General features: G+C 39.3%; 2 protein-coding genes, 1 long non-coding RNA gene and 1 pseudogene across 3 annotated transcripts in view; 2 read left to right on the forward strand and 2 right to left on the reverse strand.

The window, feature by feature from the left end:
- Positions 1–4,252, reverse strand: part of tacr2 (tachykinin receptor 2) — a 34,975-nt gene extending 30,723 nt beyond the window's left edge. The window contains exon 1 of the mRNA XM_061879952.1: positions 4,167–4,252. Within this exon, the coding sequence (XP_061735936.1) occupies positions 4,167–4,193 (27 nt within the window). The 5' untranslated portion in view covers positions 4,194–4,252. The remainder of the gene's footprint in view (positions 1–4,166) is intronic.
- A 12,384-nt stretch (positions 4,253–16,636) lies between these two features.
- Positions 16,637–92,813, forward strand: tspan15 (tetraspanin 15). Its single transcript, XM_061879963.1, has 8 exons — positions 16,637–16,864; positions 48,163–48,348; positions 53,212–53,286; positions 54,818–54,913; positions 67,950–68,069; positions 77,574–77,624; positions 79,761–79,877; positions 91,481–92,813. Exons 1-8 carry the CDS (start codon positions 16,652–16,654, stop codon positions 91,640–91,642), a joined length of 1,020 nt encoding a protein of 339 aa, XP_061735947.1. The 5' UTR covers positions 16,637–16,651; the 3' UTR covers positions 91,643–92,813.
- Positions 92,814–110,343: 17,530 nt separating this feature from the next.
- Positions 110,344–116,728, reverse strand: LOC133569859 (uncharacterized). Its single transcript, XR_009809950.1, has 3 exons — positions 116,625–116,728; positions 112,309–112,376; positions 110,344–111,105 (listed from the first exon to the last, which is right to left on the reverse strand). It is a non-coding gene; the product is annotated as an uncharacterized LOC133569859 (long non-coding RNA).
- A 17,266-nt stretch (positions 116,729–133,994) lies between these two features.
- Positions 133,995–140,917, forward strand: LOC133538378 (aerolysin-like protein; annotated as a pseudogene).
- The last annotated feature ends 3,262 nt before the right edge of the window (positions 140,918–144,179 follow it).

Consider the following 144,179-nt stretch of genomic DNA (forward strand, 5'->3'; position numbering starts at 1 on the left):
AAGGATTTGCAAATCATCTAACACAATTTCCCAATTCATATGGAAACAGGGTTTGTATAACTTTCTCCAACGCTGCGAGGGATAAATGTATTTTTTTTTTTTTTTTTAATTATATCTCCTCTCGTTTTTTCTAAATGCTGTGCTACGTGTGAATGGTTAAAGGTGAATTTTGATGACATTATGACGTCTGTGTTGAGTGAAGTGGTCCATGCAGGTTTGCCGCTACGCAGGTGGAACAAGCTATTTAGATTTTTTGGTTAGCGATAGTTAGTCTATATACATTCTTAATTTGATTAAGCTATTTCAATTACGTCTTTTTTATAACTTGAATATTTAAATGGAAGAAAAAAACAGTCTTCAAACTTCTCAAAAGTCTCGGCCCAGTATACTCTCTCCCCCACTAGGACATCCCTGCATGAAGAAATCTGTTTCCACTAGGACACCATCTGCTGACTCAGAAGTGTCACTGTCCCACTTGACCCCATTGCAAGCAGACTGCAACATTGAAAAGCTTATTCACATCTGTACCAAAATATAATGAGTTTTATTTTCAGCCCATTGCCGCCTGACTGCAAAGTTTTTGGAAATTGGGGGTGTGGTTTTAATAGTAAGTATCCATTTTATCAATAAAGTAACAATGTTGGATCTCAATAGGTTGTCCATGCATATCTAATGTTGTGTGTGGGTATTTTTTCCTTCTTGTAATAGAAGCATAACAAGGAACTGCGGGTGATGTTGTAATGAAAGGCATCATTTGTCTCCCTGCAGACGCATGAAATTGAGGGCACTCAGATACAAAATCTGCAGTGTAGCTGCAAGAAGTTACGAGCAAGCAACAGAAATAATTGATTCATTAGGAACAAAAACTCTATAATTTAATTCAGTGATCAGTTTCTTGCTCTTTTGACACTTTTGTGGGTGATTTTGTGACCCCATCTCAACCTCCCCACACTTTTAATTAAGTTTAAACGTAAATTTTGAAAAGGGACTTTAAAGAGACGCACAGTCTAAACCATTTGATGTCTCTACAATCTGTGACTGCTATGTCATTGTTACTTCGGAACGGGTAGACACTAATGGCAGGTCAAACTGAAATATCGCCTTGCTGAATCTCATGCATGATTGCATTTCGATTTACAGCTTTAATGATTTGCTGTTCAACCTATGGACCTTCACTATTCATCTTTCTTTTTTTTGTCCTTAAACCTTCACAGTCCAGTGTCCCATGTATGTGGAGGTCTGATTTGTGGACAGACTTCAATCAATCAATCAATCAATCAATCAAAGTTTATTTATATAGCCTCTAATCAGAAGTGTCTCAAAGGGCTGCACAAGTTTACCTAATTTGCAACTAAATATGCTGGAAGAGGCTGCAAGTGACAAGAGTAGTCGTTGATAATAACGTTGTCCCCCCATCCCTTTCAGAATGTTCTGAATTCCTGCTTCCGTTCCATTGTTGTATTGATCAGAATGGTCTACTTTTGCCATAGTATAGTTAAAGTAAAGTACCACTGATAGTCACATACACACTAGGTGTGGTAAAATTACTCTCTGCGTCCGACCCATCCCCTTGTTGCACCCCGTGGGAGGTGAGGGGAGCAGTGAGCAGCAGCGGCCCCGCTCAAGAATCATTTGTTGATTTAACCCCCAATTCCAACCCTTAATGCTAAATGCCAAGCAGGGAGGCAATGTGTCCCAATTTTATAGTCTTTGGTATGACTCGGCCGGGGTTTGAACTCACGACCTATCAATCCGAGGGCGGACACTCTCCCACAAGGCCACTGAGCAGGTAAGCGCATCTTAGCTTCCTGTAGCTGACATATTGTGTGTTTTTAATCAGACAGCATACTAGTTTGTGCACTCCAATTTGCCTCGGCTGCTTCCCAGCAGGCATGAGACATTGATACAACATTTGTGACATTTGGCTGGCATGGTGATGCGGAGGCATTCTTTCAAGGATGCAGTTTGGGCTCGGACACAGCGTAAAGGTAAGAAATATTGGTTTATTTAAACTAAAAACAGACTAAGAACAGAAAAACTTGGCACTAGGCACAAAAGGCAAAACAAAGAGCTAGCATGGGAGCTAGAAAACACAAAAGGCATAGCGTGGAAGCTTGCGAGTACGGATATCAGAATCAGAGTACCAAAGTCGTCACTGTTGTGACACACAAACTGCATGAAACAAACTACGAAGCGAGAACAAGAGAATAAAGGAGGCAGGCTTAAATCGGGATGGTAATCAACAAACACAGGTGCACGTCAGGAAACAAGTAGCAGGTGGAACAAATTAGAAACTATGGTAACAGAACAAACAAGGAAGTGCACAAACAAACTCAAAATCCAAATAACATGTGATCCGGGCAGTGGATCATAACATTGTTTATACACGCAAGTCCTTGCAAAATAGTTGTTTTTGTAAATTGAGCGTTGAACTTTGATGTCCAATGTTGGATCCATGTTGTTTGTTGGGAAATTATTCAATTTCAAAGGTCAAATCAATGTCAGAACCCAACATTGATTAAATGTAGTCAAAAAACATGTTTTTTCAATGTTATATTTGAGTTGCTCAACGTCAAGACCTAATTCAACAAGTTATCGATGTTTTTTAATGTCTTGTGCCTGCTGGGGTAAGGACCATGTCTGTCAAGTTTGTCAACCCTTGTGTTTTTTCTGGGAAACCCTTATATTTTGTCTTTTTTTCCCCAGGGTCGTCCTTGATTTTTCGCATTATTTACCTTCCATTTCAGGAAAATTCTCTCTGCAGTCACGGCTTCCAGTTCTCTTGGCCTCTGCAACACCCAATAGCAACGGCGTAACACACATTTTGCAACTAGTAAAAAGTACGGCCTTCAAAATAAAAGCAGGTATTTGGTATTTAGGGCCGCTGAAATGGGATGAAGCCCAGCAGACCCTACCCAATCAGGGGCCCTGATTTGACGGTTGAATGCAATGAATGGTGTTCATAGCTGTCAATCACAGACAGCTCTGCTTTGTGTAGCAATTGTGTACTCGCTCTCTCGGCTGCATTGTTTCTTTCCTACTGCTTGAAACCAGGTCGCCGGTGTGAGAAGCAAGCATGCTGACTACTGAGCTGAAAGCACAGGAAATCTCCCAGACCACAAGGACTATTCTTGAAGTTGACTTGCCTCTGTTACGCTCACACAGACGTCCATGCACCCGTTGCAAAGGAGATGTATTCATAAATAAAAATATTTATGTAATGAATGATATTTTTGCATTGTTGCTGTTAATTAAAATCTGGATTTTTTTTTAAACTGTGTTTTCGGGGCGAGGGAGTGTTGAAGATTGGGTGCTGTTGAGGTCTGGGAGAGGGGGGCCTGTGGCCCTCTCGTTATTAAAAAGTGAAAGTTTAAAATTACTAAAATATTCCTTCATTCTGTTTGTGTAGTACATAAGCGAGAGTGAAAGTTAGAAATCCTTCAGGTCACGTGTTGCTACATCGTCAATGTCAAGACTTCTTCCTCTGCCCACAGTTCTAACTGGCCAATGAAGGAGGCGAGTCGTCTTAACTTTTCCATCTGTTTAAAATGAGTCTGCTTTTTGAGCATACTTCACCTGTTGTAAAAATACGGTGGAGGAAGAAGGTTCACTCAATATGCTAAACTTGCTTGAAGACATGGCAGCAGGAGGAATTCAACAAATTTAACATGATAGCATTTATGAGAGCACTAACCATTGCTTTCGAGGGCTTTGAGTTTTTCTACATTTCCGAAAATACATTGCCGGTTGCCATTATGGTATGCTAGGTTAGTAAACATGCTCATTGTTGTTGATCATTCATCCAGTGATACTGATAATGCCGGCGATCTGTGCTATTGCCAGCTGCCACAATCAAAGTGGGAAAAATAAAACTAGATTTTGTCGCATTCCTAAGGCTATTTCTGGACAAAGGGAAGCCGTTGAACAGAAAAGTGAAAGACGAAGGCGAGCATGGATTGCCGCAAGCAACCGATCCAATGTGACGTGCTATGAACAACTTTGTGATTGTTCGAATCATTCCATTTCAGATAAGCTCTTAATCAAGGACATTGTTAATAAAAATGAAACTAAAATAAGTGACAGCCATATTTTGCATTAACTTGATTGCTTGGTCAAAGAACTTTGATAGTCATTGTAATGATAAAACATGGATGAACTGTACTCACTTCTCTTATTCGGACTGTAGCCTCCATCTTGAAAAAAATTGAAGCGTCATAAGAACAGCATTCTCCCAATACTGCTATGCAGTCACAGTGTGCTGAAATGATATTAGATAGGTTATCCTTGATTATCCAGGGTGCCAAACTTGGTTCGGATATTTTCTGTGAGTGCGTGACTCTAGCCTTGTCAACATGATTTATAGAGATAAACACAAACGTCACTCAGCCATCCACAAACAAACTGATCTCTTTTCCACTCAGACATGTTTATCTGGTCAGGATCCTCACATCCAATTAAGACTGTTTTCTCCTTGTAATAAGTTAGGGGACTTTTTATCTAGTGACTCACAGTATTTCCCCATTGTATCAAAGCTGGTGCATTGTTATTTTCCACTGAATGAATTGTAAATAAAAAACATGCATTGACTAGCGCTACCTTGAACAATGACTCTCAATAAACAAAGCCTTCCAAAATCGCTGCCGGCAAAGCATTGTTGGCAGTTATGGGCAAGCTACTTGGAAAATATAGTAAGCTTGATTAAATGTAGCTAAGCTACAGGGGTAGCTATCCCTAGGAAATTGTAGCCAGCTAAACTACAAATTACACGGCAAAAGTAGCTTGCTACATCAAAGCTACGTATTTTTATGACACCAAATATGACATGCATTAACCTACAGACCCCCATCTAACAAGGATGTATACTGTATCTATGGGTCCACATGTATAATATCCCTCAGTATGTGTCCATGCACTAAATACGTCTAATTTCTCAAACAATTCTCCTCTAAATAAACCTCCCTCCGCCCATGGAAACACCTTGATCCGATCGTGTTCGCTTTTTGAAAAGTCAAATTATCACACCTGGATTATGCCATTGGAAGCCAGATCTCTAGAGGGGGTGTGTGCGGCTAAGTAGGACCCTTTGTATCAACACGCGGGATACAATCCGGAGCAGATACCATTCAATAAAACTGCAGAAACAATTGTAATGAAGAGAAGACTGTTTATTTGCTTCACAAATTAAAAGAACAGAACATTAAGAAGTGCATCAATGGGAGGGAAAAATAAACTGAGATTAATTTAAGAAGGTAGCTAAGAAATGTAGAATGATTCCCGAACGAAATACAAATGAGATGAAAGATAATAAAGGAGGTATATTAAAGGTGAATATTACACAAACCTCTTCACACTGCATTTGAGCATTCTAAACGGATTAACTTTTCGCACAACTGTAAAAATAGTCCATAAAAATAATAGCAACCTTCCTCTGGAACAGTATCTGTCTGCGCACGAACAGTCTTTTCCTTCGTATTTAAAACTCCTTCCACCAATCCACAGCCTTATGACTGATCTTTGAGACATTCCAAAGTTTTGCTTCCATAATTTTTGTCCAAAAATTCCTTCGAAAAAACTCTTCCAACGGCCTTTCTTTGCATCGGACCTGCATCCGCCCCAATACAATCTCGGTTGTAGCGTCATGTCCATAGCGAAATCCAAGATACTTTCTGGATGCTGTCTGCTTTCCAACATCAACACAGCCCTTAGAGATGTGATATTTGTGATCTGTGCCAATATTACAGTGGACATCAGTTTAAATAAGTTGTACGGATCTGCAATGCCTGATGTGATGTCATAGGTCAACAGAAAAAGCAATTCACTTGTCCGTGCTAAAATGACATAAGCGCCCCCCAGTGTACATGAGGCACATGGCATATGACCAATAATCACATAAGAGAGTGTTCATGCATAGTTGGACGTCACACTCAGGAGGAAAATACAAAAAAACGAACTATTTGAGAAATCAGATTAATTTAGTGCATGGAGTAATAATAATAATAATGATAATAATAAATGATAAATTAATAAATCAATGGGTTGTACTTGTATAGCGCTTTTCTACCTTCAAGGTACTCAAAGTGATTTGACACTACTTCCACATTTACCCATTCACACACACATTCACACACTGATGGAGGGAGCTGCCATGCAAGGCGCTAACCAGCACCCATCAGGAGCAAGGGTGAAGTGTCTTGATCAGGACACAACGGACGTGACAAGGTTGGTACTAGGTGGGGATTGAACCATGGACACTCTGGTTGCGCACGGCCACTTTTCCACTGCGCCTAATAATAGATTTTATTTCTAAAAAATCCCTTTGCATTGAGTAAATAACCTATAAAGTGCTACAGTGCATTAAAAATAAATAAATAAATAAAAAGATAATAAAAATTTTAAAAAATGATTCTAGAGCAGCCTAATACCTAGAACTAGTATGTATATCTACAACAACCCTTGGTAACATTTACATTACTAATATTGCACATAGTCCACATTCATACACATAGTGTAGCACAGTGGTTCTCAAATGGGGGTACGCGTACCCCTGGGGGTACTTGAAGGTACGTCAAGGGATACGTGAGATTTTTTTTTAAATATTCTATAAATAGCCAAAATTAAAAAATCCTTTATAAATATATTTATTGAATAATACTTCAACAAAATATGAATATATGTTCATAAACTGTAAAAAAACAAATACAACAATGCAATATTCAGTGTTGACAGCTAGATTTTTTGTGGACATGTTCTATAAATATTGATGTTAAAGATTTCTTTTATTGTGAAGAAATGTTTAGAATTAAGTTCATGAATCCAGATGGATCTCTATTACAATCCCCAAAGAGGGCACTTTAAGTTGATGATTACTTCTATGTGTAGACATCTTTATAATTGAATCACTTGTTTATTTTTCAACAAGTTTTTAGTTATTTTTACATCTTTTTTTTCCAAATAGTTCCTGAAAGACCACTACAAATGAGCAATATTTTGCACTGTTATACAATTTAATAAATCAGAAACTGATGACATAGTGCTATATTTTACTTCTTTATCTCTTTTTTTCAACCAAAAATGCTTTGCTCTGATTAGGGGGTACTTGAATTAAAAAAAATTTCACAGGGGGTACATCACTGAAAAAAGGTTGAGAACCACTGGTGTAGCATACACACGCCACATATTCATCAAAAGTTTAAAATAAACCTTGAAAACCGCTGTTCTGCCCTAGTTGTCGCCTCCTTGCCTCCTCAGAACATAACACCAGCAGCGCCTTTCTTGCATTTCTAACATTGAGAGAGAGAGAGATCTATGAACGTGAAAATAATGACGGGGAAGTGTCTTTGCCAAATAAAAATAAATAAAATAAAATGTGTAAATATCCTAACAAATGGGGGACGTATTAGAAGAGCAGTATCGGACACACTCATGGGTTGCCAGAACATTTTAAACCATTTTAGGTATGGAATTATTTTTTCCTATGAAATTTACCCGATTTTGAATAGTATGTGTATGTGACTAGTATATATAGGACACAATTAATCATCAGTGAAGTTTTAATGACACCTTAATTGATTATTTCACCCGTAACTCTGTCAATCCATTTCCTACCGCATTCTACAGGAATCACGGGGGGTGCTGCAGCCTACCCCAGCTGCATTCAGGCGGAAAGCGGGGTACACCCTGGAAAAGTCGCCACCCCATCGTACAAACCCTGTTTCCATATGAGTTGGGAAATTGTGTTAGATGTAAATATAAACGGAATACAATGATTTGCAAATTATTTTCAACCCATATTCAGTTGAATGCACTACAAAGACAATATATTTGATGTTCAAACTCATAAACTATATATTTTTTTGCAATTAATAATTAATTTAGAATTTCATGGCTGCAACACGTGCCAAAGTAGTTGGGAAAGGACGTGTTCACCACTTTTTGATACAGTACCGTCTGAGGGATTGAAAGTTACGGTCATTCAATGTTGGTTTCCGGCCATGCCGCTTACGTGGCGTGATTTCTCCAGATTCTCGGAACATTTTGATGATATTATGGACCATAAATATTGAAATCCATAAATTTCTTGCAATTGCACTTTGAGAAACTTTGTTCTTAAACTGCTTGACTATTTGCTCACGCAGTTGTGGACAAAGGGGTGTACCTCCCCCCATCCTTTCTTGTGAAAGACTGAGCATTTTTTGGGAAGCTGTTTTTATACCCAGTCATGGCACCCACCTGTTCCCAATTAGCCTGCACACCTGTGGGATGTTCCAAATAAGTGTTTGATGAGCATTCCTGAACTTTATCAGTATTTATTGCCACCTTTCCCAACTTCTTTATCACGTATTGGTGGCATCAAATTCTAAAGTTAATGATTATTTGCAAAAAAAAAAGTTTATCGGTTTGAACATCAACTATGTTGTATGCATATTTTTGGTGGTGGAAGCAGCTCAATATCTAGCAACTTTTTATCAAAGGTGGGGTGTTTACATGTCACGTTTATCATAATAGGATTATATATAGTCACACAATTGTTGGAATCTTTTTACCGCCACCAGGAGATCATGTATTCATTGTCGTTGGTTTGTCAAAAGGACTCAAACCGTGGGCGAAAAGTCCCAGATTTTTCGGAAATGGGATAGGGAAAAATTATTAGATTTTGTGCCGAATCGGTTTATTTCTACCACATTACCCTACGTTTACGTTACAAGGTTCAACTTCTGTGTGATTTAGTATGAGAGCGGCCCTGCTTCCACCCACAAAGACACAAACAATGTATACCTGACAAGAGGCTTTACTCTGCTTTAATTCGGAAGCTCAAAAAGTTAGAGTAAAGTACCAATGATTGTCACACACATACTAGATGTGGCGAAATTTTTCTCTGCATTTGACCCATCAGCCTTGATCACCCACTGGGAGGTGAGGGGAGCAGTGGGCAGCAGCGCCAGGGAATCATTTATGGTGATTTAACCCAGGGGCGTCGCCAGACATATTTCACTGGGGCACGTGCCCCACTGTTAATCTGCAGTGCCCCAGTATAAATTTCACCAATAATAAAAAAAAAACGCTTCAGATTTTTAAGTCTACATAACATAGACAACAGCGCACATACTACTTAGTATGGTAATTGATTGCTACTGTATTCACTCCACTAACAATGAGCACATGGCTAATTAATATGGTAATTTATTCTCGTGTGGATCGAGACTTCGGTTGAGAGAGAGAGAGAGAGAGAGAGAAAGAGAGAAAGAGAGAGAGAGAGAGAGAGAGAGAGAGAGAGAGAGAGAGAAAGAAAGAGAGGCGATGCGAATTACTGCGTGAGGTAGGTAACGTTAGCCAACAACAATTTGTTAATTACATTATTTTGATTTTGATTTGACTCAAACTGTAACTCCTAGATGGATATCAGAAAGTTATTCGCCCGTAGCAGAGCAGAAGCAGCGAGGAATGAGAGATGTAAGTGAAGTCCTAGCTAGCTAGGCAACATCATTGTCTTAAGTTGATGCTAAGTTAGCTAACGTTATTCCTTGTATCAAGACAAGCATATTAATTTGCTGTACGAGCTGTCGGGGGAATTTCCAATGAACATGAAACATAATGTTGGTTATTGTCTGCTGCTTCTGCATCAATGATGATTTGGAGTAAGCATGTGTGAGTTGAGTGCTTCTCAAATGGTTTATCTTCAGGAAGAAAAACATTTTTCCATATCATCAAGTCGTGAGCCAAATTTTTAAATCATTCAAGTTTATTTCACAGAAAAATAGCACAGTAGACTTGTCTTGTTAATCGGTGTGACTTTGACTAAAATAATCTTGTTTTGTCAGCAGAAAAATTGCTATAGCTAAAGCATCTGGTTTTGTTTCCAGAAAACATAGTAACATTTCTGTATTTGTTTTCAGAAATATGGCTGAAAATATCGGGTTTTGTTGCCCCATTTAGATTTTTTAAAAATATATTTCCATGTCTGTCCTGAGTCCTCCTCCAACTTGTTAGTCGCTTTGCCTTTTGCTAAAATACTCACTAATAGTCACTAGAAAAAAGGCTAAAATAATCTGGTTTGTTGCCACAATTTGATTTTTTTCTCCCTAAACTTTTTTTTTTCATGCACACATTTGACTGCGACTCACTGAAAATGACACACAATCCACTTTTATGTCACGACCCAGCAGTTGGGAACCACTGGTCAACTGTATAACAGTTACTGTAATATTTCCATGTCTGTCCAGAGTGATTGACCACTTTGCAAAAATGAAAACGAGACGTTACAGTTTACTTCTCAGAAAATGATTCCCTGAACAGACACACAACAGTTGTTCATTTATTCTACTACTGTGGCTTTATTGTTTTGTGTATATGTTATAGTTTTGTGTATCTGAAATAGGATTAGCCACATTGCCATAAATGGAAATTAAATAATATAAAAGAACCCAGAGATGTAGGGGTACTTTATTTTTTGTTTTACTTTTGTAGATGTTAAATTTGCAGATGATTACTGCAATATATATTTAAAAAAGATTCATTGCTCTTCCTTTTTGCTTTTACCAGTAGCAGTTTAGAAGACTGGAGCAAAAAAGTGCACAAGTAGGTCAAATGCATTACTTAATTTCAGGTGGTTAATCAAAGATCCATACAACAGAATCTGATATGATTTCATAGTTTAAAGCACTATTTATGATAAATAAGTGCTAAAAATGTTTTTGCTTGCGCGCTTTGCACGCTCACATGAATTATTTGTGCCCCAGGTGTGCCCCAGTACAGTATTAGGTCTAGTGACGCCCCTGATTTAACCCCAAATTCCAACCCTTAATGCTGAGTGCCAAGCAGGGAGGTAACGGGTCCCATTTTTATAATCTTGGGTATGACTCACGACCAGAGGTGGGTAGTAACGCGCTACATTTACTCCGTTACATTTACTTGAGTAACTTTTGGGATACATTGTACTTCTACAAGTAGTTTTTATGCAACATACTTTTACTTTTACTTGAGTATTTTTATAGAAAAGAAACGCTACTTTTACTCCGTTCCATTTATCTACATTCAGCTTGCTACTCGCTACTTTTTTTAATCGATCTATTGATGTTTGTTTTGGTTAATGACAGAGCTTCAAAGTAGGATCTACGCATGCCTGCGTTTCACCAATCACATGCAGTCACTGGGGACGTTGGACCAATCAAACAGAGCCAGGCGGTCACATGACCCGACTTAAACAAGTTTAAAAACGTATTGTAGTCTTACCATTTAGTGGTCAATTGTACTGAATATGTACTGTACTGTGCAATCTAATAATAAAAGTTTCAATCAATCAATCAAAAGTGTAAAGGAAAAAATACACTTTTTATTTCAACCGTACTTCCCGTCAAAAGCCTAAAGACTGATCGCACAGTTCCTGTCTTCACAATAAAAGTGCCGCTCCATCGCGCCTGCGCTAACAAAATAAGAGTCTCCGAAAGCCAGCGCAAACAAGCTAGCAAGCTACGGAGTTTGCCGCCAATGTATTTCTTGTAAAGTGTATAAAAATGAATATGGAAGCTGGACAAATAAGATGCGAAAAACCAACGACTTTCATGTGGTATTAGACAGAAAAGAGGAACTTTTTTCCCCTCCATTTGAAAACGTGGACGTGGGATCCCAATCAATGCAAGTCATCAGAATCAGGTAATACACCAACTATATTCTTGTCTTTATGAAAGATAGGAATCTATATGTTAAACATGCATGTATATTCATTAAAACACCTTCAACATGTGAACAAAAACGGCAAAATAAATAAATATAAATTATATACTGTATATATAAATGTATGTGTATATATATATATATATATAAATATATATATATATATATATATATGTATGTGTGTATAAATGATATGTGTGTGTTTGTATATGTATATATGAGGTAGATCACCTCGACTTGGTAATTTACTAAGTAATTGATAAACAAGTTGAAAAACTTATTTGGGTGTTACCATTTAGTTGTCAATTGTACGGAATATGTACTGTACTGTACAATCTACTAATACAAGTTTTAATCAATCAATCAAATCAATGAATGCCTACTGAGGCTATGGTGCTGTTAAGTTATTGTGGCTCAATGTGCCTTTTTTTAATTTTATTTTAATGTACTATTATTTAATATATATTATTTTTTTAGTTGCTTAAGAGATATTCCTGGCTCTGAATTTGCTCATTGCTATTTTTATGTTTTTGTGCATTATTTGTTGCCGTAATCGGGTTACTCATCAGTTACTCAGTACTTGAGTAGTTTTTTCACAACATACTTTTTACTTTTACTCAAGTAAATATTTGGGTGACTACTCCTTACTTTTACTTGAGTAATAAATCACTATAGTAACAGTACTCTTACTTGAGTACAATTTCTGGCTACTCTACCCACCTCTGCTCACGACCTACCGATCTCAGGGCGGACACTCTAACAACTAGGCCACTGAGTAGGTTGCTAGACCACTGAGTAGGTTATGACCACATTTTGATTAAAGGGGACCTATGATGATTTTTAAACGTCATTTAAAACACTTCCTTGTGGTCTACAGAATATATAATATGTATAGGATATGTTGGGTGTAAAGTTTGCTCCAAAGTCACTTTTATAACTTGATTTTTAAATCTGTCTGTAAGATGTTCAATTCTGGAAGCATTTTCAGATCGTAAATAATCCTACGCCTGAACTTCTACAAAATCATAATTGATTATCTCTTATATGTACACTGTTTAATTATAGTCCTTGAAGTCGTCATCACTATTTTTTTTAAGACAAAATAAACTTCATTAATATTACATAGATCCACACGCTCAGATCAATTCAGACTCTGCATAATAAAAGCTAATGTTAGCAGCATTTATGTCACTGCATATCGGATCTCACTGTTATTTTGCACATGCCAAGATCACATGAAAATTATACTCAATCTGATCTTTTTATGTGTTTTATGTGTTGACTTAATGTCTAAAAGAGTACATTCACCTCACTGTGACATCACAACATAGCCATTTGCCCATTTGTTTGTTTTGTACATTTATGTTACTTTTGTCTTTTTGTTTACTGGATACACACTTTTTGTTATATTAAATAATACACAATATTTTGTGCACATTTAACTTCAGTATCGCCTCCCCTTTTATCATTGCGGCCTAGAACCAGCCGTAACACTTTTTTTTCTCGCTGTAAATATTTTTGCACTTTGGACACATGTAAAATAAATACCACCTGAGCAATTCAACTGACATTGTCTGAGTCAACCAGAATCCCGCCATAGATGTTTGTTAAAAAGTAACTTACTGACCCCAAAACAAATAATTCCTACTACCAATATTTCAAATGGAAAACATAATTTAGGATTCCCAAAAAATTCAAGTGTTTTCTTCACTTTATACTTACATTTAACAAATGCTGTGAACCAAGATGCGTGCACATTTGTTTGAATATGCATTAGCAGTCCTTGAAACTAAATCTCCATCAGCTGTTGTGCTTGCAAAGCACACAGCTCTGTGATTGAAAATAATGGCTGTCAAGCATTCAGAGAAAGGTTGCAATGTTTGTTGTGTACTTTATAATTACTACCAAAAACACGCATCTGAAATGTGACTAAATAATGAAAACAGATCCCGACGATGCCGCTGGCTTGTGTTTGTTTACCAATTTGTTTACCAAACTAAAAGGCGAGATTTTCATTTGAGACTCACTAGAGGACATAATGTATGAACATTGGAGCAGACTTGCAAGTGCAAAAAGTATCTGTTTTTCTTTAACAATGTAACAAATTGTCAACAAATGTCCAAAAAGTTACTAATTTCTGCTAGTATTGCGGTCTGTTTACTTTGTTACTTTGCGACCAGATGAATGTGCTTCCAACCACATGCTTTTCTTTCTGGCTCATTGTCTCAATTGTGTGCTGCGTTCAGAGAAAAATATTTTGAGACTGCTGACTTCAGCTCGTTCTTTTCACAGCCTTTGTTTACATGAACATGCACTGTATGTGGGTGTATGTGCACAATATGAACCCATGTTTGTACCTATACACGTGCAGTGTCCACAAACCCTTAATTGTAATAGATGGTATATGTTAGGCAGGTATTGATGATTGTGTTTTAAATGATGCAAAAAACTTCAATATCTACAACTTATCTTTTTTAAAACAATTTCCACAGATTTGTCCATCAGTTGTTTTGTAATATATTTGTTGAACTGTAAAAAATACTTTATGGATAGTCTTGGTTGATAAGACGTTGAGAAAAGTTCATGTGTTAGAAATATTTCAAAGATGACATTAGGAAGGGTTTTGTTACTGTGCTTATATGAGGGGTCTATTGAAGCAAGTACACAATTTCCGTGTGTGTTCCAATTTTTATCTTTTGTGTTGATGTATCTACTGAACCCTTATCACTGCTTAAGGCTTTGAAAAGGGCATATGAAAAAAGAAAAAGGTTCAAGTCAACCTGAAGGGAATGCAGCCTGAGCTCAGATAGTTAGTTTGTTTCTGATTGCACCTCACAAACAGCATTGTCAACTTGAAACCAAATATGTATGAGACAGGAACGGACCCAACAAAGCAACTAAGAGAACCCGAACCTGTCCAAGACTGCACACTAGCACCGGGCCAAAGTTTTTTTTCCTTGCAGATGAGCAAGAATCTGTCTAGGGAGACCGAAGTGTCCGATATATAGTCATTTAGCTCCTTGACAAAGCCCCCTCTCTTGTTGTTACATATCTCCTACACTCTCTCCACATGGACTCCGGTGTGGCGGAGAGCTGATCTCCGGTGAAAACATGGCCACGGTCAAAAGGCTCTTCCAGGCAGAAAGACAAAAAAAAACCCACCACAAAAGTCACAAATATTAGTGCCACACATTTGTTGCTCAGTCCCAAAAGGCACAAAGATCATGAAAACAATAGGGAAACATACATTGAAACACCGTATTTCCTTGAATTGTCCCGGGGCGCTAATTAATTTAAAACCTCTTCTCACTCTTGCGCTTACCAAAGGCATGCGGTAAAAGTAAGCATGCGCTAATTATTTGAAAACCTCTTCTCACTACGGCACTTACCAAAGGTATGCAGTAAAAATGTGAGTGTGATGTAAGTTTGGACCTTAAATCCTACTGAATAGCTCTTAATATTCTTCCCTTTATGCGATTTCAAATTATAGAAAAGAATAGAATAGAATAGAATAGAAAGTACTTTATTGATCCCTGGGGGAAATTCAGCACCACAGTTCGCTCACAATAAACAATAATAATAATAAATAATATATGACATATAATATACATATAATATATGAATAATATAAATATTTTCTACATATATTGTACATTTAAGTGCAGTCAAGGAACTTATGCATTATACAGTCTGATGGCTGTCGGTATGAAGGACCTCCTGTGTCGTTCCGTGTTACAATTACCGGTATTGAAATCAGCCTCCTCGGTTTTGAAAATGATGACAGGGGAAGTGTCACTCGTGACGTCACGAGTTTGACCAGGCGGTAATACTATGCATGCGCTAATTATTTTGGGAAGCGAGTTTGACCCGGCAGTAATTCAAGGCAGGCGCATACTATATGCCCTGCAGCAATTCAAGGAAATACGGTATATCAAAAACACAAAATGAAGACATGCAAGAGTGCACAGCTCGTGCAACCAGCAGCCACTACAACAGTGCAATCTACTGTATTATTGTAGTTAAAATACATTTTGGGGAATATATATATATATATATATATATATATATATATATATATATATATATATATATATATATATATATAATTATGGACGGCGTGGCGCAGTGGAAGAGTGGCTGTGCGCAACCCGACGGTCACTGGCTCAAATCCCACCTAGTAGCAACCTCGTCACGTCCGTTGTGTCCTGAGCAAGACACTTCACCCTTGCTCCTGATGGGTGCTGGTTGGCGTCTTGCATGGCAGCTCCCTCCATCAGTGTGTGAATGTGGAAGTAGTGTCAAAGCGCTTTGAGTACCTTGAAGGTAGAAAAGCGCTATACAAGTGCAACCCATTTATTTATACCCGCCTTCCGCCTGAATGCAGCTGGGATAGGCTCCAGCACCCCCTGTGACGCCACAAGGGACAAGTGGTGGGAAATGGATGGATAGATACTTAAATAATAAAAATCAGCAGTGTGGTGAAGCCACAAAATTTGATGTGATGAAGGACAACTTCATTTTTTTATTTCCCCCTTTTCAGTAGTCTAGAATGCAAAATAAAGCACATCAGGGACCATTTTAGAAACAAAATGCTTGTACTGGTTGTTAGACTGCTTCATATTTGTGTAGAATTCCTTGCTCAATTAGTTAAATCATTCTAAAACATACAGTGAATTACAAAATAATTATATTTGGTCCCATTTTGCCTCTCGTTGAAAAAATAAGATATGTCGTGACTGTACATAAATGAAATGTTATATGTGATCATTAGTAAACCGATTGGCATAATTTATTCATGGCATCATATCAACACGAGCGGCTTTTGATGGTGCAAAAATATATGTATGACGTTTCAGGAGCACTTTGTTATAGAGGTTCAAACCTTTAACGTGAGTGTCGCATATCTGAAGTTACAGTAACTCGTTTCCGTAGCGCTGGTAATGTACGGAATATTGTTTAACAAACTTAAGCCAACGTCGTGATGTTTGTGAACGCATCCCCCAGGCCATTGGCCGCCACGCGCAGCCAGGTGTGCGGACAACCTCAAGGCGGAAGTGAGTCTTCAGTCAAGAAGACAGTGATCCAGTCCGTCGCCAACACCACGATGTCGAACAATGGCGAGACGCGCTACTGCCACAGAATCTCCTACATATTCCTCAAATTCATACTTTTTTCCTACGCCATCATTTGGTCGGTGAGTAGTTGATATTTTTTGCTGTTTTTAAGACGGTGCGCGCGTTACTCGACAGCGACGCCGTGTTTACAAATGAAGTGAATTGCGTCACAGTAGCAATGTACTTACAATAACTTCTACATCGACTTATTTTCTGCAAATAGTTGGAAGGTAGTTAATATTCCTCTAATATTTTCCCACAACGACAAGGCCACACCCGCTACTACACTTGTCTATGTAAACACAAGAAGAAGTTGCAGGCACTGACTCTACTGTTCTATTTTGCTAGTTTAACCCCAAGCCAAACACTTCCGAAATAATTCCTTATGTAACTCAACAAAGAAACAATGATGTAACCTTGCTGGAAAATCATTGCATATGTAATTATGGCACCCCAAAAAACAACAACCCCAACCCGAAGGTGATCATATTCGGATGTTATTTGAAGGGTGCTTTAATGTGTGTGATCGGTTCAATGTTCCATTGTCACATATTTCTGAAGGACTTACATCAGATAAAATCAAAGTGTTTATATATCTAACTAGGGCTGAGCGATATGGCCTTTTTTTAATATCTAGATATTTTTAGACCATATTGCGATATACGATATATATATCGATATTTTGCCTTAGCCTTGAATTAACACTTGATGCATATAATTACAGCAGTATGATGATCCTATGTGTCTACATTAAAACATTCTTGTTCATACTGCATTAATGTATGCTCATTTTAAACTTTCATGCAGACAAGGAAATCACAACTAAGTCAATTGACCAAAACTGTATTTATCAAACAGTTATTAGCAGGTGACTTTTCAAATGATGCTACATATTAGCAGTAATGCTACTAGTGTCACGCCAAATTTCTTCCTCCCTACAATAACCTTACACCCCAATTTACTTCCGGGGTCATGATTAATACAGACGTTTTGTTAACGCTATATCATAAAAATATAACGCTATATTATAAAAATACAGACGTTTTGTTAACACTGTATTATAAAAAAATAAAAAAAAATAAAAAAACAATTTACAAACACAAGCTATGGGATGACGTAAGAGGACACGTGAGGAAACGTGACCCCGGAAGTAAATGCATCATCCCATAGCTTGTTTGTAAATTGTTTTTTAAATTTGTTTTTATTTTTATAATACAGCGTTAACAAAACGTCAGTATATTTGTAATATAGCGTTACATTTTTATAATATAGCGTTAAAAAAACATCTGTATTAATCATGACCCTGAAAGTAAATGGGGGGAGGGGGGTTTGTAGAGAGGAAGACATTTGGCGTGACAGTGGGTAGGTCTTTATTGTCATTGCAACAGGTACAACAAAACTTTGTTTTCAGCACAAACCTGTTCAAGATGTCACAAACAAACAGTGTACAGAGTTACAGAACAAGAACTTTGATGGGTCGCCATAAGGCGCTCCATAAAAGATGGGAAAAAGGTAAACGCTGGGGAACGATGAGTAAAAAAATACAATCCAGACTGGGTTTAAGGGGGCCCAGTTCGGAGTGAGAAAAAACCTCCATAGCAAAGCACATATACATATTACAACATACATCTCGAGATATCTAGCAACACAGGGAAGGTAGTTCAAGGTCATGGTGGTAGGTCGCAGCTCTCAGGCGCTGACCAGCCATTCATCACCCCTACGGGATTTGCGTCGAGGGCGTTGGATTAGGGGGGTGGGGGGGTGTATGTGTGGCGTATATTTTTTTGTGAATGTGTATGTGTGTGTATATAAGCCCATATTGTGTCTCTGTTCCGCGGCCTTGATGTATTTGCCGTCGCTAGTCCAAAGTTCGCAACAAAAGGTGTGTCCATGAGAGACAAAAAGGGGAGTTTGTTGTGTCTTCGCAGCAGAGATCTTCGGGAGAGTCTCGAAGCCAGGAAAACAATCCAAGTTAAAATGATTTGTATGCGAGTGAAAATAAAATTTGCTTTTCACTCTAAAATTGTCTATGACTGAATGTGAGTGTGAATGTTGTCTGTCTATCTGTGTTGGCCCTGCGATGAGGTGGCGACTTGTCCAGGGTGTACCCTGCCTTCCGCCCGATTGTAGCTGAGATAGGCGCCAGCGCCCCCCGCGACCCCAAAAGGGAATAAGCGGTAGAAAATGGATGGATGGATGGATGATCCTCAAAACCTGCGGGGTAGACAGTACAATGTCATCCAAAGTTCTTCCCGCATCCTCCAATCATTTGTGGCAGCTTTGGGGTACTTTGAAGACTGCCAGCAACTTCCAATTTGTCGACAAACCAGAGCAACGCTTACTCCAATCAGCAGATGTCCTGTTGTCATAATTCCGAATAGGTGGATATCTTCACTTCCTCGACAGAAAAGGGTCGCCAGGCACGCGGCCTTCCTTCTTCTCCCAAGAGTCCGTCGTGTGTCCAGCAACAACCGCTTCTTCACGACAGCAGGTTCCCCCAAACCCAAGATCTTGTCAATTTTGTTGAGGCCAGTTAAATAGTTCCAATGTTTAGATTTGGAGAACAGTGCAAAAAAGAGGCAACAAGAAAGTTAAGACAAGACAAAACAAAGAAGCAAGCAGGAGAGATAAGGGTGAGGAAAGGGGAGCGTCCACCCTCGGTTAGTGCCAGAGAGAAAGAGCAACGCTTGTGCCCCACACTTGACAAATTAAAGTTGTCTATTCGACATCTTCCCGCTTGAAGCCAAACCACCGCCAGACGATGGACCCCCTGCTGTTTTTCCTGGGAATGAATTCTTCCTTCATTAGCACCTTCTTTCTCTCGTATTACCACTCGCCAGGCTTTGCTAGCATCACAGCTAACGTTACCCATGCTGCTATCTCTGCTCCGCGAGGGCGCATACGTATGTGACGTATGACGTGACAGTACGTGTCGTATGCAAGAAGGTGCGCTTAGTGTCTGTGAAGGAGACGCAAGAAGGAATGGGAAGAGCTTGTAGTGTAATAATGCCCACAGCTAAAAGCAACTGCGTGAGAACGTATACTCAAATATCACGATATAGTAATTTTGTATATCGCACAGAGACAAACCTGCGATATATCGCCCAGCCCTATATCTAACCATTCTAAGGCCATGTCCACACGAACACAAAGAGTTTCAAAAACACATACAGGTATTTGGGGTTGAATCGATCCCCGTCCACACAAGTGTTGTTTCAAAACTGTCTGTCTACACATAAACATTCACCTGCTATCATGCACATTTTGTCCAATCAGAAGCCTGAAAAAAGCATTATGGCATTATACCTCCTATTATGTTTATTTTGATATACTTTAGACGTATAATGACACTTACATTATCTTTAAAAACCTGCCTGCACGTACACAGAGCCCTAAGAACATTACTAAAGAGCGATTGCACGGATGTGCTGCTGAAACCCAGCACTTGTAGAATTATAACATGTTCAGCAACATGGTAATGTATTACATGTGCTGGGAAATCTACATTATTTCTGAAATCAGCTCGCACTAACAAGCCAAGGAATCCCTTTTGCATGTTTAAGGGAATTTGAAAGCATTTAATAATGGATATAGTGATATTATGGTACATGTGTAATGAAGTATATATTTTAACATCAGTACCCACTACAGGGAGGACGCTACATTATTTTGTTTTTAGTTGCTTGGTCGCTCTTCATGTGGGAGCACGGTCGCACCCGGCTCCATTTACAAAAATGGAAGCGACACACGTGAGTTAATTTCATGAGTTGTCGTTAAGGACTAAAAACATAAGAGAATTTTTCACCTGTCTTATGACGCAGAGCAAAAAGTCTTGCTTGTCAAAGTTGTCCCATCAGGTGGATGTTCGACCGCGATCGTATCCTAAACAGCTGAAAGTCATTAGCTCCGGCGGGAGTGTCGCAAAGCCCATTTTGATGCGTCTTTTTTTATTAATGTTGAGTGATAAGAGCAGCTTTTTTACATTTAAACGTACAGTAAGTCATCTTATTGTGTGTTTAAAACCAGCTAGACAGTGTTGCTGAGCTTGGAAATGACAGCGCAAAACTGTGACGTCATCACAAGTCTCCATTTGTGCCGTGTACATGCATACGCTGAGCGTTGGAAATCTACATTTTGGCCAGTGTTTGCAAAAGTCTGCGTTTTTAAAGACAAAAGTATGCGTTTGTGTGTGAACAAGAGGCCTAAACACAGATATAACTACGCATTTATTAAGTATCTGTGTTCGTCTGGACATGGCATTGTCTCATAAATTCTATAATAATATAGTGGGTTTGGTTCGGTACAGAGTAGTACCAAATTCCCACTTGGTACACAAAGTGAAGGACAGGACATGTTTTTTTCCAGTTCAGGTATCTACTTGATGAACAAGCAGTAGCAGTATCACACTTTCCGAGTGCTTCTCAATAATTATTGGCATACCCCTTTTTAGGGACATACTTTGGTGTCCCCCTACCCCCATATCTCTTTTAGATTCTAACATTGTAATTGGAATGTTAACTTTTGAATATCCAAATTGAATGAAACAAACAAGTAGTCCATCGGTTAGCAAAATGTTGCACTTAAATAAAGATCACAACCAAAAGCAATAACATAGGTTCTGTCCCAGTTAAGGAGGTGGTGGTGGACCCTCAAATATACACAACCACCACAATAAATATTTTGGATAAATAAAGTTATTGTGACCAAAATGATCACAGTTATCATTATCGCGGTTGTTGAATGTGCTCAAAAGGTACTTACACGCACACTCAATTCTTTTACCAAATTGTATTATCTTTTTTTTTTAAGTAAATGAAATAGAAACAATAACTTTCTTGGCAGAGGAAACATTACATATTGTACGAGCTTCGTGAGAACCATGTTAATCTTTATTTGTGTGTTTGGATTAGGGTTGTACGTTATAGCATCGTGGTACTAATGAATCAAAAACAGTACTATACTGTGTTTGAAAAGTACCGGTTCCCCCTTTCTTTTTTTATCGGGTATGATAGCTAAATGTTGTGACCTTGCTGGTTTTATGAGCAGAGGAGCATGTTCGGCAGCGCACGATATCAAAGTACTTACAAAAAGATTGGATGCATTTTGGCTTGAAAACTAACGATAAAGGTGAAGCTGTTACACTGAAATGCTGCTCAGCAAGCGGTGTTTTAAAACATGGCTAGGTAGCTAGCGGCTAGCGTCCATCGGAAGTCAGCAGTGTCTAAATCACTAATCCTCGCCTCCATTACGACAACTAAAGTACGTTTCTTACAAGTATCATCCCTGCAGTACGAGGATTAGCTAAACATGCTTCATTACACACTGTAGGAGGATGCAATAGCTCACCGTCGTCGCCGCTTACCAAAGATAGCGCTCTTGATTGTAAACAAATTCTATGGATGGATCTACACCTGACATCCACGGTAATGATACCAAGTACAATAAAGAATCTAGTCCATACTACCGTATTTTCCGCGCTATAAGCTGCACCTAAAAAACACAAATTTTCTCAAAAGCTGACAGTGCGGCTTATAACCCGGTGCGCCTTATATATGGATTAATATAAATATTTCTTTTCATAAAGTTTAGGTCTCGCAACTACGGTAAACAACCGCCATCTTTTTTCCCTGTAGAAGAGGAAGCGCTTCTTCTTCCACGGTAAGCAACCGCCAAGGTAAGCACCCGCCCACCTGGAAAGAGGAAGCACTTCTTCTTCTACGGTACGCATCCGCCAAGGTAAGCACCCGCCCCCGTAGAAGAAGCGCGCGGCTAATACGATTCATTTCATTTGTGTGTTTCTGTAAAGACGACCACAAAATGGCTCCTACTAAGAGACACGCGTACAACGCAGAATTCAAACTCAAGGCAATAAGTCACGCAGAAGAACACAGAAATAGAGCAGCAGCGAGAGAATTGAACATAAATTAATCAATGGTGCGTAGCTGGAGGAAGCAACAAGATGACCTGCACCAAGTAAAGAAGACAAAACAGAGTTTCCGAGGGAACAAAGCAAGTTGGCAACAGTTAGAGGACAAACGCGAACAGTGTGTTGTTGAGCAGCAAGCAGAAGTGTCAGTACCATCACTATTCAAATGAAGGCAACAGCGCTAGCAAGCAAACTTCACTTGGATAATTTTAAAGGTGGTGCTTCTTTGTGTTTCCGGTTCATGAAAAGACGCAATCTCTCCATCCGCACACGGACTACTATTTCACAGCAACTGCCAAAAGACTTTCAAGAAAAGCTGGCTACTTTCCGCGCATGTTGTAAAAACAAGATAGCTGAAAAAAAGATCCGGCCAGAGCACATTATCAACATGGACGAGGTTCCACTGACTTTTGATATTCCTGTGAACCGCACTGTGGATAAAACGGGAGCACGTACGGTAAATATTCGCACCACAGGGAACGAGAAGTTGTCCTTCACTGTGTTTCTAGCTTGCCATGCTATTGTTGTGATTGCACTTTTGCGCATTATATTTTGAGTGTTACTATTGTTGTGATTGCACATTTGCACACTGGTTTGTATGTAATATATTATTAAAGTTTAACTGACCTATCTGACTGTTTTTTTGACATTCCCTTTAGCGCAGCGTAGGCGCGGCTTATGACCAGGTGCGGCTTATAGGTGAACAAAGTTTTTAAATATGCCATTCATTGAAGGTGCGGCTTATAGCGCGGAAAATACGGTACTATGATTACATTGATTTTTATCGTCACAAATTTTTTTTCCCCTTTTTTTAAAATTCATATTATTTTTATAAACTCAGGAAATACGTCCCTGGACACAAGAGGACTTCATATGACAAATGTATGATCCTGTAACTACTTAGTATCGGATCGATACCTAAATTTGTGGTGTCATCTAAAACTCATATAACGTATCCAAACAGAAGAATAAATGTTTATTACATTATAACAGAAGTGTAGCTAGAACACGTTGAAATGGAAAATAACCAGATATTAACAGAAAATTAACAATTAGAGTAATAATATATTTTTTAAGGCTTGTCCTTTATGTTTTTGACAAAATAATATAATTAGAAATTAAGCTGTTACTGCATACGTCAGCAGCCAAATTAGGAGCCTGAGATTACTATTAAAAGACAAGTTGCCTAGTATGTTCACTATTTTATTTATGGCCAAAATTGTTGTCTGATTGCTATAAGAAACATTTGTTTATTGTACAGTAAGATTTTTTTTGTTAAAATAAAGCCAATAATGCCATTTTTTGTGGTACCCTTTATTTAGAAAAGTATGACAGTACAGAAATGCATTTTGGTACCGGTACCACAATTTTGGTATCAGGACAACGCTAGTTTAGATATGTTTATCTTCTTTAGTTTTACTTTGTAAATGTTTTAGAATTTTTTTTTAAAATAAGTAAAAATTAAGTGATCATTTCCATTCATTTTTGGTTTATATGATGTCACACTTCCTGTTTAAGTACCAGTATAATGCAGTGCTGTACGCTTGCCTTTTTCACTTGTAGCACCGGTGCTACTAAAAAAAAAAAAAATAGTAGCACATCATTTTTTTGGTAGCACAGAAATTTTTTTGTAGTATTACAGTTGTGATCAAAATTATTCAACCCCCACACAATTTTGGTGTTTTAGCAAGTTGGACATTTATTCCGTATTTTGTTTATAGTCATATCAAATAAAGATGGATTAAATAGACAAATGAAACTTGAATTACAACATTATATTTTGTAACATACCAAACAGTGTCATTTCTCTTAATACCTCATTGACAAAATTATTCAACCCCTCGAAGATCATAACTCTTTAAGAACAGAATTTGAATAAGGTCTTTTCAATCAGGTCTTGAAAACACCTGTAGATGTCATTAGAACCATAACGAGCAACAATTAAACTGATTGAAAAAGACTGACGCTCAGATTCTTGTAGATGGTCAATGGTGTATTTGCAACATGGTGAAGTCCAGGGAGTGGTAAAAGAAGTCAAGAGAGGAGGTAATTTCTCTTCATAAGAAAGGATATGCATATAAGAAAATAGCAAAGACATTACACATTCCAAGAGACACAGTTGGGAGCATAATTTGCAAGTTTAAAGCTAAAGGCACAGTGGAAACACGACCTGGGTGTGGTAGAAAGAGGATGCTGTCCGGTATTTAAAGCGTACAGTGGTGAAAAACCCCCGGGTAACAGCTGAGGAACTACAACAGGACATTGCAGAGGGTGGAACGCAGGTTTCGTCCCAGACAATAAGGCGCGCATTACGAGATGAAGGCCTCCATGCCAGAACTCCCAGGCGCACCCCACTTCTGACTACCAGGCACAAGAAAAATAGACTCCAGTATGCCAAAAATCATCTGGACAAACCCCAAAGGTTTTGGGAAACTGTTCTATGGAGTGATGAGACAAAACTGGAACTCTTTGAGCCTATGAATCAACGTTACGTCTGGAGGAGAAAAAATGAAGCTTACAAAGAGAAGAACACCTTGCCTACTACTCTTAAGCATGGTGGGGGGGTCAATCATGCTCTGGGGCTGTTTCTCTGCCTCAGGTACCGGGAATCTTCAGCACGTTCAAGGCATTATGAATTTTATTTCCTACCAGGATATTAACTGCAAATGTCATAAAGTCAGTGACGAAGCTGAGACTTTGGAGACGTTGGACCTTCCAACAGGACAACGATCCCAAGCATACCTCCAAATCAACATCAGAGTAGTTGCAGAAGAAGGGCTGGAAGACTCTGGAGTGGTTTTCACAGTCGCCAGACCTAAATCCTATAGAAAACCTGTGGTGGGACTTGAAGAAGGCAGTTGCAGCACGCAAGCCCAATAATATGAATGAACTGGAGGCCTTTGCCCAAGAGGAATGGGCTTAAATACCTTTAGATCGTTGTAAGAAACTTGTGTCCGGTTATGTATCATGTTTGAAGGATGTAACTACTGCCAAAGGGTTTTCTACTAAGTACTAAAGATGCATGTAACTAGGGGGTTGAATAATTTTGGCAATGAGATATTAAGAAAAATCTCCTTTTCTGGTATTTTGTAAAATACAGTGTTAAATTTACAATTTAAGTTGCATTTGTCTATTTGACACATCTTTATTTGATATGACTATAAACAAAATACGGAATAAATGTCCAACTTGCTAAAACACCAAAATTGTGTGGGGGTTGGATAATTTTGATCACAACTGTAAATGTCTTGATTATCCGAATTTCATTATTAACACTCACACAAGGTAAACGTGCTCTCATTAGGGGTGTAACGGTGCGTGTATTTGTATCGAACCGTTTCGGTACGGGGGTTTTGGTTCGGTTCGGAGGTGTACCAAACGACACGGACATATTAAGTAGCGCGCCGCACGTTGTGTAAACAATGCACACCGAGGCACCATGAATTGATTTACGTGGACCCCGACTTAAACAAGTTGAAAAACTTATTGGTGTGTTACCATTTAGTGGTCAATTGTACGGAATATGTACTGTGCTGTGCAATCTACTAATAAAAGTTTCTATCGATCAAAAAAAACCAACACGGCATGCTAGCAGCAACAGAGCTACGATAGACTGACCATACCTCCTCTTTTCACCGGATATGTCCTCTTTTGCGGGGCTGTCCAGGTGGAGTTTCTTAAATGCCTCAAATGTCCGGCATTTTAAGTTAGGGTTGCGTGTATTTTCAATGTACGTTCAGGGTTAAGAAGGGGTTAAAAACAAAACAAAAAGTGGTGCCAAAGCAACATTCATGTGGGAGGGGGAGAGACAGAGAGAGCGAGAGAGTTATGATAAATGCGCATGCGTCGCCAGGCTCTGCTTTTTCATCAGATTTTATTTTTTATTATCTATAGCAGGGGTGTCAAAAGTGTGCACCGGAGACCATTTGCGGCCCACAGCTGATGTTTTAAAGGCCCACGGCACATTCTAAAAATACTATTCAAATAAACCAAAACATAAACAAAAGTGAAATAAAAAAGCCTAAAGGCTAAATGTAATTTAGAAAAAGTTGCAACGTTGACTAATAAAACAAAGCTGTTTTTTTTTTCAAAGTGTCATTGCTCAAAACATAATATTCAATCAAAATCAATGTTATTATGAATTATTGACCTATCCAAGTTTCCGATTACTTCACATCAAATATTCCATTAAGAAAAATATTTTGTGGAAGATTTGCAAATTTGTATAACAAATAATCCAAAAATGTATATTGTTGTTTTTTTACTGTACCGAAAATGAACTGAACCGTAACCTCTGAACCGAGGTACATACCGAACCGAAATGTTTGTGTACCTATACACCCCTAGCTCTCATACATATAAACATAATGCCATCATAAGCCCTCCTGCAACACTTAAACACAAAGAATGTCCCTAAACTTTGCTAGCACTGTCACTTAAACAAATGTAGCGTTGGGCGATATAGATCAAAACTCATCCCGATTTAGGATGGAAATATTCGATGACGTAACTAAATATCGCCACCATACCCTGTCTTGCAATTTTTGGGATTGATGGGGATCCCAAATACACAAAAACGAGTACCAATAAGTAAGAAAAGTAGGTTTTGCCTAACAGGATCCCAACTTAAGAGGTGTTTTGAGATAATAAAATAAAAAATAAAAATCCTTGAATATAAAATAAGAAAAGTCAAATATAATCTCCACTCTTTTTTAAAAAACATTTAGCTATGCTTAATTCGTCAGCTAACAAAAACACAAAAGAACATAATGTGAAAGAAATAAAGTGCCCTGGTTTAAGAGGACATGCTTAAAGGCCTACTGAAATGAGATTTTCTTATTCAAACGGGGATAGCAGTTACATTCCATGTGTCATACTTGATCATTTCGCGATATTGCCATATTTTTGCTCCAAGGATTTAGTAGAGAACATCGACGATAAAGTATGCGACTTTCGGTCGCTAATAAAAAAGCCTTACCTGTACCGGAAGTAGCAGACGATGTGTCCGTGACGTCACGGGTTGTAGGACTCCTCACATCCTCACATTGTTTATAATCATAGCCACCAGCAGCAAGAGTGATTCGGACCGAGAAAGCGACAATTTCCCCATTAATTTGAGCGAGGGTGAAAGATTCGTGGATGAGGAAAGTAAGAGTGAAGCAGAAAAAAAAAGAAAAGGCGACGGCTCCAGGCTACGGCAGTGAGAGCGATTCAGATGTTATTAGACACATTTACTAGGATAATTCTGGAAAATCACTTATCTGCTTATTGTGTTAATAGGGTTTTAGTGAGATTATAAAGTCATACCTGAAAGTCGGAGGGCTGCAGTGACTGCCACTGTCTCTGAGAGAAGCCAATGAAGGAGCCCAGATCACAGTTGCCTTTTTCACAGCTGCAGGAGGAGGTCGCAAAATCCGCACAAGTCTCCGGTAAGAGCCGACTTAATATCCCAATTTTCCCATCCAAAAATTTGCTGGTTTACATGTGGCAGAGAAACATGTTTGCTTAACCGCTCTGTGTTAAAGCTTCACAACAAACAAAGAAACACCGGCTGTGTTTTGGTTGCTAAAGGCAGCTACAATCCACCGCTTTCCACCAACAGCATTCTTCTTTATAGTCTCCATTATTTTTTTAACAAATTGCAAAAAATTCAGCAACACAGATGTCCAAAATACTTTGTAATTAATCGATAAAAAGAGACTAATTTTAGCCATGAGTGGTGCTGGGAGAACATGTCCGCTCAAACCAATAACGTCACAAGCACGCATTCAACATAAGCGTCATCATTCCGCGACGTTTTCAACAGGATACCTCGCGGGAAATTTAAAATTGCAATTTAGTAAACTAGACCGTCCGTATTGGCATGTGTTGCAATGTTAAGATTTTATCAATGATATATAAACTATCAGACTGCGTGGTCGGTTGTAGTGGGTTTAAGTAGGCCTTTAAACGTCGGCAGCAACAAGAAAATAATCGACCTTTCACGATGGTGTTTTTATTGGTAAACGTTATTGGACATAAACACAAATATTTTAGCCAAGAACACCAACCTGCCAACTGCTTCATGATGCTGTGTGACAGGCTGTGTTCTGAAAATTACTTTTAACAAGTCATTCATTATAGTTACTTTACCCAAAATGTAATTGAATTACTAATGAAATTGCTTTTTAATTAATGCAATGAATTAGTAGGGTAAGAAATTAATGTTACTTAAAAAATAAACTTCAAATATCTTGCATAATGCAGTTGAGAAATTTTTTTTTTTAAATTTATGTCAGCAATGTGTGCGTCTGCTTTTTAATAAGCGTTGCCTGTTGCCTAAATGACGTGTGACGTCAGCTGGTCCACCCTATAGTCAGTAGTCTGGGGGTGACACACAGCTCTTACTCAGCGTGAGTGATTCCCAGCAAAATGCGCTGAAAGGGCTAAAATCCCTTTTCGCACATGTGTCCGTTTTTTTCTTTTAAAGTCGCACGGTCTATTTTTAGCCGCTTTAGTGAGTAAATTTGTCTAACTGTACACTTCTGTAATGGAAAAACAAGTTGCTTCTATATTGAGACTATTATCATATACAGTATATCTGATCTATGAAACCAAAAAACTTACAAAGTTTGCGAGTAGATGGATATGATCAAAAGTATAAATCTAATGGAGGTTCTCGAGCTAGTTTGAGAAGATAATGAGCATGCCAGGGGCAGCACTATGGAACAGGCGTTAGTGCATGTGCGTCACAATACAAAGGTCCTAAGTAGTCCTGAGTTCCATCTCGGGCTTGGGATCTTTCTGTGTGGAGTTTGCATGTTCTCCCTGTGACTGCGTGGGTTCCCTCCGGGTACTCCGGCTTCCTCCGACCTCCAAAAACATGCACCCAGAGATGGGTTGATTGGCAAAACTAAATTGTCCCTACTGCGTGTGAGTGTGAATGTTGTCTGACTGTGTTGGCCATGTGATGAGGTGGCGACTTGTCCAGGGTTTACACCGCCTTCCGCCCGGATACAGCTGAGATAGGCTCCAACACCCCCCGCAACCTCAATAGGGTCAAGCGGTAGAAAATAGATGGATGGATGGATGGATGGATGGATGAGCAAGCCAGTCAAGTAATCCATAACGCAGCTCGGGTAACCATAGCTCCTTTCCCCACAACAGCAATGCTAATCAAGAAGATTTTGTGAAAGCAAAAAATTACTTTGGGAAAAATTATGATCCAGAATGGATGTAGCTTTATTGAAACACTACAGCGTCAACGCTAGGTGCTAAACATACAAACTAAACCACCATGTATTTGATGGGAGAGGTGTCACTCTTTATTTTTGTTGGCCAAACTGTCGTTCTAATGGGTATTGGAGAAGAACAAAACTTGTTTATTTGACCTTATTTTCATTACCCAAACTGCTTTGTGTTTTATTTTGATATTAACAAGTAAACACCATCTTTTTTTTACATTTAATTGTGTTTTTTTCATGTCACAAAGGTATTATTTCAAAAACCCTTAATGTGACATAACACTTTGATAATTTGTTATTGCGTGTAGATAGTGAAGCCTGCTATTATTTATTCAAATCTCTGCATAAAGTTTTTTTTGCATCATAAAAAAAAAAAAAGTCAGACTGTCTGATTGTGGCGTTCCGCTCCCTGTACGATCAGTGTCAGAGCTTGATCCGCATTGCCGGCAGTACGTCGGACACGTTTGCAGTGAGGGTTGGACAAAGGCTGCCTTTTGTCAACGATCCTGTTCATAACTTGTATGGACAGAATTTCTAGGCACAGTCAGGGCGTTGAGGGGATCCGGTTTGGTGGCTGCAGGATTAGGTCTCTGCTTTTTGCAGAGGATGTGGTCCTGATGGCTTCATCTGGCCAGGATCTTCAATTCTCACTGGATCGGTTCGCAGCCAAGTGTGAAGCGACTGGAATGAGAATCAGCACCTCCAAGTCCGAGTGCATGGTTCTCGTCCGGAAAAGGGTGGAGTGCCATCTCCGGGTTGGGGAGGAGACCCTGGCCCAAGTGGAGGAGTACAAGTACCTCTGAGTGTTGTTTACGAGTGAGGGACGAGTGGATCGTGAGATCGACAGGCGTATCGGTGCGGCGTCTTCAGTAATGCGGACGCTGTATCGATCTGTTGTGGTGATGAAGGAGCCAAGCCGGAAGGCAAAGCTCTCAATTTACCGGTCCATCTACGTTCCCATCCTCACCTATGGTCATGAGCTTTGGGTTATGACCGTAAGGACAAGATCACGGGTACAAGCGGCCAAAATGAGTTTCCTCCGCCGGCTCTCCCTTAGAGATATGGTGAACAGCTCTGCCATCCGGGAGGACCTTAAAGTAAAGCCGCTGCTTCTTCACATCGAGAAGAGCCAGATGAGGTGGTTCGAGCATCTGGTCAGGATGCCACCCGAACGCCTCCCTAGGGAGGTGTTTAGGGCACGTCCGACCGGTAGGTGGCCACGGGGAAGACCCAGGACACGTTGGGAAGACTATGTCTCCCGGCTGGCCTGGGAACACCTCGGGATCCGTTGGGTAGAGCTGGAAAAAGTGGCTGGGGAGAGGAAAGTCTGGCCTTCCCTTTCTAAGCTGCTGCCGCCGTGACCCGACCTCGGATAAGCGGAAGAAAATGGATGGAAAAAAAAGTGTTAACTCAATTAGATAATTGTATTGAGTAATACAATTTTAAAATGTGTATTTTTTTTTTAGTATTAAAGTCCAAAACAGACTTAAGGATTTATATCTACATAACACCTTCTTTTCGACTAGGCCATGTATTGGAATTGCTTTTTGTGTACATTTTGCACAACAGTCACTTTTGAACCCTTTATGAATATTAAACCCCCCAACCTCGCTCTCTCTAAAAGTATAATCATTTTGAAAATGTACAATGTTGAAATATAAATCCTTAGTATGAACATCACCACTTTTTAAATTTTTACTGCTTTTTTATTTATCACTTTTTTTTTTTTCATAAACAATATATAGATTCACCTGTCATATTATTTACACTTTCAGACCCTCGGCTTGGATGAATACAAGAGCCGTATAAAAAAATAAATCAATAAAATCACCAGCATTTGTCACTGCATGTTGTATGTTGTTGTAGATGAAAGTAATATGTTTTTCTACCTTCTCTCTTGTGTATCCTCAAACCAAGTAGCAGTTTAGTAAACTTTGTGGGGGTTAGGGCTGGGGGATATATCGATATAATCGATATATCGCGGGTTTGTCTCTGTGCGATATGGAAAATGACTATATCGTGATAATCGAGTATACGTTCTCACACAGTTGCTTTTAGCTGTGGGCATTTAGTACTAAAAAAAATTGAGTGTCGGAAAAATTTGCCGCTTCCAAAAACAGGACTCATTTCCGGTAAATTAAGGTAGAAGCTATCAATCCTGTCTCAGAACTAGCTAATGAGGTATAAAGTAGGAAGTATGATACGTGCATTGCAAAACAACATAAAAAAAGGCAGTTAACTGGGCTACCTTGGCATGATACAACATAATAAACATTTCTGACCACCAGCAGTACGAGCGTGTGTGACATCACACACGCTTGCACCTGACCACCAGGTGTGACGTCACACACGCTTGCACCTGACCACCATGTAATACCTTTATATGTTATGTGTTCGTAAAAACTAAACAGACCATCTCAAAAACGGAATTAACTTTTTTTTTTTACTGAATTGTGATACAATGTACATAAAAATATGTAATGTGAAATTTACAATATTACCTATTATCAATAAAACACTGAATATTGAGAATATATGAACATTGCGCCTTTACTGCAGACTACCTCCTTGATCGACATCTTTTATAATCAAGCAAGAAAAACAAAGATGCAACAAACACGGCGGAACATAAACACAAAGGTAAAAAACATCCACTTATGTAATATAATATCACCGTTCTACAGAACTTTGGTGTACAAATCTGCTTCTGTCTGACACTCGCTGTTTCGTAAACAAGACACTCTGTTGTACCGGGTTTGCATGAAGCAGAGCTTGGTACTGCATCGAAAGTGCCAGTTCTAACTATTGGGATCATTTCTATAATTTTAAAATATCCAGTGGGCCGTACTGAAATATTATTATGTTGTATTATGCCAAGGTATCCCAGTTCACTGACGTTTTTATGCTGTTTTGCAAGACCTGTGTAAAGGGAGTTCAAATTTGACACCTCATTGACTTGTTCTGAGACAGGATCGATTGCTTCAGTCTTAATTTACCAAAAGTGAGTCTTGTTTTTTGAAACGGGAAATTTTTCGAAACTTAATTTTTTTTACACAAAGTTTTTAGACAGTCATTTTTTTAAATTTAGTTGAGAGCATAAATTGATTTTAAAAAAATCAGTTCACAAAATTCAACCGCAAAAATTTGGTTGCATTTGCTGTTAAAAAAAAAAAAAAAACTTTTGTAATGAATACATAAATTAACATCCAGAAACTAGTATTGTGTGTTTAATGTCATGGACAAAATAAACATGGAAATACTTTTCTTTTGTAGTCATCAGAGCAGTCTGGAGTGCATGAGATGGGAAAGTGTGACACAAATGGCACAATGTTAAAAATACACTGCAAAACAGAGTGTTCGGAGGCATCCAAAACTGCATGCAAGCTCACATCCAAATGCATGAACCTTATTTGGGGCTTTGGCATTGGTTAACATGATTATTCAACATTGTAACAATTATTATAAGTCTGAAAGGAGGGAAATCATCAAAAAGTTTAGGTTCTTTGAGAAGTTAAAACACTAGTAACTTTTCGAAACAATTGTTAACGACTATAATCAAAAGGACTTTATTAAATCCTGTGACATACTGTATATTTCACATCACAAAGCAAGCCTGTGTCTCACTCAGACATTTTTTTGCTCCACAAAGTGGAAGCCTGCAGCTGTTCTCTTTCATAGAAAAGCAAACAAGCTGATTTTGCTCATACAGATGGCTGATTGACACTTAATGCAACTGGAACAATTTCTTTGTGTGTTTTATACGAGATATTTTTGAAAACACTTTCTAAATCCTGACGAAAGTAGATGTGCAGGGAGATTTTGACAACAATGGGTGTATTATTGTGAATGAATGCTTTCCTGATAAGGGAGGCGAAAAAGATTGATGGCCTCTGTTAATGTTGTGCTGTTGTCTTCCTGCCACACTTGCTCTCTGTGGAGTGTGGTTTCATCTCCACGGGATGCAGTGCACAGTAATGAGCGCTTTAGGTCATATTGTCACCTCCTTTCGTAAATGCAGACCAAACCAAACCTTCCCATGCTGTACTTATCACAATAAGCCTCAGCACTGTTTTTGTTAGATGCCAACGCTAAACTTGGTGTAGGTATTCACATTTCGTTAGTGAGGGTTGTTTCTTTTAGAATGTGGTTTTCCTTGTATAACAGCGGGTCATTGGGGTTTGGAAGCTGTGTTTAGGGCATACTCAAAGGCCAATCTTACGATGCCTTGGGCCACTTCACACCTAAAGCAGGAAATTATTTTCTAGTGTAAGTGTACTGAATCATCCCATTTTTCCGTCTTTCGGAATAATTTTATGCACTAGGGTTATCCTGACAACCAATAATTTGGTACCGGCACCAAAATGCATATTGATACTTTTGATACGTTTCCATATTTTTCAAAATAAAAGGACCTTCAAAAATTTTAATATTGGCTTTATTTTAACATAAAATCTTACAATACATTGAACATGTTTCCTGTTGCACTCAAAGAACAATTTTAGAAGGTTAAAATAGGAATCAAATGGCATTAAACACATTGGGTTCTCAAACAACAATTTACAAATTTTCATATTACACATATATTCTGTCGTAATCAATTATTAGGTTAGAATAGAATAAAAATATTTATTGACATATTAAATTCTTCATGAAATATGGTTGCCACTCCTGGTCTGTGCTTTAAGAAAAATACAATTATTAGTAGATACTATCGATGTCCGATAATGTCTTTTTACCGATATTCCAATATCGTCCAACTCTTAATTACCGATTCCGATATCTACATATATATACAGTTGTGGAATTAACACATTGTTAGGCCTAATTTTGTTGTGATGCCCTGCTGGATGCATTAAACAAAGTAACAAGTTTTTCCAAAATAAAAGAACAACTTCAACTCAAGTTATGGAAAAAAGTGCCAACATGGCACTGCCATATTTATTATTGAAGTCACAAAGTGTATTATTTTTTTAACATGCCTTAATTCAGCAGCTTTGAGTTTAGGACTTGCTCTTTCTAAAATAATCCTAATACTCCCTACAACTATGGGAAATACTATACTTTGACTTTCACAAAGTGCATTTTTTTGTTTTTGTTTTAAACTTGCCTCAAACCACAGCTACAAAAACGATGTAGGCACACAGCTTCAGTCCAGGGTATACTAAAGCAGTGGTTCTCAAATGGGTGTACGCGTAACCCAGAGGGTACTTGAAGGTATGCCAAGGGGTACGTGAGATTTTTCAAAAATATCCTAAAAATACCAACAATTGTAAAATCCTTTATAAATAAATTTATTGAATAATACTTCAACAAAATATGAATTTAAGTTCATAAACTGTGAAAAGAAATGCAACAATGCAATATCAAGTGTTGACAGATAGATTTTTTGTGGACGTGTTCCATAAATATTGATGTTAAAGATTTCTTTTTTTGTGAAGAAATGTTTGGAATTAAGTTCATGAATACAGATGGATCTCTATTACAATCCTCAAAGAGGACACTTGAAGTTGATGATTACTTCTTTGTGTAGAAATCTTTATTTATAATTGAATCACTTGTTTATTTTCCAAGAAGTTATTTTTATATATTTTTTTCCAAATAGTTCAAGAAAGACCACTACAAATGGGCAATATTTTGCACTGTTGTACAATTTAATAAATCAGAAACTGATGACATAGGGCTGTATTTTTCTTCTTTATCTCTTTTTTTCAACCAAAAATGCTTTCCTCGGATTAGGGGGTACTTGATTTAAATAAATGTTCACAGGGGGTACATCACTGAAAAAAGGTTGAGAACCACTGTACTAGAATAATAAAGTAAACAATAACAGTCCTTCTACAGTAGACTGCCTGGCATACTGTATAACAGGAAATTATAAACTGGGCTCAATCTGCCCTGCTCTAACAAATTTGTATGAGTAACACAAACGTTCTGCAAGCTAGTGGTAAGTGCTTGAAGTGGCCTAGCAGTCAGCCAGAGCTTCTGAAATGCTGCGTTGAGACAGGGCACTTCCGTTCACTGCAAGCTGCTTTCAGTGTTTGCTTTTCATCCATCTTCCGCTAATATTCATCATGTATCTCCTTATGATTCTTGAAGAGAGGTGGTACAGTAGATCAAATTGCCTGTATTAAAGGAAGACTTCTTGGTTCCTCCTCGCATAACCAACTTTTTGCAGTCATTGCAAATTGACAGTTTTTTTTATCCGTCAGACACACTTTAAAATAATCCCAAACCAGATATAGTGTCATTAGTTAGTCATCGAGCGAGCTCGCTTGTTAGCCACGGCTACTGCACCGGCAACAACACACTCTTGTTGTTATGCTCCGCTTGCCGCAGTTTGATGAGGTCATCAAGCGTCGCCAGTAAACCTGTCATGCTGCAGTCGTCAACTCCTGTGTTGTGTAGGGGAGAGGGGACAGGGAAGGGGCTGCTGACTGGAAGACACAACTGCTCTGTACTGCTCCCTACGTCCATGTTTTACCGGATATGTACTGCTCCGTACAGTAGCGTTTTAAAAAGTAATTAATATGACTTTTTGAAACCGATATCGATAATTTCCAATATTACATTCTAAAGCATTTATTGGCAGATATTATTGGACATCTCTAAAAACAAAACTATGGATAAATGTACACAGGTAAGCCATGTAGCAGGTAAAACATAATTTGTAGGAATTTGTTACAAAATTCAGTCATTCCACTTGAATTAGTTGATACTAATGGGGCGGTTTTAACTCCACCAATATTTGGCATTAAGCTAAGCAGCCGTGTGCGTCTCTACATACCTACGTGCTCACAACAGGGGAGCTGGTTAATTATGTTATCAGAGTAGCGTATATGGATTTGCGAGAATGGCAGTAAGTTGAATGAGTGACTGCCTGCAGATTTGGCACCCTTTGTTTTTTTCTACTTGCCCGACTTCTCAAATCTACTTGCCCCAATATTTTTACTTGTCCTGCCTAGGTTTTTTCTGGCTGTGTAGTGGTCATGGCTTATATCTTACTAAAATCCTTCCCGTTGACTATTTACAACACTACACAGTATTTATTATTAATGTTATTTTTATTATTATCTATAATTACATTTAAATGGCATTGCATACATGTAAAATTCAATGCTATTTCACATTACACCCATCTGAACAGGTCAGCCACCTGTTTAAAGCCCGATCACAGTTGAAATATTGAAATGAAGGGCCTTTTAATGGCTAAAACATTAACCTGGACAACATTTTAACAGCTGGTTGGCTCAGATTTTATTCTTTTCATTGCATTCACATGCTGCAGTGGACAGTGCACAATTTAGCTTTCAGTATTAATGCAGTATCTGAAGCACCGTCTCCACGTGTGTTTATTGACAACAGGGTTATAACCTGGACACGTTACCTCGTCTGTATGGTAGCAGGTGACTGTTACTGCGTGCGTCTGCCCCGGTCCCGAAAAAAAATTAAGAAAATCCGAGTCGGTGCTGCACACTGCACAGGTTCGGACCACTTTTGAACTTGTTGGCCAAGGCGTCTTACCCTCGTATTTTGATCCGGTCGGTCCGTTATTCCTTTACTTCGTCGTCGTCGTCGTCTTCTTCTGCTTTTGACCCACCAGGTGAATTAAATGCAATTGGCGAAGTTACAATGCATAGTAGGCTACCGCCACCTACTGCACCGGAGTTGTACTACAAGCTCCATTCACAGACAGTCCCATTGCTTTTATGAGCGGTCGAGCGAGTCAAAAGCCGAAAAATCTATTTGTTGCGGCCGTAATTCTTTCGTGGTGGGCCGCCACAAATAAATGAATGTGTGGGAAACCCTGTACTATATTGTGATTGCACTAACGTTTGATTTACCGTAACAGTATCAGACTGTTTTTTACATGTTTATTGAATCAGGGAAAATAATAAAACTGCTGTTTATTCATTTTGGGAGTGAACGGAGTTGTCAGAACGCTGGTTTGTAATCTATTAATAAAGTTTGACTTACCTATCTGTTTTTCGACATTCCCTTTAGCGCGACTCCATCTAAAGGATGCATAACGTAACCCCAGTCTCTACTGTAGCATCAATTCTATGCGCCTTATAATGCGGTGCGCCATATATATATATATATATATATATATATATATATATATATATATATATATGAACAAAAATAGGCCATTCATTGAAGGTGCGCCTTATAGTATGGAAAATACGGTAATGGACTTTCAAGAAGTGTTAAGTGTTTATGGAGACATTATCGCCAATAAAAACTTCAATTTGAGACATAAAGGAAAGTAGTAACCTGCCATAATTTGATTTTAGTTAAAACATTTTTAAGACTAAATACAATATATACAAACCCCGTTTCCATATGAGTTGGGAAATTGTGTTAGATGAAAATATAAACGGAATACAATGATTTGCAAATAATTTTCAACCCATATTCAGTTGAATATGCTACAAAGACAAGATATTTGATGTTCAAACTGATGAACATTTTCTTTTGCAATTAATCATTAACTTTAGAATTTGATGCCAGCAACACGTGACAAAGAAGTTGGGAAAGGTGGCAATAAATACTGATAAAGTTGAGGAATGCTCATCAAACACTTATATGGAACATCCCTCAGGTGTGCGGGCTAATTGGGAACAGTTGGGTTCCATGATTGGGTATAAAAGCAGCTTACATGAAATGCTAAGTAATTCACAAACAAGGATGGGGTGAGGGTCACCACTTTGTAAGCAAATTGTCGAATAGTTTTAGAACAACATTTCTCAACGAGTTATTGCAAGGAATTTAGGGATTTTACCATCTACGGTCCGTAAAATCATCAAAAAGTTCAGAGAATCTGGAGAAATCACTGCACGTAAGCGATGATATTACGGACTTTTGATCCCTCAGGCGGTACTGCAACAAAAACTGACATCAGTGTGTAAAGGATATTTCCACATGGGCTCAGGAACACTTCATAAAACCACTGTCAGTAACTATAGTTGGTCGCTGCATCTGTAAGTGCAAGTTAAAACTTTACTATGCAAAGCCAAAGCCATTAATCAACCATATCCTGAAACGCAGCCGGCTTGACTGGGCCCGAGCTCACCTAAGATGGACTGATGCTAAGTGGAAAGGTGTTCTGTGGTCTGACGAGTCCACATTTCAAATTATATTTGGAAACAGAGGACGTGGTGTCCTCCAGAACAAAGAGGAAAATAACCATTTGGATTGTTCTAGGCGCACAGTTCAAAAGCCAGCATCTGTGATGGTATGGGGGTAACTTACACATCTGTGAAGGCACCATTTATGCTGAAAGGTCCATACAGGTCTTGGAACAACATATGTTGTCATCCAAGCAATGTTATCATGGACGCCCCTGCTTATTTCAGCAAGACAAGTGTTAGTAAAAAAAGCGTGCGGGTACTTTCCTGGCCCGCCTGCAGTCCAGACCTGTCTCCCATCATGTGTGGCGCATTATGAAGCGTAAAATACGACAGCGGAGACCCCGGACTGTTGAACGACTGAAGCTCTACATAAAACAAGAATGGGAAAGAATTCCACTTTCAAAGCTTCAACAATTAGTTTCCTCAGTTCCCAAACGTTTGAGTGTTGTTAAAAGAAAAGGTGATGTAACACAGTGGTGAACATGTCCCTTCTCAACTACTTTGGCACGTGTTGCAGCCATGAAATTCTAAGTTAATTATTATTTGCAAAAAAAATAAAGTTTGAGTTTGAACATCAAATATCTTGTCTTTGTAGTGCATTCAATTGAATAAAGGTTGAAAAGGATTTGCAAATAATTTTATTCCGTTTATATTTACATCTACCACAATTTCCCAACTCATATGGAAACTGGGTTTTTAGTATTATATACCGGTGTATGTATATATATTACCGTAAATAGTAGATGTGGGGGAAATGACTGATTCTTTGCTGCATCACGATTGGAACATCCACGATTCTGAATTGATGGCCAAATGTCTAAATATCCTTTATGTATGTTAATGCAAAACGGACTGTTCCTGATTGCAGATCGAGCACGGACAATCAGGGAGAAGTTGAGGAAAAGCCATGCTAATGCAGCTCTATGCTTTCTTAAATGTGAAATAGTGAAACAACAAAAGTATAAATGCTTTGTACACTTTAACAGAAGCTTAACTGGAACCGTGTAACAGCAGAGAGAAACCAGTTAAGAGGAAATTATCAAGGACAAACCCCGTTTCCATATGAGTTGGGAAATTGTGTTGGATGTAAATATAAACGTAATACTATGATTTGCAAATCGGTTTCAACCCATATTCAGTTGAATATGCTACAAAGAAACATATTTGATGTTCAAACTAAAACATTTTTTTTTTGCAAATCATTAACCTTAAAATTTAATGCCAGCAACATGTGACAAAGAAGTTGGGAAAGGTGACAATAAATACTGATAAAGTTGAGAAATGCTCATCAAACACTTATTTGGAACATACCACAGGTGTGCAGGCTAATTGGGAACAGATGGGTGTCATGATTGGGTATAAAAGCAGCTTCCATGAAATGCTAAGTAGTTCACAAACAAGGATGGGGCGAGGTTCACCAATTTGTAAGCAAATTGTCGAACAGTTTTAGAACATTTCTCAACAAGCTATTGCAAGGAATTTAGGGATTTTACCATCTACGGTCTGTAAAATCATCAAAAGGTTCAGAGAATCTAGAGAAATCACTGAACGTAAGCGATGATATTAAGGACTTTTGAACCCTCAGGCGGTACTGCATCAAAAACCGACATCAGTGTGTAAAGGATATCACCACATCGGCTCAGGAACCCTTAATAAAACCACTGTCAGTAACTACAGTTGGTTGCTACATCTGTAAGTGCAAGTTAAAACTCCGCTATGCAAAGCAAACCCCATTTATCCACAACACCAAGGAACGCCGCTGGTTTCGCTGGGCCCGAGCTCATCTAAGATGGACTGATGCAAAGTGGAAAAGTGTTCTATGGTCTGACGTGTCCACATTTCAAATTATATTTGGAAACTGGACATGGTGTCCTCCGGAACAAAGAGGAAAAAACATCCGGATTGTTATAGGCGCAAAGTTCAAAAGCCAGTATCTGTGATGGTATGGGGGTGTATTAGTGCCAAAGTCATGGGTAACTTACACATCTGTGCAGGCACCATTAATGCTGAATGGTCCATACAGGTTTTGGAGCAACATATGTTGTCACCCAAGCAACGTTATCATGTACGCCCCTGCTTATTTCAGCAAGACAATGCCAAGCCACGTGTTATAACAGTGTGGTTTCGTAGCAAAAGAGTGCGGGTACTTTCCTGGCCTGCCTGCAGTCCAGACCTGTCTCCCATCGAAAATGTGTGGCGCATTATGAACCTTAAAATACGACAGCGGAGACCCCGGACTGTTGAACGACTAAAGCTCTACATACAGTATAACAAGAATGAGAAAGAATTCCAGTTTCAAAGCATCAACAATTTGTTTCCTTAGTTCCCAAACGTTGATTGTTGTTAAAAGAAAAGGTGATGTAACACAGTGGTGAACATGCCCTTTCCCAACTATTTTGGCACATGTTGCAGCCATGAAATTCTAAGTAAATTATTATTTGCAAAAAAAAAAAAGTTTGAGTTTGAACATCAAATATCTTGTCTTGTAGTGCATTCAACTGAATATGGGTTGAAAAGGATTTGCAAATCATTGTATTCAGTTTATATTTACATCCAACACAATTTCCCAATTCATATGGAAACGGGGTTTGTAGATTAATAAATCAGGTGAGAGAATAATATCCACAGTCTGATAACACTGTCAGCTTTGGATATATTTGGGTAGCTGGTAGGTAAGTAAGTCTCTGTCTCGGCATTCTGTGGTTAGTTATTTACAGCGCGTAAATTGAAACAACAAATGTGTTAGTAAAATTATAGATGCATATATAATCCATTCATTATAGATGCATATATAATCCATTCATTACCAATCAAAAAGTAGTATATAAATTGATAGAACTAGTGACGTGCCCAAAGATTCCCAGCCCTAATCAATACTGAGTATATAGTACAGCATAGATTTACATTTTCACAAGTTTAATTTATTTTACAAATACCTGAGGCTACCATTGTTTTAAAGATAGGAATATGAAATTTTAAATGATCAAATTAGCTTTGTCATATTAGAAGTGTTAATGACTCATAAAAAGTATGTTGGCATAATTAATAAGTAGTAAAATGAGTTAGTGTATCGGTGAATCTTAGTGCATGGGTGTTTTCTTTTTTATTTGTTAAAAAAAAACACCATTTCTAACCTTGGTTACAGGTTAGCTACAACAGTGTTGTGTGGTGAAAACAAACTTTAATGCACTGAAATGGGATTGACCTGCTGTGTGCTGTACTGAAAAGAACATGGGGTGAACTGTTTTATGTAAGTGTAGGTGATCAAAGGCTATCATGCATCCATCCATCCATTTCCTACCGCTATCATGCAGATGACAGCAATTTTAATTGTCATTATAGCTTCAAATTTATTTTGATGGTTATTTCAATGACTCTGTATCAGTTATTTCAATTACTCTGTATCGTTTCAACTTGCATGACTTGAAGCATCTGATTTCCACAACTTTTTGGACAAAATACTTGGTCATTGCACTTTAAAGGAAGTAAAAATATGCACCGTTCACCCACTTTGAGTGGGAAAGCTTTCTGCAAGATTTTCAATATAATTTTCTGTTCATTCTGAAGTGCACAAATACAACCTCTCTTCTAGTTTTACTTGTTGGGGGTGAAGTCAGGGGTTTCATGTTCTTTCATGCCAAAGTCACTCCATTATGCATTTATGGCTTAGCACTGTGCACTTGAAAAAGACAGTTGATTTTGTGCAACTAATCATTCAATCAATCAATGTTTACTTATATATCCCCAAATCACGGGTGTCTCAAAGGGCTGCTCAAGCCACAACGACATCCTCTGCTCAGATCTCACATCAGGGCAAGAAAAAACTCAACCCAATGGGAAAACAATAAGAAACCTTGGAGAGGATCGCAGGTGTGGGGATTCCACCAACCACCACCTCCCAACCCCGGACGAGCGGTGCAATGGACGTCGAGTGGATGTAGCATAATATTGTGAGAGTCTAGTCCATAGTGGATCTAGCATAATGGTGAGAGTCCAGAGTATAGTGGGGCCAGGAGACCATCCCGAGCGGGGTTGGGAGGTGGTGCACAGACGTCCCCAACCGATGCACAGACGAGTGGTCCACCCTGGGTCCCAACCCTGGACAGCCAGCGCTTCATCTGTGGCCACTGAACCTGTGCACCCCCCTCCACGAAGGAGAGGGGGGCAGACCAGAAAAGAAACTGCAGTCCAGCTGGTCTAAAAGGGGGTCTATTTAAAGGCTAAAGTATACAAATGAGTTATAAGACGGGACTTAAATGCTTCTACTGAGGTAGCATCTCTAACGGTTACCGGGAGGGCATTCTAGAGTACTTGAGCCCAAATAAAAAACGCTCTATAGCCCGCAGACTTTTTTGGGGCTCTGGGAATCACTAATAAGTCGGTGTTCTTTGAACGCCGATTTCTTGCTGGGACATATGGTACAATACAATCAGCAAGATAGGATGGAGCGAGACCGTTCAGAATTTTATACGTAAGTAGTAAAACCTTGAAGTCACATCTTAAGTGCACAGGAACCCAGTGCAGGTGAGCCAGTAGAGTCGTAATTTGATCAAACTTTCTTGTTTTTGTCAAAAGTCTAGCAGCCGCATTTTCTACCAACTGTAATTTTTTAATGCTAGGCATAGGGAGATCCAAAAATAATGCGTTACAGTAATCAAAACGAGATGTAACGAGCGCATGAATAATGATCTCAGCGTCGCTAGTGGACAAAATGGAACACATTTTTGCGATATTATTGAGATTAAAGAAGGCCGTTTTAGTAACACTCTTAATTTGTGACCCAAATGAGAGAGTTGGGTCGAAGATAATACCCAGATTATTTACTGAGTCGCCTTTCGTAATTGTTTGGTTGTCAAATTTAAGGTGGTATTATTAAATAGGTGTCGATGTCTAGCAGGACCGATAATCAGCATTTCCGTTTTCTTAGCGTTGAGTTGCAAAAAGTAAGCGGACATCCATTGTTTCATTTTATTAAGACACGCCTCCAGCTGACTACAATCCGGCGTGTTGGTCAGCTTTAGGGGCATGTAGAGTTGGCTGTCATCAGCATAACAGTGAAAGGTAACACCGTATTTGCGTATGTTGTCACCTAGCGGCAGCATGTAGATGCTGAAGAGTGCAGGGCCAAGAACCAAACCTTGGAACTCCACACCTTACTTTAACATACTCCGAGGTCACATTGTTATGGGAGATGCACTGCATCCTATCAGCAAGATAGGAGTTAAACCAAGACAAGGTTAAGTCTGGCATACCCATACGTGTTTTGATGCGCTCTAATAAAATATTATGATCGACTGTATCGAAAGCAGCGCTAAGATCAAGAAGGAGCAACATAGATGACGCATCAGAATCCATCGTTAGCAATAAATCATTAGTCATTTTTGTGAGGGCTGTATCCGTAGAGTGATTTGCCCTGAAACCAGATTGAAAGGGTTCACAGAGATTGTTAGAAGCTGAGTGTTCATTTAGCTGCTGGGCAACAACGTTTAGAGGATTTTTTAAATAAACCGTCAGTGAGACACCGGCCGGTAGTTTACCATGAGGTCAGGATCAAGGTTAGGTCTTTTGAGCAGAGGATGAATAACCGCTTCTTTAAATGCTAGGGGAACAGTGCCAGAGGAAAGTGATAAGTTTACAATATATAGCACTGATGGTCCTAATATTACCAACAGTTCCTTGATAAGTTTCCTGGGAAGTGGGTCAAGTAAATATGTGTTGTGTTTTATCCCATTTACACGCCATGGTAGTTCCTCTAATATTTCATCAAAAAGAGAGAGACTATTTTTGAGGGCAATATCCGTCGTATATACATTTGTATCTGTGTTAATAAAATCCAGATGTAGCTGGGATGCGTTGTCTTTAATCTCCTTTCTAATGAGGTAAATTTCCTTATTAAAGAAATTCATAAAGTCCTCTGCCGATTGGGTGGAGCTACTGGGAGGAGTCCCTTGTTGGGTTAGCGATACTACTGTATTGAACAAATAATTAGGATTGTTTTTGTTGGCGAATGAAATTTGAGTAGTATTTAGCTTTAGCGAAGGTAAGCATGCAAGTTTAGTCGCGCGCCATTTGCGTTCCAGATTTTTACATGATATTTTTAAGCGCTCTAGTTTCTTCTGTTAACTATAGGTACGCCTTTTAGGGGCCCTTTTTAGCTTTAGCGGTGCTATACTATTAATGGTTTTGCGCAGGGCGTCGTTAAAGTTGTTAGTCAGGTTATCAATAGCGCCCACATATTTTGGGAATGGTGCCATTACCGAAGGTAGTAGGCCAGCAAGAGTCGTCGTTGTGGCAGCACTAATGTTGCGTCTGCTAAAGCAGTTATTATTATTACTAGCTTGTTGACAATGAGTCAGAACTTCGAATTTTATAAGGTAATGATCGGACATTACTGTCGCTGTTTGGCTTCCTGGGCACACCTGGTTTTGGTTGCCAATCAGGCTTCTATATATGCCTGCCTCATCCTCCAGTCAGGGCTTGAGGATTGTAAATGTTGCGTTTATTACATGTGTTGCTGTGGGCTTTGCTACACAATTTGTTTATAATGAAAGACTTATCTTACCTGCACGTCATTCTCCTGCATCTTGAGGTCCCAATTACCACAGCAAGGAGAGTTTGTGACTGACTGAGCGATGTTGTAAAACAGACATGTTTGGTACACAGGGTCGGTGTGGCGCAGCGGAAGAGTGGCCGTGCGCAACTCGTAGGTCCCTGGTTCAATCCCCACCTAGTACCAACCTCGTCATGTCCATTGTGTCCTGAGCAAGACACTTCTCCCTTGCTCCTGATGGGTGCTGGTTAGCGCCTTGCATGGCAGCTCCCTCCATCAGTGTGTGAATGGGTAAATGTGGAAGTAGTGTCAAAGCGCTTTGAGTACCTTGAACTAGGGCTGGGCGATATATAGATATATACGATGTATCGCAGGTTTGTCTGTGCGATATAGAAAATGACTACATCATAATATTCGTTTATATGTTCTCGCACTGTTGCTTTAAGCTGCGTGCATAACATTACTGGCGTGTCTCACTACTTGTCGTCTGTCCTTCTCACAGAGACGTAAACAAGCCCGCCCGCCTACATACGTCACATACTGTCGCGCATGTAGCGTCACACGCTCTCGCCGAGAGCTAACGTTATTTAGCTGAAACAGGTCGAGTTGCTTTTAGCTGCGTGCATTACACAACAGGCGTTTGTCACTCCTCCTCGTCTCTCATTCTGACAGATACGGAAAACAAGCCCGCCTTTTTACATATGTCACATACTCTCGCGAGTCTAGCGTCATAGCTCTCGCCAATAGGAGAGAGAGAGAAAGTGCGAAACTTATCACAAATGGAGCAAGAACAATAAATGCCCAACATAAAGAGCAGGGGGTCCATCATCTGGCGGTGGTTTGGCTCCAAGTGGGAAAATATTCAGCAGACAACAGCAATATGCTGTTCAACGTATATACTCTGATGATTAACCTGTGTGATGATTGTATTAGGTTGATAGTATATATTTGTACCATTAATTGATTAACGTGGACCCCGACTTAAACAAGTTGAAAAACTTATTGGGGTGTTACCATTTAGTGGTCAATTGTACGGAATATGTACTGTGCTGTGCAATCTACTAATAAAAGTATCAATCAATCAATGCAAAGTATGCAGCAGAAGTGTTACTACAAAAAGGTAGCAACACTATTAATTTGTTCTTTCAATTAAAAAGTCGTCCGTGAGAGAATGAAGAGTATTTAATGAATACAGTTTTGGTCAATTGACTTAGTTGTGATTTCCCTCTCTGCATGAAAGTTTAAAATTAGCACATATTAATGCAGTATGAAGAATGTTTTAATGTAGACACATAGAATCATCATACTACTGTGATTATATGCATCAAATGTTCATTTAAGGCCAAGGCAAAATATCGTAATATATATCGTATATCGCAATATGGCATAAAAATATTGTGATATTAATAAAAGCCAATATCGCCCAGCCCTACATTGAAGGTAGAAAAGTGCTATACAAGTACAACTCATCTATCATTTATTATCATTTACATAGCAAAGTAAACTGTAGGAAAAATTAGTTGTTCATGTAAGTCATGGAGAAAAAAAATCCATTGTTTGTGCACAAGGCCTCTGAGCTCCATTATCAATGGGTTACTGTCTTACATCGCACCGGTGGAAAAACACAAATTTTGCTAATTTTTCCACTTTCAATTTCTTGATCACTTGATCACTTTATAGATGTGGTGCTTGCTGAAATTGAATCTATGTGGTCTTTTACTTTATATTTGACTAGAACTTACCCTGGTAATTAACTACTTCATTTAACCTTTGCTTCAAATGTCATTAAGCTTTATCGTGGCTAAATAGCTTCCACATTGACGTGTGTTGTAAGTGTAATTGTTGCTGGTCATTTTCTTCGTAATGCGTCATGGATGACATGCAGCGGTCTATTATGTGTGACCAGTGTGTGTATCATTTGTCAACACATTTGTATCTATGCCATGTATATATTTAACCCAATTTACCGGTAAATAGGACACACAATTACCAGAATGTATTTGATCTTATTACATTGTGCAGGTGCATCCCATGTGTCAGTCGCCCAATGTGTAATTACCGGTAATTGTGAAAAGTATGTGCTGTATTCCATATTAGTAGTCTATGCACACTCTTGATTTTGACAAACACAACGGACTCGCGGGACTGTAGCCAACGGAACTTAATTTGAACTTAATTTTTTAAAACAGAAAACTGATTGACTTTGCTGAAGTTATCAAGTAGTGAAGTCCATCTCAGTCTGGCTCAAATAGAGATAACAGATGAATGTGGCACTGCCGGCTTCCGGGCAAAGCCTCCGGAGAGGTTGAATTTACACTCGCACATTACATTTGATCTCCTGACGAGTGGAAAACCATTTCCGTCACTCACTTCCATGTTATTTCCAGTCTGGAAAGTTTTCTGCAGTGTATGTGGCCACAGTAATTTTTTACGGACTGCTGTTCCCTTCTGTTATATTAATATAACCTTCAACGCAAATGTAATACAAATGTAAAATCAAATTTGATTTTTAGCTCTTATTTTAACTGTGTTTCCTTTGTTTTTTCAGCTTATCGGCGGCTGCATATTGGGGATAGGAATTTATGCTGAGGTGGAGAGGCAGCGCTACAAGACACTGGATGGGGTGTTTCTGGCCCCTGCTCTGTTCCTTATCCTCCTGGGAATAGTTATGTTTGTGGTTTCCTTCATAGGAGTATTGGCATCATTAAGGGACAATCTACTTCTCCTCAAGGTGGTGAGTAGTGTGTTGAAAGCTTCACCCACGTAGCTGGCTTTTTTCAGATTGCTGTTGATCACAAGGGCAGTAATTACATGCTGATTTAAGATGGATAAAGATGCTTCACTTGATCAAATCCTACAGACAGAGGTGGGTAGAGTAGCCAAAAACGGTACTCAAGTAAGAGTACTGTTACTTTAGAGATTTATTACTCAAGTAAAAGTAACGAGTAGTAACCCAAATATTTACTTGAGTAAAAGTAAAAAGTATGTTGTGAAAAAACTACTCAAGTACTGAGTAACTGATGAGTAACCTCATTACGGCAACAAATAATGCACAAAAACATAAAAATAGCAATGAGCAAATTCAGAGCCAGCAATATCTCTTAAGCAACTAAAACAATAATATATATTAAATAATACATTAAAATTAAAAAAAGGCAAATTGAGCCACAATAACTTAACAGCACCATAGCCTCAGTAGGCATTGATTGATTGATTGAAACTTGTATTAGTAGATTGCACAGTACAGTACATATTCCGTACAATTGACCACTAAATGGTAACATCCCAATAAGTTTTTCAACATTAATTATTTAATAAATGACCAAGTCGAGGTGATCTACCTCATATATACATACACACACGTATCATATACATACACACACATATCATATATATTAATATGTCCAGGGTGTACACCGCCTTCCGCCCGATTGTAGCTGAGATAGGTGCCAGCGCCCCCCGCGATGGAATAAGCGGTAGGAAATGGAGATATATATATATATATATATATATATATATATATATATATATCCATACAGTATTTAATTTATTTTGTTTTTGTTGACATGTTAAAGGTGTTTTAATGAATATATATGCATGTTTAACACACAGATTCCTATCTTTCATGAAGACAAGAATATAAGTTGGTGTATTACCTGATTGTGATGACTTGCATTGATTGGAATCAGTAGTGCTGAAAATGTCCACGTTTTCAAATGGAGGAGAAAAAAAGTTCTTCCTTTCTGTCTAATACCACATGAAAGTCGTTGGTTTTTGGCATCTTATTTGTCCAGCTTCCATATTTGTTTTTATACACTTTACAAGAAATACATTGGCGGCAAACTCTGTAGCTTGCTAGCTTGTTTGCGCTGGCTTTCCGAGACTCTTATTTTGTTAGCGCAGGCGCGATGGAGTGGCACTTTTATTGTGAAGACAGGAAGTGTGCGATCAGCCTTTAGGCTTTTGACGGGAAGTACGGTTGAAATAAAAAGTGTCTTTTTTCCTTTACACTTTTGATTGATTGATTGAAACTTTTATTATTAGATTGCACAATACAGTACATATTTCGAACAATTGATCACTAAATGGTAACACCCCAATAAGTTTTTCAACTTTTTTAAGTCGGATTCGACGTGTGACGGTCAGGTGACCGTCTGGCTCTGTTTGATTGGTCCAACGTCACCAGTGACTGCATGTGATTGGTGAAACGCAGGCATGCGTACATCCTATTTTGAAAAACCAAAACAAACATTAATAGATCGATTAAAAAAAAAGTAACGAGTAACGAGCTGAATGTACATGAATGGAGCGTAGTAAAAGTAGCGTTTCTTCTCTATAAATATACTCAAGTAAAAGTATGTTGCATAAAAACTACTCTTAGAAGTACAATTTATCCCAAAAGTTACTCAAGTAGATGTAACGGAGTAAATGTAGCGTGTTACTACCCACCTCTGCCTACAGATATATTTGAATAAGAAAATAACAATACATAACCTGACTGTATGCCGTTTGTGGTTCCTTCTATGGCCTCTGTTTAAAATGCTTTGAAATGCATGCTACCTTACATGTAATATATATACCCTCAAAGTTTAATGTTCAGACTAATATTTTCTGCATTAAATACTACACATAGACTTGCAAAAATATTTTGCTTGATTGCAGACATGTTTTTTTTTTACCTGTCTAACTTACAGACATGTTCTCTGAAGGTGTGCAAAAAATGTTGTGGTGATTTAGCTTAACACTGTAAAGTTGCAGTTGGTGTGTCGTAGGGCTGGCTAAAATAATATATTTGCCGATTATGGATCGGTGTCTTTTAATTTACAGGTGCTGTTCATATTATTAGAATATCGTGAAAAGTTGATTTATTTCAGTAATTATATTCAGAACGTGAAACTTATATATCATATCAATTCATTACACACACAGTGATATATTTGAAATGTTTATTTCTTAACATTTTGATGATTAGTACTGACAATTACTGAAAATCCCAAATTCAGTATCTCAGAAAATTAAAATATTAGTTACGACTAGTACCCAAAAATATTTTTTTGAAATGTGGGCCAAATGAAAAGTATGAACATGGAAAGTTTCAGCATGTATGGCAATCAATACTTAGTTGCAGCTCCTTTTGCCTGAATTGCTGCAGCAATACGGCGTGGCATGGAGTCGACCAGTCTGTTGCACTCCTCAGGTGTTATGAGAGCCCAGGTTGCTTTAATAGTGGCCTTCAGCTCTTCAGCATTGTTGGGTCTGGTATCTTGCATCTTCCGCTTCACAATACCTCATAGGTTTTCTATGGGGTTAAGGTCAGGTGAGTTTGCCGGCCAATCAAGAACAGGGATACCATGGTCCTTAAACCAGGTACTGGTAGATTTGGCACAGTGTGCAGGTGCCAAGTCATGTTGGAAAATGAAATCTTCACCTCCATAAAATTGGTCCGCTGCAGTTCTAAAACTTCCTGGTAGACTGCTGCATTGACCCTAGACCTCAGGAAACACAGTGGACCAACACCAGCAGATGACATGGCACCCCAGACCATTACCCATTGTGGAAATTTGACACTGGACTTCAGGCAACGTGGATTCTGTGCCTCTCCTGTCTTCCTCCAGACTCTGGGACCTTGATTTCCAAAGGAGATACAAAATTTACTTTCATCTGAAAACATAACTTTGGACCACTCAGCAGCAGTCCAGTCCTTTTTGTCTTGAGCCCAGGCGAGACGCTTTTGACGTTATCTCTTATTCAAGAGTGGCTTTACACAAGGAATGCGACAGCTGAAGCCCATGTTTTGCATACGTCTGTGCGTGGTGGTTCTTGAAGCACTGACTCCAGCTGCAGTTCACTCTTTGTGGATCTCCCCCACATTTTTGAATCGGTTTTGTTTGACAATCCTCTCCAGGGCGCGGTTATCCCTTTTGCTTGTACACTTTTTTCTACCACATCTTTGCCTTCCCTTTGCCCCTCTATTAATGTGCTTGGACACAGAGCTCTGGGAACATCCAACCTCTTTGGCAATGACCTTTTGTGTCTTGCCCTCCTTCTGGTCATCTTTTGGACAGTTGTCAAGTCAGCAGTCTTCCCCATGATTGTGTGTCATACAGAATCAAAACGAGAGACCATTTAAAGGCTTTTCCATGTGTTTTGAGTTAGTTAGCTAATTAGAGTGTGGCACCAGGTGTCTTCAATATCTGACCTTTTCACCATATTCTAATTTTCTGAGATGTTGAATTTAGGGTTTTCATTGGTTGTCAGCTACAATCATCTCCTTTTTGTCAAAAAACACTTGAAATGTATCAGTCTGTTTGGAATGAATGTATGTATACTACAAGTTTGACTTTCTAAATGGAATTAATGAAATAAATCAACTTTTTCATGATATTCTAATAATATGACCAGCACCTGTATAGCAATATCGATTCATTGGCCATAATATAGATTACACACACTTCCATCCTTCACAATGAAATTGCGGTGTGTTGAATCCTATCAAAATAAGAGCTCCAGAAGAATGGCTTACATATAATACCAAACAATACCTTTTTAATAAACTATTTGTAATAATGGAATGTTGCAATACAATTACACTTTCACTTGCCATTTCTTTATTTCAAAATTGCACTTTTGAGACTTCGGGGTAAGTTTAAACTGCAATGTTTTTATGGTGAAGGAAAACATTTTTTTTTTGCAACGTAGTGATACATTTTTAATCTTTACGTGTAAATCGAATCAAATTGAATTGAATCGTTAATCAATTTAGAACCTCACAAATGAATTCAGAAAATTGACCATGATACTCAGCCTTAGTGTCTTATTGGGCGCATTAAGCAATGTTAGATATTTCAAGTCCCATCTGACTTATGGGGTTTAAATAACTGCACCATCGTGTGATGTATTTGTTAAAAAATCACCACATTCAACACGAGGGCTGAGTGAATCAATCAATTGGATCAGTCATGGATTGATATCTTCCGATCTTCATAAAATCAAGGTGATTGTAAGCCAGAAAAATCAGCGCAGACTTCTGGGCCTCCACAATAAAATCCTTGTGCGTTACATCCTGTCTGACTGTGCTAACAAAATAAGAGTCCCAGAAGACTAGCTTATGTATTACTGTTATTATTTTGCACTTGAAGCAACAATACTATACTACTATAATTTATATTATTGGAATGTTTAAATACAGATAAACTTTTAGTTGTAATTCATTTCCTATTTCAAAATTATACTTTTCAAACGTTTAAGGAGGTGACCAATGTTGTTTACTGTGAAGGGAAAAAACCTAGTACATTTTATTTTGTAACATATCAGACGTTTTCAAATCGAACAAGGATTAATATATTTAGAGTTCCTTGTGGAAGAAAAATAAAATTTAAAAAATAGAACCATGTGAATCAAAATTTAATCAATTTGGGAAACTGGGCATGATACCCAACCATATTCAACACAGTAGGTGTATTATGTATTGTTTCACTGATGATAAAGACAGGGAGAGTTCTGATGCATATAAGGCTATTAAAATATATAACCAGTGTTAAATAATGTACTATTGAGCTAAACCATGTCCTAATTGTTGCTGTGTTGTTGGTCACAGTTCATGTACACACTGACAGTGTGTCTTATCCTGGAACTGCTGGGGGGAATCCTAGCACTAATTTTCCAAAACCAGGTGAGTGGTTTTCAATGTGATATTTCAACAATGTGTGTTGCACTATTAGTTGTGTTATTAATTTTAATTGCAGATGATGTCATACATTTCTGGTCAAACGGCACCATGTATCCACAAAATTTGGGAACTGTATCTACTAAGAAAATAACCCCAATTGGAACTTTTTAAAGGGAAACTACTTTCCTTTTTAAGTTTTGCCTATCAGGGACAAGCAGTAGAAAATGGATGAATGTATGGATTCACAATCATTATGTAAGAAAAAAACATGTTACTTTTTAATGCATTCTGAATATAGAAATTAATGCGATTAAAAGTCTGCTAACAATAGAGCCTTTGGGAGTTGCTCTAGTCTGCCTATTAAAGCCCTAAAAAAAATACAAACACTTCAATTACGTTTTTTTATACATGATGTGAGTAGATATGTAATGTAGTAACAGGCAATTAATGATATTTAATATTTACGCATTTTTCTTATTTCAGGCATAAGCAGTGCATTAATTTAAACACATTAAGTTGTTCACGTTTTTTTCCTACATCACTGATGTCTACTCACTGCAGACTTCATGAGACCCAACAAACATAATAAAACATCACTGCGCAATGTCTGCTGTTATTAAGAAGCGGACTGATGAAATCTTGTTATATTACCGTTTCAGATGACTCATAATCCTCACAAAGAAAAGGGGGGTGGATCTAAGCGTTATTTTGTGGTGGTCTCACCATTTCCGTGTCTAAATTGGCTGTCAGTGTACCATGTCGGATTACCTGGATTACCTGGATTTCTACTATCCAGGGGAAAGGCATGATATATGATATACAATGAACTTTCACGAGCAAAGGAAGCGAGGAAGTAGCTTACCAATCGATGTAAACATAGGCACACACGCTAGCGGTCACGGCGCCGCTATAAACAGTTTGTCTGTGTTGGCGCTTATAACAATATCATTATTACTTGGTTAATATTCAATTTGTGAAATGTAAATTGACTATTTTTGGTGCTTTTTGGAGGTTTTTTATGTTTTATTGGGCTGAATAGAGGACCTCCCATTGACTATAATGTAAGTGGACTATTCTTTGTATTTACCAGTTAGAATGCATTAAAAAAATAATACATCCATCGTCATGTCTTTATGATAATTGTGAATAATAGGGAAAGTTCCTAAAAAAAATTATTTTTTCTTTAAGTCTTCTTAAAGTGTCTGTAGAACTCAATAAGTACACCCCCTCCCACACACACGCACTCAGAATTATTAAATGGAAAAAGTAATGGGAATGAACCTCCCAATAAGTCTTTCTTGTCTCTGTTTTTTGGATGCATGAACACTTAGCCCGATGTAATCCTGCCATGCCAGATTGTGACTGGCAGATGTGGGCTGTCACATTTCCATTTCCACTTGATTGAATGTCACCTTGACAAACCTGTTTCTTACTCAAACTCGCCATTCTGAGATTCGTTTCTGATACTGTATCAATTTTATGGTCATCATATAATGTACAAACATTTGAATTCTTGTTTTGTCTTGTTCTCCAGACGGTGGATTTACTGAACAAGAATATACGGAAAGGCATAGTCAACTACTACGATGACTTGGACTTTAAAAACATCATGGACTACGTTCAGAGGAAGGTAGAGTCGGTGTACTGAAGCATTTTTAATCTGCACCCTTTGTGCTGGCTAAACAGTGTTGACATACAGGAACCAACTGTTGACATATCTGAAACAAAAAATGGCCATCGCTTGTACATTTATTTGTGACTTTTGCCAGAGACAGAGAGAATGATACAAGAATATACAATGATAAAGGATTTTTAAACAGAACGGTTTGTTGAAATCGTTTTCCTTCATTATTAGCAATATTCTGTTTTCTTTTATATTGTATTTTCTTATTTAACAGTGCTGTTGCATTATTTCATTGAGCTTGTATGTGTGGCTCTTTGGGAGCTTTAAGCAGAAAACCTAGAGAGTGCCATCTTTCCAATGTGTTGTTAAGCAATTTTTATTCAAAATGAGTAATTGTGAAAATAAAGACACAATTTATGTACTTTGAAACCTCTAATGGTAACATAAGCTAGCCGTTGGTGTGTTTATTTGCTTTAAAAAACGTACAAGTTGCAAACGGCCTTTTTAACGACAATGACAAAGCTTTTGTACATGTGTGAATCTTTTCTAGTGGCTAACAGTCTTAAAAATGTAATCGGTGAATTTTGATACCTGCACTGGTAGAATCCAGGCTGAAACTGCCATGCTTTTATTTTTATAGATGACTCATAATGAGTTGAATCTACTGGTACATGATGCCACATGACGGCTGTTCGTGTGATTCCAGGATGTAGAGAATGCAAACATTTTTCAGGCAGAATAAAAGTAGATCTGCAACTTGGAAAGCAACAGAACACTTTGACATACACTAGATAATGAACCAGCACTGAAGGCCAGAACAAGTTGGTACTATATAAAACTTAATAATGAGCAACAGGTATACTGGCAGGACAAGGAATAGAAAGTTAATTTGAAAAAAATAAAAGCAAAGTAAAAACAGAGAAATATTAAAAAAAACAATAGCACCCGAACTGTAAGGAATACTAAACATAAAAACTTGACACAACATTTAACACACTTCCTTGTGGTCTATTTTATGTAAGTGATACTGAACACTTAAAAACAATGACCAAAGTCCAAACTCACGTGGGATCACGACACTAGATTTGACACACTTCCTTGTGGTGCAGATGATATGTATTGGATCTGATTTGGCATACATTTTAGCGCTGCCGAAGTTAACACAACAAAAATGTCCTTTAACAACACTTTTTTTTTTTTTAAGTCCGGGCGACCTGTGTTTAATGCTTAAACATTTGCATGAGGCAAACAAATTGTCAAATTCCATGTTGATAGTTTTAAAAACTTGAAAACGTATGCTAACATGCTATTTAGGCTAGCTGTATGTACATTCGTAGCTATATTTGCATCCAGCGTTTCCCTCCACCCACATTTAATGCCAAACAAACACTTACCAATCGACGGATTTAAGTTGCTCCAGTGTCACAAGATGCGAAAGTCCCGATCGTTTGGTCAGCACATTTTACCGGCGATGCTAAGGCGGACATGGCCAAATAGCATCAATAGCTATTTGCTCAATAGTTTCAGTTTCTTCTTCAATTTTGTTTTCGCTATCTGCCTCCATACACCAACCATCCGTTTCAATACATGCGTAATCTGTTGAATCGCTTAAGCCGCTGAAATCCGAGTCTAAATCCGAGCTAATGTTGCTATATCTTGCTGTGCTATCCACCTGGATAGCATGTATATCACTGGATGACGTCACAGGAAAATGGACGGTGGCTTCACAGAAAGCGAAAATCAGGCACTTTAAAGCCTTTTTTTGGGATATTCCACGATGGGTAAAATTTTGAAAAAAACTACGAAAAATAAAATAAGCCACTGGGAACTGATTTTTTTATTGGTTTTAACCCTTCTGAAATTGTGATAATGTTCCCCTTTAAGGTATACTTATTGAAGATAAAAAGATAATAAAAGTAATACCTAAAATTAAGTAGGAGTTAACTATAGACTAAATGTAATTTAATCGCGGTAAAATATTTGAATTATTTGACAGCCGTGGTAAAACATCGCTGCCATTTTTTTTTTCCAGGCACGGTCAAAAATAAACTACATGAACAGTATATAGATTTACAACATTAGGTACGCCTGCCCTCTCTTGAATCAATGTAGAGCTGGATAAGAAAAGCTGATTTTGCCAGCAAGTATGTCACTCGATGCCAGCGTTATCGTGTGCATACCACAATTGGAGAAGAATAATACTTGATCTTACTTTATTTTCCTCACACCAGGTATAGTAATAATGTCTCATTGGTGCAGTTATTTTCTGTCAGAGTGTAGCGACTAATCAAATTACATAGTGACCTATTTTGACAAAACACTCTTGTGGACAAATAAAAACATAAATATTTCTTTACTATAGACATCAGAGCAGGCGGGAAGGCATGGAAACAGAAAAAATATGTGAGGCTGCAGGCTGCCAACATAACCGTCTCACAGCCTAAAGTAGAGGAGGCATAGGTTGGCTGACAACAGATACTAGAAATGCCCACATAAGTAGTTCCACCACAATGTGATGTCGCACTGTGTACTCTTAAATTTGCAAAACACAGCATTCAGAGGCATCCAAAATGAGTATACAACATTGTAACAACCGTTAAAGGTCAGAAAAGAGGAAAAGCATCATAGCTATCTGTTAAGCACTAAACATGAATTAGCTGTGTGTATTTAAAAATGTTGTGTAACTTGACAGTAATTATGTTGTTGTCGTCATTTCACACGGTTTAATGGCCAATAGCGGTCCATCAACTGCTCTGTCAATGTTTATAGTGGGCACTCTTTAGTAGTGTTAGAGAAGCACAATGGCCCAGGATTTGTCCAGCATAGACTGGTTCTTGCCTTGACAAGTGTGTTTCACAAATCGTGTATTTCAGTGGTTGGTATATTTCACCCAATACACCTAAAAAAATAGAAATTTCCTGATATATTTTTCTGGGATACTATACTTTGCTCATTAGTTGTAAAAGTAGATTAAAAAAAAAAAAATTTGAAATGCAAACAAGCCTCCCACAAGGGAGGAACATGCTCCGATTACGGATTTAAAATACAAGCATTGTTATCCCCTTTGTCAATAGCCATCAGTTTATACTTATTTTTTTTTCTTCCTTAAAATGGTAGATTCTTAAGGGCAATCCTTTGATCAGTTACAGCTTTTATCAAAGCCAGTGGTTTATTTTAGCTTGACCTTTCTGTCATTTCACTTGGGTACTACAGAAGATATGTGACATTCATTTTCATGTTAAAAAAAAAACCTTGAAAGGTCGTCTTCAAGATAAATGTATACATTATCATTTGTTGAAACCTACAGAAGCCATAAAATAGTTTTAACATTATACACATGTACTTTACTTGCATTCAATTGTTGCAGTAAAAACCTCATTGTTGGCCACATGCAGTATGTATTAAACCAGATTTAAATGATATTAATTTACATTGAAAGGGGAAAAAAACCGTAAATAATGACTATGAGAACACTTGTACATTAAGAAGCCATAAAAAACAGGAAACAGCAAATGTAGATGGACATGATTTCTATTGTGTTGTGATTGGGTGACACCAAAATGATCATGCATATTTATAAGAAGATCAGTGTTTACATTGTACTCTCAATTCTTTATATGAAAATGCAGCAAGTATCATGTTTTTCAAAACATGTAAATAGACCATTAAACAGCATAAAAGAAAGAACTAGAGGAATGTGTAATTGAAGTCGCAGAAACGTATTGTTGGTCATAAAGGAAAAACCTCTTAAAGGCCTACTGAAAGGAGATTTTCTTATTTAAACGGGGATAACAGGTCCATTCTATGTGTCATACTTGATGATTTTGCGATATTGCCATATTTTTGCTGAATGGATTTAGTAGAGAACATCCACGATAAAGTTCGCAACTTTTGCTTGCTAACAGAAAAGCCCTCTCTCTACCGAAAGTCGCAGACGATGACGTCACATGTTGATGGCTCCTCACATCTTCACATTGTTTTTAATGGGAGCTTTCAACAAAAAGAGCTATTTGGACCGAGAAAACGACAATTTCCCCATTAATTTGAGCGGGGATGAAAGATTCGTGTTTGAGGATATTGATAGCGACGGACTAGGAAAAAAAAAAAGTTTAAAAAAAAAACGCGATTGCATTGGGACGGAGTCAGATGTTTTTAAACACATTTACTAGGATAATTCTGGGAAATCCCTTATCTTTCTATTGTGTTGTTAGTGTTTTAGTGAGTTTAACAGTACCTGATTGTCGGAGGTGTGTGTCCACGGGTGTGTTGACGCTCAGTGTCTCAGGGAAGTCGACGGCAGCTTTATGGACGGCACAAGCTCAACTGATCTCCGGTAAGAAGTGATTTTTCTCACTAAAACCTACTGGTTGACATTCGGTCGGGATCCATGTTCGCTGTGATCCATAGTAAAGTTTCACCTTCATGATTTTTAAACAAGGAATCACCGTGAGTTTGTGTGGCTAAAGGCTAAAGCTTCCCAACTCCATCTTTCTACTTTGACTTTTCCAATATTAATTCAATCAATCAATCAATGTTTACTTATATAGCCCTAAATCACTAGTGTCTCAAAGGGCTGCACAAACCACTACGACATCCTCGGTAGGCCCACATAAGGGCAAGGAAAACTCACACCCAGTGGGACATCGGTGACAATAATGACCCAGTGGGACGTCGGTGACAATGATGACTATGAGAACCTTGGAGAGGAGGAAAGCAATGGATGTCGAGCGGGTCTAACATGATACTGTGAAAGTTCAATCCATAATGGATCCAACACAGTCGTGAGAGTCCAGTCCAAAGCGGATCCAACACAGCAGCGAGAGTCCCGTTCACAGCGGAGCCAGCAGGAAACCATCCCAAGCGTAGGCGGACCAGCAGCGCAGAGATGTCCCCAGCCGATACACAGGCGAGCAGTACATGGCCACCGGATCGGACCGGACCCCCTCCACAAGGGAGAGTGGGACATAGAAGAAAAAGAAAAGAAACGGCAGATCAACTGGTCTAAAAAGGGAGTCTATTTAAAGGCTAGAGTATACAAATGAGTTTTAAGGTGAGACTTAAATGCTTCTACTGAGGTGGCATCTCGAACTGTTACCGGGAGGGCATTCCAGAGTACTGGAGCCCGAACGGAAAACGCTCTATAGCCCGCAGACTTTTTTTGGGCTTTGGGAATCACTAATAAGCTGGAGTCCTTTGAACGCAGATTTCTTGCCGGGACATATGGTACAATACAATCGGCAAGATAGGATGGAGCTAGACCGTGTAGTATTTTATACGTAAGTAGTAAAACCTTAAAGTCACATCTTAAGTGCACAGGAAGCCAGTGCAGGTGAGCCAGTACAGGCGTAATGTGATCAAACTTTCTTGTTCTTGTCAAAAGTCTAGCAGCCGCATTTTGTACCGACTGTAATCTTTTAATGCTACACATGGGGAGACCCGAAAATAATACGTTACAGTAGTCGAGGCGAGACGTAACAAACGCATGGATAATGATCTCAGCGTCTTTAGTGGACAAAATGGAGCGAATTTTAGCGATATTACGGAGATGAAAGAAGGCCGTTTTAGTAACGCTTTTAATGTGTGCCTCAAAGGAGAGAGTTGGGTCGAAGATAATACCCAGATTCTTTACCGTGTCGCTTTGTTTAATTGTTTGGTTGTCAAATGTTAGAGTTGTATTATTAAATAGAGTTCGGTGTCTAGCAGGACCGATAATCAGCATTTCCGTTTTTTTGGCATTGAGTTGCAAAAAGTTAGCGGACATCCATTGTTTAATTTCATTAAGACACGCCTCCAGCTGACTACAATCCGGCGTGTTGGTGAGCTTTAGGGGCATGTAGAGTTGGGTGTCATCAGCATAACAGTGAAAGCTAACACCGTATTTGCGTATGATGTCACCTAGCGGCAGCATGTAGATGCTGAAGAGTGCAGGGCCAAGGACCGAACCCTGGGGAACTCCACACGTTACCTTAACGTAGTCCGAGGTCACATTGTTATGGGAGACACCCTGCATCCTATCAGTAAGATAAGAGTTAAACCAAGACAGGGCTAAGTCTGACATACCAATTCGTGTTTTGATACGTTCTAATAAAAAATTATGATCGACTGTATCGAAAGCAGCGCTAAGATCGAGGAGCAGCAACATAGATGACGCATCAGAATCCATTGTTAGCAATAGATCATTAGTCATTTTTGCGAGGGCTGTCTCCGTGGAGTGATTTGCCCTGAAACCGGATTGAAAGGTTTCACATAGATTGTTAGACGCTAAGTGTTCATTTAACTGCTCCGCAACAATTTTTTCGAGGATTTTTGAAATAAAGGGAAGGTGAGACACCGGTCGGTAGTTTACCATGAGGTCAGGATCGAGGTTAGGTCTTTTAAGAAGAGGATGAATAACCGCTTTTTTGAATGCTAGGGGAACAGTGCCCGAGGAAAGTGATACGTTTATGATATTTAGCACTGATGGACCTAATAATACAAAGAGCTCCTTAATCAGTTTCTCAGGAAGAGGGTCAAGTAAACATGTTTTTTGTTTTATTCCATTTACACGTTGTAGAAATTCCTCTAATGTTATTTCCTCAAAACGGGAGAAACTATTTTGGAGGGCAGTATCCGCCGTATATACCATCTTATCAGTGTTAATAGAACCCCATTGTAGCTGGGACGCATTGTCTTTAATCTCCTTTCTAATGACTTCAATTTTCTTACTAAAGAATTGCATAAAGTCATCAGCTGAGTGAGTGGAGCTACTGGAAGGGGTCCCTTGTTGGGTTAGCGATGCTACCGTACTAAAAAATTTAGGATCGTTTTTACTACGGTGGATGAGATTTGAGTAATATTTAGCTTTAGCTAAGGTAAGCATGCGTTTATAAGTTATTAAACTATCACTCCATGCTTGATGGTGCACCTCAAGTTTAGTCGTGCGCCATTTGCGTTCCAGCTTTCTACATAATAATTTCTGAGCTCTAGTTTCTTTTGTAAACCACAGGGTGCGCTTTTTTGGAGCCTTTTTTAACTTTAGCGGTGCTATGTTATCAATGGTTTCGCGCAGGGCGTCGTTAAAGTTGTTAGTGAGGTTATCAATAGAGCCCACATATTTTGGGAATGGTGCCATTACCGAGGGCAGTAGGTCAGCAAGAGTTGTCGTTGTGGCCGTATTAATGTTGCGGCTGCTATAGCAGTTATTATTATTATTAGTTTTACGAACATGCGTCTGAACCTCGAATTTTATAAGGTAATGATCGGACAATACTTTAGTATACGGGAGTATCGTAACTTTGGAAACGGTGATACCCCTGACAAGCACTAGGTCTATCGTATTACCGTTGCGATGCGTGGGTTCATTTATTATTTGTGTGAGACCACAGCTATCAATTATAGTCTGGAGCGCTACGCACGGTGGGTCCAATGGGGTATTCATATGGATATTAAAGTCCCCCATTATGATTATATTATCGGCGTGTGTCACTAGATCAGCAACGAACTCTGAGAATTCATTGATAAAGTCCGAATAGGGCCCTGGGGGGCGGTAGATAACAGCCAGGTGTAGAGTCAGCGGTGTGACAGACCTCATAGTAAGCACCTCAAACGATTTCTATTTATTATTTATGTTAGGACTAAGGTTAAAGTTTTCGTTGTATATTAGTGCGACCCCCCCACCCCTTTTAAGCGGACGGGCAATATGCGCATGTGTAAAGTTAGGAGGACATGCCTCATTTAGCGCAAAAAAGTCGTTTGGTTTAAGCCAGGTTTCGCTGAGACCGATGACGTTAAGATTGTTGTCTCTGATAATATCATTAACTAACAACGTTTTGGGAGACAAGGATCTTATGTTTAAAAAACCTATATTATAGGTACTGGGCTGTTTTAGCGAAGTTTTGATCAAATTATCCATAGTAGCAATATTAATAATGTTGTGTTTATTATGCCCAGTGCTTTTAGTATAATTACGACCATATCTAGGAATTGATACGACGGGAATTTTCCGATTGTTTGATTGTTGCTTTGATAAACTGCACGCATCATGGTTAGCCACCTCAGTAACGGGGATTTTCCGATTGTTTGTTTGTTGCTTTGATAAACTGCACGCATCATAGTTAGCCACCTCAGTAAAACACATGTCCAACTCTGAAACACTCAAAGCAGAAAAAACTTGTTCTAATTTAACTGACTCCTTAACTTGTTCTAATTTAACTGACTCCTTACCCAGACCAGTAGTCTCGCATTTTCCATTTAAATCCGGCTGCAGGATGGAGGGAAGTGGTGTCCTGTGGGGATTAGCCTTCTGCTTTGTTTTTAGCCCCGCTCGGCATCCGGGTTTCCGATCACACCGCTGGCGTCTGCTCCGTAGACGGCCCCCGCTGCTACTAGACTCCCTTGCTTCACAGGCCGCTGGATGTAACCGCCGAATTATTCCCATGCTAGTTAGCAAGTCTAGCACGCACGCGTCTATCAGTCCAAAACGGCCTGATATGTCCACATCCAGAAGTGTCTGGCGGTCGTACGTGATCACGGAGTGACCACGATGTGAGCCAGCCATAAAGTTTGTAGAATTGTCCGGTATTTGAACAATTGAACAAATTGCAGAGGATTCAGCAACACAGATCTCCAAAAATACTGTAATTATGCGGTTAAAGCAGACTACTTTTAGCTGTGTGCGCGCGCAGCGTTCATATTTCCTAACAGCCCGTGACGTCAAGCGTACACGTCATCATTACGCGACGTTTTCAAGAAGAAACTCCCGGGAAATTTAAAATTGCAATTTAGTAAACTAAAAAGGCCGTATTGGCATGTGTTGCAATTTTAATATTTCAGCATTGATTTATAAACTATCAGACTGCGTGGTGGGTAGTAGTGGGTTTCAGTAGGCCTTTAAATAATTGAAATATCACCACTTGTAAGTATATCAAATGTGGTCCAAGTGTGTTGCGATTGATGACATTCTGTCTTTTAGACCCCCTGGACTTCTTCTTTTACTGCTAGTCCTATTTTATAATTTTGAAGAAGCAGCGTTGTTTACAATAAACATCGGATCTTTTTTTTAATCAGAGTCGCAGAAGTAGTCTGCAGTTTTTAAGAAGCTTCTGCTGAAAAGCGGGTCAGAGATAATTTATTTCTATGATAGCCTTCTAGTGCAGGGGTAGGGAACCCATGGCTCTAGAGCCAGATGTGGCTCTTTTGATGACTGCATGACTCTCAGCGGCGGCGGCGATGACCAAGAAGAACGCGGAGTTGGAATATAATTACAACAATTTATGTACATATTTATATAATATTTAAATATTTATATATTATGTAACTACTAGCTCCATTCACAGACAGAGTCCCAATGCTTTTATAAGCAATCGAGCGAGTCAAAAGCCGGAAAAAAAAAGAAAACATTTTTTTTTTTTTAAATGTATTTATTTATTTGTGGCGGCCGTAATTCTTTCGTGGCGGGCCGCAACAAATAAATGAATGTGTGGGAAACCCTGAGTGTCTACAGTTATTCAAACTGCTTGTTTTGTATATTTTTTAATTTTAGTAGACAACTTGAAAGTTCACTGTCCTACGGCATCGCGCCGACGACCTCTGTGACACATTCACTTTAAACTGTTAGGCGGCCAGTTAGCAACCCAGCTGCGAGTGAACAGGCAGTTATCAATCAGTTACGGTAGGCTTGTAGTGAGCTGCAAAATCCTTTTCTCCTCATGCAAATAGTTTTTTTCTGAGAGGCACATCTGAAGATTGTCTCACAGAAATGTACTTTTTGAGTAATCCAACGATGACGGGACTGGCATTGTATCGTACTATATTAGAACACAAAAGATGATGGATTTCGTCAATCATACTTCAGGTGCTGCAACGTTGACCGTGTTGTTTATTTTGGAAGATTGACAATGCACTTTGATTTGATGTGACTGGAAAATCCCCTCAACCAGATAAACATCAATCTTCTCACTATCGTCTGTCGCAGAGCTGCAGTGTTTTTATTTTATTGCAGTGCACAACAAAGTGGTCTTTTTCCCTCCCGTGTCTTACAGTTGTGAAAAGTAATTGCGCTGAATTTGTTGGCTTGTAACAAAGTGCCAAAAACATAAACTGCACAACATTTCTGTGTTGAGTAGGTTTGAAGCGAGAGAGTAACTTCTTGGCGCACGTGTGCATACTGATCACTGCTTGGCTAATATTGACGTTATTTACTCCATTCTTTTCTTTCTCATCTTTTCAGCTGTTTTATTTCTGAACTTATTTCAAATACGGTCTTTTTAATAAAAGCTCAAAAAGAGCTTATAGTAAAAAAAATGGGTGTGGAGGTCTTGCTCCTCAGGGTTCTTTGGACCAGCACTTACCGACAGGACCGTGGCGTGGCGTGCATGGTTTGATACAAATATTTATTTTTCAATAAATGTCTTTGGTACTGCTTTCCAGCCATCGGGTTGTGTCAGTTTTCTCCTTTTCACTCGTGCTTCACCAATCACCATCAACAACTCTCCCTTCTCCTTCCCGACTGATGCCTTTAACAGAGCGACAGGTGATCAGACAAACACTCACAGCTGGGTCATCTACACACCTGTCGCTGATCTTGAAGCCAGTCCTGTAACACCCTGCTTCGCTGCAGGTCCGCAGGCCACCCAACCCCCCCGCAATGGGTCGGATGTTATTTTTTTAATTGTTGAATTTGTCTCATTATGACAATATTCATAGGGGGCCATATTCCATGTGTGCAACTACGCAGATTCTAGCCGTGCGGTATCGCCCCCTCGATTTAAGTGTATGTAAAATGTGCACTTTGGTGGAGCAAGCCTTAAATGTGGGCCTTCCCTATCAAATTCGGCCTTCCACATATTGTCCCATCACCTTAAGTACTTTTGATCTTATGCACAACCATGTATTGAGCGTAGGCTGTGAATAGTTATGTACATGTGTTTTTTTAGTTTTGTATTTTTGCTAACAAAAAATAAAATAAATAACACTTCACATTGTCACTAAGGGGTATTGCGTGTAGAATTGACGACAACAATGAATGAATTCCATTTTGAAATAAGGCTGTAACTTCTCAAAATCTGGAAAAAGTGAAGTGCTGTGAATACTTTCCAGATGTACTGTATAGGGTCAAATTATACAGGTCGCTGCTCGAGACCGGGTTTATAACACAGCTTCTCTTTGCGGGAAACATTTAATTGGCAGCAATTGAGAACTGGCCGCTAACACACGTTTAACTACTCACTTTCAGTAGATGTCCAGAAATTGCAAAATTAGATGTGTTGAGCTATTTAAATTGTTTTGTTGGTCCATTGCCAACTTCTTGCACATTTGCAAACACATATGATGTATAGTGTTGAATAATTTTGAGTGCAACTTATTTTAAATGTATATAATTTTAGCACATAACATTTAAAGGGGCTGTTTGCTACAATGTATTTTACTCAGTAAAACCCGTCCTAGATTTAGGTGTTGTTAGCTAACAATAGCAATGTGGATAGCTAGCGTTAGCTGTCATTTAATGTATATTCTATCATAACATGTCTGCAAATTGTTTGTTGCTTTAGTTCAGGGGTGTCAAACTCAAATACAGAGTGGGCCAAAATTTTAAACTGAACAAAGTCGCGGGCCAAGGTTGAACAAATTAACCTTTTAATAGGGACCCAAACAAGTTTTGCATTGAATATTGAACAAGCGAGACTTACATAACTTTATAGTGACATGCAAAATCGAGTTTCAAATAATACTAATAATTTAAAAATAGCAATGGCACATCAAATCAAATTTAAATAGAAATTGAATGCCTCTTTTCTATTTGCAGCCTTCTCAGGTAAATATCAAAATAAACTTTTCCCACAGGCTAATAATACATTATTGTAGCATTCAGGAAATGTTAGTGCTGCAAGGGTTTCTGTGTATTTGTTCTGTTGTGTTTATGTTGTTACAGTGCGGATGTTCTCCCGAAAATTGCTTGTCATTCTTGTTTAGTGTTGGTTCACAGTGTGGCGCATATTTGTAACAGTCTTAAAGTTGTTTATACGGCCACCCTCAGGGTGACCTGTATGGCTGTTGACCAAGCTTGCATTGCATTAGCGTGTGTGTGTGTGTGTAAAAGCCACATATATCATGTGACTAGGCCGGCACGCTGTTTCTACGTAGGAAAAGCGGACGTGACGAAAGGTTTTAGAGGACGCTTGAGACAGTGCCTTTAAGGCACGCCCCCAATATTGTTGTCCAGGTGGGAATTGGGAGAAATTTGGGAGTCTCCTTGGAAAATCGGGGGTGGGGGGTTTAGCAAGTATGAGTATTAGCGATGAATGCGGTGTTACAGCGACACCACCGCTGTATAATACCGGCGGGCCAGCTCTAATGTTAATTTGATATTGCCTCAAGGGCTAAATGAAAATACACGACGGGCCAAATTTGGCCCACGGGCCAGAGTTTGACACCCATGCTTTAGTTGGACTGATTTTGTATGTGTGTACGCGCTCCCTGCGTATTTGTGTTGACGAGACCGGGTGAGTGATTCTCCTAAACCCCCAAATGATTATTCCATAAACTTTGTAATCATGAAAAATATAGCCAATTGTCAAACAAATGTGTTGTGTTAAACCAGTTATTGTAACATAAGCTAGCTGGTGATGTCCTTGTTATATTTTTTGCTTTGAAAAATGTTACTGTAAGGAAGTTGCAAACAGCACCTTTAACTAGATAACATTTTGTATTTCAGATTGTCACTGTTGATATTATGCTATTGGATCCCCCTGTCATTTTAGACCTGTTTACTACATTTAGTTTATAACATTGTCATTTTTGTGCTTATTAGGTTTATGTTTCAGGAAATTTTCCCACTGTCTTTTTTTCCCCCCAAGCTCTACAACCACCTGGAAACTAATTTCTAACTGCATAGAGGGATACACACAGACTCATAATTTCATGCAAATTGTCCTGTTAATTATGTTTGCGGCATCATGCCAAGTACATCAGAAACATTTGTTTGTCCTCTCAATCTGTTAGGTTTTTCCCCTAACCCTCCTGTCGCTGTAACCTACGCTCTTTCTTATCCTTTTTCTCTTTACAGTTTAAGTGCTGTGGCGGCCAAGACTATACAGACTGGTCAGTCAACATGTATCACAACTGTTCTTCAAAATCAAAGGGGCCACTGTCCTGTGGAGTCCCATATACCTGCTGCATTACTGACGTAAGGAATACATTATTTTACATCAATTTATTACTTCATAATTTGATCAATGCATTTGCCAGTTGCGGGAATGTTAATAAGTAAATACCTGTGAAGACTCAAATGTGTTGCAAGAGATGAATTTGAATATTGAGCTATCTTTGTCTGTACACCTGTAAAAAGTGATGAGTTGTTCCCTCCTTTTCAGTTGCAACAACTTCCACTTTTATGAGAAAACTATTACAAGAGCTTTGTCTGTGTCTGTTGGAATGTTTCCACTTGTGCTGTCAGCAGTTCTGAGAGTGCATGTTGGTGTCTGATCTCTTTAGTTATCCAAAACTTCCCCCCACCATGCCCATTAAAGCTTACCTTTATGTAACTTGGTATAAAACAAATGCATTCACTAATTTGCATGGATTATGTTTTACAGGCCGTTTTCAAGCTGCATTCTGACAATCTCCTCAAGATGTGGGCAGTCTTATTTACATGTCTCAATTTTGATAGTATCTTCTCTGCGCTATCTTTGTTATAGTTTTTAGTGTTTCCACAGTGAGTCTGACGGATTAGGCTCACATTATACGCTACTTCGTATTACAAATGGCAACAGCAAAGGATGCATGTGCATGCACGAGCCAATCTGCCCCACAACAAGAGGATATCGAAAAGAAGGCGCTTATTGACTATACTATCAGACTACAAGGGTGGACTCGCGCAAAGCACTTTGGGCTCATTTATATCATATATGGCAACTCCGCTGATGTCACACTTGTGAAGGTCGTCACACTTGTGAAGGACGTCACACTTGATGCTAATTCCAAACGGTTTATTTGGCGGAAATATGAAGGGAGGCAAGATTGTTTTATACACATTTGCAATGCCTCCATAGTTTGATTTAACGTTTTCAGGAGCCTTGCAGATCACGAATACCAACAGCAATAGTTATAAAACATTGATTTTGAATAATGCGACCCCGTTCAGAGGCCTAGTCAAAGGTTTCCTAATTTTCTCCTATTGTGTGTGCTTATTGAAATCCATACTAGATGCGCTAGTGCAGGGGTGCCCATTACGTCGATCGCGAGCTACCAGTCGACCGCGGGGGGTGTGTCAGTGGATATCCAGCCAGGCTTTTAAAAAAAATAGGCCTAAAAATTAGTGATCATCAATCTTCACCAAGACGTCACTTAAATGACATTCACGGTACCGGAGGGTCTTGTGAGATGACGCTGGCTGCTGCAAGATCATTATTATGAAAATATGACCGAGAGGAAGGCGAGAAACACTTTTATTTCAAGAGACTCTCGCGCCGTACCTTCCGTCAAAACTCTAAAGGCCGACTGCACATTTCCTATCTTCACAATAAAAGCCCTGCTTCATGCTGCCTGCGCTAACTAAATACAGAGTCTCGGAAAACTGGCGTGCACAAGCGATCCCTCAGAAAGCTGGCTTGCACATCCCTTTTGCACGCCAGCTTTCCGCGACTCTTATTTTGTTAGCGCAGGCAGCATGAAGCAGGGCTTTTATTGTGAAGATAGGAAATGTGCAGTCGGCCTTTAGAGTTTTGACGGAAGGGACGGCGCGAAAGTCTGTTGAAATAAAAAGTGTTTCTCGCCTTCCTCTCTGTAATTTTTTCATAATAATGAACTGGCAGCAGCCAGCGTCATCTCACAAGACCCTCTGGTGCCGTGAATGTCAATCAAGCAAGCTACGGAATTTGCCGCCAATGTTTTTCATGTAAAGTGTATGGAAGCTGGATGAATTAGATGCCAGAAACCAACCACTTTCATGTGGTATTGTACAGAAAGGACAACTTTTTTTCTCCTCCATTTGAAAATGTTGGCGTTATCATCATTACTGTCTGATTCCAATCAATGCAAGTCATCAGAATCAGGTAATACACCAACTTATATTCTTGTCTTTGTGAAAGAAAGACATCTATATGTGTTACACATGCTTGTATTATCATTAAACACATTTAACTTGTTTACAAAAATGTCTCTTTCATAAATAAATAAATATAAATGATATATATAAATGAGGTAGATCCCCTCGAGTTGGTCAATTGAAAAGTAGCTCGCCTGCAGAAAAAGTGTGGGCACCCCTGTGCTAGTGGATCAGTATTACCTTCCTTTAAAGCTACCTCCCCCACCGAGTTGACTGAAAATTAATCCAGTAAGTGCTGCAGGGTGGACTGACAATCAGCCATTTTTAGTGCCATGGTGGGACAACCAGTAACAGGCAGGCTATGTCATAATTTACATTTTTTATTTCTCTACACTGTTGAAATCCAGAACCAGGCAATTGGTGCCATTAATGTGCATTAGTATACCCTTTCATTATGACTTATCCGATCAATGACAGACAATCAAACCCACTCAAGGTAAGAAATCAGTTTAGCCTGTCTACTATCAGGGCAGTAAAGTATGACATGGTCATCATGCCTGAACATACTGTAGGGCAAAAAAGTATTTAGTCAGCCACCGATTGTGCAAGTTCTCCCACTTAAAATGATGACAGAGGTCTGTAGTTTTCATCATAGGTACACTTCAACTGTGAAAGACAGAATGTGAAAAAAAAAAATCCAGGAATTCACATCGTAGGAATTGTAAAGAATTTATATGTAAATTATGGTGGAAAATAAGTATTTGGTCAACCATTCAAAGCTCTCACTGATGGAAGAAGGTTTGGCTCAAAATCTCACGATAGATGGCCCCATTCATTCTTTCCTTAACATGGATCAATCGTCCTGTCCCCTTAGCAGAAAAACAGCCCGAAAGCATGATGTTTCCACCCCCATTCACAGTAGGTGTGGTGTTCTTGAAATGCAACTCAGTATTCTTCTTCCTCCAAACACGACGAGTTGAGTTTATACCAAAAAGTTCTATTTTGGTTTCATCTGACCACATGACATTCTCCCAATCCTCTGTTGTACCATCCATGTATCCATTTTGGTATAAACTCAACTCGTCGTGTTTGGAGGAAGAAGAATACTGAGTTGCATCCAAAGAACACCATACCTACTGTGAAGCATGGGGGTGGAAACATCATGCTTTGGGGCTGTTTTTTCTGCTAAGGGGACAGGACAATTGATCCGTGTTAAGGAAAGACTAAATGGGGCCATGTATCGTGACATTTTGAGCCAAAACCTCCCATCAGTAAAAGCTTTGAATGGCTGACCAAATATTTTTTTTCCACCATAATTTACAAATAAATTCTTTAAAATTCCTACAATGTGAATTCTTGGATTTTTTTTCACAATCTGTCTCTCACAGTTGAAGTGTACTTATGATGAAAATTACAGACTTCTGTCATCATTTTAAGTGGGAGAATTTGCACAATCGGTGACTAATTACTTTTTTTCCCCACTGTATAAGTACATCCATCCATCCATCCATTTTCTACCGCTTATTCCCTGTATAAGTACATTACAATGTAATTGCAATCAGAATATTTACAATAAATGCCTAGAATCCGCCTAACATATGTGTATGGTAGCGGCCATAACGTTGTGGAGTAATGTTTAAAATACACCTCTCAGGCAGTTTTTGCACCCTCACATAAACAGATGGATAAGACTTATTGTATATACACTTGAACTATCCACATCAATTAGAAAATAACTGCAATTGTTTTCTGCAGTCAGGCTCATGCCATTCCTTACACAACGACACAGTGACATCATATGAAGAATAAGAAGTGCTGCCACGATCAATACAAATTAGTTGACACAGGCGATTTGTTTTTGGTGGCTGCATCGTTTTACTGTTGTCCGCTTAGAGGTGCTAGCTAGCAGACAGTTTGGATCTGCTTTTTATTTACTAATCCTTACATTCATGGTGGCAAGATAAACAACATTTTTTATGTGCAAACGTGAAATGTCTGCAAAAACGTGGAAATTTGCGTTTTCCATCCATCCATCCATCCATTTTCTACCGCTTATTCCCTTTCGGGGGGTGCTGGCGCCTATCTCAGCTACAATCGGGCGGAATTTGCATTTTAAAACATTAAATTTATTGTCAAAATATCATTTTGGCATTTTTTTTTTAAAGAATCTAAGCAAAATTTGTTGAACGCTTGCCTTAGCTGCAGGTATTTGCTGTTCCTCTGGAATAAACGGCACACTGGAATGCAGGACAAGAAGACGATCAGGGACTCCAAAACAAGCTTGTGAGTTAGCATAGTTAACATCATCTCGCTATCATACTTGTTGCCGCCTGCGTTTGTTCTCCAAGCCACAATGTTGACGGCTTTCTACTTTGTTGCTAACCATTTATGGATCCAGAGACTGTTATTTCTAAACTAGTTGCAGTTGTAGAGCAATTATTAATAGTCAGCAAGAAGGTATATTATTGACTTAACGAATGACAGAAATCATAACACCAGAAGTATATTACTCAAGGGGGCGGGGCTATAGTATGGAGTTGCCAAATGGGAAACATTGTCTGAGTTCAGGCAATGCATGTTTTAGAATTTTACATTACATTTTCAATGATCATAATAATAGTAAATTATGTACTTAAAAAAACAAAATATTTTATGGTGCATTACAAGGGACATGAAAGTGTCAAAAAGGCATCCAAAAAAGGTTGGTAGATGGGAATAAATCTGAAGGTAAAAATAGTTTACAAATACACCCAATTGTAAGAAATGTAGTCTTGATTTTCAAAATCAAGACTACTATCAATTTTCTTTTGGGGCTTGCATAGCAGCACTTTTTGCCGATAGAAATGTTCCTCTTATTTTGTCAGTTTTCCTTTTTTCTCAAAAAGTGCTCTTATGCCTGTAAATGTAACATTATCACTGGGGGACGCGACATAGCTTAGCAGGAGCAGGAGAAGACGTGACCTCATGCTAATTAGTAAGATAGCTGGAATGTAAAGTAGTGAAACCACAGAAGCATAAGTGCTTGTACACCTAACAAAAGTTTAGCTTGAACCACGTTACAGCGAGGAGTAAACAGCTATCAACAGGAAATGACACCATGTTACCGTCAGCAGCCAAAGAAACAGCCTTTGAATCCTCTCACCTGTTGTAAAATGGTTCTATTATAATTCACTTTTGGCTGAATAATGTATTGTTATTGCAGCCTCTTGCGGTATGCATTGCAAAATGGATTTTAGGCTGTGTCTATTGCCCATCCTGACCTTGAATGTTAAACTGGGCTACTAAGACTTTTTAACGCATGCAAATTTAGACTTCACACAGCAGCATGGCTGTGTGCCCGCCTGCTTTTACCGCAATTTATTATTAGGCAGAGCTGATGAAATAACAGATTTTTTAAATCGGTTGTACAAATTAGTCAACCATTAGAGGTCAGTCGTTGGAAAATTACGTTAGTGGCAGCAATAATGAAAGAGCTGGCACTCTCATAACCTGACTTAAGGGTTGTGTGCACATTTGTCCCCTTTGAATTACTGGTTTTTCATTCAACCGTGAGTCAGCCACTATGTGTGTCAGAGACCTCATCACTTCACTAAGTGACCTGTGCATAAAATCACCACATATGGACTTCACGTCTGGATCCTGAGGTTTTTAAGGAGTGTCTTCCTTTGGGAAGCTAACTTTGCTTGCAATGGGGTTAGCTTTTTCACATGACTATACAGTATTTGTTAGTTTAACTATTTTATTCCTTAACTGCTGCACACACACACTGCTATTGATTTTCAGACAAATAAAACACATGGGTCTACTGCTAACAAATCTCAAATTTAACACAAATCAGTTTAAGTTGAAATTTCTAACATGGCTCAATGTGTTCAACAAAACAAGCACTTAGTCGTAGAGCGACTAAGAACGTGAATGCAAAATTGGTTGGAAAAAAATTGCTGGTATCAAGTATACTGTCTTTGCAGAATTATGGGTGGGAAAACAGGTTGGCCATAAGTCACTTACCGAGCATATAAACAAGCACTAGAGTTGCTCGATATAGACTATATGATACAAATTATATAAACTTGGCCGATGATAGAGCTTTTGATACTATTGCCATATAATGATGCATTTTATTGATACATTCTAGTTGTCAGGCCAATTTGCCACAACAAGCGAACAACCTTCAATACTCCATGGCGGTAAATAAACAGTTTCTTATAAAGGAGGACAATGAAGAGCTAAACATGCTGCATTACACACACAAAGGAGAATACAAGATGCCATGATAACCGCTAAGCTAGAGTTCTTGAATGTAAACAGGGTGGGCAGCAAATTGATATAAATATCAACAATAACGATACCAAGTATTGTATCTACTACAGTGATTAGATCAATATGTTTTACTAACACAAAATTGTTTTTCCAGTCATTTTTGTTATTGTTTACAGAACTTAAAATCACAGCCAATAGTAGTCTTTGCATATGTTTATTTATTTTGCACCATTTAATTTATTTTGCTAATAATAATATATGTAAAAAAAAAAGCTAATAAATAAAAGGAACATTATTAAAGTATTTAATTGATATTGTGAGTCCGGCATCCTGTGTATGGTTTTTATATTTGTGATCAAAAATGTCATCAGTCAATGATGTCACAAGAGAAAGTACCTACCTTATTTTTCGGACTATAAGTTGCAGTTTATTTAATAGTTTGGCCGGGGTTGCAACTTATACTCAGGAGCGACTTATGTGTGAAATTATTAACACATTACCGTAAAATATCAAATAATACTATTTAGCTCATTCACGTAAGAGACTAGACGTATAAGATTTTATCGGGCTTAGCAATTAGGGGTGATAGATTGTTTGGTAAACGTATAGCATGTTCTATATGTTAGTTATTTGAATGATTCTTGCCATAATATGTTACGTCAACGTACCAGGCACCTTCTCAGTTGGTTATTTATGCATCATATAACGTACACTTATTCAGCCTGTTGTTCAGTATTCATTATTTTTTTTTAATTGCCTTTCAAATGTCTATTCTTGATGTTGGGTTATATCAAATAAATTTCCCCCAAAAATGCGACTTATACTCCAGTGCGACCTATATATGTTTTTTGTTTCTTTATTATGCATTTTTGGCAGGTACAACTTATACTCCTGAGCGACCAGAGGTGGGTAGTAACGCGCTACATTTACTCCGTTACATCTACTTGAGTAACTTTTGGGATAAATTGTACTTCTAAGAGTAGTTTTTATGCAGCATACTTTTACTTGAGTATATTTATAGAGAAGAAACGCTACTTTTACTCCACTCCATTTATCTACATTCAGCTCGCTACTCGCTACTTTTTTTTATCGATCTATTAATGTTTGTTTTGGTTTTTCAAAGTAGGATCTACGCATGCCTGCGTTTCACCAATCACATGCAGTCACTGGTGACGTTGGACCAATCAAACAGAGCCAGGCGGTCACATGACCGTCACACGTAAACCCCGATTGCAAGTTGAAAAACTTAGTGGGGCGTTACCATTTAGTGGTCAATTGTACGGAATATGTACTGTACTGTGCAATCTACTAATAAAAGTTTCAATCAATCAATCAAAAGTGTAAAGGAAAAAAGACACTTTTTATTTCAACCGTACTTCCCGTCCAAAGCCTAAAGACTGATCGCACAGTTCCTGTCTTCACAATAAAATTGCCGCTCCATCGCGCCTGCGTTAACAAAATAAGAGTCTCCGAAAGCCAGCGCAAACAAGCTAGCAAGCTACGGAGTTTGCCGCCAATGTATTTCTTGTAAAGTGTATAAAAACGAATATGGAAGCTGGACTAATAAGATGCCAAAAACCAATGAGTTTCATGTGGTATTGGACAGAAAGGATCGAGGAACTTTTTTTTCTCCTCCATTTGAAACCGTGGACGTTACAGCACTATACTGTCTGATTCCAATCAATGCAAGTCCTCAGAATCAGGTAATACACCAACTTATCTTGTCTTCATGAAAGATAGGAATCTATATGTTAAACATGCATGTATATTGATTAAAACACCTCTAACATGTCAACAAAAACGGCAAAAAATATAAATTATATACTGTATATATAAATGTATGTATTATGTATATATATATGTATATGTATGTGTATGTATGTGTATATATATGTGTGTGTGTGTATATATATATATATATATATGTGTGTATATATGTATATATATTATATATATATATATATATATATGTGTGTATGTATATATGAGGTAGATCAGCTCGACTTGGTCATTTATTAAATAATTGATTACCTTTAAAAATCTTATTGGGGTGTTACCATTTAGTGGTCAATATTATGGAATATGTACTGTACTGTGCAATCTACTAATACATGTTTCAATCAATGAATGCCTACTGAGCCTATGGTGCTGTTAAGTTATTGTGGCTCAATGTGCCTTATTTTTTATTTTATTTTAATGTAGTATTATTTAATATATATTATTGTTTTAGTTGCTTAAGAGATATTCCTGGCTCTGAATTTGCTCTTTGCTATTTTTATGTTTTTGTGCATTATTTGTTGCCGTAATCATTAACAGGTTACTCATCAGTTACTCAGTACTTGAGTAGTTTTTTCACAACATACTTTTTACTTTTACCCAAGTAAATATTTGGGTGACTACTCCTTACTTTTACTTGAATAATAAATCTCTAAAGTAACAGTACTCTTACTTGAGTACAATTTCTGGCTACTCTACCCACCTCTATGAGCGACTTATACGAAAAATACGGTAAAAATTATCAGTGAATTACCAAGTAGATTCATAATCAGTTTTGTCAGCAGTTGAATAAGTAAACTTGATAACCCATAACTCATATTATAAATTATTTTCCATATGAGTCCATCCCATTCAACCATTTTCTACCGCTTGTCCCGCTTGTCCCTTTCAGGGTCAATCGTGATATATCGTCATCGCAGGAGGCTGCAATAGATATTGCAATATAAATTTTAGGTAATGTTGCCCCATCCCTGCGAATTTCCTTAGTATCTAGGAAAATTATAATAAAGAACAATACACCTCTAATACACCTCTCACCCCGAATAAATGCCTGTTACTCTCTTCAGTTCAATTAAACAACTGTATATGGTATCACTCTCTATTCCAAACTTAAAGAGAAGTAAAAGTATAAGTACATATTTTGTACAGCCCTTCAAAATGTTCTGTTCTGCTTTCTCATGATTGTAAATGTCAACAGTGTCAGTCCTGCATCCTCTTTAAACTGACAAGTTTTTATAATCTTGGTGTTAAAGCTTTAGCAACAGGGCAACATCTGAGGTGTGTGTATTTATCCACTCGCTCACTTTTTACCTTTGATATCGTTGTTTTTTTATCTCACTAACATGGATGTATTTTACTGCAGATATTTGTATTTTTTGCTAAATCATTTTGGCCTGTGATTCCTGTGAGGTAAAATGATTAAAAGCAAGAGAAGAAACAAGTCGCACTGAATGCTTAATCCTCCTCCCCTCGTCTCTTCATTTACCATATGGCCAGATTGGTGGTCGCTTATATTGAGAGTTTATATGTTAATATTTGTAGCGGTCATCTTGGCTCACATTCATCTTTTATATATTTTTTAACTCTTGACCCCTTTCTCCTCTGCAGCCTACTGAAGTAGCAAACACGTTGTGTGGACACAAGGTGTTGGAAAAAGAGGTAAGATAAGGCTACACAAGTGAAGAAAGTATTCCTAGAAGTGATATAGACTGTTAGCAGCAGGATGATAATTTATTGTGGCAGTCATAGGCAAATATCACCCTTGAACAAAAAATATCGAATCACCAGTATTAAGGAGAACTGCACTCCTTTTGGAATTTGCTTATCGTTCACAATCACCATGAAATAGATGACGACGAATGTATTTTTTTTTTAATGCATTCTAAATAGTAAATAAATACGATCAAAAGTCTGCTTACAATCGAGCCTATTTAAGCTGCTCTACTCTGCCTGTAAAGCCATTAAAAACATCAAAACTCCTCCATTAAGCTCATGTAAGTATATATGTAATGTAGTAACAGGCACATTTATAATAACATTTAATACTTACTTATTTTGCTCATTTTAAGCATACGCAGTGCATTATTTTCCAAAACTTACCACATGTGCTTTTTTTAAACATCAAGCCAACAAACATCATAAAAAAACACATACTGTACAAGGTCTGCTGTCTTTGGGACGCCGACTGCTAGGTTGTTCAAATATTTCCATTTAGATGAAGAATGACTCATAATCCTGGCAAACAAGGAAAAGAGGAAGCAGCTGATCAGTCGATCATGTCAACATTGGCACACAAGCTCGTGATCACGGTGCCGCGATAGTTAGTCCGGATAAGCGCTTATAATAACAGTACCTCTAATACGTGGTTTATTTTCAAGTCAAGAAATGTAAATGTGGTGTATTGTTGGCAGTTTTTGATTGTATTTTGTTGGGTTTATGGGCAGACTAGAGGACCTCCCATTGGCTACGCTGTAAGCGGACTTTTATTTGCATTTGTTTATGAGTTAAAATACATTTAACAAAAAAAATGCATTCGTCAATCGTCATGTCTTTCATAATGATTGTGAATGTGCAAAATTCTCCCCTACAAAAAAGTGAAGTTATGTTTTAAAGGATGTTAATTTAGTTGTTTGATTTTATAGGAAAAAAGCGGATAACAAACATGACACAAATATAGTCATTTTAAATGACAACGTTCAGGCTTTAAAAACACACAGAAATACAGTAACCTCAATTTTTAAATCAGAGTAAAAAAAAAAATTGCAATTACTCAATTCTGAGGAAAAAAATATTAACCAAAAAAACAACCAGTACTTTGTTGCGCCACCTCTGGCTTTGCAGGTGGGAGTCTTGTCAATTACTTTTTTTTTTTTTCAATTTCCACCACAGAATTACTATTTGTTTAGACACTAAGGAAGATTTGGGCGAAATTATTGTAGTAAGTTATTTTAAATTTTTTAAATTAAATATACTTCCATCCATCCATTTTCTACTGCTTATTCCCTTTTGGGGTGGCGGGGGGCGCTGGCGCCTATCTCAGCTACAATCGACTTGTCCAGGGTGTACCCCGCCTTCCGCCGATTGATTAAATATACTTGTTAAATACAATTTCTGCTTTGTTTTAATGAATACTTAGACCTACGACGCTACTGTGTTTAAATGTTGGTCATTATGGTGGTACTTGGAGAGCCAAGTGTTTTCTTCACTCAACGATTACATTCTAGAGACGCAAATTGTTTATGAACCACAAAATGTGTGAAGTGAATTATATTTATGTAGCGCTTTTTCTCTAGTCGCTCAAAGCACTTTACATAGTGAAACCAAATATTTATGTTACATTTAAACCAGTGTGGGTGGCACTGGGAGCATGTGGGTAAAGTGTCTTGCCCGAGGACACGACGACCGTGACAAGGATGGCGGAAGTGGGGATCGAACCTGGAACCCTCATGTTGCTGGCACGGCCACTCTACCAACCAAGCTATACTGCCCAATACAATTGTTTTTCTTTTTGCATCACAAAGTGTATAATCCAGAAAAATCAATGTTGCCATTTCCCAATGCAATTTGCATGTGGATAAATAGCTTGATGACATACTTATGTTATCTTCAACCATTATAGGCTGTGAAATTAAAGTCTGGTGGTTGAAATAAAATAAAATAAATCATAATGTATTTATGTAACACTTGGGGGTGGGGGGGGTTTGCCAAATAAAGCTATTAGCTGCAAGTCCATCTTTCTTCCTTGTCTGATGTTCTCCTACTGTTGTCATTCCTTCGCTGTCACTACCTCGTTAGCGCTTGGACCTGATTGACGAAGTCTACATCAGAGGCTGCACTGACGCCTTCTTCATCTGGCTCACAGACAACTATAAGATCATAGCGATACTATTACTGGGGATCCTACTACCTCAGGTACGCACACACGCACACACAGTATGCGCGTACACACAGTATGCTTTATGCTTTTACTGTGTGATTTACACTGATGCTACTCAAAACAGGCTTGTTAAAGTGAAGTTTTTTTAAAGAGGAGCAGGGTTCTATCACCCTGCTTGTAAATAAAAAAATTAAATAAAAGGCACTTTCCTTTATTAAAAACCTATTGGAACTGGACTGGTCAGGTCTTGGAAGACGTTTTGCCTCTCTTTAGGGATGGTTTCATCAGTTCCTGTTTAAGGCTAGATGGGACTACAGATGTGTATTGTTTATATTTTAACCGATACAAGTACAAAATCTGTTCTGTAAAAACGGTGCCAGTGCTTAAACGATGCTCAAACTAATAATTTTTGTTTAAAAAAAGAAGACAGAAAAAAATGGCTTTTTTATTTTTAGTGAATAATGCAAAATTGCTCTGTTGTGGCTACTGGCCAATGCTGCAGTGCTAAAGATATTTTAAGGGCTGACGTTGGCGTGTTTACGTCAGTAATAAAGTTTTTAAAAGTGTCAGACTGTGATCTTCTGTCAGGACTCTACATTACTTACAAGACGTTACTGCACAATTTCACTGCCGAGCCCTTGCCCTTGTTAGTGTCTGAGTCTGCATTCACTTACCACCAGATTAAGTCACCAACCAATAGCTACAGTTCTTTCTGGTTTGGTACTACTGTGTAAATCAGCATCATGGAACCGGGTTTCTGCGACCATCCCTAGAAGGTACAGCTCTAGTCTGAGGGGACAGTTTATCCAATTTATCCTGTAGGTCAGTGGTCCCCAACCACCGGGCCGCAGAATAATTTTTTCTTTAAAAAAAAGAGAAAAAAAAATGTTTTTTTAATTTTTTTTATTTTTATTAAATCAACAGAAAAAACACAATATACACTTACAATTAGTGGACCAACCACAAAAACCTCCCTTTTCATGACAAAAACGTCCCTTTTTCATGACAAAGAAGAAAAAAAAAAGACACCCCCAGGCCGCGGGATAAATTATTAAGCGTTGGCCGGTCCGCGGATACAAAAATGTTGGGGACCACTGCTGTAGGTAGTGGTAACCACCACAATCAAGAATGGTTTCACTCTTTTGGGATGTAAAACAATAGTATTTACTATTACTTGGATACAGTGGAGTGATGCCACTGCCAGTCATCGACAGTCTTTTGTATTCCATTCAGTTGCAACATTAAACTCAAAGGAGCTTTACATTTTTTGGTGGTTAGATTTTTCAGTTTCCGGGTAGGATGAAGGAACAGTATTGTATGTGCGCAAAATGCGGTCTCGCGGAATTGTCCTGTTCAGTGATAGTTTTTCAAACTTCTCTGTTCAGGATGTGTACAGTTTTGTCTTCAATGAGAGCTAAGTCTTGACCTGAAGAGTTAGCCCCTCTGTGTTGTGAAATGCATGTGCCTGCTCAGTGACTGCTTGTTTTACCAATGAAGTTGTTACTTATTTATAAAATAAATAAATGGGTTGTATTTGTATAGCGCTTTTCTACCTTCAAGGTACTCAAAGCGCTTTGACATTACTTCCACATTTACCCATTCACACACACATTCACACACTGATGGAGGGAGCTGCCATGCAAGGCGCCAACCAGCACCCATCAGGAGCAGGGGTGAAGTGTCTTGCTCAGGACACAACGGACGTGACGAGGTTGGTACTAGGTTGGATTTGAACCAGGGACCCTCGGGTTGCGCACGGCCACTCTTCCACTGCGCCGTCGTGTCTAAATTGTTTCAGACTTGACCTCGGTAAATGATTTTTATTTATAAATAAATACTTTTATAGATTAATTACCACCTTAAAAGTTGCCCTTAGACTTCTGTTCGTAGTCTTCAGTCTGTTCTACTTGCTGCTAGCCAAAGGATCCTCCCAATGGTTCCATTGCTCTGGCCGTCGTTTAGGCATCCAGCCGCTGCTATTACGTAAAAATACTGTATTTTCTAGACTTTTGAGTGCTCCAGTATTCAAGCCGCACCCACTAAATTTTGGAAGAAAAAAATATTTTACATACATTAGCAGCACCGGACTATAAGCCACAGATGTATATGTTGTGAAACTAATTATTTACACAGGTTTTGTAAAAGTTTATTTACATACCTTAATTGTTTCCAAACGATGTCTGCAACACGGCAGTAAAACGGCTGATCAACAACAAACAAGACATCGTCATGGACCCACTACCTGCAGAAGCGAGCTCTTCAATCAGCTATACAAGACTCAATAACTCCACGGTGACGATTTGGTGGATTTACGAACTGAAAAACTATAAAAGGAATGCCATTGTAAGTTAAAACTAACACACACATTTGTAAACGTGTTAGCATATAAGCTAATGCTAACGACGTAACTTCATTACATTACGGTAGCACACACCAATATGCATGAAAGCACTCCTGCAGACATCACACATGGGACAGGTTAGCAGGTAAGAATTGTGTTGCAAAACTTAAAAACGTTGCTTGGAGTGATGAATGAAGAAACCCTACAAGAAACGCTAATTAGAAGAGGGAACGCACGTATAAGCTCTAAACTGAGGGGCAGTGAGCAAACTCATTCAAAATATGGTGCCATAGCACAAACGATAACATACCTTTTCTGTGTCTTTACTTTGTTTGCTTAGTCAGTCGTCAGCTGAGAACAATTCACAAATTAGCTGCACTGTTTTATAAGCCGCCGAAGAGTAGGAAAAAAGTAGCGGCTTATAGTCCGGAATTTACTGTACTTTGTCACATCTTCGGTAGTTCCTGTCAATTGGAACTGGTCTTCAATGTACTGAAACTACAGTAGGAGGTTGATCGTAGCAGCAAAGATGGCACCGACATTAGCCGTGTAGTTATTGAGCAGCGCCACATTGTACTCTGTTGTCGTTTGACATCGCTCATGTCAAAGGCTCACCAATGTGGATATGTTTTTGAGAATGTAGTGGGGAAGTGTATCAACAGTTTCCCTCTCCACTTCACGTTAAAAACTGGAACAAAAGCAAGTGCTCCATCAGCCTATCCGCTATACACCCTTAACCCAGAATCTGAAGTTCCCTTTAGTGAATTGAGTATTGTATCTATTTATTCTGTGATACAATACTCAATTCAAAACATAAGACAAATACTGTACGTAATATGTAAGGCATAAAAAGACTTAAAGGGGCTGGTTGCAACATTTACATACGTGTCTAAGGGGTGCTAACTTAATCAATGGATGGATGGACTGCAAATTGTTCGTTGGTTCACATGTGCAGGTGCTCTGTGCGTGTATGTCTTGATGAGACAGGGTGAGTGAACACCGTAAACACCAATCATTTTATTTGGATTGGTAAAAGTTTTTATTACATACATTTAGTAATTATGAAAAACATAGACAGTTGTAAAACAAACGTGTTCTGTTAGTCGGTGCTGTTTTTGTTTTTTTGGCTTTGAAGAATGTAACTGAGAGCAAGTTGCAAACAGCCTCTTTAATGGAAGTCAAATGATATAACATTTGCTATAAAAACTGCAATAGAGAAGCCACAAAATTGTAAGTGGTCAAGGATGACTGTGTATAAAACAGTGACTTTTGGGACAACCTGATTAGTTCAGTTGTGAACAGTCAAGTTATGATAAATTTAATTCCTTGAGAATCCAATACACTGGATTAATTTTCAACAGTCTGACACACAACAGGATGACGAAGTGGGATTACCATCCGAAGATATTTGATATACATGGTTCTGGGATCGGTATCCTTTGCCATTCAAAGAGCCATTTAAGACCCGTGTCATAAAGCGAAGAAGTCAATAGGAGACGCTATTATTCTCTTGAATGACTACCGGCAGTCACCCAGATTATAAGTATTAGTGCGTGCTATGAAACCATTGGCTTTGTCGCCTTCCACAACATGTACGATCTGCTTGTCAGTCCAGCATCATGTTGTATATGGCTTCCGCGGCAACACACACACGACTGCAAGGCATACTGGGTGACACAGAGTACACTAATGGCTGTGATATAAACAATTTTAACGCTCTTAGTAATATGCGCCACGCTTTGAAGCCACACCAATTAAGAACGACAAACACATTTCGGGAGATCATCCTCACAGTAACACAACATTAACGCAACACAACAAATACCCATAATCCTTTGTATTCATGACACTTCCTGACTATTTTATACACCCCGCTAGCAGCAACCCCCCCGTGCGTCGGTAAGGTGGGCGGGGTTGGGGGGTGCGGGGGGGTAAAATATATTAAGGAATTGTCATGAATACAAAGGATTATGGGTATTAGTTGTGTTGCGTTTATGTTGTGTTACTGTGAGGATGTTCTCCCGAAATGTGTCTGTCAATCCTGTATTGTGTGGCTTCATAGCGTGGCGCATATTAGTAAGTGTTAAAGTTGTTTATATCATAACCATCAGTGCACTCTGTATCACCTAGTATGCCTTTCAATCTTGTACGTGTGATTGCGGAACCTGCACACAACATGTTGCTGGACCAACAATTGGTTCGTACATGTTGTTGAAGGTGTCAAAGGCAATGGCTTCACAGCATGCCAACATTCTTGTCACCAGGATGAATACTAATGAAAAGTCGCGAGAACGTTAGCGGCTCCAATTGTCATCATTACTCTGTGAAACAGGTTTAAATAGCTCTGTGAGTGGTAAAGGTGGCCAACCTCTGATGTAATTCAGCGGGCGGGTACGTTTCTGATAAATAATCGTTCGGGTGGACGGCGGGTGGATGACGACATTGGTGATGCGGATGATATAATTGCCTATCCGCACATCTCTACTACAAAAACAACATATTTGATGTTCAAATTGATAAACCTTTTTTTTTTGCAAATAATCATTAACTTTGGAATTTGATGCCAGCACATGTGACAAAGAAGTTGGGAAAGGTGGCAATAAATACTGATAAAGTTGAGGAATGCTTATTAAACACTTATTTGGAACATCCCACAGGTGTGCAGGCTAATCCCAGGCACGGCACCGCTGCTGCCCACTGCTCCCCTCACCTCCCAGGGGTTGATCAAGGGTGATGGGTCAAATGCAGAGAATAATTTCGTCACATCTAGTTTGTGTGTGACAATCATTGGTACTTTAACTTTAATTGGGAACAGGTGGGTGCCATTATTGGGTATTAAAACAACTTCCAAAAAAATGCTCAGTCTTTCACAAGAAAGGATGGGGCGAGGTACACCCCTTTGTCTACAACTGCGTGAGCAAATAGTCAAACAGTTTAAGAACAACGTTTCTCAAAGTGCAATAGCAAGAAATTTAGAGATTTCAACATTTACGGTCCATAATATCATCAAAAGCTTCAGAGAATCTGGACAAATCACTACACGTAAGCGGCATGGCTGGAAACCAACATTGAATGACCGTGACCTTCGATCCCTCAGATGGCATTGTATCAAAAACCGACATCAATCTCTAAAGGATATCACCACATGGGCTCAGGAACACTTCTGAAAACCACTGTCACTAAATACAGTTTGTCGCTACATCTGTAAGTGCAAGTTAAAGCTCTATTATGCAAAGCGAAAGCCATTCATCAACAACATCCAGAAACACCGCCGGCTTCTCTGGGCCCGAGATCATCTAAGATGGACTGATGCAAAGTGGAAAAGTGTTCTGTGGTCTGACGAGTCCACATGTCTAATTGTTTTTGGCAATATTTGACATCGTGCCATCCGGACCAAAGGGGAAGCAAACCATCCAGACTGTTATCGACGCAAAGTTCAAAAGCTAGCATGTGTGATGGTATGGGGGTGCATTAGTGCCCAAGGCATGGGTAACCTACACATCTGTGAAGGCACCATTAATGCTGAAAGGTACATACAGGTTTTGGAACAACATATGCTGCCATCTAAGCGCTGTCTTTTTCATGGACGCCCCTGCTTATTTCAGCAAGACAATGCCAAGCCACATTCAGCACGTGTTACAACAACGTGGCTTCGTAAAAAAAGTGCGGGTACTTTCCTGGCCCGCTTGCAGTCCAGACTTGTCTCCCATCGAAAATGTGTGGCACATTTTGAAGCGTAAAATACGACAGCGGAGACCCCGGACTGTTGAACGACTGAAGCTCTACATAAAACAAGAATGGGAAGGAATTTTACTTTCAAAGCTTCAACAATTAGTTTCCCCAGTACCCAAACGTTAGTGTTGTTTAAAGAAAAGGTGATTTAAAACAGTGGTGAACTTGCCCTTTCCCAACTACTTTGGCACATGTTGCAGCCATGAAATTCTTGGTTAATTATTTGCAAAAAAAAAAAAAGTTTGACTTTGAACATCCAATATCTTGTCTTTGTAGTGCATTCAATTGAATATGGGTTGAAAAGGATTTGCAAATCATTGTATTCCGTTTATATTTACATCTAACACAATTTCCCAACTCCTATGGAAACGGGGTTTGTAGTTTTTAGTGTCAGTTCCAAAACAAAAATATCAAACAAAGTACAAACTATATGGCCTAAGTATTAAAGGGGAACTGCACTTTTTTATTTATTTTATTTTGTCTATCTTTCACAATCTTTGAGAGAAAAGAACGCTTTCTTTTATTTTATGGATTCTAACCTTATTATAAACGCTAGCAAGTCAGCTAACAGAGGTAATGGGATTGGCTCTATTCCGCTTATAAAGTGCTCTGTAGAACATCCAAAAACTTTCATCAACGTTGTGTATATATTCTCTAATGTGTAATGTAGTAACAGTCACATTCATAACATGTAATATTTACGTATTTTGGTAATTTAAACATATAGCGGCATATTCATTTCACATCCGCATCACATTTGCTACTTCAACAACTACTAATCAGTACAGAATTAATTTGAGCCAATAACTACTACTTTGGGACAAATGATTATCCAGAACCCTATCTTTTTTAGTCTTAATATACGAATGATGAGCTATGAGATTTAGAAGCTGAGTGATAAGCAGATCCAGCAAGTAGGACTATTCTTGGTGCCAAACAAGAAATACAAACTATGAACATAAACAATCACTTACTGCACAATGTTTGCTCTTGTGTTTTTCTCGCCATCTCCGGTTCTAAGTTGAATGCAGTGTTAATTTGGCAACAGTTTTTTATTTATTTTTAATCAAGTTTTTTGGGCGAAAATTTATTTGAATTTTAGTCATCTAAATGTATTTTGCTTTAGTCGTATGAAAACAAAATCCTAATACTTGGTTAATATTCAGGTCACAACATAAAGTACTATCGATGGTATTTTGATGGTTTTTCAAGGGCTTTATGGGCGCAGAAGATTCCTCCCATTAGCTGTATTGTTAGCAACATCGTACTTGCCGTGATTTAGAATGCATTAGAAAAAGAAAGCTGTGTTTTTGTCTTACAAAGGGATTGTAAATGATATGCAACATTTTTAAAAATTGCAGTTCCCTTTTATGGCTGTTGTCTGTTTTATCTGTTGGTTGAAAGATAATGTTTTACAAAGTCCGACCTTCTTGTATACCACCAGCTCAAGATTATTATTTTCAGAACAAAGGATTATTGTTGTGTATGAATCCATCCATTCAAACACAGCAGCAGGGCAAGACATGAGGTTATGGACAATTAATGGCACATCTGGCTGAACAAATGCACTTGTGTGTCGTTATCATGCCATCTCATGAATAGGAAACAGGCATTTACTTTCAATAGTGGATTTCAGGTTGTGCAAGACACTCCAGGTTTTTCAGGTATATGAGTTACAGAGATCCAAATGACAACAAGGGTATTCATGATGAGAACTATGAAATTGACAAAACAGGAAGAAAATGACAGAACTTATAATCAACAAGGTTTTGGATTTGGATGTACTTACTGAAATGAAAACAGCACTCCAACATTGCTACCCACAGCCAATCAGTGCAGTGCTCAGGTGGCCAATCACATGCATACACCATTTCAGGGAATGACATAACAGTGTGGGTGCTACAAAATTATTTTTTAATATTTATTTATTAAATTAAATATGAATACAATGAATAACAAGCATCTAGATTAAATCCATTTGGTACACCGAGTTTACCCATAAGTAGATTTATATGGACATGGGCTTGCAGGTAAACACTACAATTTAAGTTTAAGTTAGCCAGGATCTCTTCTTCGGCTTAGTTGACGCATAAAACAAACATTGAAGATGTGGAATGTGCCTTACTACGAAGCTGGACAACTTTATTAGTCAAGTGAGAATAGTCATATATATTGTCATGAAGGTGTTCAGGTTAGCAGCATTAAATCATTAAAAAAAATAAAGAAAAGCACTCCTCTCTGAGCTGCCACCTTATCGTGGTAGAGGAGTTTGCGTGTCCCAATGATCCTAGGAGCTATGTTTTCCGGGGTTTTTATGCCCCCTGGTAGGGTCTCCCAAGGCAAACAGGTTCTAGGTGAGGGATCAGACAAAGAGCAGCTCGAAGACCTTTATGAAGAAGAAAAAAACATAGACCCAGATTTCCCTCGCCCGGACGCGGGTCACCGGGGCCTCCCTCTGGAGCCAGGCCCAGAGGTGGGGCACGATGGCGAGCGCCTGGTGGCCGGGCCTGTTCCCATGGGGCCCGGCCGGGCACAGCCCGAAGAGGCAACGTGGGTCACCCCTCCAATGGGCTCACCACCCATAGCAGGGGCCATAGAGAATGCAATGTGAGCTGGGCGGCAGCCGAAGGCAGGGCACTTGGCGGTCCGATCCTCGGCTACAGAAGCTAGCTCTTGGGACGTGGAACGTCACCTCACTGGGGGGTAAAGAGCCTGAGCTAGTGCGCGAAGTTGAGAAGTTCCGGCTGGATATAGTCGGACTCACTTCGACGCACAGCAAGGGCTCTGGAACCACTTCTCTCGAGAGGAACTGGACCCTCTTCCACTTTGGCGTTGCCGGCAGTGAGAGGCGACGGGCTGGGGTGGCAATTCTTGTTGCCCCCCGGCTCAAAGCCCGCACGTTGGAGTTTAACCCGGTGGACGAAAGGGTAGCCTCCCTCCGCCTTCGGGTGGGGGGACGGGTCCTGACTGTTGTTTGTGCTTATGCACCAAACAGCAGTTCAGAGTACCCACCCTTTTTGGGAGCAATCGAGGGAGTACTGGAAAGTGCTCTCCCGGGTGATTCCCTTGTCCTACCGGGGGACTTCAACGCTCACGTTGGCAACGACAGTGAAACCTGGAGAGGCGTGATTGGGAAGAATGGCCACCCGGATCTGAACCCGAGGGGTGTTTTGTTATTGGACTTTTGTGCTCTTCACAGTTTGTCCATAACAAACACCATGTTCAAACATAAGGGTGTCCATATGTGCACTTGGCATCAGGACACCCTAGGCTTCCATGATCGACTTTGTAGTTGTGTCATCGGATTTGCGGCCTTATGTTTTGGACACTCGGGTGAAGAGAGGGGCGGCGCTTTCTACCGATCACCACCAGGTGGTGAGTTGGCTGCGATGGTGGGGGAGGATGCCGGACAGACCTGGGAGGCCCAAACGTATTGTGAGGGTCTGGTGGGAACGTCTGGCAGAGTCTCCTGTCAGAGAAAGTTTCAATTCTCACCTCCGGAAGAACTTTGAACATGTCACGAGGGAGGTGCTGGACATTGAGTCCGTGTGGACCATGTTCCGCACCTCTATTGTCGAGGCGGCTGATCGGAGCTTTGGCCGCAAGGTAGTCGGTGCTTGTCGGGGCGGCAATCCTAAAACCCCTTGGTGGACACCAGCGGTGAGGGATGCCGTCAAGCTGAAGAAGGAGTCCTATCGGGTCCTTTTGGCTCACAGGACTCCGGAGGCAGTGGACAGGTACCGACGGGCCAAGCGGTGTGCAGCTTCAGCGGTCGCTGAGGCAAAAACTCGGACATGGGAGGAGTTCGGGGAAGCCATGGAAAACAACTTCCGGGCGGCTTCGAAGCGATTCTGGACCACCGTCCGCCGCCTCAAGAAGGGGAAGCAGTGCACTATCAACACCGTGTATGGTGCGGATGGTGTTCTGCTGACCTCGACTGCAGATGTTGTGGATAGGTGGAAGGAATACTTCGAAGACCCCCTCAATCCCACCAACACGTCTTCCTATGAGGAAGCAGTAAAGCCGCTGCTCTTTCACATCGAGAGGAGCCAGATGAGGTGGTTCGGGCATCTGGTCAAGATGCCACCCGAACGCCTCCCTAGGGAGGTGTTTAGGGCACGTCCAACCGGTAGGAGGCCACGGGGAAGACCCAGGACACGTTGGGAAGACTATGTCTCCCGGCTGGCCTGGGAACGCCTCGGGATCCCCCGGGAAGAGCTAGACGAAGTGGCTGGGGAGAGGGAAGTCTGGGTTTCCCTTCTTAGGCTGTTGCCCCCGCGACCCGACCTCGGATAAGCGGAAGAAGATGGATGGATGGATAAAGAAAAGCAATGCAGCACCAAATTGTACTTCAGCTGAGGAGCTAAGAGCAATATTGAGGCGACAAATGGAAGGTAGCCCTCGCTGATAAAGCTATCATCATGAAAATCAAAAGGGTGTTTACTGATCTCGGCAAATCCTTGCTTTCAATTTTTAGTATCTGTGAGGATCTCCCAAGGGTTGTCAAGGAACGATTTTATAGGCTCCAGTCTCTCATTAGTCATTGGGCGGTGCTGTTGACTCTAACCTAGTATCATCAAGGCTAGCCTGCTCCCTAGCAGCTCCACTACCTCAAAAACGTGCCTCGAAGCTACCCAGCTTAGTAGCACTGCTCAGTCAATATCTTCGATGTTTGGCCTGGTTAAGCCAGAAAACAAAAGCGATCTTGGAGAAATTTATATGAACAATGTATGTCTATAGAAGCTTGACTAGTAAAATTGTTTGTATCTGACAAATGTTGGCTACCTTGCTTCTGCAGCCTTCATCAGATGTGGTGTCACATGATGTTGTGGTGTCGTCTTTGATAAGTTATATGGGTCATTTACAAACAATTTTACTGTTCAGGCTTTTAAAGACGAACCGTGTTTATATAAATATTATCAGTAGGCCAAATGAACCTCTTCACTATCTTCTGGATATTTTCAACCTAAATATTTTTCTTCGTTTGTATACTTGTTGGCACACATCCATGTAAAACTACTTCTGGGTAAACACTGCATACCACAGGGATTTGCCAAAATTCCGCTTATAGGGTTGTTATTCAACTTCATTGGATTTGATTAAAACACATATAAATTGACAAACAAAATGTTTGTTTTTTTGTTTTTTTTTACTTTTAAAAAAGAAAACTAATGAAAAAAACAGGTTTTATATTTTTGTGTTTTAATGTTGGTTTCAAATGGGAAAAAACATGGTACATGGTTTGGTGTCATTATTCAACATTTTATTAACTTTTACCATTTAGTTTATTTAATGTTATTTTGCTTGCTAGTAAACGTCAGTTCAGTTCAACCAAACGGTGTCTAAACTGCTTTTACAACAACATTGTCCAAACCTAGGGATATTGCTTTGTGCATTGGGAACAGAAGTGCCTGCTTTTTTCTCCAAAAAATATATTATTTTTATATTGAAAGTCCACCTTGGAGTGCAATTCAATGACTTTCATTCACAAATTGTATTTACTTTTGCCTGATTTTCCTGTGGACGGTCATGTCAGGTGTGAACCCCTCCATTTTGTCTCCTTAGTTATTTGGTGTAGTCATCAGCTGGTTGTACATCACTCGAGTGGAGGACGCCATTAGCGAGTACGGCCACTACTCGGATGGGCTTCTGGCCACGAACAGGAGAGGTGCCAAGAAGCAGGGCCACATGTCCAAGTGGTTCATGTGTATGCCTGAGATCGACTGATGAAGAACAGCAAACTGAAAGCCGAAGCTTGGTTGTATGATCTTGGTCAGGCAAATATAATCTCAAACGTCTGTAGCAGGGATCTCTTCTAAACTTCATTTAGGTGCTCTCAGCTGCTCTGTGCTCAGGGCCAACCACCATGAAGTGACATGCTGAACAAATCAATACTACTTAAACCACCCCCACCTTTCATCTGTTGCTATACATTGCACTCTATTGAATGATAATACTGTTAAATGCTGTAGTGCCAAATACTGAGGCCAGATCTCAAAACATTCAGGATGAAAATGGAAAAAAAAGTATTTTGTCAAAGAAAATGATGTTAACATTTTGGTTTATACTCTGCTGATCTGACTATAACGTGCCTTTAACATTAAGTGAAGTCCCTTTAATGTTATATGTAATAAGTATTTATGCAGTAGTTACCTTGTTTCCACACAGCACTCTTTTTGTAGAGCATGTGTTGATGGTAATACTTCATTTTCAATTAATTCATCTCAATCTGTTTTTGTATACAGTAGATCCCCACTAGCACAAGTAATTGGACGCCCAAACATAACTAATAAAACCTGGGATTATAATGCTGCATTTTAGCGTCACCATTAGGGATTTTTGCTCGCTACCCCCCTCAAAACCTCCAGCTACTCTCATGATCTCCAATTTTGGATCAACACTTGCAATAAAAGTGACTGTTATGACTTATAGAGGTGATTCCTCTTTAGATTCATCCCCAGCTCCCTTAAATTACCATTGTTCGCTCAAGAACAAGGAAGCATAGAAGCTAAATTCCAGGTTTAAGCCCCTAAAACGTGTCTCACACATGCATTACACATTTTAAACTATACGTGAAACCTTTTAAATTATAAAGTGTAAATGTACTCACCAAGAAAGAATTGCAATGTAAGATGAGGATAGATCGATTAAATTGGAGTCAAGGGTGATCCTTTTGTGTTGTCCCGGCTGTCAGAGAAGGTTTTTCTCCAAACTGTCAGTTAATTCCAGTAAGGACTTGCGATCGTGTGTTTTCACCTGCTGCAAGTTGTGAGACTGCAATTTTTGGGATGCGAGTGCTGCGGGAAGCTACTGTAATTTGGATAAAACTGTGATGTAGGATGTGATTTAACACATGATTTTGGCTGTATGAAATGAATAAAGTTTGATTTTGATGTTTCTTGGACGGTGTTTTTTACTGTAAAAGACGAATGTCACTAAAGACATTTTTGATATCGCATCATGCTGCGTGCGGAAGGATGTCATCCTGGGTTGCTTAGAAACTGCTTGAAGTGGTCATATTATGATTTTTTTATTTTTATTTGTAAAACTTTATTGTGGTCTACATAAAATATTAGTACATTTTGCTATTTAGACCCTCATAAAACCATTTTCTGGATGTCTTTTGATACTTTGTCAACATGTGGGCAGTCTTTATATGCAAAAGACGTCCTCCACGCTTTGTTTCCTCCAGCTGGCTGCGATTGTTTGGTACGATTCTTTACCAAAAAAATACGAACGAGAACTATGTGCTACTTTCTATTCCAAATGGCAACAGCGGAGAATTTTAGCATCCAACTATTTATGAACAAGTCAGAGCCAGACTTGCAGCAAGAGAAAAAGCAAAGAAGACTTCAGAAACAAGATGAAAGCATCTCCAAAATTAATTTATTAACTTTCAAGGGTATACACTACAGTTTTAAATTTGTCTCCCCCTATTTGAAAAAACAATTTACATCTAAACAGGAATATTACATTGTTATTACACCGGATTACATCTGCATGTAATCCGGTGAAGATATTTCATTGCTCATGTAGCGTTACTTATCATTTGATATATATATATATATATGTATAAACATATATATATATATATATATATATATATATATACATACACACACACACAAACACAGATATATATACACACACACACATATATACACACACACATATATGTACATATATATATGTGTGTGTGTGTGTGTATATATATATATATATATATATATATATATATACAGTGGGGCAAACAAGTATTTAGTCAGCCACCGATTCTGCAAGTTCTCCCACTTAAAATGATGACAGAGGTCTGTAATTTTCATCTTAGGCACACTTCAACTGTGAGAGGCAGAATGTGAAAAAAAAAATCCAGGAATTCATATTGTAGGAATTTTAAAGAAATGGTGGAAAATAAGTATTTGGTCACTTCAAACAAGGAAGACCTCTGGCTCTCACAGACCTGTAACTTCTTCTTTAAGGAGCTCTTCTGTCCTCCACTCATTACCTGTATTAATGGAACCTGTATAAAAGACACCTGTCCACAGCCTCAAACAGTCAGACTCCAAACTCCACTATGGCCAAGACCAAAGAGCCGTCAAAGGACAGCAGGAAAAGAATTGTAGACCTGCACCAGACTGTTAAGAGTGAATCTACAATAGGCAAGCAGTTTGGTGTGAAAAATCAACTGTGGGAGCAATTATCAGAAAATGGAAGACATACAAGACCACTGATAATCTCCCTCGATCTGGGGCTCCACGCAAGATCTCATCCTGTGGGGTCAAAATGATCATGAGAACAGTGAGTAAAAACCCCAGAACCACACGGGGGGACCTGGAGAATGACCTGCAGAGAGCTGGGACCAAAGTAACAAAGGTTACCATCAATAACACACTACGCCGACAGGGAATCAAATCCTGCTGTGCCAGACGTGTCCCCCTGCTTAAGCCAGTGCATGTCCAGGCCCGTCTGAAGTTTGCCAGAGAGCACATGGATGATACAGCAGAGGATTGGAAGAATGTCATGTGGTCAGATGAAACCGAAAATAGAACTTTTTGGCAGAAACTCAACTCGTGTTTGGAGGAAGAAGAATACTGAGTTGTATCCCAAGAACACCATACCTACTGTCAAGCAGGGGGGTGGAAACATCATGCTTTGGGGCTGTTTTTTCTGCAAAGGGGACAGGACGACTGATTCGTGTTAAGGAAAGAATGAATGGGGCCATGTATCGTGAGATTTTGAGCCAAAACCTTTCATCCATCAGGGAGAGCTTTAAAGATGAAACGTGGCTGGGTCTTCCCGAACACACCGCCCGGGCAACGAAGGAGTGGCTCCGTAAGAAGCATTTGAAAGTCCTGGAGTGGTCTAGCCAGTCTCCAGACCTCAACCCCATAGAAAATCTGTGGAGGGAGTTGAAAGTCTGTGTTGCTTGGCGACAGCCCCAAAACATCACTGCTCTCGAGAAGATCTGCATAGAGGAAAGGGCCAAAATACCAGCTACTGTGTGTGCAAACCTGGTAAAGACCTATAGCAGGGGTCGGCAACCTTTACCACTCAAAGAGCCATTTTGACCCGTTTCACAAAATGAGGAAGACATTGGGAGCCGCAACTATTCTCGCAATATCTGCTGGTGGTCACCCAGATGACAAGAATAAGGGCATGCTATGAAGCCATTGCCTTAAACACCTTCTACAACATGTACATACTGCTTGCCAGTCTAGCAACATGTTGTGAGAGGCTTCCGCAGATGCACGCACACGACTGGAAGGCATACTGGGTGACACAGAGTACACTGACGCTTGTGATATAAACAACTTTAGCACTCCTACTAATATGCTACACATTGTGAACCCACACAAAAGAAGAATGACAAACACATATCGGGAGAAAATCCTCACAGTAACAACATAAACGCAACACAACAAATACCCAGAATCCTTTGCATCCATGACAACTCCTGACTATGTTATACACCCCGCAAACACCAAACCCCGTCCACCTCAACCACGCAAGGGGGTGGGGTTGGTGCTCGCGGGGTGTATAACATAGGAAGTGTCATGGACACAATGAATTTTTTTCTTGACTTATCAATTGCAATCGGAGTGTCAAATGTTGAAATGTACATACTAAGCACACGGGAAATGAGATTTATGTATATATAATTTGCAGTTTATTAACAATGCAGAAAATGTAAAACACAACTTAGCAACAATTTTTCAAGAACTAATAATAATAACCACTTTTTACAAAGATGGTGAAAATGCACCAACACATTCATAGTTCTCTCTCTCTCTCTCAGAAAAGGTTTAGAAAAGCATAATCCTTCGGTTATGGTGAGAAGCCGCGAAATGTTTCAGAGTCATCCATGTTGAGGGCACGTGCCCTCCTTTACTCAATACTGAGAGTTCCAAGGTGACTTAACCTGTCACCAGCCATTGTGGTTCTGAGATGAGTTTTAATCAGTTTTAAAGCAGAGATGCTTCTCTCACAGGAAGCATTGCTGACTGGAGTAACAACAGCAATTTTGCAAACTCTGAATATCTCATGGAAAACCTCTTTGTAAGGCTCAAGAAACACAATAAAATCAAGCAAAGTAGATGGTCTGTCTAATCCACTTTTCACTCTCCTGTCTAGAAGTCGCTTGGTTTGATGAACTTCATGTTTGAGGTCACTGAGGTCTGACTCAAAGGTTTGTGCAAGGGCAAACAGAGGCTCCTCATTTAAGAAAGTTGCACTCTTTGGGTTCAGGGACTGCTCACCTTGCATGATCTCACAACCTTTCTTTGAAAAACGCCTCTTCAGCTCAGTTATGAGACAGTCAATCACTTGACAAAAGAGTGATCTGGGGAAGCCTTCATCATCACAGTTTCTCTGTCCTACAGTGCTCATCACCAGTGAGTCAAGAACTCTTGAGCTTATTCTAGGATGTCTTTTAGATTGTGTTTGTACACCGATTTTGCACTGCTCAGCAAGCTCCTCAACCTCTTTCCATAGTTCATCAAAGTAATTCTCAGTTTTGTAGTCCTGGAAAGTGTCTGTAAGGCAGCGTTATTCAAAGTGTGGGGCGGGCCCCACGGGTGGGGAATAGAGACATGACAGGTGGGGCGCGAGGAACGGGAGGAAATTTCACTTCATTTTTTAATTTTTATTATATTCTTAGATTTTTTTTTTTTTTTACTATGCTTTCATTTTCTATACACACTGTAAATCACTTTGTGATTCTGTCTGTGAAACCGGTATATAAATAAATGTGAATTACTTTTTTTTCCTCTAGGCTTTAAATTTGTAGGTAGGAGCGAAAGTTTGACAGACATAGCAACAGTAACTAATGGGGGCGAGGCTAAGCGGAACAATCTTTCACGCAGATGGGTAACAGGCTAATTACACAAAATGGATACATTTGTGACTCGCACCTCAAAGGTCGTCAAACCAGAGACAGCGCCTGCAGAGAAACAAAAATCTGACGGGCTTAATCAGCCAAAAAGCCAACCGAAAAGAAAATATGATGAAGGGTATCTTGCTCTTGGATTCACGGGAATGGTGGTGGGGACAGAGGAGAGACCCCTGTGTGTTCTGTGTCTAAAACCGCTAGCAGCAGACTGCATGAGACCCAACAAATTAAAGAGACACTTCGAGACCACACACTCCAATCACGTCAATAAGCAACTTGATTTCTTTCAAAGAGAACTGGCAGAGTAGTTATTTTATTTATTATTGCACTTGATGCAAGTTATATCACAGCTGCACAGTTATTTTATTTATTATTGAACTTGATGTTATTTTATGTTATTGAGTTTAAATGTATACAACTTGATTGTTACATGATGTTCAATACATTTTAAAATATTAAGCTTGGCATTAGCGTTCTGTTGGGACAATGGGGGCAGGTAGGGCTTGAAAACTCCCCCTTGTCCAAAGTGGGGGATGACAAAACAAGTATGAGAACCACTGCTCTAAGGGCACCTACTAGATTCACAGCCCTTGCTAGATCAAGAGTGCTGGACTGGAGCATGTCAGAAAGGCACTTGGCATCACCAAGCACTTTACAAAAGGTAACCAAAAGCCCAATAAACTGTAGATCTATCTGGGAAAGAAGACCCCTCGCCTCTACTGACCTTTCTCCATGTATTTCAAGTGCAAGATCCTGCAACAGCCTCAGAACTGCTGGAAGCCGGTCTCTCAGATTACGGCACGCTGTGTATCTGTACGCCCACCTTGTGTCTGTAAGTGCCTGTAGCTCCCTGGGCTACTGTGATGGATAGAGCTCTTTCTGAACTGCAAGCCACTTCAGATGCACATACGAACCAGACACAAAGTTATACAGCTGCTGGAGAAGTGCAAAAAAGTCAACAACCTCAGGCACTGCTTTCGTAGCATCAACAAGAACTAAATTCAAGCAATGCGCATTACAGTGACCGTAAAATGCAAATCTAGCATTGCTTTGAATTCTTGGAGAAACACGTAAATATAAATAGTGACCCAAATGAATTAAACGAGACGTTAGCGGCTGTTGGAAGCAAGATGCCATGAGATATATAACGTTAACGTTTGCTTGATGCCGTGGCTCTCTGCTTGTAGAAAAAAAAAACTTCTATCTACAAAAGTTATTTTAAACAGTGACTCATTGGGACACCACCGTAAAATTTACTTTAAGACGAGAAGGTGATCCTTCTTTTTCTTTGTAACTTCGTTGATCTCCGGCTCTACGGTCTCCAGCTACGATAACCGACTCCAGTTCAAATCTTCCTCTTCTTCAGTGGCGATTCTTCTTCTCCCCTAATGAACGTGGCTTGCAATGCTTTGTGGTACATATCGCCAACTACTGTACAGGAGGGACTTAGCCAATAGGCTTCACTGATTTAAAAATGCAACTGGCTCCTTTCGACAAGACGTGCGGTGCCGCGATATGTCAATCATCTGGGGTGGCACCTGGGGGGTCCAATCAGATTTCAGGGGGGTCCAGTGCTACCCTGGCCTCCCCTCTAGCTCCGCCCCTGCCTGGGCGTGGTAGAAAGAGGATGCTGTGTGCGTACAGTGGTGAAAAACCCCCGGGTAACAGCTGAGGAACTACAACAGGACATTGCAGAGGGGGGAACGCAGGTTTCCTCCCAGACAATAAGGCGCGCACTACGAGATGAAGGCCTCTATGCCAGAACTCCCAGGCGCACCCCACTTCTGACTTCCAGGCACAAGAAAAAGACTCCAGTATGCCAAAAACCATCTGGACAAACCCCAAAGGTTTTGGGAAACTGTTCTATGGAGTGATGAGACCAAACTGGAACACTTTGGGCTAATGAATCAACGTTATGTCTGGAGGAGAAAAAAATGAAGCTTACAAAGAGAAGAACACCTTTCCTACTGTTAAGCATGGTGGGGCTGCTCTGGGGCTGTTTCTCTGCCTCAGGTACCGGGAATCTCCAGCGCGTTCAAGGCATTATGAATTCTATTTCCTACCAGGATATATTAGCTGCAAATGTCATGAAGTCAGTGAGGAAGCTGAGGCTTGGGAGACGTTGGACCTTCCAACAGGACAACGATCCCAAGCATAACTCCAAATCAAAATCAGAGTGGTTGCAGAAGAAGGGCTGGAAGACTCTGGAGTGGCCTTCACAGTCGCCAGACCTAAATCCTATAGAAAACCTGTGGTGGGACTTGAAGAAGGCAGTTGCAGCACGCAAGCCCAAGAATAAGAATGAACTGGAGGCCTTTGCCCAAGAGGAATGGGCTAAAATACCTGTAGATCGTTGCAAGAAGCTTGTGTCCGGTTATGTATCACGTTTGAAGGATGTAATTACTGACAAAGGGTGTTCTACTAAGTACTAAAGATGCATGTAACTAGGGGGTTGAATACTTTTGTCAATGAGAAATTAAGAAAAATGTTCTTTTTTGGTATTTTGTAAAATACAGTGGTACAATTTAAGTTACATTCGTCTATTTGACACATCTTTGTTTGATATGACTATAAACAAAAAACGGAATAAATGTCCAACTTGCTAAAACATATATATATATATATATTATATATATATATATATATATATATATATATATATATATATATATATATATATATATATATATATATATATATGTGTGTATACATATATATATATATATAGTGTCCGGGCCCTGCGCTTGAGCAGGTTCATTCCAGCTTAACACGAAAGTTAACCAGGGACTTCTTATTTCTTTAGATGAGTCGGGAAGTTTGTGTATCGACCTGTGCTGGTTATTACCAAGAATGAATGACCAAGTATTTTCACTCATGGAGTCGCACCGTGGAAATTTTTTTGGACCGCTGCGTAAGATAAAAATAAAGGTCTTGCCGAAAACCTTAAGCACAGAGTTTTTTCACCAAACACCACCTCAGAAAACCCTTGGCTCTCCAACTACCACCATAATGACCAACATTAAAATACAGTAGCATAGCAAGTCTCAGTATTCTTTAAAAACAAGGCAAAGTTGTTGTTTTTTAGCAAGTATATTTAATATTTTTGACCATTGTGACGTTACAGTTTAAACAGTACTACTGTTTAATCAAGGGATTTTTGGCATGACACTAGATGGAGACCACGTACTACTAGTGTTCCACGTACCACAGTTTGAGAATCACTGCTCTAGCATGTATGGCGATATCCGCTGATGTCAGTTTCTAACGACTTTTATAATGAGGCAAAATTGTTTTATAAATATCTCAGCGCCTCCTCGGTTTGAATTCACATGTTCGGCCAACAGGCAAGTGAAGTGAATTGTGCATATTATGACCCTTTTAACTTTTCATGTGCTAACTTAAAAAACTGGCTAGAGTGTTGAAAAGTAAGCTGTTGTTTCTTAAAAGTGGTTCATATATGACTGCACAGTATATCCGGTAAGTGCACTTCTTCTCAAATGTGTCATATAATTATGTAATGACAACCTGAAACTATTTTTTTTAAATATTTACTTATATTTTAATGTGTTTGTGTTCAAATTATCAAGTAGAAGCTGCAAAAGGCTGTCTTTTCATGTCATTGTGAGGTGTTTTGAGGGAAAAAAATATATATTTTAGCAAGTGAAGCACTGTGAATAGTTTTACATGCACTAAAACTCTGTTTATTGTAATGCAATCAAAATTTGCATTCTGTATTAAATATTAGTATGATTCCAGTAAGTAATCCATTGATATCCTGTAATAACAAATAAAGGAAATGGGATTTTACATTTTTTATATGACCATTATGTTGTGTAGCTGTTAAGTAATCTTGTGACCAATGCTGCGTGTAATACCTGATTTGGTTGTAAAAGGTGGTTAGTGGTACATTATATTGTTCTTGTTTCCACAACCTCTTTTCCTGCATGTCCTGAGGGAATCCTGCACAGAGCAACCTTGATTAATATTTTAGTACTGCATAAGTTACATCAAAAACATTATTCTTCTACAGTTCTAACAAGGAGGAGCACATATTATACGGTACGGAATAAGTATTGATATTGCTATACTGCAGCTTTTTTTTTTTTAAGAGGTCTCCCTTTTGAGCATACTGTATGTTCACTCACTATTTTATCCCAATTATTGGACGTGCTGTTTCCTCTATTTTGACACCTTTGGGTAACGCAGGCAAAATGTGCTTGAACCCTGCATGCATCTTGTGCTGATTCGTCACAAAGTCACCATGAGATCATGTGATCAGGAAACTGAGTAACATGAGATGGAAGTTTCACCATGTTCCATACCACAACATTGCTTTTTGTGGCTATACAAAAACAGCACAATGCAAATCACATACAGTCTAATACAGAAGTGAATGGATAAATATACACTGCAATAATTGCTACACTTTGTGGGAATGTGGAGAAATAACATAAGAAAAATGTGTAAGGTTTATTCAGGTGTACTGGAGAGGAGGCTACGCCGGATAGTCGAACCTCGGGTTCAGGAGGAACAGTGTGGTTTTCGTCCTGGTCGTGGAACTGTGGACCAGCTCTATACTCTCGGCAGGGTTCTTGAGGGTGCATGGGAGTTTGCCCAACCAGTCTACATGGGCTTTGTGGACTTGGAGAAGGCATTCGACCATGTCCCTCGGGAAGTCCTGTGGGGAGTGCTCAGAGAGTATGGGGTATCGGACTGTGTTATTGTGGCGGTCCGCTCCCTGTACGATCAGTGCCAGAGCTTGGTCCGCATTGCCGGCAGTAAGTCGAACACATTTCCAGTAAGGGTTGGACTCCGCCAAGGCTGTCTTTTGTCACCGATTCTGTTCATAACTTTTATGGACAGAATTTCTAGGCGCAGTCAAGGCGTTGAGGGGTTCCGGTTTGGTGACGGCAGGATTAAGTCTCTGCTTTTTGCAGATGATGTGGTCCTGATGGCTTCATCTGACCGGGATCTTCAGCTCTTACTGGATCGGTTTGCAGCCGAGTGTGAAGCGACCGGAATGAGAATCAGCACCTCCAAGTCCGAGTTCATGGTTCTCGCCCGGAAAAGGGTGGAGTGCCATCTCCGGGTTGGGGAGGAGCCCCTGCCCCAAGTGGAGGAGTTCAAGTACCTAGGAGTCTTGTTCACGAGTGAGGGAAGAGTGGATCGGGAGATCGACAGGCGGATCGGTGCGGCGTCTTTAGTAATGCGGACGTTGTGGTGAAGAAGGAGCTGAGCCGGAAGGCAAAGCTCTCAATTTACCGGTCGATCCACGTTCCCATCCTCACCTATGGTCATTAGCTTTGGGTCATGACCGAAAGGATAAGATCACGGGTACAAGCGGCCGAAATGAGTTTCCTCCGCCGGGTGGCGGGCCTCTCCCTTAGAGATAGGGTGAGAAGCTCTGCCATCCGGGAGGAACTCAAAGTAAAGCCGCTGCTCCTTCACATCGAGAGGAGCCAGATGAGGTGGTTCGGGCATCTGGTCAGGATGCCACCGGAACGCCTCCCTAGGGAGGTGTATAGGACACGTCCAACCGGTAGGAGGCCACGGGGAAGACCCAGGACACGTTGGGAAGACTATGTCTCTTGGCTGGCCTGGGAACGCCTCGGGATCCCCCGGGAAGAGCTAGACAAAGTGGCTGGGGAAAGGGAAGTCTGGGTTTCCCTGCTTAGGCTGTTGCCCCCGCGACCCGACCTCGGATAAGCGGAAGAAGATGGATGGATGGATGGAAATGTGTCCCATTGTAGGAATATTTCAGCTTCAAATCAGATGGGCAATATAAGCCCATCAACACGGACAAACAAGCGATAATACCGTGCTCACGTGATGGCAACAAACAAAAAGACAACGAATGTCTAACCTCGTTTTTACATCTAGAAAATAAAAGCACTTTAATACATTAAATATCAAAGAATGAAATGTAAGTCAATTTTTTTGGTTTATTTAGGATAAGGTGATTTACCTTTCAATTACAGTACAGTGGTAAACAATTCTACAGCAATGAGAAATATAAGTAGTAGTATTATCACTGTATAGTTTTTATCGATTATTTCCTTAGTTTAAGAGCATAATGTAGAGCAGTGGTTCTCAACCTTTTTTCAGTGATGTACCCCCTGTGAACATTGTTTTTAATTCAAGTACCCCCTAATTAGAGCAACGCATTTTTGGTTAAAAAAAGAGATAAAGAAGTAAAATACAGCACTATGCCATCAGTTTCTGATTTATTAAATTGTATAACAGTGCAAAATATTGCTCATTTGTAGTGGTCTTTCTTGAACTATTTGGGAAAAAATATATAAAAATAACTAAAAACTTGTTGAAAATTAAACAAGTGATTCAATTATAAATAAAGATTTCTACACATAGAAGTAGTCATCAACTTAAAGTGCCCTCTTTGGGGATTGTAATGGAGATCCATCTGGATTCATGAACTTAATTCCAAACGTTTCTTCACAAAAAAAGAAATCTTTAACATCAGTATTTATAGAACATGTCCACAAAAATGAATATTGCATTTCTTTTCACAGTTTATGAACTTACATTCATATTTTGTTGAAGTATTATTCAATAAATATATTTATAAAATATTTTTGAATTGTTGCTATTTTTAGAATATTTAAAAAAAATCTCACGTACCCCTTGGCATACCTTCAAGTACCCCCAGGGGTACGCGTACCCCCATTTGAGAACCACTGATGTAGACAAAAGCTCTGAATCTGCATTAAGCCAAAATATTTTTTAAAGTAGATTATTGTATACTGTTTTAATCTTTGGCACCCTCAGACAAGAATATGTTGACTGACAAGTAACGTGGCTTCCTTCACTCGTTATTTTCACGGTTTTATAAATTTTTATGTAGCAAATGTAAAAATGGAAAGGAAAATCGCAATTTAGTAAATACTATACATTATGATTACTATACTTAATACATTTACTCTAGTTGTTGGTACTACATTTTTTGTATTGTTTTTATTTTTTGATAGCAAGCTACAATGCAGTGCGGCAATTAAATGGATTCAGTTAAATTCCATTGAAAGCGTTGATTTGAGATACAAGTGTTTTGAGTAAGGAGCTCCGTCCCAGAACCAATTATTCTTGTAAGTTGAGGTACTGCTGTATCTGAAAAGCAGTTGAAAAAACTAAGCTGTTTTAGGCTTATTTAAGGTACAGAAAGTATTATTATTATTATTATCCTCTTGCTAATCCACCAATAATAATTTAACAAATGGGTAAAAAAATAAAAAAGCGTAATGGAGCTAAATGTCTTCAACATCCTTAATGTTTCCACATTTTGGACACCTTTTGCTCACAACACGGCTGTTTGTGTCATCTTAACAATCCCCGTCATGGTCTCAATTGGCGTCCGAGTCCACTGGAAGAGATTCAAATGCTTTTATTTAATTTTGTCAACTGTTCATTGTGGTGTAATGATGCTTAACAAAGCAGGTCGGCCTTTACAAATAACAAAATGTCAATAATCTTCTAACAGGACATGGAAGCAGAATTTGGCAACATTTAAAGTCAACCATTGTCACCAGTTTAAAGGTCAGTTTATGGCATTTACCGTACAAAGCCCTACCTCATTATTCAATCTAGCCAAAAAGCAGGTGCCCAATCTAATGAATCCTAATTATTTGAGGGCATTCACAGGTCATGCAAGTACTGAAGGAGCTGTACAGAGGGGCTACGCTCCACATTTGACCATTCTCATGGTTTTAGAATGATCACACACAGGACTGTGCCGTGACAACCATCCTGGTGCCCTTGTTTAGTATATTAACTTGTCTGCTAATCAGGTCAGGCATTCATCGAGGAGGGAAAAGACCCAATAAACAATTAGGAAGATTGAATGCACAAAAAAAAAAAAAAAGAAACACAATTATTCCCAAAACTATTGACTCCAGACAAGTCAAAGAACTAAATAGCTGCACACAATACACAAACTGTGGTGGAAATGTTTGTTCCATAGTGCCCTATAAATGTCCTCTTTAAGGCTATACTTTATGCCTCTTCAATGAATGTGTGTGTCTGTGTGCGTGTGTGTGTGTGTGTGCGTGTGTGTGTGTCTGCGCGCCTCTTTCTGTGTTGTGCAATGAGAAATCTTTGGCCAATGAGCCTGAAAATTAAAAGCTTGAGAACCCCAATTAGCAGAAGTATATAAACACATTTTTTAATTCACAATAAGAGAAATGATATTACATGTCAATCAAATCTGGTTGATATTATAGAACATCTACATCTTATTATGAATATAATTTAAATGTGGTCTACTATGGCTCTGTTGTGCAGGAGCTTTGTGTGAACGAGACCATTGTTTCAATGGTGATGGACTTATTTGAATATTCAGCAGAGTTCAGATGCAAAAGCCACGGATTGCCATTCTGCCGATTTTGAGTGTTGAGTACCACTAAATACTTTACACCAGGGATTCTTAACGTTTTTGACTTCGGGGCCCAATTTTTATACTACGGAGGCGTCCAAGTCACACTGATATATTAACTAACATTTTTTGTCATATTTAATAATTATATCTAACCTACTTACAAACCATGTGATAATCACAAAGATGATTATGTACACATGCACACTTGAATCTTAGGCTTAGGTCAGGCAGAGTAGAAAAATAAAAATGTATGAAAAAATACTTTTACATACACTTACTGTATGTTGTGCTAAAATAAATGCATTCTAACTAAATTATTAATAATCAATTGTAACATGTATGTTTGTAAAATAAACTGACGATAAAATAAAAGTGCAAATGAGAATACAGCGTCAGAACTTAAGTCATCATTTTTTGGGCTTAAGAAACTTCTTCAGCACTTTAGCTCCACTTTTCTTGTGTTTGTTTGAGATTGTCCTTCTGTGGGGCAGCACAGTGGAAGAGGGGTTAGTACGCCTGCCTCACAATATGAAGGTCCTGAGTAGTCCTGGGTTTAATCCCGGGCTCTGGATCTTTCTGTGTGGAGTTTGCATGTCCTCCCCGTGAATGCGTGGGTTCCCTCCCACCTCCAAAGACATGCACCTGGGGATAGGTTGATTGGCAACCTATCCCATACTTTTTTTTCGTCCTGTCCAGCTACTCAGGCAAATCAAATTGTTGATGTAGATGCCTTATTTGCTGTACAGACTTACTTTACAAAAGAGAAGTGTGGGATATTTCTCTTGTTGCCTTATTACAGGAGGGGATAAAACGAGAAAAAAAGGAAGAAAGTAGGGGAAATTGCGAGGACCAGAGGGGGATAAGACAGAGAAACAACAACAGAACAGTATCAGCAAATACGATATGCGACAGGAACCCCAGAGGCCCACCATGCCGCCAAACAGGGCCAGCTTCAGGCCATAGACAGACGCGCCCAGCAGAGAACAAGGCACGGGAGAAGCAGAGGACAGCCAGCGCCCAAACCATTGAGAGACCACATCCCACGGGTGTGCAATGACGGGACGCCCTACCCCACCTGCAGGAACCCTAACAATGGAGATTGAACATCCAGCAACTGCCCTGGTGGATCCTTATCCTGAGAGAAGAGAAGGATAAAAATAAACAAAAAAAACAGACACGCTGAGTCAGTCAGTACCCAAGCAACTGGCCATCTTGCAGCACTGCAGAATACCTGCAGAATATGACACCTGTGAAGTGAAAACTATTTCAGGTGACTACGTCTTGAAGCTCATTGAGAGAATGCCAAGAGTGTGCAAAGCAGTAATCAGAGCAAAGGGTGGCTGTTTTGTAGAAACTAGAATATAAAACATATTTTCAGCTAATTCACCATTTTTTTGTTAAGTACATAACTCCACATGTGTTCATTCAGAGTTTGTTAATGTAAATAGTCATGAAAATAACAAAAATGCATTGAATGAGAAGGTGTGAAGTGAATTATATAGCGCTTTTTCTGTAGTGACTCAAGGCTCTTTACATAGTGAAACCCAATATCTAAGTTACATTTTTAAACCAGTGTGGGTGGCACTGGGAGCAAGTGGGTGAAGTGTCTTGCCCAAGGACACAACAGCTGTGACTAGGATGGCAGAAGCGGGTATCGAGACACAAGTTGTGTCTAAACTTTTGGCCTGTACTATATATATACATATATATATATATATATATATATATATATATATATATATATACATCTCAGCTACAATCGGGCGGAAGGCTGGGTACACCCTGGACAAGTCGCCACCTCATCGCAGGGCCAACACAGATAGACAGTAGCTGAGATAGGCGCCAGCGCCCCCCGCCACCCCAAAAGGGAATAAGCGGTAGAAAAATGGATGGATGGATATATACATACATAATATTTTTTTCTATTTTGAGTATGTTATGTTAAAAAATCCTTGAATGTACTATAAATGTATATAAACTGAAAACTGTGTGCTGCACTTCTTTAATGTCTCCGAGTTGTCATTTGCTTCCATTCTAATGTCTAAATTACTATATTTCAATTTGTGAATTACATGCTAACACACAAACATTTCATGTTTTGTTTTTTTTAATTCCATTTCATGATTATTCTTTTGCGAATGCAGCGACTGTGAAACTGAATAGTGATAGCATGTAGCAACACGTGGCTAACATCGTAAAGTTCATGGCACAGAAAAAAAACGTGAATATACTGATGCAGCAAAATGCTGTGTAAAGTAGAAGTTTGTGCTGTTGGAGCATAGATCCGATGTGATAGTGTCAATCTGCAATCAGCCAGCAGCCTTGGTGGCCTTTTTAATAACCCACAAAGCCTTGAAGGATGCTCTCAGGCCGGGATGGTCTTTGTTATGCCGATTATCAGCTTTACACATGAAAACGTTGACATTTAGAGCCCCTAAGAAAGAAAATCCATTCTTGTAGGCTGGCCTTGTAAGATGAAATACATGTTTCATTCTATAGCCTCTATAGCTACATTAAGCCTGTACATTACAACACATGTAGAACATTGTGCAGTGTTACTGTGCAGAACTACAGCAGTCAGTATGTAAGCAGTCTTGTAACACATTTCATGATAAAATTGCTGTAATGCGCTTTGTTTATAATGTATATTTTCTGCTGGGTCTACTCTCGATTTTAACGTGGCCTTTTTTTTTTTTTGGTTGCAGCTGTTACATATACTGTAATATTGTATCTGGTAATAGGGATTGTTTATATATTGTATATATTATATAAATATATAATATAATATAAAAATATAATATATCAGTATATTATATATATATATATATATATATATATATATATATATATATATATATATATATATATATATATATATATATATATATATAGGCTTCACGGTGGCAGAGGGGTTAGTGCATCTGCCTCACAATACGAAGGTCCTGCAGTCCTGGGTTCAAATCCAGGCTCCGGATCTTTCTGTGTGGAGTTTGCATGTTCTCCCCGTGAATGCGTGGGTTCCCTCCGGGTACTCCGGCTTCCTCCCACCTCCAAAGACATGCACCTGGGGATAGGTTGATTGGCAACACTAAATTGGCCCTAGTGTGTGAATGTGAGTGTGAGTGTTGTCTGTTTATCTGTGTTGGCCCTGCGACGAGGTGGCGACTTGTCCAGGGTGTACCCCGCCTTCCGCCCGATTGTAGCTGAGATAGGCGCCAGCGCCCCCCGCGATCCCGAAAGGGAATAAGCGGTAGAAAATGGATGGATGGATGGATTATATATATACAGTATATACTGTATATAAAATATGTAAATATTACACATATGTTATTCTGTATTGCTACAATGGTACATTTTTAGTCTACTTAGTACCTGCATTATCTTTTCCATCTTTACACTTTCCATCCTTTGAAACTGAGCTACTGTGTGGAACAATTTCCCTTGTGGATCAATAACGTTTGTCATGTCTAAGTCTAAGTCTGAGTAACACTACAATACATTTTAAATTCATGACCAGATTCTATTTTTTTCTGAGCTATACATTTTGAATATATTGACATACCTGAATTTGAACAATGTATGACCCCGACATCATCTTCTTCAATAATGATGCGATCCGGTAAGACAAAAGATCAAGACTTTGGCCCTTTAAGCAAGAAAGAGAATATCATTGAGCAAAGAAGGAAATGAAAGAAGCACAGGGGAAATTAAAGGCTGGAAATACAGTACAGGGCAAGGTTTTTTGTGATTTAATGTGAAGATTAATGTACTTTATTTTTTTACGACGTCCCTGCTAGCCTATTCCATCTGATTCACTTTGGCTCCTGCCTCCTGACTTTATCCCCAGGCGAAAGTACTGATTGGTCCCAGGTTTTGATTGTCTATATTTTTCCTTTGTATCTGAATCAAAAAGGAATGAATGCATGTATGGTCCCCTTGAGAACTTGTGTTTGTTGGTTTATCATTAATAAAAAAAGCAAGCAGGATAACGTTTGTAATTCAAAGAGAGGATCGAGGAGTGAGTCCATGCTGGAGTGCAAAAGACATATTTTTAAGAAGAAAAACAGACAGCGTACTGAAAGTGAAATCATTAAATGAGGGAAATCGAAGGTGCTGAATAAAGTAGGTGGCGACTTGTCCAGGGTGTACCCCGCCTTGCGCGCGATTGTAGCTGAGATAGGCGCCAGCACCCCCCGCGACCCCGAAAGGGAATAAGCGGTAGAAAATGGATGGATGGATGTATTGATGTAAATAGTGTTTTATATATATAATATCGGAAATATACATGTATGTATCGGTTTTACTATGTATAGCGCTTTGACTCGCTAGAGAAAAGCGCTATAGAGATATATGCCACTTCACAAGGATGCAATCCATGCAACAATGTTAACGGTGGTGTTGTATTTTTTGTTTGTCGATAATACTTATCGATGCCGAGTGAGAAAATTAGTATTACAATTATTTTATATTTTGGGAAATAATCAGTTGGCCAATCTGGGCATTTTTTATTGCAGTCATTGACATTCAACAAGGATTTGGGGTGATTTATTCCAACTATATTGTTACTTTTTGTTGGTCATGAACCCCAACATGCAGAGACAGCAGACATAGCGCAGGTAAAAAAATATTTGATTACAAAAAAAAAGTTGTGCAGCTGGGAAGTGCACAGGGCATAAAAAAGTGCAACGCAAACAAAGCAAATAATCCAGCCTAAACAAAATAGTAAACATGTTTTACCATGTGTAAAAAATTTAATGAAATAAAATTACTTTTTAATTGTAAATAACTGACTATAATATTCTGTAGTGCGCAGGGTCGTACACCAAGTTTATTTATTTGAATTTTCATGTTTTACTTTTGTTAGCGCCTCCCCAACTTTTTTTTTTTTTTACTCTGGTCAATATTCAACAATGTGGAGGGCTGGAGCCTATCCCAGTCTTCATTTCAAATTTGAGGCAAAATTTGAGAAATGGGGCAGAGGAACAACTGGCTGAATATGGGGGCGTGGCTTAAAGGGAATAGCTGGCAAGATATGAAAACGTCAGAAACAAAAAAAAAAGAAAATAAATGAGTCCAAAATTAGAAGAATAAAATGAATAACTTTACAATGGTTTTTCAAAATTGCGTTATAATTTAGTTTAAAGCTTACCTCCTTACAGGAAAAAAAAAAATCTATGTTCTCATCAAATCAACTTTATTTATAAAGCACATTTAAAATTTACCATAGGAGTAGCCAAAGTGCTGTACAATAGGCAGGTTAAAAGATAACACAAGCAAAACGAGCAAACACAACACAACACAAACAGAGCATGATAAAAAATAGATAATTAAATGAATGAAACATAGAAACAGATTCACAGCAGGTGCATAATGGGATGCCATAGCAGGATGGAGATCACAGAATGTTAAAGGCCATGGAATAAATGTGTGTTTTTAAGAGTGATTTAATAACAGGAAGAGAGGAGACCTTTCTAATTTTCTTGGCTGTGAAGGCTGGAGTGTTTATGCCACAACAACTTTTGAGTGACACACAAGACTCCTCTTGTTCTTTTTTTCTTCTACTTGCTCGTGATTCATTTCCCATTTGGTGGCCAACCTATTCTCGCCACCTGCATCTGACTGTTGATTGGTCAGCTGCTGCATGCAGATATTGTGGAATGGCTGGAGCCTCCAGGCTGATGCCTTCCCATCTCATGCTCTTCCGTGTCAGGCAAGGGCATGTTCAACAATGAGCTCAAAGGGTCAAAAAGACAAAATTGCAAATATTTTTTCAAATAGAAAATGTTTATAACTGCTGTTACTGTCGGGGTGACCTGGGATGTCTCCAGGCTGCAAACGTACAGTCTTGGGCGGCGTGGAGTCATGTTGGCAAGTAACAGCAGCATCAGACAGCCAATCAGTCTGCTTGAGGACGGTCTGAAAGAACAGGCTTTAGCTTTTCAGGCTTTTCCGCTTGGTGCTACTGTTTGACTTGTCTCTATGAATTGATTAACATGGACCCCGACTTAAACAATTTGAAAAACTTATTCGGGTGTTACCATTTAGTGGTCAATTGTACGGAATATGTAATGTACTGTGCAATCTACTAATAAAAGTTTAAATCAATCAATCAATCCATTCAGTAGTGTACCATTATTTTTTGATTGGTCAAAAGCGCGGGGAAATTTTTATTGGAATTTGGTGAATATATATATATATATATATATATATATATATATATATATATATATATACAGTATATATATATAGACATTCAGTATATATATATGTACATACATACATACATATACATACATAGATATGTATATACATATATATATATATATATACACAGTATATATATATATATATAGACATTCAGTATATATATGTGTACATACATACATACATATATACATAGATATGTATATATATATATATATATATATATATATATATATATATATATATATATATATATATATATATATATATATATATATATATATATATATATATATATGCACACACACATCATTTAACTATCTGGCTTTGCACAACTTTCTGCAGGAGTGCTTCTATCGGAATATTTTTTAGACACCTCAAGTGAAACGTATACACAGTACACTGTATGGATATTTTGTATAGAATTCTTTTTTTTGTAAAGCGTGACGATAAAAGACTTGAAATTGCAGTAAATACTCAGTGAAGTATATCCTTATTGAACTGTTATTTGCAGCCCAGCAGTTCACTTAGTGAGAACAGATGGAGCCAAGTTGCTTTTTTCTACTCTGCAGCTGGGAAATGCCAATATATTACAATTTGTGCCCAAAGAAATTTCAGCTGGCACCGAAAAAAAATCAACAGTTAGTTGGTGAATCATTTGTGTACAGCACTAAAACTGAAGGGAATTAATGAAACTAAAAGCAAATATTATAGAAATTGGCGTTCATCCAAATGCTTGCATTCTTAATGTGGGAAAAAGTACATTAGTATAATTGTAGGTCAAACAAAACAAATGAACTGTGCACTGTTTATCCCTGAGTCGCATGCCCATACCCGAACCAGACAACAAAAGTAAATAAATGTCTCCTCTGCTATTATTTGCACCTCTGCTTCATAAACGTACAAAACATTTACCTCTTACGGTATTGCATGGTTGCTGTTGGTGGGACCCCAGGTTGTAGAGAAGGTGCAGAAAAGATGGTCTTATAATTGGGACAAGGCAGACAAAAGACAGTAGGCACACCATGAACATTGGTCACAATAGACAAACGAAGCAATATTTCATGACAGATAAACCCCCCTAATTAGTGATTAGAGCCAGATGTGGAAGACAAACAGTGGTGACGTCATTGCAAGACATGAACAAAACAAGAAATAAAACAAAAATAGGCGCACTAGACAGGAAGAAACAACACAAAAACTGTCATGTAGATCATGACAAAACTAAAGTAATACATATACATATTCAAATCTCATCCACCGTAATAAAAACGATCCTAAATTTTTGTTTAGTACGGTAGCATCGCTAACCCAACAAGGGACTCCTTCCAGTAGCTCAACCCACTCAGCTGATGACTTTATGCAATTCTTTAGTAAGAAAATTGAAGTCATTAGAAAGGAGATTAAAGACAATGCGTCCCAGCTACAACGGGGTTCTATTAACACTGACACGATTGTATATACGGCGGATACTGCCCTCCAAAATACTTTCTCTCGTTTTGAGGAAATAACATTAGAGGAATTGTTACAACGTGTAAATGGAATAAAACAGACAACATGTTTACTTGACCCTCTTCCTGGGAAACTGATCAAGGAGCTCTTTGTATTATTAGGTCCATCAGTGCTAAATATTATAAACTTATCACTCTCCTCGGGCACTGTTCCCCTAGCATTCAAAAAAGCGGTTATTCATCCTCTTCTTAAAAGACCTAACCTCGATCCTGACCTCATGGTAAACTACCGACCGGTGTCTCACCTTCCCTTTATTTCAAAAATCCTTGAAAAAATTGTTGCGGAGCAGTTAAATGAACACTTAGCGTCTAACAATCTATGTGAAACCTTTCAATCCGGTTTCAGGGCAAATCACTCCACGGAGACAGCCCTCGCAAAAATGACTAATGATCTATTGCTAACGATGGATTCTGATGCGTCATCTATGTTGCTGCTCCTCGATCTTAGCGCTGCTTTCGATACCGTCGATCATAATATTTTATTAGAACGTATCAAAACACGAATTGGTATGTCAGACTTAGCCCTGTCTTGGTTTAACTCTTATCTTACTGATAGGATGCAGTGTGTCTCCCATAACAATGTGACCTCGGACTACGTTAAGGTAACGTGTGGAGTTCCCCAGGGTTCGGTCCTTGGCCCTGCACTCTTCAGCATCTACATGCTGCCGCTAGGTGACATCATACGCAAATACGGTATTAGCTTTCACTGTTATGCTGATGACACCCAACTCTACATGCCCCTAAAGCTGACCAACACGCCGGATTGTAGTCAGCTGGAGGCGTGTCTTAATGAAATTAAACAATGGATGTCCGCTAACTTTTTGCAACTCAACGCCCAAAAAACGGAAATGCTGATTATCGGTCCTGCTAGACACCGAACTCTATTTAATAATACAACTCTAACATTTGACAACCAAACAATTAAACAAGGCGACACGGTAAAGAATCTGGGTGTTATCTTCGACCCAACTCTCTCCTTTGAGGCACACATTAAAAGCGTTACTAAAACGGCCTTCTTTCATCTCCGTAATATCGCTAAAATTCGCTCCATTCTGTCCACTAAAGACGCTGAGATCATTATCCATGCGTTTGTTACGTCTCGCCTCGACTACTGTAACGTATTATTTTCGGGTCTCCCCATGTCTAGCATTAAAAGATTACAGTTGGTACAAAATGCGGCTGCTAGACTTTTGACAAGAACAAGAAAGTTTGATCACATTACGCCTATACTGGCTCACCTGCACTGGCTTCCTGTGCACTTAAGATGTGACTTTAAGGTTTTACTACTTACGTATAAAATACTACACGGTCTAGCTCCATCTTATCTTGCCGATTGTATTGTACCATATGTCCCGGCAAGAAATCTGCGTTCAAAGGACTCCGGCTTATTAGTGATTCCCAAAGCCCAAAAAAAGTCTGCGGGCTATAGAGCATTTTCCGTTCGGGCTCCAGTACTCTGGAATGCCCTCCCGGTAACAGTTCGCGATGCCACCTCAGTAGAAGCATTTAAGTCTCACCTTAAAACTCATTTGTATACTCTAGCCTTTAAATAGACTCCCTTTTTAGACCAGTTGATCTGCCGTTTCTTTTCTTTTTCTTCTATGTCCCACTCTCCCGTGTGGAGGGGGTCCGGTCCGATCCGGTGGCCATGTACTGCTCGCCTGTGTATCGGCTGGGGACATCTCTGCGCTGCTGGTCCGCCTACGCTTGGGATGGTTTCCTGCTGGCTCCGCTGTGAACGGGACTCTCGCTGCTGTGTCTTGGATCCTCTTTGGACTGGACTCTCGCGACTGTGTTGTATCCATTGTGGATTGAACTTTCACAGTATCATGTTAGACCCGCTCGACATCCATTGCTTTCCTCCTCTCTAAGGTTCTCATAGTCATCATTGTCACCGACGTCCCACTGGGTCATTATTGTCACCAATGTCCCACTGGGTGTGAGTTTTCCTACCGAGGATGTCGTGGTGGTTTGTGCAGCCCTTTGAGACACTAGTGATTTAGGGCTATATAAGTAAACATTGATTGATTGATTGATTGATATACAGTTTATATAATAGGTTACATGGTCATGTGACAATAAGGGACCTACTGCAACACAAACAGCTTGATAACACAAGGAACCGCATAGAAGGGTAAACAATATTTGTTAAGGATTGCACATAAACGGTTAACTATTTACAGAAAAAACACATTCATCACGACACATCAGTGCAATCATGTAAGGAGTGCCCTACTGAAGCCCAGAAGTAACTATGGAAACCCGATAGACGCAATAGAGCAAGAAAAAAAATAAAGTAAAACCCTAAGATACATAATATCTATAACAAGTGACCATAATTAGTCATATTGACATACAATTCACAAAAAAATCCTTGAAACATTTTAGAAATACTGGCAAATGTGCATTTTTAACCCCGTTTATACATGTAATGTGTGTAAGACATGTTTTAAACATAAAGCCTTTGTATTGAGTGTATTTGCAGGTGTGCAAACACTTATTTCTTAACCTGTAAAAAGCAAGAGAAAGTGGTGTTGTGGGTGGCATCGACCATGACTCATAGTGTCATATTCCATTTACAGTACATGTCAGCCCCCTGCCTTAGATTAATGGGTTGATTGCAATCTCAGGGCTACCAATCACTTCCTCCTGACCGTGTGGGTGTCACAAACACCCATAGGAAGAATCAACAGGCAATTCCTTCTCTCTCTCTTTCTCCTGTACGAACAACGCTGTTGCTTCAAGGGCTATTTCCCAACACTAATGTGTTTTTTTCCACGTATATACACTGGTACGGCGGTAAATAGAATACATGTAGAATATATTTATATTCATGTATTATATATTATATAGATACTATATGTTATATATTATTTGTTATTATTATTGTCTATTGTGAGCGAACTCTGGTGCTGAATTTCCCCTAGGGATAAATAAAGTACTTTCTATTTTATTCTATTCTAATATGAATAAAGGGGGACAGGCTAAAATTGTTTTCGCTTATCACAGCGATTACTACAGCATTATCCAGTTATGGGTAAAAGATGCCTCATAGACTGTATGACTTACTCAAAAGCTGTATTGACACTGCACTAACATAATGTCTGTGTTTCTGTTAGGTTCTGGTAAGTACGTGAACCGCAGTTGAGATTGGATTTACAAAGTCTTCAATCATCATAAGCTGACAAAACAAAAAAAAGGAAAACAACTTGTTTAGCAAGTAACTAAAAGAGATGGCACAAATAAATAAGTAACATGAAAATTAAGAAATATCAAAATAAGACAAAATAACCTAAATCGAGAAGCACCAACGCAGGAGACGCCGGAGTGAAGATAAGTCAGTAAAAAAGGTGCCAATAGAGCTGATATGGAAAACATCAAGAGGACGGTAGTGTCGTCTGCGAGTAAGCATGAAGGACAAAGGAGAAAAGACTAGCGTCTTCCGGCTGCAACCCCTCAGTTTAAAAGTTAAAGTACCAATGATTGTCACACACATACTAGATGTGGTGAAATTATTCCCTGCATTTGACCCATCACCCTTGATCACCCCCTGGGAGGTGAGGGGAGCAGTGAGCAGCAGTGGTGCCGCGCCCAGGAATCATTTATGGTGATTTAACCCCCAATTCCAACCCTTGATGCTGAGTGCCAAGCAGGGAGGTAATGGGTCCCATTTTCATAGTCTTTGGTATGACTCGGCCGGGATTTGAACTCACGACCTACCGATCTCAGGGCGGACACTCTAACCACCAGGCTTTAAGATGCTGATGAGGCAATTAGCCTCAGGTGCTTCCTGAAGCGACGCCTTCAACCGGTCTGAGAATGTCTGGAGAGAGAGAGATGAAAAAAAAAAGGAGTGTGGCAAAACACAACATGTAACAGTTTCATTAGAGCCATCCGCCTTTTTCTGGATTATAAAAAGTAAGTATTTCTTCTTGTGTTTCGTAGATACTTCAGTGTTGTTGGACCCATCACTAGTATTAATTAGTATGAGAATTTAATATGGCGATGTCAGAATATTCTGCCCTGACTTCAACCCACGATGCAAGGAGCTTGGATAATTTATCTAAATATTTGCATTGCATCCGGAAAGTATTTACAGCGCTTCACTTTTCCCACATTTTGTTATTTTACAGCCTTATTCCAAAATGGAATAAACTACTATGTGTTCTCAAAATTCTACAAACAATACCCCATAATGAAAATGTGAAGTTTTTTTTTAAATTCCAAATTTATTTAAAAACAAAAAATCAAATGTCCAGTGCATCCGGAAAGTATCAACAGCGCTTCACTTTTCCCACATTTTGCAATGTTACAGCCTTATTCCAATATCAAATAAATACATTTTTGTCCTCAAAATTTGACACACAATACCCCATAATATCCATTCAACCATCCATTTTCTGCCGCTTATTCCCTTTGGGGTGGCGGGGGGGACACTGGTGCCTATCTCAGCTACAATCGGGCGGAAGGCGCTGTACACCTTGGACAAGTCGCCACCTCATCGCAGGTCTACCCCATAATAACAATGTGAAAATTATTTTTTAAACATGTTTGCTAATGTATTAAAAATTAAAAAGTCACATATACAAAGGTATTCACAGCCTTTGCACAACACTTTGTTGACGCACCTTTGGCAGAAATTACAGCCTCAAGTCTTTTTAAATACATTTCTACAAGCTTTGCACACCTATCTTTGGGTAGTTTTGCCCATTCCTATTTGCAGCACCTTTCAAGCTCTATCAGATTATTTAAGTACATTGCTGCATTCATCTTTCCCTCTATGCTGACTAGTCTCCCAGTTCTTCTCGCTGAAAACAATCCCCAGAGCATGATGCTGCCACCACCATGCTTCACATTAGGGATGGTATTGGCCTGGTCATGACGCCTCTTTGACTTATCAGCCCAGATGATTTTGTTTCTCATGATCTGAGAATCTTTCAGGTGCATTTTTACTGAGAAATGGTTTCTGTCTAACCAATCAGGCCAATACAGGTCTGATTGGTGGATTGCTGCAGAGATGGTTGTCCCTCTGGAAGGTTCTCCTTTCTCCACAGTGGAATGCTGTAGCTCTGACAGAGTGAAAATCGGGTTCTTGGTCACCTCCCTGACTAGACTAAGATGAATGCAGCAATGTACCGAGACATCCTGGATGAAAACCAATGATTCCCACCCGATCTGATGAAGTTTGAGAGGTGCTCCAAAGAGGAATGGTCTAAACTGCCCAAAGATAGATGTGCCAAGCTTATGGTATCGTATTCAAAAAGACTTGAGGCTGTAATTAGGCTGTTATCAAAGTGCTATCTGTTGCAACTTTTTTCAGCCCCATGGTGGCTTATTTTGCAGCATTTATCTATATGAAATGCCTGTTTGTAAGACTTTGCCTGAATGGGCTTGAACGCCTCTTCACGAGAACAGTGCATTGACAGCGCAGGAAACCTGGTGCTTGATACATCCTGCTCCATACTTGCCAACCCTCCCGGATTTTCCGGGAGACTCCGGAAATCCAGCGCCTCTCCCGAAAACCTCCCGGGACAAATTTTCTCCCGAAAATCTCCCGAAATTCAGGCAAAGCTGGAGGCCACGCCTCCTCCAGATCAATACGGACCTGAGTGACGTGTACAAAGAGCGTGTCTCCCCAATGACGTTATAACTGTAGAATGATCGAGGGCGAGTTATTGGTTTTTTATGTGGGTTTATTGTTAGGCAGTTTCATTATCGTCCTCCCAGTGCGGTAAAACAACACACAACAGCAGTCCGAATTCGTCTACCTAAAGCAGTTGTCTGCCAAACAGCAATGTGTTGTGACACTCTTAAACAGGACAATACTGCCATCTAGTGTACATGCATATGGTTAGAAAAACAAGGATGGAATATTCAACCCTCAACTCAACAATGAGTAGATGAGTGTTGTGTGTGTGTAAATGTGTAAATAAATGAACACTGAAATTGAAGTATTTCTTTTATTTATATATATATATATATATATATATATATATATATATATATATATATATATATATATATATATATATATATATGTGAAATACTTGACTTGGTGAATCTATGAATCTAGCGGGAAATATACTCCTCACATCTTAACCACGCCCACCACCCCCCACCTCCCCAAATCGGAGGTCTCAAGGTTGGCAAGTAAGTCCTGCTCTGACACAAACAAAGGAGACAGACATGAAGTTGTTCAGTGTACCGTGTGCATTTTGTGAACAAATAACCCCCACACACATAATATTGATGAAGAAAGGATTCTCTGGCTGAAATTTATTTATAATGTCCCCACTTGAAAATAACCACTATCGATTCACACAGAGACTGAGTCATTATTAATATGAGAAATCTTTTGTTTGGGCAATTCATCCTGCAAAAAGGATGCACAATGTTTGGCCATACAATAACCAAGAATACATACAAAAACTGGAGCAATGTTTGGCGAAAACTGAAACCCAAAACCCGAGGGGATGTACCTTGAAATTCAAAGCATATCACAAACCACATGCATTTTGAAGGACTTGATTTCTATAGATATTATAAGTCTATTATAAATGGAACATTAAAAAAATAATAATAATAAATGCAAACAACTGTTTTTACCCAACATTTGTAAGGGTTTGCTTGGGCACTAAAGGATTGTCAATGATACCAATATTGGAGTGCAAAGTATCACTTCAACCTTCAGAAGGATATAAAAATGTCAACATGCAAGTCCAAGGTCCTAAAACCAGCTAAACCGAGATTACCTGAGGTCTGCGACACCCGAGCAGGTTCTATAATGTTATGATATTAAATGTCAGAGTGATGGAGTTGTTTGGAAATCGAATGCTACTCAATTAGAACTGCTTGTATGGCTATCAATTCATGCTGATAACAATTTTATAAGGCTGTGTGTCTAACTTTGTGTCACACTGTGCTTTTGCACACATTTACCCATGGCCGCCAAAGGCCAAAATGGGGCCTTAAGCAGGTTGGCATTTTTTTATGTTGATCAATATTTTTTAACAAGATTAAAGCATTCATTTTTAATATTTCCAACACTTTTTTTACCTTGATTTGAACCCTGCCCACCATATTTTGAGGTGAGCACTGCAGATGTGTGTCACGGGCGTCTGTGTGACAAATTAGTTGACAAAATCGACGACATCAACTATTAAAATTAATTGTTGTTGTCGAAAAATTTCTGGCACTAAGACATCAAGGGTTGGAATTGGGGGTTAAATCACCAAAAATGATTCCCGGGTGCAGCCAACACTGATGCTCACTGCTCCCCTCACCTCCCAGGGGGTGAAAATGGGGTTGGGTCAAATGCAGAGGACAAATTTCACCACACCTAGTGTGTGTGTAACAATCATTGGTACTTTAACTTTAACTTAACTTAATATAATGTTAACTAATAAAACGAGGGGAATATTTATGTTTACCCCAGGGCTGTCAAGTGACAAAACAATTTAATCAAATTTATCACACTCTAAACCTGTGATTATCCACCCATCCATTTCTATTGCTTATCCCTTTCAGGGTCGATCATGGCTTATTATTTTTTTGCATGAATACAATTTGCTGAAGAAAATACCCCACTATTTAAGTATGATTGCAATTTGGTAGTCAGAATGTCACACATGAATGTTTTTTTAAACTGCTAGTCATTGATTTGTGAAAATAAGTATAGTAAAAATTAAATGCACATCATGAAAGTCTTTGCAGTTTGCAATAATCTTGCAAACAAGGTACACTAAGGCATTCATAAACAACTTAACAAAGTGCACTATTTAATCTTCTTGAGTTTAAATGGTTGAAACAAACAAACTTGTTTGCCTTTTCCAGATGACAATGGTCATCTCTTTTTAAGGTACAACGCGACCCCAGCTAGTTGTGATTACTTACAAGTGACCAATGTTCTCCAGGAAGCAAACTCAATTCACATTTAGTCTGTAGTTGCAAGTTGATGCTCTTGTTTGTGTAGTACAGTTGGTTCATTTTTCTGTAATTGCGCCTCTTCAAGGTATTGTACAACAAATCAGCTGTGGTGATATGAATGACATCTTCTTGCAGGACTAGGTCTTCACAGATGTTAGATTTATTTTATGCGGTGGCTGACCGTTTAGCAAAGGCACGTTTTTAACTTAACTGTGGTACTTTTGTTGACAACATTGAATCAGTAAACGTTGCCAGTGTAGCGTGCTCTTCTGCTTCTGGTGGATGTCGCTAGCATTCATGTATTATGTCGATATCGGCGAATCAGGATCCAGCTGACTGGCAGCAGCCGTCACTGCTCGCTGAGGACGGTCAATGCTGCTTACTTTTACCTCACAGTCTCCAAGACACAAAAAAGTCTCCAATATTACAAGGAAAAGACACTAGGTTTGTCGCTAGTAGCTGCTGACAAAAAAAGTGTCAGTCTCCAAGAGCAATGGCAACACTGTCGTGTCATCATCGAGTACATGATGTGCAACGATGATAAAAACATTTGTCGCTTTAATACCAACAATTTGCCTTAGTTTTATCCAAGATTCTATTTTGAGGCGAAATTGGTCACCCCTTATTGTGATCACAGACTGTGTAACAAATGCGCACGTTTTCCGGGTTTAGTTTAACCCGGAAGTGATTAACCATCAATCATATTTGATAACGCAATAATTTATTTTTATTAATCCCATACACACACATCTATGTAAATATATAAATATATATAATATGAAAAATATATAAATAACACACATACAATCAAACTCATTAATAGGTTTTAAAATGAATTAAAATAAAGTCGCAGATTCAACGTCGAAAAAAAAAACATGTGCAACAGATCATAAGCAATAATTGTTTGACCAGTCGACTAATTGAAAAAATATTCGTCGACGAGTCGACTATTAGAATGATCGCTAGTTGCAGCCCCTTCGATGTTTCTTTCTTGTTTATAAAAATAAAACACTGTTGTAACCCTAATTCGGGCTCTCATGGCAGTGTTTGGTGGTCTGAGGAACCCACTGGAGGGCAACGTCCCCAACAAGTATAACCCATTTACCAATCAAGCATTAGTTTAATTATGAAGATGAGTAATCACCTGTGGTTAATCATGATTCCAAAATGTGATTAATCTGTCAAAAAAATATATAGTTTGACAGCCTTAAAATAAAGATATTGTCTTTATCATCTTTGTCATCTATTTTACAAATAACCTGATGTCCTACACTTCACTACTATTGGGTGAAAATCCCCCTACTGCTACTTCAACAGGTGCCAGCCTTGATCAACAGAATAATCAGCGTATCAAAAAAATCTTGTAATTATCTAGTAGAAAGGGAGGTGTAAAAGGTCAATTTGATCAACTATTCCGCTGTTCTTTTTTTAAATAATTAGAGCTCATTAGCCCCGTCCAATCCAATTATCTCCTTCTCTTTCCGTCTGACTCGTGCACTGTCTGAATTTGGCAATGACCTTTGTGTGTGTGTGTGTGTGTGTGTGTGTGTGTGTGTGCATGCGTGCGTGCGTGCGCGTGTGTGTGCGTGTGTATTAATCCATCCATCCATCCATCCATCCATCCATTTTTTACCGCTTGTCCCTCCCAGTAAAAAAGAAAAAGTGAGGCTTTGAAGAAAGTGAACAGAGTTGTGGTAAAGTGTTGCAACAAAACCTGAGTTACGGCCTGTCTGGACTCACAGGAAGATAAATATATCATGGACTTTCACACTCTGTTAGACACAGTTTATAACCTCTGAGCCAATATAATTTTTTACAACACGATTAACAGTGCATTGCCACTTTTGTCCTTTATTTCTATGATTAGTTTAACCAAATAAATGTGCTGGTATTCATGTATAGGGCACTCATTCAAACACGATTAGCATTTAGTCCACGCCGATAAAAAGCTACACATCCACAATAATAAACATATTCTTTATTTCATACTCATCAAAATAGAGCAGTTACCGAAAACAAAGTAATATTACAGCTGTTAAAATGTTTGCCTCTCTTGTAGAACTGGCTGCACAAGATTACATGCATATTTGAAACGAAGTTCACTTTTATTATATTAGGATTTTTGCTGAGATCTGCTGACCAATTGAGGAAATTGCAAGTAACTTGCTATTGACTAGTTTTCAGTAGGGGTTTGGCTGTCTAAGGCAGTGGTTCTCAAGCTTTTTTCAGTGATGTACCCCCTGTGAACATGTTTTCAATTCAAGTACCCCCTAATCAGAGCAAAACATATTTGGTTGAAAAAAAGAGATAAAGAAGTAAAATACAGCACTATGTCATCAGTTTCTGATTTGTTAAATTGTATAGCTGCGCAAAATATCGCTCATTTGTAGTGGTCTTTCTTGAACTATTTGGGAAAAAAGATATAAAAATAACTAAAAACTTGTTGAAAAATAAACAAGGAATTCAATTATAAATAAAGATTTCTACACATAGAAGTAATCATCAACTTAAAGTGCCCTCTTTGGGGATTTTAATAGAGATCCATCTGGATTCATGAACTTAATTGTAAACATTTCTTCACACAAAAAATAATCTTTAACATCAATATTTATGAAAAAATCTAGCTGTCAACACTGAATATTGCATTGTTGCAGTTCTTTTCAAAGTTTATGAACTTACATTCATATTTTGTTAAAGTATTATTCAATACATATATTTATAAATGATATTTGAATTGTTGCTATTTGTAGAATATTTTAAAAAAATCTCACGTACCCCTTGACATACCTTCAAGTACCCCCAGGGGTACGCGTACCCCCATTTGAGAACCACTGGTCTAAGGTGTCATTTTTATTGGCCTATATCACATAAAAAAAAAAAACTTTTGTTATTTTACACTTTTCCAAGTTGGTGCCGCTGTAGTGACTGCTGTTGGCAGGAGCTCTGTGCTCTTGTGTCATCCTTTTGTGTTTCCCTCTTGTTTTCATGTGTAATAGCAACACTAAATTGTCCCTAGTGTGTGAATGTGAGTGTGAATGTTTTCTGTCTATCTGTGTTGGCCCTGCGATGAGGTGGCGACTTGTCCAGGGTGTAATCCGCCTTCCGTGCGAATGCAGCTGAGATAGGCTCCAGCACCCCCCGCGACCCCAAAAGGAACAAGCAGTAGAAAATGGATGAATGGATTATATACATATATATTTATTTATTTTTTTGCCTTTTGGTTCGGGACCCTTTGGGACTGTGTAACAAGGGGTGGCACTTTCGGACTTCTACATCTGCCTCCCGGGAGCGTTTTGGTCATGGAGACCAGCTGCTGGGTCTCGGCCACGCCAGAGTCCATTTGGAGAGACTGGAGGAGAGGAGGTGCGGATGAAGAGACAGGGGCTGTGGAGCTAGCACTGAGCGCCGGGACGGACAAGCTTTACAGTGTCTTGTCTGAATGAGTAGGTATCGGACACTTAAGGCACCTGAGACGCATCGTCGCTCATCCATGCAGACTGGACACTGGACGAGAGTTGGTAGGCGATCGAGGGTGGAGTCGGCACTCTTGGTTGCTTTGTTGGGTCTGCTCCTGTCTCTGGCCATGCTCCCTTCACCCCAGCAGACGATGGCCTGGAACACCGCAGAGGCCACCACAGTGTATATGGTTCTTTTACTTTTTATTCATAGCTGTATGTAGAAGTGTCTGGTTGCGTCAGCTCTGCTCTTTTAATGTTTTTTAATGTCCTTTGTGTTCTTTGATGTCTGATGTTTCCCTCTTACACAAATGTAAGAGGGATGTGTGCTATAGCTATGAGTTGTTTTTTCCCTTGGCCTCAGTCTCGACCCCCCTCTCCAGGGGCCCAGGCTTTGATTTTTTTTTCTCACATCTCCTTCCCTCACCTCCTTTTTAAAAAAAGGGGAGTTACTCTTGATATCTTGAAATCTTCTGGTACTTAGCCTTGTTTAATTGAAAGCTTTATTATGTGTTTGATGATTGGGTGGTGGCAGAGTCCCTGAGGAATCTGGAGGGGATATTGTCAAGGCCAGTGGCCTTGTTTTGCTGTAGCCTGCTCAATTTTTTGAGCACCTGGTCAGCAGAGATAATTTCTAATTTGAAATCGTTGTTGAATACTCTTGGCTTTCGGTAGTAGGCTTTAATGTGTTCTACACCAAAGCGACCAGAGTGGAGGGACAGCTTGTTAACTAGAGTTGTTGCTATGCTGGCGAAAAAGGTGTTAAGTCTGCTTGCTACCTCCATTTTGTCTGTAATGAGGGAGTCGTCCTCCTTTAATGTTGATGTTGGAGAGTCTGGTTTTAAGTTTCTAGCTGCAGCCAGGAAGATGGTTATTGAGGATTTTCCAGAGCTCATGTGGCTTATTTGTGTTTTCCTCTATTTTGTTGTTAATGTCATTTTTTTCAAAGGATTTAGTCAGGTTGTTTTCTTATTTCTTTATTTATTGAATTGCTTTTTGAGTGTTGCAAGGAGTGATTTGTTGTTATTATTGGGTTGTTGATCTACTTTGGTTTTGCACTTTTGGAATATTTTCTGTCTCTGTCTTTTTATGGCAGCTAATTGGTCCGGATTCATCCATGGTTCAGAGCGGGCTTTGATCCTGACTGTTCTCACGGGAGCCATGTCATTTAGTATCGCTAGGAGCGCTGTTTTGAAGCGATCCCAAGCATCATAGACCAGGTCGCTTGTGAGCACAGGGGACCAGTCCCACTCACCCAGTTTTAGGTTGAAATTAACAACTTAGCATCGCAGCAAAACATTAACTAAGAAAGTAATTTGACGAGTCAGGTGGTGAGAGGAACGCCTTTAAAGCTGGAGCAGGCCTTCGGCAACAGACAAGGTCTGCTGGGGTTATCTCCTCGTTTTTTTCCCAGTTCTCTGCATCCTTAATGTTAAACATCAGTAAGCCCTGTGCCTCAAGCGCCTCGGAAGAGAGGGCCACGTTGTCCTCCTCCTCTTCCTCGTATTCTGAAACACACCACATTCTGTACGACTGCTTTCATCTCCTTGAAAATGTTCCTTTTTTGTCCATAGCAGGACACTTCAAGTGGTTCTAATCTTTTCCGTTGACTGCAGGAAGCAGCGTGCAGGTAAATAAAGTATTTTAATACTCACAAGGAAAAAAATAAATGATGAGCACGCTGTGGAGTAAGCTTTAAGAACTCACCCAACGCGCCTCGTCTGCATCTTTTATGATTAGACAAGACAACACATATATGTGCTAGGCCATTTTCAAGAAGGATATTTAAAAAAAAATCTACATTTTGAGAGACAATGCCGGCAAACCCCGGAAGCTAGCTCAGCTGTGCCGGTGTTGTACCGAAATCTGTTACCCATCGGAATTTGTAACTCCTGGCGGCGATGTTCCCATGGCGTTTGTTTAATGGTTAAACGGCAAAGCCAAAGAGGAGAAGAAGTACGCTTGCGTAAATGACGTAAACGATCCTTAATGCTGAAACGTCAGTTGTCAGAATCTCAGCATTAATAAATTACACGTATTCTGGAAATCAATGACTTGCGATTTCAAGAATATGTGTAATTTATTGATGCTGAGATTCTGACAACTGACGTTTCATTCCATGATAGCTTTTAATCCGAAAATGTATGTGTGTGAGAGAATCAACAGCTGATACAATGGATTCATACTATAATGAAAGTAAGTCATTGATTTCCAGAATATGTGTAATTTATTAATGCTGAAATTCTGAATACTGACGTTTCAGCATTAAGGATAGTTTACGCCATTTATGCAAGCGTTCTTCTTCTCCTCCTCTTTGGCCTTGCCGTTTAACCATTAAACAAACGCCATGAGAACATCGCCCCCTGGAGTTACAAATTCCGATGGGTAACAGATTTCGGTACAACACCGGCGATGAAATGTGAGTTCAGCTATTTTATTTCTTTATTTTTTCATGTTTAATATGTTTTTTTTTGCCATTTTAATTTTAACATTACTGCATAAGATATGTTTTAACTGCTGATGCGGGTTTACTGATTTTTAAATGCACCAGAAAATAACCCATTTTGTACAGTGCTCATTGGTGTGTAAATGTGTTTCTGTATAGTATTTCTCCAGCAATGGTCACTTGGTGACATAAATGATGGTATTTTGAGAGGTAATGATTGAAGGCCTAGGTGGGAAAGGCACAGGCCGCCGCTGATTAACGGTGATGACAGGTGGCGACACTAATCAATAAACAAAAAATTGGTGTGAGCTCAGACACTCCTAGCAACAAGAAACATAGACAAAGGAGAACTAGGAGTGCTGGCAACATAAATATACACTAAACTAAGGAGAACAACAACAAAACCAACAAAGGACATGACCGGGTGAGACCATTCATGACATTATTATTATTATGTATATCTATGCGTGTGCATGGAACAGACACAAATAGATAGCACTTGAGGAAGGTCAGTATTGGGATTTTTTTTTTTAATATATATATATATATAGTTTAGTTCATACCAAAAAGTTATATTTTGGTTTCATCTGACCACATGACATTCTCCCAATCCTCTGCTGTATCATCCATGTATCCATTATGGTATAAACTCATCTCGTCGTGTTTGGAGGAAGAAAAATACTGAGTTGCATCCCAAGAACAACATACCTAATGTGAAGCATGGGGGTGGAAACATCATGCTTTGGGGCTGTTTTTCTGCTAAGGGGAAAGGATGATTGATCCGTGTTAAGGAAAGAATGAATGGGGCCATGTATTGTGAGATTTTGAGCCAAAACCTCCTTCCATCAGTGAGAGCTTTGAATGGTTGACCAAATACTTATTTTCCACCATAATTTACAAATAAATTCTTTAAAATTCCAACAATGTGAATTCCTGGATTTTTTTTTCACATTCTGTCTCTCACAGTCGAAGTGTACCTATGATGAAAATTACAGACCTCTGTCATCATTTTAAGTGGGAGAACATGCACAATCGGTGGCTGACTAAATACTTTTTTGCCCCACTGTATATACACACACACACACACACACACACACACACACACACACACACACACACACACACACACACACACACACACACGCACACACACACACACACACACATCAGGGTTGTCCGAATATCAATAATTTAGTACCGGCACTGATACCAAAATGTATATCGATACTTTCTGATACTTTTCGATAATTTTCCAAATAAAGGGAACTACAAAAAATGTCGATATTGGCCTTATTATAAAGAAAATGTTGCACTACATTAAACACTCACAATTTTACAAGGTTAAAATATAAATTAAAAGGCATTGAAATGGCATCGACCACAAAATAACATCTGCCCTGTGCTCCTTGGCTACAGTCTGCACCGGACCGAACAGCAGGACAGGTGTAACAACTACATTATTACCTGTGCAGTTCTGAATGCTTATTATTTAAATGTTTACCTAAGTTTGAAGCAAAGGTGGTAACATCAATCGCCACATTTGGCGAGGTTTTTTTTCAAGCAGCTGTTGTGAGAGTAGTGTATGTGTGTGTGTGTGTGCTCCTTTAACAATAGTAGTATTTGGGGTGAGTGATGACGAGTAAGTGAGTGTGGAGGTAGAGGTAGCATGAGCAGGAGTGTTAATAGCATGGTGGATGTCCGGTTGTGCCCTGTGGAAGTAATAAATAAAGTGACCAAGTAGTAACTAATCGACGACCTCGTCATTCAGGGCGGAGCCTTACAGACCATCTGTGAAGTGAAAGGTCTTACCCCCAACAAAACATTGGCCCTGGAGGGAATGTCTCCCCTGCTCTCCTCGACAAACCGACAAGCAGGAAAGGCTTGCAGCTACCTGTTTAAAGCGTCACCTTTATAGTTAGTTTTGAAGCCCACATACCGCCATATTGCGCTTCACTTACCCTTTTTATTATGTCCTTTTTGACCCTCAGGCCGTTCTGCAGCAGGGGGACTTGGCTGTGTTCACTAGTTACTGATGAGCCATAAGCGGTAAAAAAGCGAGCAGAAATGGACAAAGAAAAGGGTACATTTTAGAAATATCAGGTTCAAAACCATGGCAAATTGTTCTCCCCACCAGAAAGGCCTATATTTCCTGCGTCGTTCAGATGTGGGTGGTGTTTCACTTCTGTGTTTAGATTACAGGTAACTTGCATTGATAACATAAAATGTAGATTGTTACTCAAACTGCTTTTGTAAGATGGCATAAAAGCTCAACAGAAATGAAAGATGCTAGGCAAGAAGTCGGAAGGGGACTTTTTATTGCAAACAGTCAGGCCCGACATCCAAACATGTCAAGGCACATTCTCAAACCAATCATACTTTTCTGGCTTCAAAATAAAAACATTAATCTCTACATACGGTTTAATTACGTTAACTAAATAAAAATGTATTACATTACGATTATGTCATTGTCAAAGATGATTTGTAATGTTATTCTGTAATATTTGCACTTAAAAAAACGCTGGTTAGTGGGAATATTTTTTCTGACTGGCTGAAATATTGTGTAAATTTTGGCACCAGCCGCTAGACTAGATCTGACCAACCTAAGTGTATGAGCATGAACTGATGAAGCCTACTTGAATGAGAGGTGACGCTTCTTCTAAGACAAACCAAATTGAATGTTCTGGGAATACAATGACGTGGATAAATAAGAAAATCCATGGACATTGTGTGAATTATTTTATAATATGTTCATGTTCTAGTTAAGTCCTCAATTACAGAATTTTTAGCAGGTGTTGCGATCTGCTGCTCAGATCTTCACGTGTTTGTTTTTTCATTCTGTCTGACCCGTTTATTTCCTGTTTTTATCCATCACTATGGTTACACATCAGTCCACCTGTTAGTCTCGCCCCGCACACCTGCTACTAATTTTCACCCTCCTATTTAAGCTCACCTTTTCTGTTTACTCATTCTCGGATCCTAATTTGCCCACGCGCATCAGTGACGACTCTCATCATTCGTATGTATTTTCTCGCTAGCTCTCACGCCAAGCCACTTTATTGTCTAGCTTTCATGCTAAATGTTTTGTTTACTCTTTTGTGTCCTCGTACCAAGTTCTAGTTTTCCTTGTTTTATCCTAGCTTTCACGCTAGCGTCTTTTGTTTATTTTTTCTCTTTACACCAGTATTTTTGTTCATAGACTTTTGTTATTAAATACCCTTTATCTTACCTATGCTGTGTTCTGCTTCGACGCATCCACGGGAAAACCACACCGGCATTACAATGCCGAAGAAGAGTCATCACAGTAGGATCCGAGCATCAAGTTGTTTTTCCGCGTCGAAACCACGGGAGGAACCCTTCGACTTAGGGTTGTGGTTGGAGCTCGTGGCTTGGGAGCAGGAAAGACTCGACTGTGGGCCTGAAGTCTCCTCCGAAGCCGTTCGCGCTGCCCCGAAGAAGCGGGGGGTCCAGTGGAGAGGTCCCCCGCGCGGCAGTAATGTTCCAGCACCACTTATTCCTCCCCATGGACACAGCAAGTTTCACCCCGTCCAGGATTCACCCGTCATTACCGGTAATCCTGCTTGTTTTTTTTCAAATCATTCCTTAAGCTGCCATGACACTTTTTCTGACACAAGCGATGACGTCATTTGGGGAACGCCCACCGGTGACGCAACACCGGCCTCTGTTGATGACATTTTTTCAGAAGATTTTTTTATTGTGGACGATATATCTCAGCCATTTTCCAAAAACTTGGACAGTAATAATACTTTCACACAGTATCAGGACATTTATATTGATTCTAGTCACCCTCAGTATATTGTTAATTGTCAAGATCAGCCTCCCATTACTTTGGCCCCGCCCACATCTCAGCCTATTTCACGTCCTGCCCCCACGTCACCTGATTTTGAAACTGACCTAGAAAAATATAGTCCTGCCTGGATGGACGAGTGGTACAGGAGAGTTTTGATTGAACTGGAGCTGGAGGAAAAATTTCTTGCTGCTCAGAACAATCCTCTCCTCATACAGACTAATGGGGTGGAGTCTGCCCTCCTCCAAACCTCCCACCGCCCGCCCTTACGGTCAGCCTCTATCCAACGGGACCCCGTCTGGAATCCGGGTCTTGAGGGGAGGGCCAGTATTACTACTAAGCCTCCTAGACCTCCACCACCGGTGTTTACCCCTGTTAAACATGTTAAGCCACTACGGCCTCCTAGACCTCCTCCACCGGTGTTTACCCCTGTTAAACCTGTTAAGCCACTACGGCCTCCTAGACCTCCTCCACCGGTGTTCTCCCCGGTCAAGTCACGCCCTCTTAGACCGCCTCCACCTGTGTTCCGTCCGTGCCCTAGTTCTAGTTTTAGTCACAGTCTCTCTCAGAGTTCGAGTCCCAGCCTTCTTCGTAGCCCATGCTCTAGTCCTACTCGTAGACCGACTTGTAGACTGAGTCGTAGTCCAAGTCCTGGTCCGAGTTTCCGTTCTGATTCTAGTTGTAGTCCTAGTCTTTCTCGTAGTCGTCGTAGTCCTAGTTCCACTCGTAGACTGATCCGTAGTCCGAGTCCTGTTTCGAGTCCGGTCCCGAGTCTTGTTTCTTGCCTTTGTAATATTAGTACTGATTCCCCTCGTGGTCTTAGTCCGAACCCTAGTCCTTACCCAAGTTCTTGTCCGAGCCCCAGTGTTACTGTAAGTCCTAGTCTTTGTCCTAGTCCTTGCCCGAGCACCAGTTTGATTGTTAGTCCCAGTCCTTGCCCAAGCCCTAGTTTGACCATTTGTCCTAGTTCTTGCCCAAGCCCTGGTATGACTGTAAGTCCTGGTCGTTGCCCAAGCCCTTCTCAAAGCACTAGTGTGATTGTAAGTCCTGGTCCTCTCTCAAGTCCTTGCCCGAGTCCTAGTGTTTGTCTTATCACTCATCATAGTCCTAGTCCTGCTCACAGCCAGTCCCCTAGTTCTCCTCGGCAGACCCCTGTGCCTGCTCCTCGGCTGAAGCCGACTCCTGCTCCTCGGCTGAAGCCGACTCCTGCTCCTCGGCTGAAGCCGACTCCTGCTCCTCGGCTGAAGCCGACTCCTGCTCCTCGGCTGAAGCCGACTCCTGCTCCTCGGCTGAAGCCGACACCTGCTCCTCGGCTGAAGCCGACACCTGCTCCCAGTCTGGTTCTCACACCAGAAAATGTTTCTAGCCTTGTTCTCACGCCAGTTTCAGACTCTAAACTGGTTCTCACGCCAGCACAAACTCCAAGGCTGGAGCCCACTCCGGTACCAGCACCACGACAAGCACCGGTGCCAGCTCCGCGCCGCCAAGCACCGTCGACGACGGGGCTGGAGCCCACACCAGCGTCGACGACGGGGCTGGAGCCCACACCAGCGTCGACGACGGGGCTGGAGCCCACACCAGCGTCGACGACGGGGCTGGAGCCCACACCAGCGTCGACGACGGGGCTGGAACCCACACCAGCACCACCGACGACGACTCCTGCGGCTCCCAGGCCGCCTCCGACGACTCCTGCGGCTCCCAGGCCGCCTCCGACGACTCCTGCGGCTCCCAGGCCGCCTCCGACGACTCCTGCGGCTCCCAGGCCGCCTCCGACGACTCCTGCGGCTCCCAGGCCGCCTCCGACGACTCCTGCGGCTCCCAGGCCGCCTCCGACGACTCCCAGGCCGCCTCCGACGACTCCTGCGGCTCCCAGGCCGCCTCCGACGACTCCTGCGGCTGCAGCACCCGCATCATCCTCGCCAGCTGCACTCGGGCCTGCTTTGGCTGCAGTCCCCGCACCCTCGTCTGCTGCTTCCAAGCCTGCTGGGATTTCGGTGCTGAGGCGTCGTCCACCACGTCGATCACGGGCGTGGCCTCTGCGAGGTCATCCTCCTCGCCAGACACTCCCTCCTCCATGTCGGCCACGGATGTGGCCGTGCCCGGGTCGTCCGCCTCGCCGGGCACCTCATCCTGCGATGCGGCCACTAATGTGGCCTTTTCGAGGTCGCCCGCCAAAACTTTTTCGGCAGCAGCGTTCCACCCGCCGCCGCCACATGATGTGTCCTCGGTGGATTCGGGGACATGCGATCTGGCGACCCTCCACCGTGGCCTCCCTCCGCCCTCCCTTCGTTTGTGAACTTTCTGGTTTTGGGGAGGGGGTTCAAGTTTTGTTTGTTTTTTAAGACATCTGGTATCTGTCTTTTGTTGGGGGGGAATACTGTTGCGATCTGCTGCTCAGATCTTCACGTGTTTGTTTTTTCATTCTGTCTGACCCGTTTATTTCCTGTTTTTATCCATCACTATGGTTACACATCAGTCCACCTGTTAGTCTCGCCCCGCACACCTGCTACTAATTTTCACCCTCCTATTTAAGCTCACCTTTTCTGTTTACTCATTCTCGGATCCTAATTTGCCCACGCGCATCAGTGACGACTCTCATCATTCGTATGTATTTTCTCGCTAGCTCTCACGCCAAGCCACTTTATTGTCTAGCTTTCATGCTAAATGTTTTGTTTACTCTTTTGTGTCCTCGTACCAAGTTCTAGTTTTCCTTGTTTTATCCTAGCTTTCACGCTAGCGTCTTTTGTTTACTTTTTCTCTTTACACCAGTATTTTTGTTCATAGACTTTTGTTATTAAATACCCTTTATCTTACCTATGCTGTGTTCTGCTTCGACGCATCCACGGGAAAACCACACCGGCATTACAATGCCGAAGAAGAGTCATCACAGCAGGCCAAAAATGACATTTTATTATTAAATAATCCTGTCCATATCTTTGGACAGGATTAAAACATATTTAACCATTGTGTCCGTGCAAGATAACATGGCATCAACAAACACTTGGACACATAGTCTGAAGCTCTTTTCATGCAGTTCAAGTGCATGGTTCTTCAAAAATGTCCTTTGTTCATTCAGCAATTCAATTTGACAAGGTAACATAGTCACCCTTGCCTCGTCTTGGCATTTGGATGTTTGTTGCTCAGATGGGGCTTAGGGGCTGCAACAGAGGCACAAGGCCCAAATTTTCTATCAGTCATCTATCACACAAAAGCGCGGACCATCCGCTCTTCTGAGTTCCACAATCAACAACTTAGTGAAGTACGTTGATTAAAAAAATGCTTGTGATTGATAAAAAGAAGCAGAAAAAGGTATACATTTAAGAATTATTGCTGCTGCCAAGCAGGAAACCGATAACATAGTCCAACTCCACTTAGAATCGACATCATTTCCTCTGACAGGAAGTCACACCCAAATGTTATGTCTTCCTGTTCTCAAGAATTTCCCCCTTGTGTTCCATCCAAACCAATCACATTTAACAGAATCTTAGGTCATTTGCCACTCCAATCCCATTGCCTGTAAAACCGTAAGGTTCCAAAGAAACTCATCATTAGTCTGACTACAGAGAGTCCCTGCATTTCTTAGCGGTCTGATATCATCTGTGCACTCTTCAACTTGTGAGTATGTACTGTATTTATATCTGGTCAGAGCTGATACATAGTCGGTTCCTGAGACTAATCTTTCTATATCTATCCTGTTTTGTTTTTTTTTGTATTTTTGCATTAAGTTCATGCACCAAATTCTCAAAGAATGAAACACTCTAGAAAGACGTCCATTGATTGTGTAGCAGATTAAAATTGAGACACAGTACATGTAAATAAAAAGTAAAAATATTACATTTGCAAATGAGATCAAATGAGAAGGAAAGGGGTCATCTAGTCCATCAAAAATCATTACAATTTAACAAAATGTCAACTATTGTTGGGAGTTAAAGTGTCTCAGGATTTAAAAAGTGAAACGTTAAAAGGGTCATTAAACTGTTTCCTTCCTTTTCATGGTGTCAATCTGCATGCAAATGTGTAAAGCTGTAATCTTTAACAATTTTGATCCGCTAGTTTGTGATCAATTGCTTTTGTCTCTGCCCACAAACTGAAAGGAATGCTTGTTTTACTCATTCCACTGATGCTCTCAGTGAGGAAACACATCACATCATCACTTTTGTGATGATTGCTCCACATTTCAGGTATGTTTGTATTGTCAAGTTGAACATGACTTTAATGTGTGGACTGTGTGGACATATAAAGAGTGTGGCGAACATGTTTGAGCTATTTAGGTGTGAAATAAGGTTGAGTTGGAGGAAGTTTGAAACTGAAAGTGCAGGTACTGTATGGGGTTCTGAATGTAAAAGTTCAGTCACACTTTTTTAGCATATATATTCTCGCATTTAAATCACTTTTCTCACATTCAACACACTTTTCTCACATTTAGCTAATTTTCATCACATTTAAGTTTAAGTTGAATGTTGACTCTAAATCTTAGATCTAAATCTAAATCTTAAATATAAACTTATATTTTAAATCTAAATGTCAAATCTAAATGTTGAATCTAAATCTAAATCTTGAATCTAAATCTAAATGTTGAATCTAAATCTAAATGTGAAAACTCATCCTAAAGATTAAATCTAAATCCAAATCTTGCCTGTAAATCTACATCTTAAATCTATATCTTGAATCAAAATTTGAATGCTACATATTAAATCTAAATCTGAATGTTAAATGTTAAATCTAAATCGCAAATGTACATGTGAAATCTAAATGTGAGCACTAAATGTAAAATATAAACCTGAATATTAAATCTCAATCTAAATGTTAACTTTAAACCTAAAATGTTAAATCTAAATGTAAACCTAAATCCATCTATTTTCTGCCGCTAATTATCTTTGGGGTTGCGGGGGGCGCTGGTGCCTATCTCAGCTACAATCGGGCAGAAGGCGGAGTACACCCTGGACAAGTCGCCACCTCATCGCAAGACCAAATGTAAACCTAAATTTAAATCTTAAATGTAAATGTTAGTTGTAAATGTTAAATCTAAATCTTTAGTCTAAATCTAAATGTGAAAAATACTCCAAATGATTTTATCTAAATCTAAATCTTAATGTAAGTCAAAATCTTAAATCTATATCTTGAATCTAAATGTGAATGTTACATATTAAATCTAAATCTGAATGTTTAAACTTAAATGTTAAATCTAAATGTAAATCTTAAATGTGCATGTGAAATCCAAATGTGAGTGGTAAATGTCAAATCTAAACCTAAATATCAAATCTAAATCTAAATGTTAACTCTAAACCTAAAATGTTAAATCTAAATGTAAACCTAAATGTAAATCTCAAATGTAAATGTTAGTTCTAAATGGTAAATCTAAACCTAAATGTTAAATCTAAACCCAAATGTTAAATCTTAATATTAAATCTAAATCTAAATATGAGCACTAAATCTCTCACCAAGTCTAAAGTTTAACTTTTTTAGAATCTCAATATTCCACCAATATGTGGCCTCTCAGCCACAAAGCCGTGCCCCACATATCTGCCTCTCAGTGCACAACAATCCTACATCTTACTCACTGCAGAAGAAGGAATCATGAGTAATTCTTAACTACAAATGAATGTCAATAAAGTTTCATGTTTTTCAAAATGTAACTTCCAAACGTGTGGATGGTGTGTTGCTTGAAAAGATGTACGGAAAAAGACGCTCAAATACCGGATCGCTTCACTTCCGCGTTTGACAATGAATGGAGTTGCTTCTTACACCGAGGCAGTCTGCATTATTACACTTATTTCTATTTGTATGTGTCTTTAATTATTTTGCTGCGCTGTTATTTCATGATTGTGTCACATATAAACATTAGTTTGCTGTAGTAAGTTGCTGTTGCAGTCAGTTAGTTTAAAAACATTTTTTTACATTCAAGATTTGTATTAATCCATCCATCCATGTTCTACCGCTTGTCCTGTTCGGGTTACGGGGGGTGCCGAAGGTTAGGTAAGATTTAGATTTAGATTTAATATTTAGATTTAGATTCAACATTTAGATATAATATTAAGAGTCAACATTTAATTTAAACTTAAATGTAATGAAAATTAGCGAAATGTGCGAAAAGTGTAATAAATGTGAGAAAAATTAGTTAAATGTGGGCATTTCTGTTCCAGGTAATTAAACATGGCAACTTCACTTCAAATCATTGGTGGAAATGGAGGCAGCTCATTTGCTTTCAATGGCCTTGACAATGGTGCCACCCTCAAGAAGATTGGAGTGGCAGTGGGCGGCCGGCAGGTCAAAGCCGTGCGGGCCGAACTGATGGACGGGCGTGTGGAGACCTATGGAGATTCACAGACTTTCAATGAGTTTTCGTTCAACACTGGTTAGCGCATTTCCAAGCTGTCTCTGTGGGACAACGGTTTCACGACAGCTGATGGGCATTTCTTCACACTGTTCCGTTCGGGGTCTATTGTCAAGAAACGTCTAGGTGGCATTAGGTTCTGGACCAGTTCTGGACGCGAGTTTTTCGCGCACATGACTGACTGGCCCCTGAAGACAGAGTACTCTATTGACGTGAGGTCTGGAGTCTGCCTGGGGTTGGAGGGTAGGGCTGGCTTAGACATCGACTGTATGGGATTCCTCTTCATCAATGCCATCAAGTCGTCTGTGCTAACCAACATAACCTACCCCTGCCTGACCATGTACACACCCCAGGTGAGTGGTAGTATGCGTGGAATTTCTTTATTGATTATTTATGTATTTACAGACATAATTTGATATAACATAATTGTTTCTTTTTCAAATTTTAGAGTAAGTTCAGCAATAAGGAAATCCTAGAAGCGTATAGAGCTTATGGACAGTCACAGGGACCTACAAACACCTAAGTCAGAAATATGGCAAAATAAGTGCAATACATTTCATCATAAGTGCAATATATTTCTATCTGTTTTTATTTAATAACTTCAAAAAGCAATTGAAATGGGATAATTTTCATGCATAAATAGCACCTGTTTTTGTAGTAGGCTGTGTACAGGACATAAATTGACACATATTTTTTCTCTTTCCAGTCACTTACAAAATCATGTTTTATACCCATACAGTGCATAACAATGTTATGTTACAGCCTTATTCCAAAATGGAATAAATTCCTTTTTGTCCTCAAAATTCTATAGATAAGCCCCATTATGACAATGTGTTTTTTTTTCTAATTTGCTAATATATTAAAAATAAAAAAACACGTATATAAGTATTTACAGCCTTTGCTCAATACTCAAGTCAGCCTCAAATATCTTTGACTACAATGCCACAAGTTTTACACACCTTTTTAATGTGTTTTTAAAAAAATTGTTTTAATACATTTGCAAAAATAAAAACAAATATGTTTACATTGTCATTATGGTGTATTATGTGTCTGTAGAATGTTGAGAACAAAAGTGAATGTATTCCATTTTGGAATAAGGCTGAAACATAACAAATTATGTAAAAAGTGAAGCGGATTAACTGTATGTCATAGGGTATAATTCTCCAGTCCAAAGGCAAAACCCAGTAACTCAATTTTGGTCAAAACTGAGCTGATAATAATTTTGGAGTTACTAGGTGATATGCTTTACATTAGTGTATGCGATATTGTAATTTGTTCCGTAAGAAAGCTGTTACGCGCATGGCAGGACCTAGCAACTACCACATAACCGCGTAGATACAACAGAAAAACCTAGTATCTCAAGGGTATCTCTAGAAGTGAGTTACTATGTTCTGCTTTTGAACGGGAGAATTGTCCTTGTGATATAGCCCTTTTTTCTTCAGCAGTTATCGATCAGTGTTTTTAAAAGAAGAATGAAAAAGGATTTGTTTTTGATCAATTGTTTGTTAGCCCACTTTGTATTTAATAAAAGACAACTTGATATGTCCTATCCACCATAAACAATATAATTTGACATATAGTTGGCCGTAATGTATTTTGTTTAATTATAATAGGCCAATAAAACAGTGTCATATTTCAAATTTTCCCTCCAAAGGATTAATAAAGTGTGACAGTCTAAATCATGGGTGTCAAACTCTGGCCCGCGGGCCAAATCTGGCCCACCGTGTAATTTAATTTGGCCCTTGAGGCAATATCAATTTAGCATTCGAGCCGCTAATACTCATACTTGCCAACCCATTTAATTTTCCCGGTAGACTCCAGAAGTTCAGTACCCCTCCCGAAAATCTCCCGGGGCAACCATTCTCCCGAATTTCTACCGATTTCCACCTGGACAACTATATTGGGGGCGTGCATTTAAGGCACTGCCTTTAGCGTTCTCTACAACCTGTCGTCACGTCCATTTTTCCTCCATACTAACAGCATGTCACATAATATTTGTGACTTTTACACACACGCACAAGTGAATGCAAGGCATACTTGGTCAACAGCCATACAGGTCACAGTGAGGGTAGCCGTATAAACAACTTTAGCACTGTTACACATATGCGTCACACTGTGAACCCACACCAAACAAGAATGACAAACATATTTCGGGTGAACATCCGCACCGTAACACAACAGAAGAAATACTCAGAACCCCTTGCAGCACTAACTCTTCCGGGAAACTTCCAGCAAACTGACCAATAATTAACGTTTTATTCATGCATTTTCTCTTGCTACTTAAAGGCTTGAATGTTTGGTTCATTCATTATTGTTATTTTATTTTCAAATGTATTATTAGCCTGTGGAAAAAAAATTGATATTTACCTCAGAAGATTACAAATAGAAAAAAAGGCATAACATTTTTATTTAAATTTTATTTGATATGCTGTTGATATTTTTTAAATTATTATTATTATTATTTGAAACTGGATTTTGCATGTCACTAAAGTTATATAAGCCTTGCCTGTTCAATATTTAATGCAAAACTCGTTTGGGTCCCTATTAAAAGGTTAATTTGTTCAACCTTGGCCCGCGGCTTTGTTCCGTTTAAAATTTTGGCCCTCTCTGTATTTGAGTTTGGCACCCCTGGTCTAAATGTTAAGGTCATCGCAAACAAATTTGTGGAAATATCAAATCTATGTTGTTTTTTTAAATATCATTTGCCTTATCACTTTGAAAATAAGTAGCTGTTTTCTGTACGGTTAACAAGTTTATTTCTGTTGCCTAAACAGTGTGCATTTTTTTTTTTTCTGTGTGTGTTTGTGGGTGCACTGGTTGTTTAATCTAGGTGGAGAAAGAATACATAAAATCTGTGTTTTATCACAACAACACCACCGAGGCCCAAGAGCAGAAATGTGCGTACAGCAGATCTCTGACCAAGTCTACCAGGTGGAGCACCACCGCTAACATTGAGTCCACCGTCAGCATGGCTGTCAAAGCAGTGATCCCGAAAATAGTGGAGGTGTCTGATGGGTTTAGCCTGACCGTGGGAGAAAAGAAGTCCTCCTCAATGACCCACGAAGAGACCATAACAGAATCAGATGAAATCAGTGTGAAGGTCCCGGCAGGAAAGACCGTGAGCGTTGAGTTGTCAGTGGGACGAGCAGTCATCGACCTCCCCTACTCCGCCACAGTGAAAATCCAATGCCTGAATGGCAGCGAGCTGGTCTTCCAATCCACTGGCAATTACACTGGTGTGGCTTACACTGCAGTGCATGTAAAAACCACTGAGTCTGATTAAGTTAGGAATGCTGTTAAAGATGTACAGTTGAAATGTTGATTGTATAACATTGGTTTGATTGCTTATACAGAGTCATGTGAACTTGCCGAGAGAATGTCACAGATAAATACATTATCATACAAACTGTAAAGCTGATTGTGATTCCATGTCCATCCTTGCTTGTAAAACAAAATATGAAAAAAATCAGTCCGTCTAGCTAATCCCATTACTCAATGTTTAAGTTTAGTAAATGATCATATCAATTTTCAAATATTTTCCTGGAATCATTTTGTCATACGATATAGTTCATCATTTTTGACTCATCAACGTAACAACCTTTTGCAGACATACCCGCTGAACACATGGACTTACTACAATGGAAATCAAATATTGTTTGGAAAAGCTCTTCCAGACACTGTCGTAGATGTTCCCCCAAATGTGTTGTTTTTTCCCCCATTTGTTTTGCCCAAACTTAAACTGTAAGTAATGACTCGTTGGTATATACAGATGAAAAAAGATAAATTATTCATAATAAATAATACATTTGTTTTCATTTTTGGACCAATTAAGTGAAATTTTGCTTTGCTAGTAGCACAGACAGTCTTTCTTACTGTTACGAGACTAGCGTATGTGTGTGTGTGGCCGTTTAAAATTGAGGTGAGTGACATCAGTGAGTGAGTTGGCGAGTGAAGGGAGGGAGCGGTATCAGTGAGTGTGTGCAGGTGCTGATAGCTTGGTGGATGGCTGTGTGCAAGACACCAATAAAGTCACAAAGTTGCAACAAATTGCCGGTCTCGTCATTCACCCTCGAGTCCGGAGCTATAAAGACCCACTGCCGGATCAAGTGGAGGGTGTTACCCCCGAAGGAGATTGACCCAGGAAGAGCGTCTCCCCTGTGCTCCTGGACAACAGTCACAAGGAAAGGTGTAACATTACAGTTTACCATCATGTTGTGATGTGGGGGGTCGCATTTTACTGCGTGGGTTGGTCTCCCGAGATGCAGACGGAACTTTAGACGGCAGGTGGGAATATGATTTATTGTGCATAAATCAGTCCATGAGATACAAAATCCACCCCTCCATTTTCTACCGCTTATTCCCTTTGGGGTTGCGGGGAGCGCTGGTGCCTATCTCAGCTACAATCGGGTGGAAGGCGGTGTACACCCTGGACAAGTCGCCACCTCATCGCAGGGCCAACACAGATACAGGAACAAACAAAAGGGATATGTGCCGATCGCACGCGGAAGATAAGACAAAAACTTAGCGCTAGATTCTTCAGTCAGGAAACAATAAATCAACATACGTGACTGTTGCATACAGCAAACAATGAAGCCAGACCTTGTGTGTGTGGCGCACAATGCGAATAAATAGCTCTCTGATTAGTGCCCGACAGTAGGTGAGCGTGCCGAACACTAATCAGAGGCAGGTGAAATCAATCAGCACCCATGGTAACCAAAACAAACCCAGGGGTGCACAAAACAGGAACTAAGGTAGTCCAAAACTAAACAGAACATGACTAAAAAAAACCTGATCCGGTCCACAGATCATGACAAATGTACGTTTAGGTTTAAACATGTGGCTTGTACTCGCAGGTAATTGTCCTGTGGTGTATGAGGTTGGGTTGAATAATATTTAATCAAAGGAAATTTTTATTTGAATAAGATTAAAATATTAATAAGTAACATTATTATAACATGATTATAACATGATTATACACACACGCACACACACACACACATTTTTATTATTTTATTTTAACTCAAATTGAAGCAGTAAAAATAGTGAAAATTTTTGCCAGAAAAAAATGATACCTGCTTTGTACAATTCCGATGTAAACTTAAAAAAAAAAAAAAAGATTTAATTGATGTCATTCCAAATACAGTACAGCAGTGGTTCTCAAATGGGGGTACGCGTACCCCTGGGGGTACTTGAAGGTATGCCAAGGGGTACGTGAGATTTTTACAAAATATTCTAAAAATAGCAAGAATTCAAAAATCCTTCATAAATGTATTTATTGAATAATACTTCAACAAAATATGAATGTAAGTTTATGAACTGTGAAAAGAAATGCAACAATGCAATATTCAGTGTTGACAGCTAGATTTTTTTGTGGACACGTTCCATAAATATTGATGATGAAGATTTTTTTTTTTTTTGTGAATAAATGTTTACAATTAAGTTCATGAATCCAGATGGATCTCTAATACAATCCCCAAAGAGGGCACTTTAAGTTGATGATTACTTCTATGTGTGGAAATCTTTATTTATAATTGAATCACTTGTTTATTTTTCAACAAGATTTTAGTTATTTTTATATTTTTCCCCCCAAATAGTTCATGAAAGTCAACTACAAATGAGCAATATTTTGCACTGTTATACAATTTAATAAATCCGAAACTGATGACATGGTGCTGTATTTTACTTCTTTATCTCTCTTTTTTTTTTAACCCAAAATGCTTTGCTCTGACTAGGGGGTACTTGAGTTAAAGAATGTTCACAGGGGGTACATCCATGGGCGTCACTAGACCTAATACTGTACTGGGGCACACCTGGGGCACAAAAAATTCATGTGAGCATGCAAAGCGCGCAAGCAAAAACATTTTTAGCACTTATTTATCATAAAAAATACATAAATAGTGCTTTGAACTATGAAATCATATCAGATTATGTTGTATGGATCTTTGATTAACCACCTGAAATTAACTAACGCATTTGACTTGTGCACTTTTTTACTCCAGACTTCTAAACTGCTACTGGTAAAAGCAAAAAGGAAGAGCAATTAATCTTTTTTAAATATATATTGCAGTAATCATCTGCAAATTTAACATCTAAAAAAGTAAAACAAAAAATAAAGCACCCCTACATCTCTGGGTTCTTTTATATTATTTAATTTCCATTTATTGCAATGTGGCTAATCCTATTTCAAATACACAAAACTATAAAATATACACTGAACAATAAAGCCACTGTAGTAGAATAAATGAACAACTGTTGTGAGTCTGTTCAGGGAATAATTTTCTGAGAAGTAAACTGTAACGTCTCGTTTTCATTTTTGCAAAGTGGTCAATCACTCTGGACAGACATGGAAATATTGCAGTAACTGTTATACAGTTGACCAGTGGTTCCCAACTGGTGGGTCATGACATAAAAGTGGATTGTGTGTCATTTTCAGTGAGTCGCAGTCAGATGTGTGCAAGAAAAAAAAAAGTTTAGGGAGAAAAAAATCAAATTGTGGCAATAAAACCAGATAATTTTAGCCATTTTTCTAGTGACTATTAGCAAAAGGCAAACCGACTAACAGGTTGGAGGAGGACTCAGGACAGACATGGAAATATATATTTTTTTAATCTAAATTGGGCAACAAAACCCGATATTTTCAGCCATCTTTCTGAAAACATATACAGAAATGTTACTATTTTTCTGGAAACAAAACCAGATGCTTTAGCTGTAGCCATTTTTCTGGTGACAAAACAAGATTATTTTAGTCAAAGTCACACCGATTAACAAGACAAGTCTACTGTGCTATTTTTCTGTGAAATGAACTTGAATGATTTAAAAATTTGGCTCACAACTTGATGATATGGAAAAATGTTTTTCTTCCTGAAGATAAACCATTTGAGAAGCACTCAACTCACACATGCTTACTCCAAATCATCATTGATGCAGAAGCAGCAGACAATAACCAACATTATGTTTCATGTTCATTGGAAATTCCCCCGACAGCTCGTACAGCAAATGAAAGTTTGTCTTGATACAAGGAAGAACGTTAGCTAACTTAGCATCAACTTAAGACAATGATGTTGCCTAGCTAGCTAGGACTTCACTTACATCTCTCATCCCTGCTGCTTCTTCTCTGCTGCGGGTGAATAACTTTCGTAAATCCATCTAGGAGTTACAGTTTGAGTCAAATCAAAATAATGTAATTAACAAATTGTTGTTGGCTAACGTTACCTACCTCAAGCAGTGATTCTCATCCTCTCTCTCTCTCTCTCTCTCTCTCTCTTTCTCTCTCTCTCTCTCTCTCTCAACTGAAGTCTCGATCCACACG

Source organism: Nerophis ophidion, linkage group LG02 (genome assembly GCF_033978795.1).
Source record: "Nerophis ophidion isolate RoL-2023_Sa linkage group LG02, RoL_Noph_v1.0, whole genome shotgun sequence".
Classification (NCBI taxonomy): Eukaryota; Metazoa; Chordata; class Actinopteri; order Syngnathiformes; family Syngnathidae; genus Nerophis; species Nerophis ophidion.

What these genes read in the sequence shown, in the direction of transcription:
- tspan15 (XM_061879963.1), top strand. Translation starts at nt 16,652, where the DNA reads ATGTTTGTGAACGCATCCCCCAGGCCATTGGCCGCCACGCGCAGCCAG. An exon ending in CCTACGCCATCATTTGGTCG is followed by an intron (nt 16,865 to 48,162) that starts GTGAGTAGTTGA and finishes TTGTTTTTTCAG; the next exon opens with CTTATCGGCGGCTGCATATT. An exon ending in CACTAATTTTCCAAAACCAG is followed by an intron (nt 53,287 to 54,817) that starts GTGAGTGGTTTT and finishes CTTGTTCTCCAG; the next exon opens with ACGGTGGATTTACTGAACAA.